This window comes from Drosophila miranda, chromosome XL, assembly GCF_003369915.1.
Source record: "Drosophila miranda strain MSH22 chromosome XL, D.miranda_PacBio2.1, whole genome shotgun sequence".
In the NCBI taxonomy this organism is placed as follows: Eukaryota; Metazoa; Arthropoda; class Insecta; order Diptera; family Drosophilidae; genus Drosophila; species Drosophila miranda.
Genome location: NC_046673.1, coordinates 15357418 through 15500081, shown reverse-complemented (window position 1 = coordinate 15500081; position 142664 = coordinate 15357418). Strand labels below are relative to the sequence as shown.

Genomic DNA, 142664 nt, shown 5'->3' with positions numbered 1-142664 from the left:
AAATACTCTCGAAAGTTGACGAAATTGCAGGGCAGGGCAGGGCAGGGCAGGGCCAGAACTTCAAGTCTATCGAATATGAGTGTACCACTCTTTGCTTTACTCTTAGAATGTTTTATTTTTTTGCCTCAGCTGTCATTTGCCTGGCTAGTGTTGTGTGTGTGTTTGTGGTTCTTTGTCTTGTGTTTTGCGTTGCACAACTGTCACTGCGATTGAATGTCGCGCACTTGTTATACAACGGAAATTGTACTCCCGATCCACGTGTGCCCCACATAAAAATGCCACAAATGGTTATATTCGAGACAAAGGATGAACAAAAAACGTTGAAGATACAGATTATCTATTCTACAGCATTGCCAGCAGTCAATTTGAAGCAAAAACATTGCCATTTGCCATAAACAGCCTTGCCATACCTAAATTATCAATTTAAACCTGTTTTCGTATGGAAATATAAACAGAGACTGTACTTTGAAGGATGTATTCTACTCGAAGGCATTGCCAGCTGTCACTTTGATGAACTGAGAGACTGTACTTTAAGAAAAAAGGCATTGCCAGCACTAAATTGAGAAGTGAACTCCATTATCCATAGATTTAGCACCAGAGGTGCCTGACCGTTTGACCTTTCGATCATTCTGTTCGATCCATCCATCCATCCATCCATCTGCCTGCCTGCCTGCCTGCATTTCAGTTCTGTAATCGTTTTGCCGGCAGCCAAATTGCATTCGCATTCGCATGGTTTGAATAGTTTTAATGACGCCTGCCTCGAGCTCTATTAAATTGCCCCAAAATCCACTTTCGTGTTAAAATTAACATTAATTATCGTGCTCGGTTCGGTGCAGTGCACTCTCGCGATTTTCTACTGAGAATTGGCACAAGAAACGATCATCGTCTCGTTTCGTTGCTCTTTTTTTGTTTTTGCTTTTGCTGAAAAGAAGCGCTTGAGTGACAAATCTAATTAAATATTTGAGCAAACATCACAAAAGCAATTTGTTACAAAGGAAACGCAAGTAATTTTTGGAAAATTTACTTAAATAAGTTGAGCTATAAATCCGATGGACACAATGTTGGCCAGGTGTTTAAATGTTGTGACGTGATTAGAGTATATGCCGATCCGACAGATGGAGGGTATGTATTGTGTTTATTTTTAGGCAAAACAATGCAGACAGATCGCTTCGATTGCGGCTTCGAGATGATGGATGATAGATAGATGGATGGATGGATGGACGGACGGATGGATGGCTGGATGGGGCAGTAATTGGGGAAACAGAGAGGTGGATCGTGATGATGTGATTGGGGTGGCCCGCTGGAAAAATGTGTCTGCACACACACGTGACGTGACGTCTTATCGAGAGATCAATAATAGGAAATAGCAAAGCGATTGCGGCCGAATGCTTTTCTTCTAACCAAAACAATATACAATATCCATATATTATTGCTTTATTTTCATTGTTTTGGAATTTATTTCTTGGGCAATGATTTTTTGATTTTTTTGTGCTGTATTTTTCGATTTCCATTTCAAGTAATGGCTATTTTCGTAGACTTTTAAAGCCCTATAAATAGTTGTGGTTGTAATTACAATCAAATGGCAATGCCTAGTAGGTGTTGGCAATGCCTTTGGCGAGGAAAACTTTCATTAAAGTACCATCTAACCGTCCTATTTAAGAGCTCAAAGTACAGTCTCTGTCGGAGACTCATTTAAAATGATTGTTTAGCACTGGCAATGATGTTTCTGCTTCAAAGCGACAGCTGGCAATGCTGTAACCATTGTTGCCATCGTTAGTTGATGTTTCTCTTCATAACTAAATCCACACTCCAATTAGTTAACAGTCTTTTTGATTGTTTAGTGTTTAAATATTGTCTTTCCTACTTTCTGGCATTCGTTTTTCTGCGTTTCTACGTTTCTGCGTGTCTGGGCAGACACTGGTTTTGCAAATAACAAAGTTGCCATTTGGCAAGCCCTCAAATGCACAGGCATGGCCAGTGGCAAACAGAATTAAGCGACAACAAGACAGGGCTTACTTACACTGTGCTACCAAGTTGTTGCCTGTCTGCAACAGACATAGACAAGGGGACACCGCCCGACAGTCAGACAGTCAGACAGATGGAGGGACATCAGACGACAGACGACAGCGAGGCGACAGGACAGCACAGTCCTCTGCAAGTGGAGAGATGGCATTGGAAAGCCACCAGCTTACTTGTTAATCACAACACCCAAAGCCAAACGGACAGTCGGACGGACGGACGGACCAACAGAAACAGGACACGACAGAAAGTGCAATAACTGCAAATGGATGCCAGTGGATGACAGAACTAGAAATGGGGTATTTGTGGTGCCCGGTGTTGGGGTTTTGCTTGTTACAAAATATTTGCATCATTTATTTTTGTTTTTTGCGTTGCCAATAAACACGAACACCACATTGACTGCATCGAAAATGCAGTGACAGAAGCAAGCAGTAACCGGAAAAGTGTGACCACAGAATGTTTGACAAAAAAAAACGCGTATGATGGAGAAAAAATGAGACGCAAAAGTATGACAGCGGAAAGAAGGAATGACAAAAGGTGTGGGAGATGGAAGGAGAAAGTGGAACAAACAGCCAGAGGTGGCAAGAGGTGGAAAAAAGAGTGACAAGCAGCCAGAGGAGGGTCGAAAAGTTTGATTAAAGCAAAAGATTATGCAAACATGAGTTGGAGAACTAAGGAGGAATGAAAAACAAGCAAGAAGATCACCAAAAAGTACGAAAAAAACGTAGGACAAATGAAAGTATAGTACATATGACATTTCGAAGAAGAAAACGCATGTGACACCGAATGAAGGCTTGCCAAATGTGTGATAAAAGCAAGCAGGGGTTAAGAAAGAATGATGTGGAAATCAAGAGGAATAGAAAAGCGCATAATCAACCGAAAGCATGAGTGAAAGAAGCAAGACAGACAGACAAGAAAGCAGAGTGATACAAGCAGGACAGACAGGAAAGTAGGATGATTAAAGTACGACAGACAGAGTAGTAGAATGATAAAGCATGACAGACAGGAAAGTAGAGTGATAAAAGCATGAAAGACAGGAAAGCAGAGTGTTGAAAGCATGTCAGACAGGAAAGTAGGATGATAAGAGTATGACATACTGGAAATTATTGGGATAATAGCTTGAAAGACGGGAAAGCAGTATGATAAAAGCCTGAAAGACAGGATAGTACAATGATAAAAGCATGAAGACTGGAAAGTAGAGTGATAAAAGTATGAAGACAGGAAAGTGTGATGATTAAAGTACAACAGACAGGAAAGCACGATGATACAAGCATGAAAGAGAGGATAGTAGAGATGGTAAACGCATGACAGACTGGAAAGTAGAATGATAAAAGCATGAAGACTGGAAAGTAGATGATGATAATAGTGTGAAAGAGAGGAAAGTAGAGTGATAAAAGCACGAAGACTGGAAAATATAATGATAAAAGCATGACAGACAAGAAAGTAGGATGATAAGAGTATGACAGACTGGAAAGTAGAGGGATAAAAGCCTGAAAGACAGGAAAGCAGAGGGATAAAAGCATGACAGCTTGGAAATTAGAGTGATAAAAGCATAAAGACTGGAAAGTAGAATGATAAAAGCATGACAGACAGGAAAGCAGAGTGTTGAAAGCATGTCAGACAAGAAAATAGGATGATAAAAGTATGACAGACTGGAAAGTAGAGGGATAAAAGCAGGACAGACTTGGAAGTAGAGGGATAAAAACCTGAAAGACAGAAAAGCAGAGCGACAAAAGCATAAAAAACGAATGAGAAATTGGCGGATATCATCAAAAAATAATTATATTATGATAAAGTATGATAAAAAACAAAAAACAACGAGGAGAAATGAAAAATCGTATATAGCAAAGCAAGCAGTAGTCGCAAAAGAACAACACAAATCAAGCAGCAGCCGCAGCAGAAGCAGTTCTAAGAAAAGCATGATAAACAGCTAGCAAAAGTGGCTGAGAGGCAAGGGACAGGGTAGGACTAGGACTAGGACTGGGACAGAGACGGGTGTTGACGATGGCTAAAAATAACAAAGTGCTGCACTTGAGCCACAAATACATGCGACAGTCATGGAAACCACAGCCACAGCGGAACGTTAAAGGATAGGGCCAAGGAAAACGCATAAGCAGTTGGCCAACGAGGAACCTAAGATGACGCTGACGAGTGCCACCTGGAGGGAAGGCACAAATGCCGTAGAATCGCGATCTTTTCAGAGTTGAAGTTTGCTTTCAAAAATATCCCGAAAGAGTATTCCCAAAGCTGTGTTTGTGCCTTTCCGCTCGCTGTCCATCTAATTATACTTTTCTGTCGCTTCTTAGCGCCTTATCCTTCGCGTGCACAGATCTTTGGTTTTCGCCCAACGCCCCTCCAACCATTTATCTTTTGGGTCTCTGCAAAAATGTCAACTCGAGCGAATTATTTTCTTAGGGATGCAGTTGTGTTTGGGCTGGCCTTGGCCAAGTTATTTCGTGGTCAGCATTTAGTTGCAATCCTCCGCCCCATTCGTGTGGCAGTGCCACATCATTAAAAAAACTTGCTGACTGGCGTTGCCTTCGGGGGCTGTCGCTGAAATGTGAATGTTGCAAGGATGCAACAGTGGCATCCACCAACTAATTAAAAGCTCTGCGGCTTGAGTGCATTTTAGTCGGGATTTTCTACCCGTCCATCCGTCTCTATCTCTCTCTCTCTCTCTCTCTCTCTCTCTCGTTCTGGCGGGCATGTTAATTGCATTAAAAATATATATTTTTATGGAATGCAAACACAAACAGTTGTAAATATCAAATTAAAATGACATTACCTGAGGGCTGTGCGGCGGTTACCGATGGCCGTTGATTAATATTTAATGGATATGTATTGAAAATGCATTAAAAGTCCGCTTCTATAGCCTGTCCCTGCCCCCCCGTCCCCACCCCCGTGCATGGGCTTTGTGGCTTTCTCTTATAATATTTACTTTTCTGCGGTCTTTTTGTGTGGCTTTTGTTTGATTTTACTCTCTCTTTCGCCCTCTCTCATGGTTTAATTTCCATTCGTGTGCATTCTATAATGAAATTTCTTATGCGTTGTTGAAAGTTTGTTGTTGAAAGGCGCGTTGGTGTGTTGACTGCCTAAAAGTAGGCCATGCTTTTGAGGAGGAGGAGGATGGAACTTGGGCTCTGAGATTTACTCATTCCTCGTGGTTCTGTCTCTCCTGAAGCTTCAACAGGAGATCGATCCTTCATCGAATCGATCCCTCGGAGTCTTGAGGGACCTTCTGGAACCGCTCCATCGAATTAGCTCCTTCAAAGTGCCCCCTCCCACTCTCTCGCTCTCATACAGAAGATTACCATTAAATTTTCCAACATTTTGTCCCTATTTCTTTTTTTTGTTTTAGCATTTTGTATCCCATTCCGTTTCCATTCATATGCATTTTGTTGTTTGCTCTGTTCTTGGCATTGTTTTTCCTTTCCTTCGCTTGTTGCCTGCCCGCCTGCCTCCCTGCCTCCCTGCCGTCACTGGTGTTATTGTTCCTGTAGAGAGGCTATAGAGGATATAGCCTCATAGCCCTGGCATTATGAGTGGTACGACCGACGAGAGGGTCTGGGCCTCAGCTGTGGATGTGAATGCGGCTGTGAGTAGCCTCCTCCTGCCATTGCCATTGCCTGGCATTGCCTGGCATTGCGTGTGGCATGAGGCCAACATTTGCAAGTCAAATGAAATTATTTATTTTGTATGTAAAGAGTAGGAGGCTGAGCAGGAGCAGGAGCGGAAGCAGGCTCTCACTCAGGGGTTTAAAGATGACGATGATGCCACAGACAGACCGACAGACAGACAGAACAAAAGTGTAGTGGAGTAGGAATACATACATTTATTATAAATAAGTAAGAAGACATGTACTTAGATATGCAGACAACTTCTATGGGATTCCAAGAGACAGGGATTCTGTGCGGCGCTTCCGAAAGATACTCGCAAAAATGGAAATTTCTGGCTAATTACTAGACAGATAGACAGAGTTTTCCTCTAAAGGAAATGCACATTTTGTTGCATTTACCATCCATCTCTCTCTCTCTCTCTCGTGTGTGTGAGATGATGGCTTTGACATTTCTTTCATTTAGTTGTTTTTTCCCATTTCCGTTTCTCAGCATTTTCCTCTTCATTTAATTACACGACGGAAAAGGCAAGTGTCCAGATAGACAGACAGACATTTATCTTTTTATCTTTTCTGTGTGCATCCTCTGATTGCCATGGAAATTTAGAGTGGGGTCATTTGATTGCTGCCTCTAGAAAATGCTACGCAAAATGCTAATGCGTATGAAGTGTGCCGCCGATTGTACAATAACTTGAGCCTTGGAATCCCTCTGATTGCTGATTGCTTCATCACTTACGAAAACTATACTGAAAAGTGCTCTATTCCCAGCTGAAGCCGAGGCTGATTTGCAATCATTAGATGGGCTACAATAGTTATTGCAGCACACAAGTGGAATTATAAAACTTGTTACTGATTGGAACGACGAACTGGAGGGAACTTTTTATTTTTTATGCTAATCGATGGTTTATTCAGATGATGAAAACGGCAAAGGCTGCGACTCAAAAGGGAAAGAATGCGGTTTGAATGTAAAACAATAGCAAGGAGACTTTTTACAATTAATTAAATTAAATTTTAAAAAAATTCGTTAAAAATCAAATAAGGTTTATTTTTGCAGATTTTAGAACTTTTTAAATTTAAAATTTTTAAATAAAAAAAAAATTGGAAAAAATATACATTATTTGTTTTAAGATTTTTAACTTGTTTTTAGTCTAATTTAAAAAAAACAAATTTAAACACATTTAAAAAAAATAAAATAAAAATAACCTTTTTTCCTGTAAGTTGCTGGTTTTAATTTTTTTAAATTTTCTTAACGTTTTTAAAATATTTTAAAAATTTAAATCTCGTGTTTTTTTTTATAATATTTTGTAATTTATATTTGAATATAAAATACTATCACAGATAATAATGCTGTTACTGTTACGATGATTTAAAAAAAAAAAATAAATAGTTACTTATTAAAATATTTTTTTACATTTTCGAATAGAATTTCGGCTAGGAATTATGCTCTTTAAACTCCAACTATTCGTTTCACTTTTCGCAAAGCCTTTTAACGTTTGAAAACTTTTCAAAGGCGCTTTTCCTGCTAAAACATGGCGCATAAATTAGGGACTCCCCCCACCTCCCCCCGCCCCAGAAGCAAAAAAAAAAAATCTCTGCCCACGAATGAGACCGACCATCAACAAGCGATTAGGTTCCAAACGAAAGCGTTAACCGAAAGTTAAGCAAAAGTCCTGCCGTCACACCCACACCACCCCCAGCACCACCCCCAGCCCCCCCACCCAAAGGGTTGGGGATGCAACATTTGGGATTTATTTTTCATTATTTTGTCGGTTGTTGCCTGTCCGCCGCCATGTTGCTTATTTATTTAATAATTCAGACAGCTGCCACCACACGACGGTGGAAACGGTGCAAAAACGCCAGGGAAAGGGTGAAAGAAAGTGAATGAAAGTGAATGGGTGGGGAATGAGTGTACTCATATTCTCTGTGTGCGTGTGCGTGTGCGAGTCCTGTGTGGCGTTTATGACGATTACTCATACTCATACGACCCGGTGTTCCGGGCGAAAAGCGAGAATGAAGCTCGTGATGAGGCGACACTCAAGTCAAAAATGTTGCTAATTAAGTGTTAAATCATGCCAAAAATATGCCCACTCAGCTGGCAATCCATGTGTGTGTGTGTGGCATGCCCCTCAATCTCTCTGATCCTTTTTCCGTTACCCTGTTTCCGTTTTGACAGCCACGCCCCAAGTGGCACGCACTCTTATGCTTCAAATGAACGCAAATTTCGCAGACACATGCTCCAGCAATTTGCGCTGCCTCATGCCACACACACGCGCTTCGGAAACAGCAACAGAAAGTGTTGGATATTTGGTTGTACAACAAAATTGTGAATGATTTTGTGTCCAAATGTTTATTCATGAATCATTCTCCCCGTTGCAATGCATAGTTTATGGGCTTGCACTTACCTTTAATTGTGGTTTATGGTCCTGCTTTAGGTCCTGTTTTTGTTTGCTTTTTACCCGCGACTTGCATGTAGCTTTCACGGCTGTCTTTGGGGTAGATATGAATGGGAGATCAGTGATAATGAGATGCGTTTCTAGATCGAAATTCGAATATGTTTTGATAGATTCTGATTTATGAGATTCTGTCTAAAGTACCGCGACTTACATGTAGCTTTCACGGCTGTCCTTGAGGTAGATTTGAATGGGAGATCCGGAGATCAGTTGTATGCTGATGTGCGATGTGTTTCTAGATCGAGATTCGAATATGTTTTGATGGATTCTAATTGATGAGATTCTGTCTAAAGTACCGCGATTTACATGTAGCTTTCGCGGCCACCCCTTAAAAAGATTTGCTCTGGAAATCAGTGTTATTCCGATCTCAGTTGAGACATAAAATATTCTTAATTTAAAAAGTAGAATCTACTTGTAGGTCGCGTGTTTTTTGAATCCAATTTCGTTTTAGTGTTGTACCTTTCATTATTTCAAAGTCCCTTTTCCCCCCCTTCATACGACCAGCTGTAAAACCAGCTCCAAACTCATATAATCCCCTCATAATGTCTAACAAAAATTCACAAAAGAAAAAAATAAGAAAAGGGTATTAAAATATTGTCATCCATTAAATATTCCAACCCCCGAAATATGATGGAGGGAGCTCTGGAGAGCTCTATGTACCGGCCCTGCTTTTACGGGCAATTTGAAACACATTTCCATTGCATAAAAGAAAAACCCCAACAACAGCATAGAATAATGTGTGGTGTTGCCTGCTTATTTGGGGGTTTGTCCTCCTCGAGCATCATTAACCTTTTGGGCTGTTCGGATGTTCGGGTTGCTCGGATGTTTGTACTTAAGTGAAATCTTCTTAATATGTTAACAACTCATGAGGGAAATCCATCCGCTTGCCTGCTTTTGGCAATGTCATTCGGTGCGAAACAAAAAAAGGAAAGAAAAAAGAAAAAAACTATTCCCAAAACAAAATTTCCAAGTGCCAAGTTTTTTCTGTCCTGTCACTTTCTGCTTGACTTGAGGAATTATTTATGGGAAATGGAAATGTAGATGAAGATGAGTATAAAGATTCTACGCAGCGAAAAACAAAAAACAAAAGAGAACTCGAATGAAAATGAAAATGGTCTCTCACTCTCTCGTCCTGCTGACTCTCCTGCCTCTCCTGCCGCTCCTGCCGCTCCTGCTGTGTGTGTCAAGTGCCAGAAATCTGCGCTGTAATGTGCATATATAATTTTCTATTTCTGTGTGTCTTGTGTACATATACATATACATATTTTTTTCCGGAAATTTCCTTTTCTTTCCCTTCCTCTCCTTTTGTTTTCTTTTTTTGTGTGGAACACTTAATGCTCCAATGAATTTTGTGTAAGCATTTTTCCTCTAATCGAAAAGGTATTACGAATACGCTTGAACCGGAGTCCAAAATATATCCATTCAGTGCATTTTGCATATACGAAATTGGAAATAAAATTGAAATTGAAAAAATCAAAATTTCTTGAAACCAGAAATTACCAGGATTTAACTCAAATCGTACAAAATTAATTAAAAGAAGCACTCAAAACTGTTACAAATAAATACTACAAAAAATATACTTAAATATACCAAAACAAAAATATAACAACCAACAAAATATTCATAAAAATACATAGAAAATAAATCATCTAAGGAAATATGCAAAAAGTACTAAAGTAATACTGTTATTAAAAAATACTGGATAAAATACTAAAAATATAAAATTTATAGGAAAAACAACATAAAGTAATACAAAATTTATATTAAAAATACTCTTACATACTTTTGAAAAATAAACAACAAAATATTTAAAAAAAAACTACTGAAATTTTAAAAATACTGTTTCTTCTGTTCTTACAAAAAATAAAAAAAAACTATAAATACTAAAAATAATGAAGTAAAATACAAATAATATAAAATATACCAAAAAATACAAAATAAAATAATACAAAATTTGTACAAAAAAATACTCTCACATACTTTTGAAGAATTTACAAAAAAAATACTGCAAGAATTTTTAAAATTAGTTTGAAAAAGCTAAAGAAAATGCGGAAAATGTATTCTAAGGCTAAGAAAAAGTATTTGAATGATTTACAATTGAATTCTAAAGAGTTTTTTCAATATTTATGGCGAAAGGCTTAAAATTAAAGCTTTCGAATGAAATCCAATGAGTTTGAGGGCTCCAAAGGGCATAGATAATAGATAGATACATAGATAAAACCTAAAATGCATGCATCTTTAAGATCTTGAAGGGTATTCCAGGCTTCGCCGGCCACTTCCACTCTCACTCTCTCCCTGAGATGAATTCTTATGAGTATTCTTATGGCTGTATCTTTGCTTTATCTTGTTCGCAGTCTTTTGGCTGTGTTGAAAAAAGACGCCTGAAACTATGCAGCGGGCACTGCAAATGAAATAAAATTCAGGGGCCAGACAGCCGCAAGGCAAGAGCTGGAGTGGAGTGCGTGTGTGTGTAGAGAAGACTTTATTAAAATTTTCGCGGTAGTCGCTGCTCCCCTCCCCTCATTTTCCGTGTTGTTTTCCCCCAAAAGTTGAGTTTATTAAAAGCCCTAAAGTAGGCCCTCGCACTCTTTGCTCCTGTCTCCAGTCTCTGGCTCTGGCACTGGCTCTGGCTTTGATTTGATGTTAATGCAAATGGGCTACCCCCACCACACATCGCACGCTTTTGGGAGGGGGGGCTATACCGCCCTTTGCTTTCCACAAATTGCCGCACTGTTTAATTTTTAATGAAGCAACCAAAACAGATTTACTGCCAAGGCAGCGGCGGGGCAAAGCATCCTTCAGGATACAGCAGCCAGAAGAAGTCGTAGCAAAGAGAGATAAGAGAGGGGGAGGGGAGAGGGGCGTGAGTGGCAGGCGGCAGGTGGCATGTGGCATTTGGCATGGGGCAAACAGCAAAACGCTTACCACCAGCTGATGTCTGATTAATCATCAATGATTGAGAATGGAACGCTCATCGCGTAGTTAAAGGAGGCTGTGGGCCCGCCCTGGAAATCTGGGGCACGTTTCTGATTATGGGCTCTTCTTCCGTTTCGTTCCGTTCCGTCCCTCACATTTGCCATACCTACTGCCACTTTCATCATATCCTCTATTCGGAACACACGTGTCAAGTGCCTAAGCCGGCCCTCGTACTGGTTGCGTTTGCCTCCACACCCACATGCCACACATGCCACCATTCCTTTCACATGTTCTCTGGCGGCAGCAGTAGGTCAAAAAGCGCATTCACCCGTGACGCGGAAATCTCAGGGAAAAACCTCGAATAACTTCTTTCGTGTGCCATTGAGGAAAATACTTGTATTGCCTATCGGTTTGGTCTATCGTATGGCCTATCGGTTTGCTTATCGGCCTGGTCTATCGGTTTGCCCATCGGATTGCCTATAGCCTTTCAGTCAGATGTTTCATAGCTCGTATTCTAGATCGGCATCAGCAGTTTCTTGATCCACAGATTCTTGGGCTTCAATGTTATCAATATTATTATCGATTATCGATGGAAACTGACAAAAGATCGGCTTGGAAGTGGACTGTCTACAGGTGTAGCCATGCAAAGCCTCTTGGGAATCAGCTCTTGGCTTGAGATGCCTTCGAAAGGAGTCCCCCCCCGTAATGATAGCCTGAAATAATGTTGGTTCGGAGTAAAGCTTCCAGAAACCTGGTTTTCTGTAGAACAGAGTCATTGGAAATGTTTGCTAATTAATGATCTAGGATTATAGTGAGTGAATTCTAAAGATGATGCTGTCTGGCAGTCGGTTAGAGGATTGAAAATTCCTCTTGAACGGATGAAGACCTTACTGGAAGCGCAACCAATCGATGGGCAGGACAATTGCTGAAGCGAAAGTTCATTTACGGCCACAAGAAGGGGGTCAAGCGTTACAGTTGCATGTCCTCTGGCCAAAGGACCTGGACCACTTGTCTCGTTTTGACCCCAACACACAAGTACCAGACACATGCCGCTCCCACACACACGAAAAGGATATTCTCCAGAGTATCGCCCCAAAGCGTTTCTGTCTAGTGTTTCAGCCACATCGTCGCCCATCGAAGAATCATCCAACCATACTGTCATCTATCCCTCAATCCTTCCATTCATTTATCGCCCCTTAAGACTTTCTCGATACGATGGGTTCTCCCTCTCCCTGTCTCTGCCAATCCCTGCTAAGTTGACAGACAGTTTAAAGTTTCGATGCTTCGTGTCTCTGTGCCTCTGTTTCTGGTATTTCTCACATTAGTCCCCCCATTTGTTGACTCGCTTTTAAGTAGGAAAATATTGAATAATTGAAAGTTTGGCGACTGCATTCGGAGTCCGGGCGATACAAGATATGCTCGAGGAAAATGCTGGCACTTTGCAATTTAGAAGTCATTCACTTTGGCAAACTTTTGTTCTCAGTCCCGCTTTGGAGACACATAGATCCCCCAGCCAAAGCCCTCACGGATAGAAAATCAAATGAGCAATGACCTTCGCTTGGGGGGCAATCAATGCCAGAAACATGGATCCCCCCATGTATGGGGAACACATCCAAGAAGTGCTCTTTCGTTCGTCTAGTATTTTATTGTATTTTAATTTATGTGTATTTTGCACCAAAGTGGCAGTCGCTGAACTTTTGTTTCCATCCATCTGATTCTCTTTCTTGTGATGCTTTTGATTGTCTGTTGTGTCTGTTGTGTCTTCTGTGGCATCCACCAAAGGGATTTGTACTTTAATTTCTTTTGTGATCTGCTGTCTCCATTCCTGCCACAAGCCATGGCTCTCTCTTTTTCTGTTGCCACTTAAACAAAAGCCTCGGGCACATAGCGACTTTGAAATTTTGCCTTGAACTTGAATTCAATTCGAAAGGTAATTAGCTAATGCCAGATGATTGCCATAACGAAAGTCAGCTTGAAATCAAAGAATACTAAATGTTGGCGGGGGCTAGGCTTCGACTGAATGTTGGAATCGTTTGGAATACGCTTTGAATGGGTTCTCAATCCGAAATATAATGATAAAAAACTATAAATACTAAAAATACTACTAAATACTACAAAAAATACTAAATAAAATACTAAAAAATATTCAATAAAAATTAAGAAATAAATAATCTAAAAAAAGTACTACAAATACCACAGACCACCCAAAAGAAAATACTAAAAGTATTTAAAAATACTGCAACAAATAAAAATGTACTTAAAAAAATTCGAAGATTAAAATCTAGAATTACTACTAAATACTAAAAAAATACTAAAAAATATTGAATAAAAATAAAGACATAAATAAAAAAAAAAAAGTACTACAAATACCACCGACCATTCAAACGAAAATACTAAAAAATAAGTATTTAAAAATACTGCAACAACTTAAAAATGTACTTTAAAAATTCAAAGATAAGAAACGAGAAATACTACTATAATACTAAAAAAAACACTTAATAAAATACTAAAAATTAAGAAATGAAAAGTAAATACTAAAATACTATCTAAAAATCCTGCAACAAATTCAAATTTCACTTTAAAAAAAATTCAAAGTCCAAATACTAAAAAAATACTAAACAAAAATACCATATTATAAAACAGAAAAACACTGCAATAAAATACTAGTCAAATTTTTTGTAAAAGATTAAAAAAAATACTTCAAAAATACTAAAAGCTCTCTTTTAAAAGATTCAACGCCTAATAAAAGGTCAAACATGTTTAAGAAACGGCTCTAAAGCGTTTAATATCACGATTGAATTGAGTGATGGTAGGATTGAGCTGTCGCTGTCCGAATGTTTGGCATTGAGACCCTGAAATCGAGTAGGATTCGCAGGAAAATGAATCCTGTAGCAAAATCTATAGCCACTTTCTTTGAAGTCGAGCGACTCGATTTTGCATAGAAAGTGCTGTGCTGCGGGTTCCAGTTCAAAGCACCTTTTGGTTGACCAAAAAGGAAACAAAGAGCCCACACGTCTCCTCCCCCAAACCAGAGGAGCCCAGGCTGAGGCAGAGGCAGGGGCTGAGGAAGAGGCAGAGGAAGAGGCAGAGGCAAGGGCTTACACAGATTCCACAGTGCCATTGTGTGCTCTCGATGTGTGTTGTGTCGTTTGTAGTGCGAAGGTATTTCATTGTGTATTTTGTGGTCTAACATCTGCCCCTCGCCTGGATATTCCCTTTGACTCCTTTTTTTTTTTTTTGGTTTTTGGTTTTTCCTTGGTCTGCCTCTCTCTCTGTGTCTTTGAAGGTGTAGCTGTTGCTTCTGATACAAAACAAACTTTTGCCCCTTCCAGCTAAATCCTTCAATGTCCTGCCCAGACAGCCAGTAGCTCTGGGATTTTCCACAATTTTCATATCAAAGCAAAAAGTGCCGCTAGCCTGATTTTCCATTCTCCGTTCTCCGTCCTCTCGCTTTTCGTTCTCCATTCAAATATCTGCTAGAAAATGCTGAAGCCCCCAAACAACTGGGCATAAAAATAGACCATGATAAGTTTCAATCTAAAAAAAAAAATGCTGGGCACAATGAAATTTAAAATTCTATCAATTTTCGCACCGGGTTTCATACGCGATGATTGTGATTTATGAGGCTGCCAAAGTTCTCTCTCCCCCTGTGCTCTCTGTTGCAAGTTTAACAAGCTCCCCTGTTCGGTGCAACAAGCTGCCAGCATTCACGTCAGAGATTTACCAAACATCCGACGTTCCGGCATTGACTGCAGTTCCTTATTTATTAGTTTTGAACCAAGTTGGCAGTTTTTTGCGATTGACGGCCACCTGCCACACTCCAGCCCTGGTGGCTGGCCCTGTAATGCTTTCACAAATCAAATTAGCCACACAACAAGTTTCCGTGTCCCTGGGTCATGGGCGATATTAAAGGGCCAGTTGGCAGCACCATCCAGGAGTCCCTTCATTAAATTACATTTAATTCTTTTGCGGAATGGTCGAGATGGCAGGGCCCGGACTCGACTGGCACTTTGGACCTGTCCAAAGTCCTGCAACTTTGATTATATTTAATACCTTCGTTTACACTTGCACACGACAACTTGTTCAGGGTAATGGCAGCCACTTAATTGCATAAATCTAGTTGGTTTTCGGTTTAAAGAAAGTTTTCCCTTTACTCTAAAGAGACCGAGATTTTGCACAAGAGTTTCAAACAAGTTGGCAGCTTCTTGATTGAATTAATTAAGGCTCCAATACACTTGGCATTCTAAAGGTGTTTACGCTTAAGCAGCTTTATATAATTATCATTTTGAAAGCCTTGAGTAAAAAAAATATGCCTAAGGCCTTCGCTCTCTTTCCCTTTGCAACAAGTTGGCAGCACAGAAATAGAAACAGAAAGAGCTCTAAAAAGCTGGTCTTTCGACCAAATTTTGACCAGCTTTTGATGTGGAATGGAATGCCTCTCAACGCACATGGAAATCTCATTTGTACAGCCTTGAATGCCAGTTCCTGTGCAGTGCTGCCATTGATTTCGCAACAAGTGGGCAGCACCGTAGCCGTCCTTTGTGCTGTTGTAAAAGTTTGTTTTGGAGTACAATTTCCCCCGGGGGGGGGGGGGGGAAATACTCTTCACTCCCCTACTCCCCTTTGTCTCCTTTCTACGCTCCTCAACAGTCAGACTTTTTAATAACTTTTGTCTGACGCGCGTAACTCGACTACGCCACGCATGTGGGTGGGTGGGTGGGCGGTGGAGGCCGCCTCGGGGTATGCTAAGTAAAATTGCATTGAAACTGCCATGTGTGTGTGTGTGTGTGGGTTTCGCAAGTTTCCCAGCGACCTCCAGTTTTTCGCAGTGAAAATGAAAATTTTCACATTGCCAACTTTTTGCCAGCGAAGCTCCTTCTCTCTCTCTCTCCCTCTCTCTCCCCCGCTGTGGCAGTGCAAATATTTTCCCTGTTCTTAAAGTTCTTTTCTTCGGCTTAAAGCCAAAGGTGCGTGCGTGCTGTGGCATGCCACAAAGTCGAAAAAGCAACGACAAACGCAACAAGCGACAGGCAAAAGTTTTTTTAAACTTACAAAAACGAAAAAAACACACACACCCCAAAAAAGAAAATAAAAGCGCAGGAAAAACTGCGAAAAACTGAACGAGCCTCAGGGGAAAAAGAACATACAAATTAACTGTAAATAAAAGAAAACAAAAGCAAACAAATAAACAACAAAAAATGCCGTAAAAATATGGAAAATTAAAAGAAAAAATACAGAAAAATACTAGAGGGCAGTCGACCCAAAGCTTTTGTATATTAAAGAGAGATTGCATTAAACTATCAAATATTCAATAGTTTTAATATATTTCCATTCCCCCGAATAAACTTGGAAAATTCTAGTCGACAAATCCTTCTTTTCTGCTCTTTTTGGGTATCTTAAAGTTTTACAAGGAAAGCCCTATTTTGTATAGCTTTTTTTCGATTATAGAGATTGCTTATATTTTCTACTATGAACTGCTGCTTTTGTTTTATATAAATTAAGCATTAAATGTTTTATCAAAAACTGTAATTAAATCCCAGAAATTTACCTTTATTTAGCCTGTCTAATATCTGGTAATTTTCCATTTAATAATTACGCCAAATGGAAGGCTTAAAGGGCTTAAAAGGGCTTGGCCCTCATTTAATACACTCCTAGAATGACAATAGAAAATGGCTACCAAATTAGGGATTATTATTGTTTATAAATGCCAGAAATGTAGGCAAATAGTCGCTGAATGGAAAAAGAAACAAAAGCATTGCAATGAATATTCACATCAAAATTGATTTCCCCCCCTAAAAAAAGAGAATTTTCACATGTCACAAGAAAAAAGAAAAACAAAAAGAAAACAAAGGAAAGGCCTTTCATTTTTGGGTTTACCGTGAAAGCTTTTCTTTTGTTTTTTTTTGTTGGTTGGGAATATTATTGTTGACTTTTGTTCATCCCTTATGTTCTGGGGCGGAAAAGCGGCAGGGCAGGGCAGGGCAGGGCAGGGCAGGACTCCCACTAATTTGTCCATTATGTCAGGAGTCCTGCCCCATTTTCGGGGTGCACCTGTTGCGGTCGGTTTAACTTTTAACTTGATTTTGGGGCCCTCGCTACAGCAGCATCCATCATTTATCATCCATCAACGAGGAGGAGGAGGAGTAGGAGGAGCAGGAGGAGGCCCGACACAGAGGTTAATTAATAAATTAGACCCCCACTGAAAAAAGGGTCCTTCGAGTGGGTTACGAGCTGGGGGGTGGCAGAAAGCCATTAGCATTCCTTTCGCTTGACTTTTTACCATCTTCTTTCTGACTTTTTTACTGCCTCAAAAGTGCCATCAAAAAGAGATGTACATCTGAAGCCCATAAATATTTCATTTTTGCAATAAAAAACAAAAGATATTCTCAAATATCGATTGGGGGGGCCTTTTAGGGGAAATTTTGCAGAATCAGCTAAGGATTTGTTTGCTTTAAAATGATGCTGAAAAGGCTGTAAAATCGAGAAAGTATCTCCAAGTGGCGGTCCGATTGTATCTGGATATTTGAGAAATATTTTCAATCTTTTAGCGGATACAGGGATACATTTTTTGCCGCATCTTAGGCCATGGCTTGGCTCTCAAAAGCGGCTTAAATGCATGCGCGCATGTGGCAGTCGCCATAAAAAAAAATGTGACATCCAGCAGATGCAAATCTTATTAGCGAATGTTGCTTCTGTGCTCTTTGGCCCACTCTAAAAGGATGATATGCACACGTGGAATGCCAAGAGTCCTAATCCTTGCTCTGCCACTTAATGCCACATAATTGGCCAACAAATGGAGTGGCTTTTGACCAGCTTTAGATGTGGGATGGCGCTGATGAATCTTTATCTCTAGACCGTAAAGATTGTTATTTTTAGGGATGCAAAAGGCTCTTAAAAGATGGCACTTGACGCAGGTAGAAAAGGATTAAATAATGCCAGGATTGGACATGGCTTAAATAGCAAAAAGGGTACTCATTAGAAATTAAAAAGTGGGAAAGTGGAAGGGATTTCTCTTGCGTGTCCTTTGATGGGTGGGCGTTATCTTTCATCGTCTGTTGCTGCCACACTCTGATATTGCCTCCGTTCTCGAATAATGAGCAGAAATTGACGAGGCGTTCGAAAAACGCGGGAGACCACAGAAACCGCTTTCGCTTTGTGAAGCATTTAAATGAATTAAATGCTGTCAGGGCATACTCTCTAGCCACAAAAAAGGGAAGGCAGAACAGGAGTAAAAAACATAATTATCAGGGGGTACAAATTGAATCGCTGGAACGAGAGAGAGAGAAAATAACAAAAAAAAAAATAGAAACGCAGAAGCAAGACCATCGCTTGAGGGAACGAAAATGGGAATACCCTGCAAGGGATAGCATATGGCTTTTATTTTTGTATTCTCGATTAAATGGAATCCATGGATACTCCAGCAGATCTATTGCTTTGGGTACTGATATAATTCCTGGCCTTTAAGCCTCCACTTTGTTCATAAATGTCATGCAGCAGTGCTCCTCGGTCGTTTAGGCAGACAGCACCAGTCCCGATAGCCTTATAAATATTTTCCCTAATTAATTGTTGGTCATGCAGCAGGCCCTCTCGGTTGTTTCGAGCAGTCTCTGCCTGTTGCCCAAGGCCAACGTATATGTTCAGGGATCCGCTCTTTGAGGGGGTATCTCAAACCCAAACATAACGAAGCGAAGCCTCAAAAACCAACAAAACGAACGCCAGGGCAGGGCAGCAGCTGCCCCAACAGCCTTGAGTGTGGGGTGGGGACTGGTCCATTGGATGGTTTAATGGCTGCTGCCGTATCATAAATGAAATGATGCTTTTGTATTGGTTTCGCTACTCAATTTAATTTATTGCCACAAGAGAGAGCTCGGTCAGCTTTTTTCTTTTTTCGTTTTTGTAATATGCAAAGTCTGACGATGGCGATGGCGATGATGATGATGATGATGCTTTGTTTTAATTGCCAGCAAAAGGAATCTGCCCCATGAAATCGTTCATTAATGCTGGTGATTGGCTTTTATGTTGCCATCCACACAGCCATTGGACGGATGGCACTGGGGCACTGGAGCACTTGCCACGATTCAAAGCCATCAGCCAATTAGCAATTTGTGGGGGAAATAGTTGCCACTGAAAAATGTGGATTGTTCAACAAGTTTATGGCCACAAAGAGGAGTTTTTTTCGTTTCAAAAATGGCAGTCCAAATGGATTTCAGAATTTCAGAAACTTTAAATCTACAAAATGCATAATGAATAGAAAGCATGAATAGAAATTAATGTGAGCCTTCATAATCGATTTAAAATAATTTGTTCTTTAAAATAAATAAATATAAAAATGATTTTTTATGTGTTTTTTATTTTTTTTTATTATATTTTGACATATTAAAATATATATATTTGGAAATTGTAAAATCTAAAATTCAAACTAATTATATTTTTTATTAAAAAAAAATACAAGGTTTTTTTTGAAAAAAAAATAATTTTTCCCGACTTAAATAATAAATTAATATTATTTCCAATGAAATTTTGTGAATTCCACTCCACTCCATTCTTGAAGCCAAAAGCAAATATTTCCGCAGTGCTTCTGCAGTTTCCTGTTCCCTAACTCTAGGAAATTTATAGTTTGTGTTTAATAAACCAAACCAGTAGCTTTCCTGCAGTTTCTTGGCTTTTCCTGGCCATAAATTTCCATTAAATTCTACCACGACTGAAGCTGAAAGTTCTAGAAAGTCTCCCCCCTTTTGTTGCATATCCTATGGAAAAGGAAAACATGAGACATTCCTGCCCCTGCCCCTGCCGCTGCCATCCCCACACATCTCATTGTATCGCGGTGGGGTCTATAATTAATCCTTTCTGCCCGTCTGGCTGTCACATCGCCTCAGAAGCACACCGCCACACGCATCGCTGCACTTGCGATGCCAATGCAAACGGATGGCAAACGGCACACACCACACACTCACACACACAATCACACACACACACACACACACACACAGGAGTTGATCAAATCAATAATTATCCTAATGCAGTCTCTGGAAATGCTAATGACGGCAGGCTGCTGAAATTTGATAACATTTCCCCACTGCCAATTGCCTAATGAACCATAGACACAGCCGTGAAGCAATCGGGGCGAAGAAAGCGCAGCACCTGGCCGATGTTATTTGAATTTTCAAATTAAATTCAAGACAGACACGAGGCAGGGCACCCCTCGACTGCAATTCCTTCAAAAAAATAGTCGAATCCTGGGAGTTCCAGAGCTGTTCCATTCGATATTCGATCCGCAAACTGTTTCTTATGCATAAATCATTAAACAAATTCTGTACCAGTGGTGGAACGAACCAATAAATTAATCAAAAATAAAAGTTTCCTGTGGTCAAAGGCGTAAACCGAAACGCAAACGAAAACACGAACGAACGAGTGGCTAAATGGCTCAAGGAAATGCAGAGAAACAGAGAGAGAGAGAGAGAGAGAGGGGAAGTAAGAAAGGACCCTCTGGGAAATAGGGAAATAGAGCAAGAATAGGGGGCTTCTGTTGTCAAACTGGATAATTAATTTCAACGCCTTGTAACAATATAAATACGCTGACGTGAGCCAATAATTAATGACAACATTGAAAGGAAAACACAAGCCTTGCTGCACGGCACGGGCAGAGGTCACAAATTGTATGTCACGCCCCCCACCCCCCACAAAAGAAAACACAAAAACATTCCTGTTGATGTTTTCATACGAAATGTTGGATAGTTTTTGGGTTGGAGGCGGGAAAAAATGGGGTGCAAATAATCTAAAATGTTGTAACACGGCATATTTTCATATCGAAGCGCTAACGTGTGACTGGCAATTTCAATTCAAATGAAACCACATCATTCTTGTATGACAGCGTTTACGTGTGATTGGCATTTTTGCATGAAGCCATTCCAGCCATAATTCTCAAAACCTTTTAAAAATTGAGGAGCTTTTCATTTGAATGAAATCATTCCATCATGCAACGTTTACATGTGACTGGCAACATCATTCTTGTATGATAGCGTTTACATGTGACTGGCATTTTTGCATGAAGCCATTCCAGCCATAATTCACAAGCTTTTCAACTTCTTTCAAGAATTTAGTAGCTTTTCATTTGAATGACATCATGCAACGTTTACATGTGACTGGCAAATAGATTTCTTTTTTCTTTACAAAAAATCTGAAAAATCATCTTTCTTTAGATACATTTATTCGGAAAATATATATGAATTTTTTTGGATTAATATCGTGGAAAGGCTATTCTATTACTTTGATTAAAAATTGGACCTTAAAAATTAATTTCGTTAAACAAATAAATGATGAAACATGGCCCATAATTGCATAAAATATGCTCATAATTAATTTCCATTAACATTTTCATTTCTGCGGCGATGAAAACAATTAAAGAGGTCACCCACTCCCGGCATTAATTAGGAGTTCTGCGTTATATCGTTTTATCGCTCTATCATTCCATCAGTTGTGATGACAAATTGAAGCTTAAATTGCTTCAAATTATCGCTTCGGAGCGGGGCCAAATGGTGTCAAATGGTGCTCCAGAAAAGGCACGCAATCGAGCTACGAACGAACGAAGCGAACACCTACTTTTAAACCACATCCTTACATTCCTTCACATCCTTCAAGCCATTTACTCACTTAACACAACGGGAATGGTTGGCTTGGCGGTGGCGGTGGCGTGTCGTTGAGCTGGACTCCACTCCTAATGATTTCCGGGTCGTGCGGTAGATCGATTTTCGGAACTGAACAACGAACGCTGTTAACCAAATGAACTCCAAACTGAATGCCGAATCAAAGACAGTGTCAATGGCCTCTGGAATAAAAAAAAAAAGAAACCCTTCCTCCACTCAAATCATTTTTGTTATTTTATAATTGCCGTTGTGGCTGTGGCAGACATCCCTTTTTGCACGAGCCCTTTGTAGTCTCAGATGAAAGATGCTAATGGAATGGGGCAAGGACTTTTGGGCCCACTCTCGAGCAACTTGTTGGCTCGAATGGGTTGAGGGTTGAAACTAAAACAGCAGCTGAAACTCGGCTCTCATTTATATTTAATGAAATATAAATAAAATATTGCCAGGCACACACAGCTCTTGTGAAACATTTTCGAGAGGTTCTAAAAGTTCTAGAGGTCCTTCCCGCCTTCGTATTCGCTGGAGAAACTCTCCTGCCTCATTACCATTCTTTGAGCAACCAAACTAGTGGCTAAATCCCCTAAAGAAAGTGCTTTCTGGAAGTTTTTGTTTGAAACTTTTCGGTTTTCCATTAAGAAAATATATTTTCCTGAGCAAGGATAGTGGAAAAGCAAGAAATACACGGCTTCAGAAGATATCACATTTTTTAATAATTTGAAAAAAGTTTTTGTTGGCAAATTACAATTTTTTTTGTTTATTTTTATTGCTTTAATTTTTTTTTTGAGTTTGAGCTTTAAAATTATTTTTTTTTAATTTTATTTTTAAAAATAATTTTTTTTAAATTTTAGTTTTAAAAATAATAATTTTTGTAGTATAACAATTTTTATTTATTTTTTTTTTAAGCTACAAATGTTTGCTTTTATTTTTTTAAAATTGTTTTTATGCTAAAATTTTTTGTTTTTTAATTTTTTTTTTATTGTTTTTATGCAACATTTTTTTTTTTTTTTTTTATATTGTTTATTTTCTTTGTTGGTTTTTTTGTTTAAATTTAATTTTTTTTTTCAGTTTCGGAATATATTTGGTGTCTCTACCTTTTGCTTGTTTTGATCGTTTGTGCCTCGACGAAAACGTTGGGACTGCCTGGACAGTGACTTTATTTCGCTCCTGCTGTTTCCTGTCGATTTCGAAACGCTTTTTCTTGTGCCATAGAAAATTTCATTAGTTAAATGGTGCAAAAAGCATCAAATGGTGCTTTTAGGTCTAAAAATTATTGAAAGTTCTTAAGTGGCTGTCGTGGCCATCGTCTGGTATTCAAGGATTCTCAGCCGGCAAACGCATAAATCCATAGAAAAGGGCTTTTGGCTTTACATTCGAGTGGACTCGACTTTTGCTTGTTGACAGTTTGTGTTTTTTTTTTTCCAATTTGCCAAATGCAATGCGCCAAGGTTGTCCTCTCCTTTGGGCTTTCCGTGTGGAGGATTGTGGCTACGATTGCGGTTTGCCAAAGGCAAGGACTCGGCCATAAAGTGGAAATGTCAGAGCCTCTTTTGCGGTCAGTTATTTGCATTTGCAAATCGGTTAATCAGCAATGTCACAGCAATTAATAGCCATCTCAGCCTCTCTGCTGGAATGGTTCCTTATCGGCATTCCATGGAGTGTTTGTGTGTGGTTTTTGCGAATGCGGTTCCCTGGTGTGGCTTTGCCACAGAAAACTCTCATTACCTGCAATGGAAATGTTCTTGAAATGATTGCCTTCATTTGATTTTGTCGTTAAGTTTTATCAAAATATTTGGTAGCCACATGAAATACATTTCGGAAATATATGAAGTGTTCATTCAACTGCAGGGACGACCATTTCTGATTTCTCATTGAGTTCAATCATCCTTCAGGCCCTTCAGGGTCCTTTCGCGGACTCCACCTAATGGTCATGACATTTTGCCTCCACTTTGTCCACTTCGTCCACTAAAAAGCCAAAGGCATTGATGCCGGGGCACCCTCTGGTTGATGTCTGTTTGGTGCACCCTGTACTCGGTGGCGTTTCTGGGGGCATATTTGTTGGACCGCGGGGCAGCCACTGCATGACGCGTGAACGCTTAAAGGCAGGAGAGCATGGAGATGAAGCTGGAACTGCTGCTATCAGCTACAGATACAGATGGAGAACACATTCCATCCTCTAGCTATGGTTTTTTTCTTAGATTTTCTAACAAACTGATTGATGGAACACCTTAATCTGGTATCTGTTAGTTCCAGCCTCTGATAGATGGTCCAAGCTCTCTGTCAGAGGGTATCCCTCTGTGCCAGACCCTCTGCTTGGATTCCCCGTCGGCCAATTGTAGTCTGTTGTGTGTATTTTTCTTTGATTTCGATTTGCTTGATTTGGCAAATATATTTATATATATATATATTGTATATACGAGAATCGCTTTCTGCTTTCTCTGTTTGCACGTAATTGTTGCGATGGTCCCGTTTTGGCGATGGCTTTTCTCCGATTCCGATTCCGATGATGATAGTGATAATTGAGGAGGAACATTATGATGTATACAAGTGGTAAAAAACACAAAATAATAACGATGTTATCGCTGCTAAGAAACACATGGTAATAATGATGTTGTCGGTGCTCAAGAACATGGAATAATAATGATGTTGTAGCTGCTGATGGATGGATAAATAGTGACCACAGGGCATGCGAGTCAGTGACTTTCAGTGACTTCCAGTGACTGTGGATACCAGTTCCGCTCGTGCATGAATTTACAGGGGCAGGGGCAGTGGCAGGGGCAGAATAACGTGCAACACAAAAAGTCAAATAATAGGGAAAACAAAATAATTCTATTAGAAGTGTGCCCCTCCAGGCACCAAGGTACACACACGCGGACATTCAAGAAGGACCCCAACGACAAAGGACCCTCTTTTGCCACACTCTCTCTAGAGCTTACCGTGGCGAAACCCCCTCGAGGGTAGGGGTTTTTGATTTATGGATTGGTGGCGCTGCTCTTTCTTTTCTGGAAGATACCCTTTCCGGAGGGAGGACAGATCGATGATGGAAACATATATACCACTCTAACTTCAGTTTAGATCTCTTTGGCTGCTAGAAGAAAACGTTCAACAAGTATCTTTCGTGGCTAGAAAAGTATCTTCCATGCGTTTAGGGTATCCCCACCTTCGGCTTCCAGGGCGGACTTTTCCTTTTCGTCTGTGCTGATTTTCTTTTGATTTTGTTTTGGTCTTTGGCCAATTTATAAGTTTATTTGCTTAATGCCAGGAGACCGGCGGCCCGGGGCAGGTCCTGCAGGACACTTAACCCAACAAAGAACTACAACGACAGCAGCAACAACAACAGAAATATTCATTGAAAACTAATGATGTGGAAAATAGAAAAATTGCCTGCAGTTAGAAGACGAAACGAACTTTGGGTCCGTTCCCTCGTGGCGCACAAACATCAGGGAATGTGTGTCCTGGCAGGATGCGTTGCCCTTTTTGCGGGCATGAGCCCACAAAAATTACGAAATATTAAGATTAAGATTTTTGTGGCATGCAAATGAAATGTTCAACAAAGCCGAGAGGATGGGGGAAAGTTCTTTAAGCCAAAAATGATGGAATCACGAACTTTTGTATCTTTTGGTGCCATGAAACCCTTCCAGTCTTTTTTTTTTCCCATTTCTATCGAAGAAAATTGTAACCTTTAAGTGGAATAAACCCACTGATGGCCGCATATCTGATGTAATTCTCTGCCAAACTCTTGTCTGACATGCCACATGCTCCCATGCCCCAGCCAGGCCGTTCTATCGAACAAATTATGTGGCAATTTAGGCCCCAAAGTGCCGCTGCCCCGTCATTGAGGAACATTAAAGAAAAAAAAAAGTGACTGGAAAATGAACAAATAAACAAAACTTCAGTCAATGTGCCTCAGCGATTTCATCCGCTGATTGATTTTCAAATGTGCGTAATCAATAAAAAACAAGAACATCCAGGGACGGAGAGGGGACGGAGACAGAGAGGGACATAGGGAGAGGGGGAGAGAGGGAAAATGCAGAGAGTGACGTCAAATGAAAATTTCAATAAATAAATGAAATAATGCTTTGGAAAACAATGGGCCGCATAAATATTTGAATTGTAATAATGAATGAGCGAGAGAGCCACACACTTGTGGGATACACACGTAGATTTAGCGTTTCCTTCAGAGTTTCTTCAGTGGAACGACCCACAGAGACCCCCAAACACCACCCCCAACCCCAACCCCAACCCCATTTACCATTTTCCATGCTTGGACAATTCTTTGAACGGTCGTCCCGCCCGGTTTGCCAGCCCAAGGGGTTGGAGGGGAATAAATATATCAACAAAAATACTCGTAAGGCGAATAATGGCAACGCCTGGGGTGAGCGATTGAGAGTTGTATCTGGAAGCTATATAATCAATTTGTTCAATTTGTTTGCTTTCAATAAATATTTATACAAAAATAATGCCTGGACAGTGCCTGCTGTCGCTTCCACTTGACAGAATAATCCACAAAGTCACAAATAAGACACGGAATTTACGTATTCGAAAATTCAAACCAGAGATTAATTATGAATGAGAGGAACACAAGAAGTCTTGTTCCAATATTTGATGGAAATAAAAAGAAAAGACTCAAAACTAAGACATAAATGATAATAGTTCCTTGAATATTCCTTAAAAAAATAACAGACTGATACTAGAAAAATACCAAAGCAAATACTAGAATTGGCTATAGTTTAAAGAATAATTGTAAAAAACTGAGACTATGATAATGTTAACTAGAAAAAAGTTGCATAATACTAAAAAAAATTACTGAAAATATAAATACAAATATATAAAAAAAGAAGCTTTAAAAAAATACCAGAATGATATTGTAAGAAATATTAGATTTTTTTTGCATTTTTTTATTTTTATTTATTTTGTATTTTCTGAATTTTTTATTTATATTTTATGAATTTTTTATTTTTTATTATTATTTTTTTTTTATATTTTATTAATAATTAGAATGATCTAACAAATACTAGTTTGATCCTAAAAAACTACTATAATGCCAGAAAAATACTAAAGTTATCCTTAAAAAATACTAGGAAATTACGGAGCCCGCACAAAAAATTATTATCATTTTGTGATGGATTCTATCACCAATCTCTACCACTTTTTCCATGTGAAAACTGAAGCAATTTCTCATAAGTCTCCTAATTCTCCCAAATACGAATCAATGTCTCTTCTCTACCAAGTTTTTCCTGCTTTAATCGCGGAAGAACAATGCTGATAATCTTGAGAATATTACTTTAAATATACTTTGAAAAAAATTTTGAAATTTTATTGCATTTTTGCCTTTATTTAGTATTTTTTAATGGGTCGTTTATAGCTTAAACAAGATTTAATTGCATTTTCTCTTAATTTTTGATAAAAAAATAATGATAATTACAATAATACCAATAATATTCCAGAGCAACATTTCCCAAAATTAGTTTCCCATTTACCAGTGGTAATTCCGGGCATAGGGCAGCTCCATTACACGTAAATATCGTAAGTTATTTACAATGTTATAGGCAGCCCATTAATCATCATATAACTAGTATCATGACAAGTTCTTATCGCAGTTGGACTTTGCTGTCAGCCATCAGGCATCGGCATGGGGAACTTGACCGAAAAACTGTCATTCAACGTCGAGCACGAGTCCATATATTCTCTGTGTGGCTGGGGAAGTGTATTCCTCTGGGTATCAGCCACAGGACTAGTAGCAGTACAGGCTTATAGAATTAGAGCCGAGCCGCTACTGTCATTTTAAAAAGGTTTTTAATGTCCGCACATCGCACACATCATAACATCAAATATTAAGAGAACTACTTTGATTGGCAAGCATTTTAATTGACTTTTAAACGAATGACCTTTACTCGGGAGAGGAGATTACTCGAAGAATGCATTAGGCTTTCAATTAATGGTTTGATCGGAAAACCAAAGTGCACTTCACTCAAACATCAGGCATTTCTGGACACCAATTAGCCATGATTTTGGTCCTGTTTTACCGCTGATGGTAGCACAAGCTCGTTGTGCGGAATCGTTTTTCGAGTATTTAAAACTTTGCTACAACTTTTGGACACGCCCCGCAGTCTCGATAGGCAAAAACTTGAGCAACTCCCACCCGTTTCCGTTTCCGTTTCCGTTCGTCCTCTGATGGATCTTTTCTAATGGAGTTTTTTTTTGGAAAATTGTAGCAAAGCGGAAGCGACAAAAACTTTTTTGGGGGCACATAAAAATTAACAATTTTATGAAGCGCATAGTTTTGGAACCACTCTAAGGGCAATTAGGGATGCAATTACTCGTAGAAGTAACCAGATTCCAGTCCATGAGAAGCTTGAGAGAATATCGCAACTCCAAATGGGACTATCGCGATAGATATTGGTTGGGCATTCATTCAATTACTTGTCTGTGCTATTTGCATTTCATTCGAGCTAAAAGCCTTTTCATATTCATCAGGTAAATCGATTACGCAAGTATCCTTTTGTTTTCTTTAGCAAATCAGCTTAATGGAGGGCAAAAGCGCAAAAACTCGAACAAACTTTCATCAATTTGGCATGCAAATCACTCAACTTCTGAGCCATTGCACAAGCAGTTCTTTCTCCTGCGAGCTCTCTCCTTTTTTTTGCTTTACGGACAAATCATTTAATAGTGCAATAGGCAGCGCATCCACAGTGGGAGAGAGAGAGAGCAAGAGGAGGTGCAGGCGCTGGTGCTGGTGCGCTTTTTTTTGTTCGCCTCTGTGCCCCATTGCTCTTTCGAAAACTTGTCTAAACTGTTAATGCAAGAGGCTTGGAAAAACCTGGAAAAAATTGAAAAATAATCGTATGAGACTACAGTGTACTCTTTTTCTCGGTGAAATGATCTTTTGTAGTATTTAAGTAACGTAAAAAAATGGTCGGTAAGGCCTCCTCCTAAAGGGCATTCGCATCCTTTTGTTGCACCACGATGGAGTGATGGAGGAGCCTCTCCGCCATTGAGAGGTGCAGGCAGCCTCTCCTCTCTCTCTGGCGCTTTTTTTTGCAGGTCCTTCGTCATTTTCATTGCATAAAATCCTCCGTTAAGTGAGTTACGGGGGCGATGGAGTGGCCCTTGGGCCCACCATTGAAGCCCCGTAAGCAATGGCAACGGCTCTGGTGCTGACAATTTTTACGAGCATGACAGAGCGACTTTCAGGCCTAACAATAATCAATCGATTTCGAGACGATGAAATGTTCAAATAAAATAAAAATCAATTCCTCAAGTCAACAGGTCAACAAAATGGGTCAAAAGGGGACTCCTTGGACGGGTCTTTGCTCTGCTAAAAGTGTTTGAAATTTCTCATATTTAAAAAGGATGACGACATGCCCGACTACCAGACGACCAGGAGATCTAACGAGGCAAACGGAAACGGAAGCTGAGCCGTCGCTCTGCCACTCGATGTCCTGTGTCCTGTGTCCTGTGCTCTCGTTCTTATGCTCCACAAGAGCTCTCTCTGGTCTGGTGACTTCTGTGTCGCCACTAAGCGGTTTAAGAGCAGCCAAAGACCCGCAAGGGCAAAGTCCTTTCCCCCTTTAATATCAAATCAAGAAAATGCATTTAATTTCCCTTAAGACGGGGCCAGACGAGGCATTAGAGAAGTGCTTAAAATGCACTTGAGAACTGATTGATTGATTGATTGATTATTAATTTTGTTTAAGTATCATATATATATTTTTCATTAGCCTTCAAAGTGGAGATGTCTTGGGCTTTCATTCCGTTTGGGTTTTCAAACGGAAAAGGTGGCAACATTGCAGTGGCATCCCTCTTTTTGAGCTGAGAGTCGTCTCTCCTTTCACTTCTCTTCTCTTCTGAGCCCCCTTTGGATGGCATATTTTGGCCCAAATCCCTTGCTGGTTTGGCCGTCGATTTGTGGGTGTCATGCCACCAACCAAGGGGATCCTTAAACGCCGAATGAATGAAGGAAAGCTGAGGACCAACTTCAAGGCAGAGCAAAAAATTCTACGAGTACCCCCCATTGTATGTGTTGGAAAAAGTAGAGATGGAAAAACTTTCTGCCCAAAAAAAAAAGAAAAAAAAAACGCGGGGGAAATGCCCGGCTCGTAAAACTTTCCATGACCTCTCTCTCTCTCTCTCTTGTACTTTACCCCTGCTTGGTCCTGTCTGTTGAGAAAAACCCCATAGAAGAAAACTGTAAAGTTCATAATCATGTAAACGAAAGCGTCATCCAATACGCTGCATCAAGTGGGCGCGCCTGCAATTATTGGAGCCTGCAACTTTGAGGACTTTGCGTTTAATTTGAATTAGCAATTCGCTAATTAATCAGTCCGCCGCCGCATCGCATCGTATCGCATGGCAATGCCCTAATGTGTGTGTGTGCCGTTGCAGGCGTTGGCCAAGAAAGCTATTCAGTTACCAATTAGCTATGCATTTGATGTTTGATGTGTCCTCATTAGTTCCCTAAATTCCCTTAATTTATAGGTGACTAAGTGATGATTTGAGGTCTGGCCGAGCTGTATGTGGCATCTCCTTACAGATGGCATCACCGTTTCCATTCGAGAGAGAAGTCTGATGAATAAATACGAGGTTTGCCTGTAGATGGCAACCCTTAACAGATGGCATATCTTTTTTAGTTTGGGAGCCAACAGATAAATGGAATGGCAGCTTCATTTTCCTTCCAGAGTTGCCAGAGAGTCGAGAAATCTCCTCACATACGCCTCTTTCGAGCCAACAGATTCGAAATGCAACCCGAGTGGCAACCCCTAACAGATGGCATCTCTTTTTTAGTTTAGGAGCCACTAGATAAATGGACAAGGGAAATATTTATTGTTTTACAGACGAAAAGAGTGGTTTAACTCTTTTATCGAATAGTCAGAAAGGCGATCCCTAACAGATGGTAGCTCCATACCCCTGCCAGAGTTGCCAGAGAGTCACAAAACCTCCTCACAGACGGCTCTTTCGGGCCAACACATTCGAAATGCAGCCCGAGTGGCAACCCTTTACAGATGGCAGCTTCATACCCCTGCCAGAGTTGCCAGCGAGTCGCAAAAACCTCCTCACATTCGAAATCCAATGAATTCATGAATTTTCTCTATGAATTTCAACTAAAATCCAAACATTTACAAAACAATTAAAGGATTAAAATACCATTCATTGGCAGCTTAGAGTTTGGGCCCACGAAAATGACCATCTGCCTGCCCCACAAAAGCCTCAAGAGCTCTTCGAATCGAATCGGTAATAATTTATTTTGTTTATTGCCCACCGTTTGCTAAGCTCAAGGATTAGGAGCAATCACAATTGTGGCCATCTCTCGATTCAATTATGAAATTACGAAATTACGAAGCTCTAAGCCTAATGCCACTTTAGCCATCGACAAATGTATCTTGCAGTCATTGTATCCATTGAGCAGACACTTCCTTTGTCTTCCCCAAATGCAAATGCAATGCAAACGGAACGACTATTGCCACATGCATATGTCAATGTTTTTTCAGGCCCTGTCCCTGGCCTTTCGCTCTCCCCAACTCTTTGGATACCTGTGTATTTGTGCCACTTGATTGGCTTTTATGTGTACTTATTATTTGAACGGATTTTGTGTGTGCATTGGGGACTCCCATCAATCCCTGCCTTGTGCCTCCTCTGGGGCGAAAGCCCCTGGCAGCCCGTTGGAGTCGGCTGGCATTTTATGGAAAATGGAAATTAATACGAGTATTTCAAATGCCTCCACCCCAGGCAGACGATTCACAGCCAAGTTGAGTCGGATTTAAACAGAATTGGTACTTTGGAGTTTGGCGCTGCTGGATCTCGATTTGGTTCTGAGGCAGGCAGAATATGGTCGGTCTTTGTTCAGATTTTCCGTTTTAATTTGTAAGAAAAGGCTGAGAGCCGAAGAGCCTTTGATCCCAGAAGCAACCGCATGCCGTGTGCCCTCCAAAAGTGTGTGTCATAAAGTACATGTCGATGCCAGAGAGAACCACAGAAACGAACAACAACAATGCATCCTCCACAGATTGCATTCAAGGGAGGGACGATAGAAGCCACTCGAATCCACAGGCCACGGGCTCACATCTGACCGGGCCAAAAGTCATAGAAGGTTCGAAGCCAGTCGAGTGGCCTAAAAATGCCATAAACATGAAAGCCTCCTGCTCGAAAATGAAATTAAAAATTGCCTCTGGCCGGAAAAATAAATGAAAATCAAACTACTTTTCGTTAAAGTTTCCCTTAAATGCAATTACGAGCACAATTTTTGGGCGTCGGCCAAAGGTTAATGGAGAGGGGGGAGGGGCAAATAATTGAAAGAAATATTGTTATTAGAAATTTTCCAAAGAACTAAGCCACATCGGGAGTGAGAGAGAGAGAGAGCGAGAGCCAGCCGACGTTCTGCCACAATTTATGAACTTAATTTACCTCAAAATTTAAGACCATGTCTCCTTAATGGCCCGCATCTTCTGCATAAATTACACATTTAATCTGTTGAAGGCCCCATGAGACCTTCAGCTTTTGGCTTGATAGTTTTCGCGGCTCTTGAGAGAGTCCCCAAACAAAACTGCAATGGCTATGGCCTGCTGGTACCAGAGAGAGAGAGAGAGAGAGAGAGAGGGAGGGAGGTCGTGGAGGATATAAAACTTTTGCCGCCATATATGACATTTGTTATAAATTTAATTAAAACAAAATGCCGGAAATGAGTGAAGTGCCGAGGCAGTTTTCGTGTGTGTTTGGGGGCGGAGTGGGGGGCAGAAGCACAAAAGGAGAAACTTGTCTAACTGGCAGACAGTCCTTGGAAAAACTCGCAGGAAAGGCCCACACACACGCGAGACTCGCGCCATCCTCCTGCCGTCTGGAATTTCACAAAAAGTTGGCAAAAAAAACACAAAACTGGAGGCTGTAAAACGACGACGGGAATACCCTTGATGGCGAAATGGAATAGGTGGCTCTTTTTGGGACATTTCCCTCCGAAAATTGCTTTCTTTTGGGAACATATTTTCCTAAAGATTTTTCAGTATTTCCTCAAAAAATCATTAGAATACCCTTGATGGGGAAATGGAATACGTGGCTCCTTTTTGGGGACCAAAATTGCCTTCTTTTGGGAAAATATTTACCCAAAGATTTTTCAGTATTTCCTCGAAAAAATCATGAGAAATGCGGCTCCAAAGTTCGCTTCTTAAAACACATAAAAACTTTTTCGAGGCCTCCAAAAATTTCTTTGGTGTCCTGTCATTAAAAGATTCCCCAAAAAAAATTAATAAAAATAAATTCCGAGACTTTTCAAAAATGAAATAAAAATAATTATGTTGCGGGCGGCGGGTCTGGGCCTAGTCCTTGATATCCTTGACTTAAAAACGGTTTGAAGCTTTTGGCAGTGCCCCCCCTCCGGCCTTGCGACTGGCGAATGCAATTACATGCCCCACAATGAAGCACCGAATCGTAATATCTAGCGATATTATCACACAGAAACGAGCATGAGTACGAGTGTGTGTGGCCATAAGCCTTAAGCTCTAGATTTCTGGCTTTCCCAAATGGAATTCTATAATTATGCTCCCTCTCTCTTTGTGTACAAAAACTTCTGGCTAAACCAAAAACTATGCCGCTGCCGCATCTAAAAGCATATTAAAAAGTTTGTGGCACAACGCGCTCTGTTGCTTTCCGATCGGACGGATGGATGGATGGATGGTTGGATGGTGGGTTGGTGGTGGCACATCCAGACATGTGTCTGACTTTATTTAATGTCACAAATTGTTTTCCAAAAACTTATTTAAAAATATGCATCAAATGATGATCCTTTTAAAAGGATTTGGCCCTTTGTAGTAGTATCTCTAGTTTTTAGGGGGTTTCCCAATTTATACACAAACTAAAAATAATTAAAAATCTCAGCAATTATACATATAAAAACCATTAAACTGTCAATATTTATTCCTTTATCTAGGGAATTTCTTTAAAAAATTACCTTTTTTGGCATATATGCGCCATAGATCCTTCCCCATCTCTTCTTATTACATTTTCCCCAACGGCCGATATTCTATAGCCTCTCATAGAGCTGCTGGCAATCGTATCTTCTGCCTTTTCCACATAAAAGTGGTTAGAATCAAATACAAAGATATACTATTTTGTTTTTGCACTCTCGTGCCAGCTCTTCTTAACTTTTTGCTTCAGCGCTGAGGCAGGATGAGATAAAAACCTGGAAATCTCTCAGGACCACGTTCCACAATTGAAGCTTGAATTTTTCATCGGCCTGGCATCGATTCGAGGCCCATTTTGCGGTTCGTTTATTAATTTATTAAAACTGATTTATTGATTGGGCCACAGAATTGTTGACTAACCGAAAGAACAGGTCGACAACAGTCGAATAATCATAACAGTTACAATAAAAATAAAAGTAAAACGAAATGGAAATGAACACGAGGTGGGAGCGAGAGAGAGAGAGAGAGAGGTGTGGAAAACACCTCCCCACTTGAATGTCTGTATCTGTATCTGAGGTCGTTCCCCCCTCTCAGTGCTCTCTCTCATTTGATTGCCAATGAGTGTCGATTACAGTGCTTACAGCCACTACGGGGTGGGGTGGGCCGTTGTTTAATCTGTTATCTGGAGGGTGGTGGTGGCGGTGGGGGGGGTGTTCTCTTATCAAAAGTATTCGCCAACGGCTCGCAGCGTTATCTGCTCCACCTGGGCATGGGGCGGCGTGGAGAGGGCATAGAGCACTGCCTGGGCCACATCGTCCGCCTGGAGTATCACATCGCCCAGCTTTTCTTTGGTTTCGTCTGGCACGATTTCGGTGGCCACCCAACCAGGATTGATGCTCTGTAAATAAGGGATTTTCTGTTAGGAATGACTCGAAAATTACCGAATAAATTATAATAAATTATTGAGATTTCCAAAGAAGGAATTGTGGGAAAGGGAGCTAGAAAATCATTGAATAAACATAAGAAATGATATTTCTAAGAAGTGATCTCTCAAAAGGAAGAAAATCCTCTTTTTGTGGAGTAAAATTCGTACGAATTGATTCTTTGCTTGAGATTCCTTATAAAAGATCTCTTTTCTATGGTCTCTATGACGATTGTAATCCCTTAAATATTCTCTACAATTATTTCATTCATAAATCTCTTGAAAAAGCTAAAAATCCAACAACAGTCCAACCGTGGGGCGCTGCTGCATGACGCGCGATTAAAGTAAAACTTATAGCTACAAATCCCCCAGAGCTACAGATCTTCTATTCGCTCACCGTTGTCTTGATCTTAGATCCTTGTGCTATGAGCTCCTGTCTGAATATCTCTTGGACCGCCGTGAGGGCGAATTTGCTGGGGGTGTACGCATTGAGGCTCTCATCGGCCGGATCCGGCTTGTAGCCGGCCAAACCGGCGGTGCTGTTCACAAAGAACAAATGTCCTGGGAACTGGCGGCGCCGCATGCTGCCAGCGGCCAGTTTCGTGCAGTAGATGCTGCCCATGAGATTCGTTTGCAGGACATTGCCGATCTCCTGGGTGGGCATATCGATCAGCTGGCCGCCCAGGACAATGCCCGCATTGTTGATCAGTACATCGATGCCGCCCAGCTCCCGTTCGATCCACTCGAAGGTGCCATTCACCTGCGACTCCTGCGAGATGTCGCACGTGCGCTGATGGAAGAGCTTCTGCTGCTCCTGCGGCAGCGATTGGCGCAGCTGCTCCAGGCGATCGGTGCGCCGGGCCAGAGCCACCACCTGAAGGCCAGCGGCCACCAGTAGACGGGCACAGGCGGCCCCAATGCCCGAGCTGGCGCCACTTATCACTGCCACACGATTCTGCCAACGTTCCATGTTTTTCCGCCACGAGCGACACACAACTGAGGGGCTCTCTCTGCAGGGTAGTGGGTTTTATTTGATTCGTTGCTTATCAAACTCTGGGTCTCTCTCTGATCTAGGGATGACGTGTCCCCCCTTTTTTGCTGGTCATACGATACGCCAGCGTTTGCTGGTAACAGATGTCTCTCTCTCGCTCTCTCTGGTGTTCTGTTGTGCTGTTATCAAAAGCCCAAGAGCCAAGACCCCAAGATAATGGCTTGAATGTGCCAGATGGGGTTGTTGTTTGATGATCAGAAGACATCGGAAGATGCCACTGTACCGAGTATCTTTGGGGATACATCCGTTGGCTTGTGCCGGGGTACATTTAAGTCATGTCTTTCTGGATATTCGGGATACATGCATGGCTCACTTGAGGGCACTTGAGGGCACCTGCACCGGCGCCTCAAGTTATGACCATCCCCCCCTCACACATGTGGTGTTGCATTTCCATGTGGCATGTGCGGCATGCACCGCTTTATCGCTTGCCATATCTCGCCTTCTCTGTTTTTATGTCCGCTCATAACAATTCAAGAGAACGAGAGAGAGAGAGAGAGAGAGAGAGAGAGAGAGAGGCTTAAATGTGGCGCAAAAAAGTGTACCAGAGGTGGTGGCATCTAGTTGCAACATGTTGCAACCCCCATCAAATCATGGGCACAGCCACAGAGACCCGGAGACCATTTGCAGGCACTTTATCATGCGATTACTCATGCAACAAATGATGACAGACGAGCGGCCCCCCGTGAGGTCGAAGGACGAAGGACACTAAAGATAAAGACATACAAATCGCTTCTGATTTGGGTTATTCTTTTACGCCACGAGTCTGATTAACGCCACACCGAGGGCGCCACTCGTTGAGGGCAATGAACCGCAGGTTAGCTAAGGACTCGACTCTCATGATTGCCATTTAAGTCCTAGACACAGACGCTGCCATCCTTCTCGGTGCTTAAAGCAGATAGAGAGCCTCGTCAATATATTCTGATGACAAAATGCAGCATCAAATTGATGCACGGCAATTTGTCTGGATTTTCTTGGATCACTCACGCACAGGACACGCACAGGACCCCACTCAAGGGGTGGCTCAGTGGCAGGGTCTCCTTCGGTCCAGGGAGCGCCTCTAGAGGGTCTCCCACCTGTACGTCTCGTTGCCTCATTTGCTGGCACAAAACGTGTCAATCGTTAGTTGAATGTCCTCTCTTTTCGGTGACTTTGAGGCTGACATGAATGCCTTTTGTATTTGTCTAATCATGATTTATACTGAACGAAAAAATACAACAAATTATGGACTAGTGACACTATAATGTAGAGAGAGTATATCTATAAATCAAGGGGTACTTAGAGCCATGAAAGGATAAAAATGCGAAAAGAGTAGCTATTACATTGAGGGACAAACCAGCGAGTGGAATTGTTTCTGTCGAGGCATGTATGAGGCAGAAGAGCCAGCGAGTGGCGAGTGGCTAAAGACACTATAATGTGGAGAGAGTATTTATATAATTCATGGGATTACTTACAGCCATTTATAGGATTATGAACGAAAAGAATAGCTATTAAATTGAGGGACAAACCAGCGAGTGGGAATGTTTCTGTCGAGGGACACATGAGGCAGAAGAGCCAGCGAGTGGCGAGTGGCTAAAGACACTATAATGTGGAGAGAGTATTTCTATAAGTCTTGAGGTTACTTAGAGCCATGGAAGGGTATCTAAATGTGATATTAAAATCAGCGAAAGGAGTAGCTACTATTTCATTGAAGGACAAACCAACGAGAGGGAATGTTCTCGTCGAGGCACCAGCGAGTGGCGAGTGCTTAAAGATAATATATTTATTTATTTATTAATATTTAATAATGCATAAAACAAAAATTCCCTTTTTTATGATTTTCATTAAATCTTATTTAAAAAAAAAAATTTCCTTCTGATTTTTAAATGATTTTGTAAAGAAAAACAATTGAAAACTTAAGAAAATTCTAAACAAAATTGAAAGAAAAACTGTTGCACCATATCCGAGGGGTTTTTCTTTTGCAAAAGGTAGAAGAAAATGGAATGCAAAGGAAAATTGCAGTTGCAGATTATTTTCCAACCACAAAACTCTCTTACTCTCCTCTCTCTCTCCCTCCCTCTCTCTCTTTCTTTCTGTGTAATAAACTTGTGCTTTTCCATTTTCCCCCCCGCTGGGCGTCGAGAGCTTCAGCTGCAGTTAATTTTCCAAACAATTTCCATTATCAAATGTTTTCATTTACCATAAAAATGATGGAAAAATTCTTTGGGTTATGCGCCATGGGAGCTATTCCCTTCCGTAGATAAGATGAATATTTTTCACTCCCGACTGTGTGTGGGGGTGTGTGTGGGGGTGTGGGGCTTCCAAATTAATTAGAGTTTTTATGTTTATTTTGTTTCTCGGAAAGGTATTCGGGCAGTGGATTCCCAGTGCTCCGCAAAAGCGGATTGGGGCAAGCAAATGCTGATGGATTCGGGGAACACATGATGCTGCTTTCACTAATGCCGTGAGCCTTCCTGGTAGACCTTCCCTGAACTGCAGATACGTTTCTTTAAGCATCTCCTACTCTTTCAATTCCCCTCGCAATGGACTTCCCCGAGTCGTTGCGCCGAGTCTCTGTTTTTCCATTTCCATTTAAGGCACATGTATCCTTGGCCACAAAATGGCAAAGAGAGACACGACTTTGGCCAAAATCAAAGTCAAACCCTTGGCCAACATTGTGGAGCTCTCTCTCTGTGTGTGTGTGTGTGTGGAAATCCCCTGACCGCAATGCCTTAAACCGAAGCATGTGTGTGGCTGGGCAGCCAGCCATTTATCGCGCCACATAAGACCCCTAACTAAGGCTCACAGATTCGTCCTTCGTCCCGGCAGAGAAAAGTTTACACTCGGTTTTTCTTTTTGTTTTTTGCTTGGAATGGAAATGGAAACTCCCCCTTTCCAGTAGTTTAGAGGCGGATGAGTCGGCCAGCCCCAAGGCCAGAGCAGGGGCTAATAATTCTTGTTTTAAAAAGGCATTTCATTCCGTAGTGGAATATCTTTCAGCTGCTTTTGGTGAGGTGGAATGATGCTTGATGCTTTCGGTAAACGGGCACCATAAAATTACCTCTAAATGGGGCGCAACTCCAAGAGGATGCAACATTGTGACAGCCCCCCCACCCACACCTGCCTCTACAAGAAACAAGACAATTGCCGCCGCAACAATGTTTTTGTGGCGTCTTTCGAGCGAGTGTCTTTTGCTTTTGTTGTCTTACTTTTTGTTGGTCATTTGAGGGCTCGTTTTGTGGCCTCATTAATGGTGTGTCAAGTGAAGGGAGGGGAGTGAGGGAGAAAGAGAGAGCGAGATGGGATGGGTGTGTGGCAATGGGATGTTAACAAATAATGACCTCTGGAGGAACGACAGAACGGGGGAGCATTAAAATTACATCATGAATCCAGAACCCAAATGCTGGATAGATTTTCGTAGCGCATAAGAAACTACGCATTTTCGTGTTCCATTTCCACGTGCCACCTGATCTGAGATGGTGTTTCAACTTTCGATTGTTCTTTTCTCAGCCTGAGATTTATTTCGGGTACAGCTGCGCCATCATTAGCTAATACTTCGTTCACTTCCATTTGTTCCCCTAGTGTTTGTCGGCCAATTTATTCCCTTACTGCAGTTTTTATGTACTATTGCCCTTAGTGTTATACTTCCAACTGTTCCCTTATGTTTCATTCCACTGTTCCAAGGGTGATCAGCAAACGTTTCAATTAAACCCCTTAGTGTTCTTTTTGCAACTGTTCCCTTATGTTTCATTACAATTGTTCCAAGGGTGATCTGCAAACGTTTCAATTAAAACCCTTTGTGTTCTACTTCCAACTTTTCCCGTATGTTTCATTCCAATTGTTCCAAAAGACTTCATCAAACACTTCAATTAAAGCCCTTAGTGTTCTTCTTCCAACTGTTCCCTTATGTTTCACGCCAATTGTTCCAAGGGTGATCTGCAAACGTTTCACATAAAACCCCTTCGTTTCTATGTTTCACTTTCATTTGTTCCGTTATCGTGTTCCACTTCAATTTGTTCCCCTACTTTGTTGCACTTTCATTTGTTCCATTAGTGATTTCCCTCAGTATCTCAATCTGTTACGGCTTCCCTGCCACCTGTTCCCCCCGTTTTCGTACTCCACCTGTTCCCCTCGTTCCCCTCGTTCTCATTTCTCTCGTTTGCTACTTAGCAAAGGGCTTGGCTTTTTGCATTTGCTGTTGTTTTATTATTCCCTTTGTATTTTTACACTTAACTCAATTTGTTGAGCGAAATAAAGTACACTCGTCCCCCCCCTCCACACTCCTCTTTCCTGCCACGCCCACACACGTTTTTATTGAGGGGCAAAGCAAGTGCCAAGGGAATGGAAATGGGATTGGGATTGGGGTATGGGAGCGACTAAAGGTATAGAAAATTATTGCCCAACGGAAAACAATTATTTTGTGCTGGTTTTTCTTACGCCCCGCCCCCTCCGTGAGTGCCATTAATGTGCGACGTGAGGGCCCCAGGACCCCCAAATGGATGGAGCCTAGACGCAGGGTGTGGCATCCACATCGCATATCGTGTAATCTGAATATTGCCGTTGCACTGCCACACGGGATGTTCGGTCTACCTGGCTATTAAATTGCATTTGCTTTTCGCTCTCTGGTGCTCTTGGGGCCATTTAGGGTTATCGACTTTCAGGGACCCCGACTGGCCGCCGGGGATGGCCCCTCGGAGAGGGCAGAGCAGTCCGATCACACTCCTGATCATTTCTTGAGTTCGGCTAAAGAGGATCTTCCCATGGAACACCCCGGGAGGATGACCGTATCTCTGTTTATCCCTTTGAAAAGTATCTTCATTATTGCCGCACAGGGTATCAAATGCTTTGAGAATGCTTTCTTCTTGGCCTTTCGCCTCGCTTCACGTTTTTTGCTTTACTTTTTTCCTTGCTTTTTCGGAGGCCCGGCCACATGGCGTATGTGTGATATTTGGTAATGCGTGTAATTAAGCAACACGTTCGTTCTCATTCTGCTTCCCCTTCCCCTTGCCCTCTTCCTGCCTTTTCGTGTGTTGCTGCTAGCAACTTCCGCTTGGCGCCTGTTTTTGATGCCGAAACATGAAACTCTAATTACCCAGAAAAATGTCAGGAGAGCAAAACATGTGCACATCCTGAACCAGAACTCTTCGCTGAATCGTTGGCATATCGAGAATCCCATTCGCATGGCCACTAATTTCAGAGATGGACAATGGACAGAGAGACAGACAGACAGACAGGACACGGAAATGGACCTATCCACCTGGAGCTGTACTGGACTCGTCCGAGCCGCAGCAACTCCGATGTTCAATTATCAAAACCCACGCGTCCGACTGGCAGGCTTTCATTATATTTTGCCTATCGGTGGGCAAGGGGAGGGAACCTTTGTGTGCCCCCGCGGCATATTCCATCAATGACAGGGCTAATGCGCACTTAATTTCCCTTGAACTTTGGCTTTTAATGGCAGCTAAATGGTAGGGTTCTTTTTTCCAATGGTAAAACCCAAAGCATGTCAGGATTTTTCATGTTCTTTCCCCACATAATTAGCTGGAAAGTCTCTTTAAAAGTTTTACAAATCTGAGACCATTGGAAGGTCTCGTTGGTGGCTATTTCTTCCAAGTTATTTGCACTTTTACGAGTACTATCCATCCTACATCCCTCTTCCAAAAGGCACCGCCGCAGCCCCAGAGATGGGGATGTCCCATGAGTCCTTGAAGCAGTCAACGATCGTCCAGGGCCTGGCCTCCTGCCGCTGACTCTCCCCATTCCCGATCCGATTTGGATCGTTTTGACATGCAGCAGAGCCCCTCGGTTGGCCTAGGCATCGATTTCGTGGAGATCTCCCATGTAATGGAATCATGGCATTGCTGGCTTCATCCTGGCCTGCCAATTATCCCGCCTCACTGCCCCGGCAATTTGTTACGGGTTTTGGCCAGTGCCGGCGTGCACATTCATTGAAGTGCAACAAATTAATGTGACATTTGATGCGTCGCCTGCACAGATATCCTTTTTATGCGCTGGAATCTCATGCATCAGTGGAGAACACTTTTCAACAGAAACTCCCGGTACGCCCTGCACGCCCGGCGTCATATGTGCTTTATTTGTGGCATTTCGTTTTCATTAATGTTTTGCCATTTGGCTGTCATGACTGCGGTTTCCCTGGAATGCGGCGGATAATTAAAAATAAGCCCACGGGAGCGTAAAGAGCGTACAGCTGTCCGCTCTAAGGAGTAGCACCAGCAGCCATTTCGATGGCGATTACCTTGCTGCTGAGAGAGAGAAAGGAGCAAGGAGGCAGTATTATTGAAGCTTATTGAAGTGACGAGCAGCAGTTTCCTTTTAGCTGCACTCCCATCGTGGTGCAACATTCTGTGGCGACTTACTGCTGTCTGTTGTTCCCCGAAAAGCACAGCAAGGCGATTCCGGGAAGGCAAGTGCAAATGCAAAACCCATCTGTGGATAGACCACCATCTGCTCGGCAATCCGTGATGGTGGGCACCTGTTCCTGGAATGGAGCCTGCAGAAGCTCGACTCGGATTAATATGGAAATTCGTGGAAGGGACTTGCACAAAATTGATGTTTCTGGAATGCGGCGAAGCCTTAAGGATATTCCGGGAATTTCCATATTGAGGATTCCTAGGTATTAGGAATTAGGTATTAGGTATTCCTGGAACCCTCCAGTCGGGCTAATATTGCCACTATTCCTGAAACCAGCAAGAATATGGGATCTGCATCGGTCGCCCTTGACAGATGGTCCCTAATCTTGGAGTACTCTTCGAGGCGATAAGACCCCTGAGAGAGAGCATACTGTAGCTGTGGCTATTAAGACCATCCAAGCCACACGACACGACTCTACTGCAGAGCAATCAGATTGCTACACATCCCAGGATGTAACCTGCAATCTGATGCGGCACGTGGCTAAGCATCCTGCACTGCACTGTACACGACCTTTAAAGAGCTTGGAATGGACTTCTGTCACCGGTCACGACACTTTTGTGGCAAGTGACGAGCCATTCATCAAGTTACTGCTGCACCAAGTGTTGGGTTCGACAAAGAAATGATTTATAATTGCAGCCACCTCCTCCACTCCTCCACTCATCCACTCCCCAGTCGTCAGTCGTCGGTAGATACTACTCGTATTTCTGCGGTAATTGTCTGTCAGGAGACGTAAGTGGCATAATAATTAGTGCCACATAAAACTGAGCCAGTGACTTGCGTAAAGAATAACTACTGCCGGCTCGTAGCACCGTAGAACCGTAGAGCGAGCTCTACGTACGGTTCTACTCTCCGTTCCACTAATGATGACGATTGGGGTGGACGTACTAATGATTCGCAATTACGACTCGTAATCAAAATCAACGTCAATGCTTTTCTGCCTTTTTTTGTGTGCTGCCAAAGGAAATTCATGTCCACAAATCAATACGAATAATGGTTGTATTTTTCTTGTATTTGTTTTTGTCATTGAAATTGCTCATATTTTTCATTTTTGACGTTTTTATGACTGTTTTTGTTCTTTCAGAATTTTGTAGTATTTTTTGTAGTATTTCTTTGAGCATTTTAATTTCATTTATTTCGAATAATTTCAAAGTTTTTTGTTTTTTTTTCTACTATTTTTTTTTGTTTTTTTTTTAGTTTAAGAGTATTTTTGTAGTATCTTGAAAATGTTTTTTAGATTTTAAATTTTTATTTTTTATGCTTAGAATTTTTATTGAAATTTATCAAATTTTTTGTTTTAGACTTTTCATTGCTGTATTTGTTTTTTAGGAATTTTTTAGTATTTTTTTGTATTTTCTAAAGCATTTCTTTTTACATTTTGATTTCCTTTTTTTTTAGTTTCAAAATTTTTTTTACCTTATGAGTATTTATTTAGTATCTTGAAAACATATTTTTAGAATATTTAGTGAAAATTAAAATACTTTCAATTTTTTATTTGTTTTTTAAGAATTTGTTAGTATTTTCTAATGTATTTCTTTTTACATTTTACATTTTATTTAATTTTTTTTTTTTAATATTTTCAATATTTTCAGTTTTTTTCTAATATATTTTTTCCTTAATTTTTCAGTATTTATTTATTATCTTGAAAAAGGTTTTTTAGATTTTTAATTAACTTATTTGGTTTTATTTTTTAATATTTGTAAGCGTAGCGTTTTTTTTTTTTAAATTTTTCTGTTTTCTTGGTATTTTTCTCAGTACTTTTGGTATTTTTATATACCAAATTTTAGATTTATTAGCTCTGATAACTCTTACCCCTCCTCCTTCTTGCCTTGTCTACTGTTTGATAGAAGGGTTGGGGTGTGGGGGTGTTGTCTACTGTCTACTGTCTGGAGCTGCCTTAAGTATGTAATGCCCAACACTAATAGGCATTTACCAGCACTGAATCGCTCATCTTTTGTGCCTCCCAGCACACAAATCAACGCGCCACTCCACTGATGTTGAGAGCAATCCACTGAGTGGAGTGTTAGCATCTGTGGACTCGACTCCACTCCACTCCACTCCATTCCACTCTACTCCAATCCTGTTGCCAGTAAATAAACTGCCCAAATTTGTCTAATGCGCTGCTCCCCCCCACACCCCGCGCAGTCACCTTTCCTTTTGTCGAGTGCTCGCTCCACATTTACTCCTGTGGCGGCCATTGTCTTTGCTCCTCGTTCTGTGCATAATTCACGAGTTCAAATTGCCAAACGCCACATAAATGTACAAACAGGCACGTATTTGTATATCTTACGAATCTGCCACCACCGCCCCCACAACAACCCCCAACCCCCCTCCAAAAATGTAAGCAGTGGGTGTGCTCTTTTTTTCTTCCTCTTACTCTTTGGGGTTTTATTTATGTACAATACAGTGCGAGTATATAGCAGGGACACAGAAGGATATATGTATGAGGGTTTTGGGGTCGCCTCTGGCTTTGCGGCTTGCATGCAAATTTTATGTTTTAATAATAAGTCTGTGGCATGCAAGCATCGCATATTTTATGCCCAATTGCTGGGATGGGGGGAGGGGCCACAAGGCAGAACCTGGGGACTACACCTGAATCCTTCTAGAAGTTCTACTGTTTGTCCATCTTTCGAAGCACTCTTTCTGGGATTTTCCTCACCAGAAAGTCGCGAATAATGCCGTCATATCTTGGCCTCATGCTGCAACATTGTTTTCGCAGCTGCCACACATGAGAATTGATTAGAATTTTCATGAAAATTGATGGCATTTATGGTGAGAGAGTCAGAGAGTACAAATGTAGAGCAGTGCATGTCCAGTGTGCAGTGCGTGTGGTCATGCAAAATGCAAATAAATGGGAATGAAATACGATTACGATTGCACGCAATTTTGTGGCCCATTGCCACGCCTTCCACGAGTTTTTCCCGAGGACTGAGACAAAAAAGATGCCAAATTTTGGTTTAAAAAGCATCAAATATTGTCCAAGCTTTGAAAAACATCGGACTTTTACTTTCTCTTTATTTTCTTGTGTGTCTGATTTGAGGATTTTTCTCCGGGCATGCATTTTCCTTTCGCACTTAATTAAAAATCGCACTCGTGCAACACGCATGCCCCCGCAACACAGAGAGAGAGAGGGAGAGAGGGAGATGGTGGAAAAATGGGCACTTTTATTTGTTACAACTAGAAAAAAAACAGAGCAAAGGAGCAAAGGAGGAGCAAAGTGCTGGGTCCCTTTAGCAGGACTTGAAAATGGTTGCATTGACCTCATACTTGCAGAGAAACCGCCTCGTCGCACCATCCTTGGGGCTCTGGCCATAGACGGTGCCCTCGAGCGTGTAGAGGGTATTCGGATGATACATAAACTTCAGTAGGGCCGTATCGGGGGGCACCTGGATCCGGTTCATCATGTAGACGCCGGCCTTCAGCGGACAGGCGAGACTCATGTTGCTGGCCCCCTTCGAGAGCATCAGCTTGGCCACATTATTCCAGGCGGACACATGTCGCATGTACTTCCAGAAGTCGCATGTCTTTGTCGTCGAATTGTACAGGGTACGCGGCAGTTCGGTACGCGACGGCGAACCGCCCCCGTTCCGTTTGCGGGGCTGCTGCAGGAGCACCAGATGCCACAACGGAATGGCCACATCCTGGCGCACTGTCGTCACCGACGCCATCGAGTTGTTCCTCTCGAACATGTTGATCTTCAGGCCATAATTGGGTGTATCCCACGTCCGGACACTCACCAGCTTCATGCTATAGCAATGCTTTTGGCAGGGAAACCAAGAAACAGAAATCTCATTGAGTTCTTGGCTCATATTTTGGGTATAGTACCTGCTTGGAGTACGGCAGGAGGCCGAACAGCGCCAGAATCCCCATCCAGCTTGTACAGTGGCTCCTCCTCATGTTGTTTGGGCAAAGGCACTTGGAGAACGACTAAAAAAAGCGAAAAAAACAGCAACAGAGTCATTTAGTCGATTGGCACTAATTATGGACTCAAGTGATTTGTCGTCACACCTCGATTGGAGGCAATTATTGCCTTGATTATGATGCCATCGTGATATTCGTATTCTAATTGTTTTTAAATGAGCTCTGCATGGAATTTGAACTCCGAAAAGCCCCACTTATAGATTAAGGAAAGGGCTTAAGGGATAGTCTTTCATTCCCGAAACTTTCTGGGATTTCCCGCTCTGCGTATCGTTTTGACAGATATCCGTAGCTCATCCGTTTCCGGTGCTGCACATCCCTTTTCCTATGACACACACTCTTTTCGCTTTTCCAACTCAATCAAAAAGATGCAAAGTTAAGTTTTGCGAGGATAAAAGTTTGTGGCCGGCCCTTAGAGCAAAGCATCTTCAATGGCTTGCTGTTTGCTCTGCGGCTTCCGTGATGCTTCCTTCAGCTTAACAGCGGATTGCGAGTAGTCACTGCCACTTCCCCGACGGACTTCTACTGCTGCCATAACCTGCCATAACGGCAACCGGACAATGGCCGCGGGGGGCAATGCAAAATATACAATAAACGATTCCTGGCCCCATACTCTGCCAGAGGCCGAGGGCATCACAGCTACAAATGTGAGCAAAATGTGGCCACAAATGAGAAACGAAAGCATGACGGAGTCATGGAATTATGGAAGATGTTATAGACATACTAAATCATGTATTATGTGATATAAAGGGTGTACAAATATGTAAAAGATTGCCCATGCCGTGCCCATAAATCACATAAAAATGAACGGTTCAGTGGTAGCATATATTGTGGATGTGATATATGTTGCTATCGAATGGCCATAGAACGGAGGAACTGAATGGGGCACTAAACCTAGAAATAACATAAAAGACGACAGAAAATACAAGTCAAAAAGATTAAGAAACGCTTGGGCGACTTAAAACTAAAAATAGAATTAATAGATAAGTAAATATATGCAAATAATCGATAAAAATGCGATAAAAGTCGATATAATCGACGATTACTAAAGATATTTAAAAGAAACGTACTATTAAAATCAATCTATAGAAGTTATCGATTTCAATCGACTATAATCGATAGAACTAAATGCTAAAAATATCCATTGAATGCTAAGTCTTGATTATAAACGGAATAATATAATAATAGATACAAATTCGATACAAAAATCGATTATAATTAATAAAGGTCAATATAATCGACGATTATTGATGATATTTGAAAGAAACGTACTATTAAAAGCAATCGGTGGAAGTAATCGCTATTAATCGACTTTAATCAATAGAAATACATGATACAAATATCCATTGATTGCTAAGTATTGATTTTAATCGGAATAATATTAGAATCGATACAAAAATCGATAATAATCAAAAACAATCGACATATCCGACCATTATTGATGATATGCGACAGAAATGTAATATTCAAAGCAATCTATAGAAATTATCGATATTTAACGATTACAATCGATATAAGTTAATGATAAATATATACATTCATAGCCATTCTTATCGATAATAGTCGGAATAATATACTAAACAATAAATAAACGATATCAAAGTCGAAAATAATCAATAAAAATCGATATAATCGACCATTTTCTATGACATTCTAAAGAAACGTAACAATTAAAACCAATCTATAAAAGTTATCGATATTTAACGATTATAATTAGATGATAAAAGTATCCATTGATCGCTAAGTATCGATAATAAGCGCAATAATAATTTATCGTTTATCGAAAGAAACTATCGATAATTATCGATTGTAAAAAAACAGAAAACAAACATAAAAGATAACTCTATATCGAATGGGGCACTAACTTACTGGTTCAAAGGAATTTCAGGCCCAGGATATCGTGGGATTTCCCCAAATCAAAACTCGATTGACAGAAAAGAGCATTTCCCATGCGACCTTGGCATTTGCAAACGATTTTCCACTTTTGCCAGCACGCCATACGGCTCTTCCGTTCACTGTTCGTTGTTTTTCTCGACTTGGCTACGCTTTTCCGTCTAGCTCTTTTCACTAGATTTTCCAATGGTCTGCCCAGTCGGATGATGGCTGGGAAATCGCTCTACAACGTCATTTGGAAGTGGAACATTTTGTCTGGCCCTCTTTACGCCTCTTTGGATCTCTGTCTTCGCAGCCCTTTTCCCCCTTTATCTGTCAGCCCCCCAGCCCCCTCTTGTGCTCTCCGTTCACTGTCTTGCCTCTGCTTTGGTCTGTTCTCCCTCTTCATTCTCTATCACTGTTTCATTTTGTTGAATTTTCTGATTTGTTTCAATGGTCTTTTATGCGCTTTGTTTTTGGTGTTTTTCCGTGGATGCAAATGGTGGAAAAGTGGATACAATTTTGCCAGGTATTTTCACATTTCAAATGGGGTTTTATAGTTAATGTATTCCACTCATTGGGGCACCATAATTCCAGTCTCTGGATGTGCTCTCCTCTCTGGGTTGTATTTTGCAGGGGGCCATGAACGTTTTATGATTGCACTTTTCAGCCATAAACTGACGTGAGGGCCGCAAGTGGGCCAAAAGTGGGCGAAAAATGTAGGTGGCCTGCACTGCACTTCGCATCGCATCACATCATATCAGAATCACCCTCCAGTCGCAGTACTAGTCGCAGTCCCAGTCGCATCCTCCAGTCCATGAGGCTCATTCTCATATTTATACTCGTGTTCCAAAAGCTGTCAGGGTCCCGTTGGCCGCCGCCGCAATGAGACTTCTCGCAAAAATGTGTGGGCGATGGCGGCTCTGACTGAAACTTTAATAACCTCGAGACGAGGCCAACACTTGCAATAAAATGGCTGCTTGTCGTAAAAAGCACAACACACACACACAGACATGTTCATAAAAAAAGGAAAGGCAGAAACACTAAAAACAACAAAATCGAACGAGAAAGGCAGAAGGCAGAGGGAAGAAGACACAGCACTTAGCCGTGAAGCGAGAAGGAACCCCAGTGGGGCAGGAATGGCAGAGATGACAGGGGCAAAGCTGTCAACGCGTCGCCATTGCAACACACAAACATGAGTCCAAGTCCAGTGGCACCACCACCACCAGAGACACAACCTCCTGGCAGGAGGGCCGGGAGACCCCAGAGGCGGTCTCCCTGTCAGCCATAGTTTTGGACTATCTCATCACATTTATATCCTTCCTTGCCTGGCCTGGCCTGTCCTGCATAATTGTTGGACAGGCTTATTGCCCCAAATGGATTTCGAATGCGATCAATGTCCATATTCATCGGCATCTCCAGAATGAGCTGTCGATTGATGGTCCAAAGGCAGTCCTTAAAGCCGAAAAGATGCGTACATCCCTTGTATATCCTTTTCCCCCCAGTATGCAATTTTCAATTAATTATTACAGAAATGTAATTAGGTTTCAATTACGGCCGTAAATGTCACCGGCTTTATGGCATGCCGTAAATTCCAAAGGAAAATATGACTTAAATTCAATGAATAATTAACCCAAACTATGACCACGACACGTGTGGCTTTGGCATAGATTATACGATGATTTCCAAGCCAAAGATGCATTTTGAAGGAAAGACTTTTGAAGACTGCGACTCAACGGGGGTTCCTTTGTTCCTTTGTTTTCCGGATTTCAGGAATTGCCAGTCAAAAAAGAGCACACAGAGGCTGGAACTCCAGGCGGCTTTTGTGTCCCTGTCCTTTACTTTGGAGCCTGCACTGGCCTCCTGCTGTGCGTACATCTCCTTTTATAATTACATGTACATATATGCCGCCGCGTCCTCTGGGGCCAGGCGACAATAATCATTCGCATTTCGCACAATTATCTCCCGGAATACATATGGCGGTGTAGGTCTCCAGTTCATTATATGACGCTGTCCGCCGGCAGTCCCCCAAAAGACAAAACACCAACCCATCAATCTCTGACAGAACGGTGGGGGGGCGCCCCAGAGTCCTGGAATGGCAATGGGAATAGGCCTTCCTCTCACCATCTTTTTATTTCTATGCAAAAAAGTTTTCTCTCCCGGTTGATGGGAGTACTCTACTCGTAAATTTCATTTAATCACCCGGACACGGACACGGACCCGAACATAGACGCTGGACCTACTCGCCAGTGAAGGACTTTGATGTAGTGCTCGCAGGTCGCAAAAAAAAGTGAGAAAAATATTAAAGTCCAGGGGCCATTAAATTGCTGGTGTTTTCCCTGTTTTCCCCGTTGCTGTTTTGTATGAAAATTTATTGGCTTTTTAGGCGACTGATGAGAGGCGAAAAGCGGGCGGAGGGCGGAGGGCCGGGGAGGAGCACAGCCCTAGACGAAGCTGCAACAGTTGTGGGGCAGAAGCGGAACGTAACAGTAGCCACAGCGACACCCAAGGTCATCTACCACTAGATGTGTGTGTGTGTGGGATTTGGGGCCTTCGGGGCCCCTGGGCTGCCTGTTGCCGCCGTCGCAAGTGCAAATTTATGGTGAAATTAATTGCATCAAGGACAAGCGCAGGCCGCGAATGGGCCAGCAGGTGGATCACAAGGATGAGCAGGGGTCGGCAGCCATCGTGGGAGCCATGACTCAGTGCCCCTCCAGCGTCAGCGACTTTAATTAGTCGCCGCATAATCACACCACTAGGAAAACTACAAAAACTCACCTCAGATCCTAGAAAACACTTTTAGTGTGATCTCTAGAACATTTTGTTGGCCCGGAAAAAGGGCATTCCCCTTGGCATTCATAGACATTCATTAGCTAGTGTTTTTCCACGACTTCCTTTAAGACCTCCATGGAATATCATGCACTATTGTGGAGGGCAGGAAAATGCAGTGCAAATGCACTGGAAATGCAGGGAAACACCGTGAAATACAAGCCTTGAAAAATGCTGTAGGGCTATAGGGTTTCTCCCTTTTAGAGATTTCTCTCTGCTGCTTTTAATGTACGTTTCGGTAATGTAATTCCCTTTTCAATATTCTTTTTTATTATTTAAATTCGAGAACAATATTTATGGAATATTAAATGCCCATTCGACTGCACATTCCCTTGGACAAATGGGAAATGACTTCCGCTTGAAAGTGAATGCTGGGGGTGATTCATGAATAATTGAGTTTCGATTTAAAATGCAATTGTCAAACGAGTCAAATGCGTCGAAGTAGGGTTTGGTTTGAATTATGAATGAATTATACATTGCACACATAATTATCCGCAATCCCTCACTTGACCTGTGACCCGGGGAAGGTTCCAGGAAGCTCTGACATGGCCTGTTAATGAACCACAAAATGCCTACGTATGTATCTGTGTATCTGGCAATTTTCTAAACAGATTTTGATTTGCTGACAGCCACAGAGCGATCCGAAAATTGGCTTTCGACGAGTGCGTGGAAGGTCTGTGAGTGCTTGGGCTGCAAAAATGAATATTTTCCCGACCCCCAGACTCTACGCCATAATTCTGTTAATTAAACAGTCAACATTTGACTGCATTTTCGAGAGATTTTCGCAATTTCCCCCACAAACCGAACTTTGGACATTGAATGAAGTTCACAGTTCAGTTTTTGCGTACATCTGCACATCAGTCTTCATGTTTCGGTCTGCCCAGGCAACGGAGGCATCGTCGGGGCCAGCCTTGAGATTGATGGCCGAGAACGAACCGAAGAACCATTCATTTGCCATTCAATTGCTCGATTCACACTAGCATTCACACTTTGCATGCATTCGAAAAAAAATCTGCAAGGAACGGACGGACAGGGCAGGGCAGGAAAGAAGGGAACGAAGCTGTGGATACCCTTGCATTCTGGTATTGTTTATTTATTGTTTGGAGTGCAATGGGTTTTTTCCATAAATAAAGAAGTTTTTCCATAGATTTGGAGGGGTTTTCTATGGAGTTGAGGGGATTTCCATGGATTTCCATGGATTTTAAGTGTTTCCTGCTTATTATCTGCATGGACGCGTCATGCGGCAGTGCCACTCGGTTTACGCGGCAATGTTTTGTATGTATATACCCCGATCCCGCACCGATCCATCGGTAATATATTTGCCATCTGTTGCAAATCAATGCTGAAAGTGCGAATACCCTTTGCACACATTGCAAAATGAATTACAGCTCAATTGGGACACGGCACTCGTGTGTCACCGAAGCCATGATTCATTCGCCTGTTGCTGCCTGTCTCCCGCTTCTCCCCTCTTCGCCGCCCACTCGTTTTCTGTGGGGGGGCTCTAACCGTTTGTGTCAGGGCCATAAAACACTCGCCCCTCCACTCGGCAGCACTCGCTCTCGTCAAACCCACACTCACTCGGGCACCCATTCACCCATTCACTCATTCACATGTGTAACAGATATATTTATTTAAGTGCTGAAAATAAATAAATGAAACAAAAATGAAACCGAAACCTGGAAAACTTCGAGCGGCAGTGGAGGGGGGAGTGGGATGGTGTTTAGTATTTAGTCGGCAAACTTTTTGCAGCCACTGTGCCAGGAAAGTTCATCCTTCAACTGAAACTGAAACTGAAACAAATTGTAAATAAAATAAAAGTTTTCTACCATTTGGCCACCATAAATCCAATTGAATAATGCAGATCAATTTGGCGAGCGGCAAAAGTACAGAAGTACAGTGCCTGTCCGATATAAAGTACACGGTCCAACATCATTTGCAATTAGATTGTGTCCCTCTGGCAATCTTTCGGCTGAGGTCTTTATGGAAATTGTTGTTTTCCCCACAGCTTTCCCCCTCTCCCCCTCTGTTGCCCTTGAAAATGTGGACCTGTGGCTGGATTATCGCTCAGTTTATGCGCTTAATTGTTGTTTGCCTTTGCCTTCGTGCCGCCCTGTCGTCTGTCCTTGTTCTCGATTTCACTTCCGCCAGCATTCTGTCAGCGAAAGTGTGGCAAAAACTGATATTTATGCCATCGGAAATTATACAGAATCTGGCCACAGATAAATACAAGTTTTATGCTTAGATTGAGCACAAACAATCTCCCTCTCTCCCTCTCCCTCTCTCGCATTCTCCATTTTAATTTCCCCCACAATACTCTCCGGCGGAAATGGGAACAACTTTTGTTTCTCACTTGCGCATCTGCATCTGTGTCTGTGTTGTGTATCTGTGTGTATATACAGGATGTGTTGTATCCTCTATCTGTATGCGGTATCTGTATCTGTATCTGTATCTGTATCTGTGGTATATTGCCCTTAGTGTTTCTGTTTCAGTTTCTGTTTCAGTTTCTCTCCTCTGTTCTCTTGGGTGTTTTCTGTTCGGGTTTGTTATTCTTGTTTCTGTTCTGTTCCTGTGGTATTATTGGCAGTCAAATGGGGAAACACACAAAACAAACATGTTTCGACTGCTGCTGCCACACACAGTGGCACTGTGGCAAGTGTGGCAAGTGTTTTTACAGATTCTGTGTGGGCTACAAGTTAATCAGATCACGAGATGATGAAGTGTTGATGCGTGATGCAGCAAATACTCGTCGATTTGCAACTTTCCAATTTAACCAGCGCTTCAAAGGGCGCTTTTTGCCCAGAAGTTTTCTTCTATTTATTCTGTAAATTATTGAATACTTTAAACATCTTCACAGATAAATTTAAAAACGTTTTTCAAAAGTAAAAAAAAAAAAGAAATTAGGGCGTTTAGAATTATTTTTTCTTAAAGGCTACTTTTAAATTATTTCTTATTCGAATTTATTAAAAAAAAAAATTAAAAAAAAAAAAAATTTGGGCGTTTACAATTATTTTTTATTAAAGGCTACTTCCAAATAATTTTTTATTCGTATTCATAAAAAAAAAAAAATTTTTATAAAAAAAAAGAAGAAAAAAATAGTGCGTTAAAAATTATGTTTTCCAAAAGTCTACTTCCAAATTATTTCTTATTCAAAAAAAAAATTATATAAAAAAAAGAAAAAAAAAATTGTTTGTTTCTTGCAAAATGTTGAGTATAACCTTTTTTGTCTATACAATTTTTTCTAGAACCCTCTCTCTTTCGCTTCCTCTAAGAAGCCACAAAAACAAAAGACCAATTCCTTTCTCAAAGACCAAAGACAATATTTCAAGGGCCTGGAACCATAAGAACTAAGCCCATAGGATAAGGATAAGACCCTGCTTGAACCCCAAGTCGCTTTGCATTCCCTAGTTCCCAAAGAACAGGATTATGCGGTCAAAATTCAAATAAAATCGAACATTTCGGGGTCACGCACGCTCATTATGCCTCTGTTTTGGCAGCAACAGAACGTCTGACGTACCTTTTGTGTGTTAATCGAAAAAGTTGAGCCCCAACCCCAACCCCACCTACCCTCCACATGGGGCGCCCCCGGCTCCCCACCGGCGCCTGCCTGTTGCTGCTGATTGCATTCGCTGTTTGGTCTTTCAATAGATACTGACACAATGCACTTGCTGCGAGCAACCATTGTTGTGTGTGGCAGAGAGATAACGATTGCCCGCCCCCCCCTGCCCCAGGACCTATTGAGTGTGCACCAGAGCACAACAGAGCACAAAACTTTCATACAATAAGAGGAGGAGCCAGGGGACTACACGATATAATAAGCATAATGAGCACTAGGCAGGGATGGCCCTTAAGATATACATAGACTGGCTATAATTGGAATGGAATCCATCTATCCATTGGTTTATTGGTTTATCGGTTCATCGTTTGATGGGTTCATCGCTTGATAGGTTCATCGTTTGATCGGTTCATCGTTGATAGAATCAAATGAATGCAATTGACTAGATGAGGCATAGCCGCATTTCAAATCATCTTCTTTTTGCTCTCAGCTATTCCGACATCTTGCCAAATTCATTATTTGTCAGGACACAAACACACAAACACACACAACAAAATAATAAACGTAGGAAGAACCGCTCGAGTTGAAAATGTTCGAACAACTGAACTCAATTCTCAAACTATGCGATTGGAAATCGCTTCTCTCTACGCGAACACAAAAAGGCAGATACTCTGTTTGTTTGCCGGAGCTGCTTAAAAACTGATTAACGCCTGGCCCATAACAAGTTTCAAATTACCAAGAAGCGTCTAACTGTCGGATTACCCCAACCTCTCTGCCGCCACCTCCTCTGGCATCCAGATACATGCCCGTCGAGTATCTTTCGGGTTGTTATGCACTCAAATGTTTAGCACTCTGGCCATGTGGCTGGGGTCTCCCAGGGCGACAGGAGTACTCAATCGTATTGTTATCCATAGTATCTGTGTATCTTTGGGTTTCGATAGTCCCCGCGCTGGTTAAAGAAAATCCATTGATGCATTGCCTCAGATTAGACTTCAAGTCAATTGCCAGCCATTTTGCTGAAGGGGCTTTGGAGCTTGAAGTTCATTTGGCGACACCTTCGGATTCGGATACGTTTTCAGGTTAAAAGTGTCTTTAAAATTTTACTTTTGTTTTAAATCAATAAGAAGATACTTTATGACTATCGACTGAAGAGTCCATAATGCTAGACTGGTCCTTCGATTTTATATAAATACTTATCGATTATTAATCGGTTTTTAATTGTGATTAATCATTGTATACCACCTTATTAATTGTTTATTCAATGATTATTCATATATTTTAAATCGATTACAAGCCGATAATTAGTTATCGATCATTAATCGATGCAAAACAGGTTGTTAATCGATTTTATTTTATCCATCTGTTCTTGTTTATCCACCTATCCATTTATCTATCTATTGATTGCTCATCTCCTACTATTTATCGATTGCTTGTCGATTACTTATCGTTTATCGAAACGATAGCCTGTCACTTATAGGGTATCCATTCGTCTGTATACTAAGAAAATACCTACCGACCATCCAACCAAAAGAAACGTCTCGTTTGTTGGGCCAAACATTTAGCATATTTCGGCCTTGTTTGCTCTTCGGAGCGTCTTGTTTTTTTTACCAGCCGCATGTTAAATGCCCTAATTTCCCGACCACTTCGTTTCGTTGACGGCCGTCGCCTTAGCACCTCAGTGCGATCTCAGGCATAGAGCATTAGGCCACTCTCCACTCCCCACTCCCCACTCCCCGCCCAACCCATGGCCGCCAGTCCTCAATGAGCGTTTATACGAGGAGTAGTACTTCCTACTCCTCCTTCCACAGCTCGAGAGGCTGTCAGGGGCAGACCCGTGTCCGCATTTGGCGGATGTAAAGGAGCGGAATGCACACACGTGGGAAGAAAATGTCTGATCGATTGGCAGGCAACACACAGAACCCATTACGATTGCACACGAACCTCAGACAGAGCCCAGCGAAATCGAAAAAGACTCGCTTCTCAATTTATATTAATACCGTGTCAAAAGTGTCGGGCTGGGTCGAGTCTCGGTGGGTTGTCAGTGGGGTAATGGGAAAATTTGTAATGTAAGCCCACGCCATGTCGAAGGCTATTCATTGATGGGTATTTTTGGCAGTAAATCACACAAAAGTAGAACTCAAAGTGGCAGAAAGGAGTATCGAAAAGTATCAAAAAATCAGCATCAAGTCGATAAATCGATAGCTAGATAAAAGTAAGTCGATAGACCATCAGAAAACCCCTTTGATTCCCTTCGAAAAGTGCAGTTTCCCATTTGAATATACATTGTATATTTATTTGACCGATTTCAATGGCTCTGATTGAGTGCACCTGTCGCCCGTTAAACACCCACGACGGTCCACTCGAGTATTCGCACATCGAATAGAGGATATCCAGCACTGTCTGGACTGTCTGCAGGGGCTTTCCGGCTGTCATGTGGAGCGGAGCTGTCATTTTTAATAATTGCATGACGCGTTTTACACGCGACTTTGCGATTGCCAAATGAGAACGCCCACATGGAAATGGGGTGGAGGGGGGGGTGGGAAATGGAGTATCGATGGCTACAAGGATTTGCACTTAAAGTGCTCCACATTGCAGGACGAGAGAGCTTGGCACCACTTGGCATCGATTCCTCGCAATCCTTTGACCCGCAAGCCCTCGACAGGAACCTCCGGAGTCGAGGGTCTCAGGCAGAATAAGATAGAGGCCCGGCAACTCACATTTCAATCTCATCTGAAGGGCGGAGGTGGCTTTCCGTCATTGATAAATATGCCAAATCATTGGGGCACGTCCTTAAAGGGCCGCTCCACCCACTCGAGAGACACGTGCACACGTAGGGACACAAAAAAAAAGGGGCGAAAATTAAGCAAAAGAAAAAGCAGAGGCAGCAGCAGAGGCAGAGGCAGCGGCAGCGGCAGCAGGATAAAGTTTTTCCATTCACTTTTCCCGTTTTGTTTGTTGAGTTATTTTGTCAAAATTTATTTAAATATTCTGGCAATTTTCGTGGAACACCCAATCCCGTACCCAATCTTCAATCTCCAATCTCCTGCCTTCTGTCGGGGTCTACGGCGGTGGGGGGGATACGTTGGTATCCCAACGCTTCGTGTTGAATAATTTCTTCAACAGTCATTAAATGCAGCAGAAAGCACTCTCTTTTTCCCCCCCGTCCCCCCCTTCCAGCCCGGTCCGAGACAAATGACAGCAAATTATTATGGTACTGGATCCGAGGATACCCTTATCCTTTCGCTTTCTCTATCCCTGTTCGCTGTGGCTCCTCCTCTTTTGCCCAAAATTTTCTTTCTACTTTTTGTATTTTTTTGAATTTTTTTTGGTGCTCTGTGAACCGCGGAACTTTTCCCCGTCTGCCAACAATTAATTGAAATTAACATATTTTCCCTCGTTTTATTTGAGACAACTTATCAAGGACCATGCCCATCCCTTGACCATCCAACGCTTTAAGTAAAAGTTAATTTCCTTTCCTCCTTCCACCCAAAGAAAGCCGAAAAAAGATGTACGGCACTTGGACCAATTAAATCCGTTGGCGAAACTTTTTCCCCGTCTAGTTTTTGTACAGGTAGCGCCGAACTTTCCCATTAAATTTCCCAGGAAAAATTTCAATCCGACAAATTTTGCAGAGATATTAATTACAAAAGTTGGATTTTTGAAATGAATACTCAATGAATCGAATGGAGGTCTCTTAGGTGGGCGAAAAACGGGGTACATTTCGGTTACTTTCGTGTACGAAAACGAACAAATTTAAGCCGTGAAAATTCCGCGTAACTGAAACTGAAACTGAAACCGAAACTTGACTCCAAGCAGGCCGCCTCGTAAGTAAAACGTTTTCACATTGCGGCGCTCGTAATGAGCCAGACAACGATGCCTGGGAAAAGCTGTGAAAAGTTGAGACTCTGGTGAAAGGGGAATTCTCGATTCTCAGTCAAAACAGCGGGCTGGCAGGAACTGAAGTCCTCTCCAGTCACATAATAGGGGCATTCCTCATACGCCACCGATTCCCCAGTGCTGCACCATTTACCGCCGCCGCCGCAGCCGCAGCCACAGCCTTCTCTTTGTAGTTGTGTTTTTATACCCTTCAAAGAGCGGGCCATGGCCCTTCTTTCATAGCAAAAAATTCCCACAAAACTTTCCCCTCGCTTACTCCACAAAGGGTATTCCGGGCTTCGGCTTTGAGGGGGCTTTTAATTTTTTTTACTCACTGTTGCTGCTGTTCCTCCGGGGGTCGGCGGCGGCGGCTGCCTTTATGAAAAATTATACAAAACTTTTTACTTAGTGCCACGAGGGCACTGAACAATTACGAGGCCATCAGGGAAGTGGTTGGGGGCGGGGGAGGGCTGGAGGGGGTGCCGTTACCGGTACTCGCTCTCTGCAAATAAATAAACGTGTTTGTAATAAGCCCCCGTTTTGGCCCCATCGCCGTCCTAAGCGATGCAGAAAATTAAGGGAAAACCATGCGGCGGCGGAGAATTGAAAATTTTGTGTTTCCATTGGAAGGCGGGAAGGCGGTAAGGCCGTTCGGTTCATCGCTGGAAGGCGAAAATCTGACAGTTTTCGCACTAATTAACCGAATGGCGAGAACAATGCACAAGATTTATGGCTGAAAATTTACTTAATTACTTGCTTGATCCACCCCCCACCCACCAGCCAAACATATAAATCAGTGAGCCTTGAACACAGAATGTGGCAATTGGCCGATGCCAATGCATTTCTCAAATTAATTGCGAGTAAGAAAATCTGTAAATAGAAGAGACGAAAGCCTGCAGGTGGTCATTTATGAAGAAATTGTATTAATCTGTAATCTGTAATGCGTTTTGTAAGCATTTCCATGAATTCTATTCCATTTTATGGCCAAAACTAGGCAATACATTTTGCACTGCAATCGCAGCAGCCCAAAAGCAGGCAATCCAGTTTTCAAATTAATTTCGAGTAGGAAAATCCGTAAATAGAAGGCCTGGGCCCATTGAAGAGACGAAAACCTGCAGGGCATTTATGAAGAAATTGTATTTCCATGAATTCCATTCGAGTGTATGCCCAAAAGTAGGCAATACATTTTGCATTGCAATCGCAGCAGCCCAAAAGCAGGCAATGCAGTTTTCAAATTAATTGCGAGTAAGAAAATCCGTACATAGAAGGCCTGGGCCCATTGAAGAGACGTAAACCTGCAGGTGGTCATTTATGAACAAATTGTATTAATCTGTAATCTGTACTCCGTTTTGTAAGCATTTCCTTGAATGCCATTCCGCAGTATGCCCAAAAGTAGGCAATACATTTCGCATTGCAATCGCAGCAGCCCAAAAGCAGGCAATTCTTTTTTCACTCAGCAAAATCCTCTCCGTTTTTTCCCCCTTTTGTTTTTTCTCTGTCTACCTTTTTCTAATTACGCAGTTTACAAAATAAAAATAAACTTTGACTCCCAGAACACCATCGAGCCATACGCACATTCCGAAAAGTCCATTTCCCATGCCATGCCGTGTCACCTCCGTTTTATTTTGTATTTTTTTTTTTGCGCTTCGCTTGTCGACTGAACTTTCGGCATTTCTATGGAATTCAATTTCAAAGCTATATCATTTTCATTTAATTTCACGCTTTCAATTTGCGACCCACACAGACAAAACCGAGACGACAGTCCGGTCGTCCTGTCGGGCGGCAGGCATCCCTTTTTTAACCCTCGCACCCACTAGTGCCACTAGTCCATATTCCCTTCACAGTTGATCCCGCCACTATGGGTCGCGGCACATGCCAAAGGTATGGCATAATGGATTCTTTCTTGTTGTGTTTTTTTCGTTTTTTTTTTGTTTTTTGTTTTGTTTGTGTGCCACCTATTGTCTGAAAACCGAAACCAGACCGGAGTGGTGCGAGCTATCTATCACAGGCCGGAATCAAACCGAACCGAACTCTGAACCGTCGAGAACCACCAACAGGGCATCGCATCGCTCGTCAATTTGGCCCATTCAACGGCTCCGCAAATAGACCCACATCCACCAAGTGTGTGTTTTACAAATGGAGGTGGAATAGGATCACAATGGAGGGAAAACAAAAGTACAACAATTGGCTGGGGGCCGAACGGGGGAAAACTTTTCATAAAACAAAGCAACTGCACATCGCGTCGCATGAATGTCATCCACGGCTGTGCCATCAAACTCCACGGGGAGTAAAACATTTATCGAATACTATCGATTACTATTACTGCGTGGGCTTGATTTTGTTAAAGCTGTTTGATTTGTGCATGATTTGTTGTACTATTTTTTGGAAAACCTGGCAAAAGTTTTCACTGCCAGAGTTTTTTCACGGGGCCAAAAGAGCCCTCTAATACGTGGAGGCACCAACCGTTTGTTAATGGCTCTGGATGGGTTACGATGGTCTGTATGATTGTTGGGTTTGCATGAGAGACTCTCACGAAATTGGTCAGCATTTTGATGTTCGGTGTGGAAGTTGAGCAACTTTTTGCTCTCAGTGTTTGGAAGGTCGCAACAGCTTTTTAATCATTAAACTAACGAAATCAATTCACATGTTTCTCTCTCTCTCTCTCTCTCTTCTCTCCTTCTCTCGCTCTCTTTGGTAAATTGCAATTCGCAGCGAAAAAAAACTTTTGATTAATTAAAAGTAAAACAAAACAAACAAAACAACAACTTCAACAACAGCTTCCGAGAACAGCGACTGCGAGAGAACACCGACAGCAACAACATCGGCTGAAAAGTGAGTGTTAAGCGCTGGGCTTTTGGGCCAACAAAAGCGCGAAGGAACGCGGCCCCCCGTAGTCGTCGCGTCTGAAGAGCGCAGCGTAACTTTGGAGCAACCTTTTTGTGTAAAATAAATACAAATATTTATAAAAAAAAAAAAGAAATACTAGAAAAAGAAAACCTTTGCCAGCGAATCAACATCGAAATGGAATTGGTCATCCTTTTTGTCAAAAAGCATTTACTTCGCGAAAGTAACAACTTACACAACAACAGCGAAAACAACAACGAGAACGGTGAGAACAGGAACCACGGTCGCAACCGGAACAACGCTAACAAGAGGAACAACCCGAACAGCCGGAACAACAACGAGGAGGAACAACCAGGACAATCAAGGCATCAGGGATATCCGGGATATCAAGGACAACTGAAGCTCAGAGATCAGTACCCGAAGATCGATAAGCGTACACGGCTACTGGCATTGCGACACCCGAAAAGGATCACATCGGGTCTAATTTCACCAACCAATCAACCGGAAGTGGCATATCGATTGGCTGAAGTAGCAGCCAAATCGGAGGCAAGCGCTGCAGCAGCAAAACGAGATCAAACAGCTGCACGTAAGGAGAGCAAGAAGTACAAGAACAAGTAAACCAGCAACGTAAACATTCAACAACATCTTCACCAACAACAACAACAACAACACCAGCAAGTAAACATTGACTAAGACATTGACAAGCAAGAAACACTTCAACAACAGCTATAAAAACAAGTAAACACTCAACAACAACATCAACAACTACAGACAAGAGAATAACAATTCAACAACTAAAACACTAACTAGACCTGAGACTAATAATTTACTTTTTACTGGGACTATTTACCAAAACTATAAAATACCACAACTAAAACTTCAACAACAACTCCAACAAGAAGAAAGGCACCAAGTGTAACAATACAACAAAACCTTCAAGAAGAAGTGCACCAAGGGTAACAATTAACCATAAGTAACAAAACAACAACAACTTCGAAAAGAAGTGCACCAAGTAACAAATCACCAGAGGTAACAATTCAACAAAAATTGGACAACAAGTTTAAGATATTCAACTACAATTCCTACTACAAAAATAATCAACACAGCTTCAACAACAACAACAAAACCGGCTACAACCAACACAAACCCGGCTAAAACTATTCAACAACAACACAAAGTGTCAACAAGTACACCAACAACTGCAGAAAAAAAACTGAAAATAAAGCAGACTACCACAACGACAGAAGCAGATTCAACAACAACAGAATCCGCTGCAACAACAAGAACAATTAAAATTTCAACCAAAGCGGCTACAACGGCATCAAGACGGGTTCCAACAATTCAACAACAAATCAGCCAGAGCTCAGCAAGAGCTCTACAGCACCACCACCACAGCAACAAGAACCCAAGCCCAGCTCCAGCAACGAGAGCAAGATGCAGCGTCTTCGCACGACCTTCACGCGTTCGCGGACGCCCACCGGCGCCGAAATGAAAATGCAGAACAGCCTCGAGGTGCCCAAACAGGTAAACAATCGATCGCAAGTCGATAGCATTTATCGATTGTCTGTTTGCATGTCTTGTTTGTTGTGTTTTTTGGCTGTCGTTTGATTTTATTGATTGGTTTTTAATTGTGATACTTGTCGTTTCTTAACTATCGATATTCGCTGCCTGAAGCTGTCGATAACTTTGTTGGCTATCGATAATTATCGATAGTATACACAAGTCGCTTATCTTTGGTTTGTCTTTTCTAAATTTCCTCGATTGTTATCGATAACTAATCGAACTGAAAACGATTCCTCCGTTCTTGTTTTTGCATGCTTGTCGTTTCGTCTTCGCTTGCTGAACCCACCCACGTTTCACTGACCTCTGACCCTCTGATCCCCTCTGATCCCCTCTGATGTTGCAGGTGCGTTCCGCCTCCTTTGACGAGATGCAACTGGAGGCGCAGCGCACGTCCTCGAACCGACTGAGGCAGCGTGCCTCCTCCTCGGCGGAGGGGCGTGCCTTGGAGGCTGATCGTCTGCAGGTGCCGGCTGGGCAGGGCCGCTCGCGCAGCTTCGATTCGGCCGTCATCGATCCGACGAGCGAGGATTCGGGGGCATTCCTGGATGTGCCGCAGCGCAACAAGATGCCGCGGCGCAGCAGCTCGTCGAGCCCGAAGACCCCGCCGCCGTGCTTCCATTGCCAATTGGTGAGGCAGTACGAGCGCCAGATAACAGCGGAGCAGCGCTTCTTCATCGATCATCGAGAGCTCACAGCTCTCAGCTTCTACAGCGACGATGACGATGACGACGACGAGGAGGAGGGTGCGGTGGGCGGTGAGGGTCTGTGCGAAGACATGCATGGTGCCTGCGGCGGACGGCCGCTTCCCGATGTGAACAACGAGGCGGTGGCTCGGGCGCAAGCCATTCTTGCATCCACATTCGAGAACGACCCGAGCACCGATTGCGAGGACGATGCTGTTGAGCTGGACCTGGGACTGATCCACTTGAGCATCGAGCAATCACGGGCTCGTATTCCGCGGCAGATGCGCCGCCACACCATCGACAGTTCGGTGGGCAATTCCGAGGATGAGGGCGTCGACGGGTCCGGGCCCAACTCCAACAATTCCCCCTATTTCGGCAACACCCTGATGCCGCCCAGACCCTGCGGCATCACCTTCACCCTGTCCCCCACCAACGGCGACTGTCCGTTCCTCCCAACCTTCGCTTTCCCCATTGATCCCAACTCCCCACCAGGCACGCCTTCGCCCACCCAGTCACCATCGCCGTCGCCGTCCCCGTCGCCCACCCCGTCAGTGGTGCTGGCCGTTCCACCCCCCCTGCTGGAGCTACCGTCCTGCTCCACTGGCAGCGGACAACAGCTGTTGGGCTCCACCGCAGCTGTGGCCGCCGCCGCCCTCACTCTACCGGCGATTGCCTCCTCGCAAGCAGCCGCAGCCATGGCCACCGGAGCGGTCTGCACCTTGGCGGATGCAGATGACGCTGCTGCCGCTTTGGGGGCCATCGGCTTGCCGGTTCGACCCAGACGCCGGTCCATCTCGCGGCAGGAGGCCATCTTCGTGGAGCCGACCGGCAGTTCGCTCGAGAATGTCTCGATGTCGATCGAGAAGGCCGACTCCATTGATGCCGCCTCCACCAGGGCCAACTGCGGCTCGCCCACGGGCATGTTCGCCGTGGCCCATCGCACCGGATTTGTGGTGCAGGACATCTACTTGACCGTACCGGATCTCCGACGGGATCGTGCCGCCTCCGTGGACTCGTGCTTCTCGAAGCTCTCATCAGGCAACAAAACCGAGGAGCTCCAGCCCACCGTGGATGGCTGCTACCTGACCGTACCGGTGATCAACACCACTCGGTCCCGGTCCGTGGACATAGTCCTGCCCACCGACGAGCAGGCGCGCTACAAGGCCCTGGCCATGACTGGCAACGAGCCAGGCACCTACGGGTAGGTTCAACTAACAGACTCCTTCAATCCTTAGTTCTAGCCATAAGCATCCGTCCGATTGGACCTTTTTTAATATCGGGTATCCCTTTTTGTTTCTTCATGTTTTCTGTTTACTTTTCTTTGGACTTTTGGGCCAGGAATCCCCCTAGCCCTTATACCTTATGCCCAAGCAAGCTATTTTTAGACAGGCGGCGTTGGCCAACTTTGAAATTGACTCATTAAAACGAGCTTAACACGTGGCCAAGGTGCGGGCGATTTTGGAGCTCTGTCTCTGTCTCTGTCTCTGGCTCTGGCTGGGGGCTACAGAGAGAACATAATTGCTGTTGTTGGCCTTTCGGTTTCGAGACATGGAAATGGGCGGACATGTGGCTGCGACATGACACGTGCGGCCGTGTGAGACATGTCATGCCCGGCGGGGGGATGGAGTCAGTGTCCGCTGGCCAGGATTTAGACCTAATTAAAAGAGAAGGACTCTCCATCTTTGTCTCTGTGGCTCAGCCATTCATAATTCCCGCCCAAAAGCGGACACTGACTGAGCCTTTCCGTACACTATGCCTTTAGCCTCCGGACCCTCGGCATGAATAAATTATGGCGGACAACGACAAAAAAAAAAACATACAAAAAATGGCTCAGTGAACCGATTTCCTTGAATTACAACAAAAGCCGCCCATAAATAATATTCAAACAAAGTGTCTCGTGTCCGTGTCCGTGTCCGTGGGCCCCGCCCCCCACCCCCCCTGTCCGAAATGACGTGAAGAGTCTGCCTCTGCGTGCCACAAAATCGTTGAGGTGTGAGGGTGACGAACCACTTGCGGCCAATTTGTTTGTTTGTCAGAGTCAGAGTCACTCCGTCCGGGAGTCCTGGACTCCGGCCAGGCTCTACTTGGACGCGACTTACGTGAACCGATATGGATATGGATAATTCAGAACTTTTCCCTGATGGATTACATAGATTAGGAGGGCTCTTTGTGGTGCGTGTGCCAGGCAACCTGATTCCATTCCAGGAAAATTAATTATTTTAGTGGCTACAGAGAGAGAGAGAGAGGGAGAGAGCGAAGGATTTCTAAATATTTGATAAGAACAAGGCCCGTAGTTCAGAGTTCCAGGCATCAAATCAAAATAAAAAGAACCATAAAATCTACCCAAAAAGGGCAAATACAGAAGTATTGGGATGTAGGTGACAAAGCAAACTGAGGGGCGTTGCTGGATGACGCGTAATCATTATTTTTTTCCTTAGAGATTCACATGTCTCAGGGTTAGGGCTTTTGTAACCAAATAAAGCAATATTGGGCTACAGATCAATATAATTTCTCAAATATTTGTATAATTTATTCTTTATTTACTCCTTTGGTCTATATTTTCCCTATAAGTATGGGTCTAATACACCTTGAAGCCACATATTATTCTTCTTTAAAACTAATCTAGATAATTGCATTCTTTTGCAGGTACGTAAACGTTTCAATATGTAACATATGCCATATAAAATATCATCACCACGAATGCACTCTCAGGATAAGTACTGAAAATATTAATATTTAAATATGTTGTGGGTGGGGGTGGGGGTGTGTGGAATTTCCTTTTTAATTTCCGACTCATGTTGACCCAATTGATGGGCCACTTACTCGGATTGTCATACGCGTAAAAAACCACTCGGGGACTCTCTCCATTAGAGCTCCCCAGAGGACTGGCGAGGCCATCATAAAGTTGGATTTGTTGATTTACGATACTGAAGCGTGTGACATGTTATTATCTTCGACTGTGTGGCTGTGGGGTCCCTCAGTGAAACATTAACCACTGAATGATATGTTTAATTTGTACCGCTCGAACACACATTAAAGTCCACACTCCCCGAGCCTTTGCTCAGTAAAATGGAAAAAAATATTATGAAATCATTCAAGCCGGACACGGCAGTCATTCATCCGCAGCTCGGATGTGGTATCCACTTGTATCCCCATCTCTCTGTGGGCCTGTTTGTCTGTGTGCCCCCAAGGCGTTTTGCGACTTGGCGGCCTCCCCAGACATTCCTGCGGCGAAACAAAAAGTTAACCCAAACTTGTACGACGATGGTATGTATGGTGGAAATAACTTTATGAAAATACAACCCCATGGAGCACTCGTGGGAGTGCGATATTTGCTTTATTACCTTGGATTCCCATCGAACATTAATGGGCACAGAGTATATGGTATGGAATTTCGGTCTTCGGAGCCATATCGAGGGGTTTTACGGGTTCCTAGGGAACACCTTGCTCGCCTTTCACCTGCAAATACTATCTGTTGGAAAATACTCAATCAAATTGTCTGTGGCAGACAGAGAATGCCCAGGCACTGCAGCAATTTACGATGAGACTATGAGAATCTTTTCAGTTCCGGTCCGCTCCAGTTGCACAGTTCCGTCTTCTGTTGACGCACGTGTGGCATGCAGCAACAACAAGAGTACTTGGATGGGGGGGGGAGGGGGGGCTCCCTGCCACAATTAAGTTTTATGAAACATTTGTTCGCTTTCTGTGGGTCCTTCAAGGGAAGGGTATGATGATTCCGACAAGATGCTTGCCACGCTTCCGTTCTTCTTCTAAAATCGCAACAGCCAAAATCGGATACAGAAATCTATATTCCCTTAAGAGAATTTAGGAAAAATTCTATCCAAATCGGATCACAAATATCTGATAGGTAGATTGGTTATGCCAGGGTATTAAAATCTTTGATAGGCTGCTCCACTTGTGGCCTGGCCACAACTACGTCAGCAGCAGAGGCACAGCGTCAGAGTGTGGGGCGATCTGCGATGGAATGGTGTGTGTGTGGTGGGGTGGGCAGGGGAGGGCAGGGAGGGTGCACGCAGATGTGGGATAGACGCATGGAGGCGAAACTGAAATGCAAATTGAAAGGCACAAAGCGAGAATATGCCAGGCGAACAATCAAAGTGGGAGACAAAGCAGCGCACGGCGACCGCAGAGGCGCTAACGTCAGCGCAGAGCAGAGCAGAGAGGAAAATGTCACCAGCAGAGCAGCCAAATGAAAAGCAACCGCCAACAAGCCGCAAAGAGAGTGCCGCCCGGCAGGCGGGAGAGCACAACAGAGAGAGCAACATCGGTGTCAGTGCTGCCCAGTCATTGCTAGAAAATAACAGCTGATAAAAGTCAAAACTTTAGTCTTATCTCTAGAAGAAATTCCAAAGAGAGTGCTGCCAAGGGAGAGATGGGGTAACTCAATGGGCTGCAGCTATGAGAATATATAATCCCCAATTTGATGTCAACTCTCGGAAAGTGGCATACAAGAGTGGCAGATCTTAAAGCTAAAAGCCCACTCCAGATCAGCATCACTGATCGCGGGAATACTCACCACACGCTGCCGCAGCCACAGCCGCATTGAGGTGACAAAGCGTCTCTGCCGCTACCTCTACCGCTGCTGGCGTTGCCGTTGACGTTGTCGTTGACTTTGACTTCGCTCGGACGCCGCCGCCGGGGGGCTGCTCAGTCGCGTTGTGGGGTTGGATGCTGCCGCCAGCCGAAAAATTATCGAAAGCGGGAAAGATATACATTTTTCATAAAAAAAAAACAACACGAAAGAAAGAGCCATAAAATAAGACAACGGAAAAACGCGCGCGAATGTCTCACTCATTCACTCGCTAACCCGTTAACCGGCGGAACACTGAAGTGCGTAAAGGGAATACACAACCAAACGAATGAGAAAAGTGTGACAGAAGGAAAAGTGTAGCCAAAGGGCGGTCAAGAAAAGGTGCGACCACAAGCAGCAAATTCAAAAAGTTTAGCCAAAATTATTAGAGGGAAAAGTGTAGCCAAGAGCAGCCAAAGAAAAAGTGTTACCAAGGCGCAACTCAAGAAAAAGTGTTACCACAGAGCAGGAAAAGAAATAGTGTTACCCAAGAGCAACCCAAGAAAAGGTGTTGCCAAAGAGGAGCCAACGAAAAAGTGTTACCAAGGAGCAACCCAAGAAAAGGTGCTACCAAGAAGCAACCAATGAAACAGTGTTACCAAAGAGCAACCCAAGAAAAAGTGTTACCAAGAAGCAACCAAAGAAAAAGTGCTACCAAGAAGCAACCAAAGAAAAAGTGTTACCCAGGAGCAACCCAAGAAAAAGTTTTACCAAGAAGCAACCCAAGAAAAGGTGTTACCAAAGAGCAACTCCCGAAAAGTGCTACCAAGCAAATGTTAAAAGTAGCAAATTTTCAAAGTGTGACCAAAAGCAGCAAACAAATTCCCGCCATCAACCTGCAGGAAAAAAAAATCAGTAAAACCCGAGAGAAAGAGTGCGAAAGTAATATTATTCTTGTTCTAGCGTTCAAATCAAAACTAAACTCAGAAAACGGGTCAATTAGACCCCCCCACCTCCCCCAAAAAATAAAATGAAACCAACAGCAATGGAAATGGAAATTCCAATGGGTTTTAATTGAGACGAACGCGCCTGGGGGAATGAGGGAAATTGTAAAAACTCAATTAATTTAATCAATGAACTTGAAACAGAAAGCGAAAACGAAAACTTGAGCGTAAAGCGAACAAAAGGAGAATTACCGAAATCAGCAGAACCCGAAAAGTGAAAATAAATATGAAAGAAGCCGTGGGTCAGAGGGTTGAAAACCCGTCAAAGAAGTCAAACAGAGTTCAATGTTAGATGATGATGAGATCTTTTAGTATTTACAAGGAATGACTACAGTTATAGAAAGATTCTATGGTTATTGAACCGATAAGATAATTCTATAAGATATCTCCGTATATATATATTAGTACTTCGATTCAGTGGAAAATCTGTGTCGTATCACATTTTGCAGTCTATGTGCATATGTTATCTTTTTTGTTTTATCGCAGATCATTAAATATTTGATATGGGTTGCCTGATAATTTGAAATTAATAATATTCTACCATAATAGCGCCACATATCTTCTGGTTCATCTGATTCATCGATGGCCAAAGTATTGAAGCTCATCGAGAGTGAATCATGAGTGATTTCGCGCTCCAACAAGTACCTTCCATTGTGAGATTTTTGTGTCGCGTAAACCCCAAAATATACTCATGTTTCGAGGCATTGAAATGTTGTAATTGCTTTTCTTCTGCTCTGTGTTTTCTGCTCAGTCTTTGTGTTGTTCCTGCCTGTTCTTCCCAAGTTTTGAGATTCTTCTCTGGCCGTTCCCTTTCTCCTGATTTTACACTTTCTGCTTCTATCATCGTTTTCATGGCCTCTGTGGCGGCATGTGAACCAAAAGGCTAACTGCCAGCCATGACATTTCAAGAATTTCGCACTCATTTATCGGAAAAGCGGGAAAATGCAGGGGGAAAACTAGCCGCAGAAGGGAAGGGAAGAGGCACAGGGGAACAGCGAGACAGAGAGACACACACAAAGAGTAGAAACACGAAAGGTGGCAAACTATGAGACGAAAGGACAGAGGGGAGCGGGTAGCGAGGGGGGGATGGGGGGATGGGATGGGATGGAAGAAAGGAAAGCGAAGGAATGGCAGAAGTACGTCGCATTTCGTTTATTTGATTTGATTTATTGTCGATTTGTTGCTGTTGGGTTTGTGCTCTTTCTTTTTCTGGCTTGTTGTGGCAGCTGCTCCCCAGCCAAATATAAAAAAAACAACCAAAAACAACAACAATATCGAAGGGGGGGCCACCAGGGGGCAGAGTCCGAGCCACGCCCACGAAATTGTTGGGCCACGTGAGAAATTTTAGAAATACTGCATTCGCAATTGCAATTTTTGTGCGACCAAGAAATTATTTTCCATCTAAATGTAAGACTTCAATCGTAGGCGGTGGCACATCTCAGAGGTTTGAGGTTCCAGAGAGGGTCCGGAGAAGGTCCAGAGAGGGTCCAAAGACGGTCCAGAGAGGGTCCAGGTTAGGTTTTCCTATAAACGCACACACACGAATATATCCGAGTGTTTTTTTTAAATAAATACCAAAAATCACACACATGTTTTAGATTTGAAAAGTCTCTCTCTCTCTCTCGCTCGCTCTCTCTCCCCTGTTTGCTGTTTCTTATAATTAACTTAAGTATTTTTAGCAAACAAAAAAAAAAACAGCAACAACCGAAATATGAACATGATGTCGTCTTCTCATCCGTTGTCGTTGTCGTTGTCGTTTGCTGCCGGACAAAGCAAACAAAGTATTTCAATTAAAATCCCAATCTACATAGAAGGCAAAGGAAAATGACGAAAAAGACAAAAAGCAAGTGGCTTCCGTTCAGAATTGATTCCAAACCCAAAACCTGAGCATCACCTGTGCGCTCCATCACGCGCTTCTACTATGACGCGACTTTGATCCAATGCTCTTTGTTTATCCGTTGGCTTAAATTCATTCATAAATTTTAGACCCCATTGTGCAATAGATTAGGAACAACAGCAGATAAAAGATACAAGATAAAAGATGGAAAGGGCTGCGGAAGTGCTAATGGGGACAGAGATAGTGCTTGGATAGTACTTGGAACTGATGCCGAAGGTGCTGCTGGGAAGAGTCTGTGTAAAGGTCGAAAGTGTTTCGTTCTTTGCCAGCCCTGGAGATGCCAGTAATTTCCAGCAAAAGATACTTCTTTACATTCCCAGAGGTTTTAGATAATTGAGATACTTACTGGCTGTCGTATTCCCTTGATGGAGTTCTTTAAGTTTTCCGAATCGGAACCTCATCCGCTCCTGCGATTCGATTTTCGTTTAATTTTGCTAATTGTTGAAAAACTTTCGCCCAAGACGGCATCAATTGAAATGCCAGAGGAGGCCCCCCCCCATGGTGGAGCCGCCCTTTCTGCAGTTTGTCTGAAAAGTTTTCGCCAGAGAGATTTTCCGGTTGCCCAGACATTTCTGTATTTGTATCTGTATCTGCATCGCTTAATGCCAATTAAGAATATTAATTTCGTTTGCCCTTTGTGGAGTGGGAGTGGAAGAGGGGGAGGGGGAGGGGGCTAGGGTCGGCTCCATTGTTTAATATTCATTAGCTTAAAATCCTTTTCTCGAGCCACAGTTTCGAAGAACGAAAAGCAAGGACAACGCTAGACTTGCAGATAATTTTTCATTTTGGCTCAAATGGATTTCTCTTCTCATTGGCTTAAATGTGCCAAACGAATGGATGATATATATTTATTATTTATACGAAAAACCATATCTATTTCCAGCTGCCAAAGCGCTTTCCTGTGGGCGTTTATAAATAGATCTTTGGAACCCCTTTCCTTTTTTTCCCCTCAGGGTTACAGGTGATGCAGCCACCTCGTTCAAATATTATTATTTTTTATTTATTCAATCAGTTTCTGTATATTTGTTTGGTTTTTGTATTATGCCAAAATCAAAAGCAGAGCCAGAACCAGAACCACAGAGGAAGCCCGGGGAGGCTGTGTGGAGGCGGCCGGCTGCTGTGCTGTGCAAAGTGTCATTATTGAAAAAACGTACAAATATCTCAAGGCTCTTATTGATTTTGTCAGAAAGAGAAAGAGGGAGAGAGAGAGAGAGAGAGATAGCGCCCCTGCCGCCATCCGTGCACCTTCCTTCCAACTAAATCTGAATCTGAATCTCAATCGGTTGTAAAATGAGGCCGACAGAAGGTGCGGGTGGGATGCCGGCCCGCAGATTGGCGACAGCTTTTGCCTTTCATTGGCAAAGACGAGGTAAGAAATATAAACCTCTGCGTCTTCAGTCCCCTGCGTCTGTCCAGACCTTCCCACTCTTCAAAGGTGCCATCAAAATTAAACGCATTTGAATTTCGAATTTTAAATTTTTCTACTTGCTATTTTCTTATGCCACGTCACGAGTCCGTACGGCATGATCTAGTAGGCCTTTTCGGAACAAAAACCTGCCCTTAAAGCAATACGAAAAATTTCTGAAACATAGTTGGCGCTGGACTGGTTAAATTTTTAAATTTTCTATATTTTTGAGCCCAGTCTGGACTTTTCTCAGTTACAGTTCGAAGTCGGAACGAGCAGCAACTAAGTACAAAAACAAAATATACAATTTAACAACTTCTATTTCTTTTTTTCAACATAAAAAGTATTTTTCCGGTACTAAAAACGAGTGTTGTAAACGGATCAACTATTGTTGACCAGCAAAATTTTGTGAAAAAAAGAAAACAAAAAAAAAACAGCAACGTAAGAAAGATTAAAACAAATATTTGTTGGCCACTCAATCAATTATTTCTTATTTCCGATTCGAAAACCCAAAACCGTAAAGCCAATCATCGAACAATGGAGCCGGCCGTGTGCAATCCGCGAGTGAACGTTCAGAACCACGATGGCAATGATATGTTGAGCGACGACGAGAAGCAGGCTGTAGGTGATATCAAAGGCATCTGTTTGAAGACCGTCGAGCTGGCAACGAAGCTGCACCGCGAGATCTATGCGCTGGAGGAGAAGGCCGAGCCGGCGCACAATCTTCTGTACGACGAGCGCAAGAAGGTCCTTGACGGCCTACGCCAGAAGCACAAGGGGGACCCGCTGGCCAAGAACATGGGCAACTTCTGGCTGCACGTCCTGAAGGCAGCCGTCCAGCAGTGTCCGGAATTCGCCCGCACCAATCCGATTGGCGACACGGAAGCGGAAGTCCTTTGCCACATAAGTGACATACGCAGCAAGCTCTACACCGAGCCGGAGCTCAAGTTCGATATCATCTTTTACTTTGAGCCGAACGCCTACATCAAAAACGATTATCTGCGCAAGGTGTACTACATCAAGTGCAAGGCGGACCCTAAGGAGCCGCAGGCCTACGACGGCGCTGAGATCTACCGGACGGAGGGCACAATGATCCACTGGACCTCGCCGGCACTCAATGCCAAGTACAGGAAGACCTTCCTCAAGTTCTTCATGCCTCCAACTCTGCCCTACAGCAGCGATGATCCCAACTATAAGGAAATCAACGAGATCTTGGAGAACGACTTCCGGTTCGGCTTCTACCTGAAGGAGAATGTCATACCCAAGGCCGTGTACTTCTTCACGGGAGAGATCAAGGAATCCATGGGATCGTCCAGCTCCACGGATGACGAAAATGACGACGACGACGACGGCGGCAACGACAACGAGGATGAATCCGGATCGGCGGGCTCGAATAGCCTCGACCGTTCGTGGTCCGATGACGAGAAAAATAATGATGACGAAGAGGAGCCCGAGGATGTGCACGTCTACGGGGAATTGCTGGACTCCGAAGACTGGTCCTTCGAATCGGGAGATTCCATGGATTCCGGCCATTAGGTTGCGCTCCTAAACGATACTTTAGCACTTAATTTGTACACTTCCAAAACAATTTTTAAACAATTTTTTTGTCACGTGCGGCCAACAATTGCTTCGCCATCCCCCCCACACACACACACACACACACACACAGAAGGACAAACACCACAAAAAGGAGAGGTTAAGAAAACAATTGTTTACCACGTGATCGAAACAATTGTTAACAAAACAAACACACAAAAACCTTCATTGATGTCTGTTCCTATGAAATAAATCATAGCATAAAATTGTATTTCTTTGTGCTGCTTTTTCTTGAGATTTCTGGCCACAAACGACATTCCGCATTCCATTCGTATTGAGAGGCTGTCAAAAACCGCACAGCCCACTGCTATATGAAATATTTCGACAAAGAGAGAGAGAGAATGACAGCCAGGGCCTGAATTTTAGTTACTTTTTGACCTGAAAGTCATGGCCATGGCCGTCGAAGGATGTGCATTTCATTTCCAGTTGGATTTCAATCAAAGACATTTCCTGTGCAGATATTTGATAAAATAATTGCCTGTTGCAAGGACATTTATGGGAAAACAAACTCCCATATCGGTGGCTTTTGTAACACGAACACACGCACAGCAAATCGAAAGGCATACAATGGCAGCCGTAATTGGCTTCTGGAAGTTGACAAAATGTTTGCACGAAATTAATTTCCACCGAACGTTTTCGGACCAGCCAGAAGAGTCGAATTTCATGGCAAATGAGAATCCTTACGCCTTGTGCCCCGAAGGCTTAGGCGGACACTCGAGATGCAGCAAAATGGGAATGTTATTTGATCAACTATTAGCAGAAAACCATTTCAGCATCCTTCGTTCTTGGCAGGGGACTGTGTCAATGCTTTTCGCTAAGACATTGCATTTGGCAAATTGATTTGGGAGGACCTCCCCGGCAACATAGCATCTTTAGATATTAATAATTGGTTTTCGGCATTTTGTATTTTGTTATAGACAAATGTCACATGGCTACTGGGTTTTTTGTGTGTGCTATGGCTGGAAAATTTGTGTATCGTATATCGTATAATGTATATAATGTTGAGGTGGGCCCTCGGGCTGTGATTTCCAACCGCTTCATCGACCTCAAAGAGCATGTGGTGGGCGATGGCATGCACATCTTTATAGCATGGATGCAGCGGTCCATTACATTCGACATATGCTGCCAGCAACCGCAGCGTCTCAGTCATCACGGGCAGCAAGAATTTGCAGAATGTTAACATTACTACGCATTCCGTTGCCTTCTATGACCGACCGATCGAGGATCTACAGCGTGTTCTGGGTGATGCCCGAGGGTGATGTGCGGCGATTGTTGCAGCTCTGGTCGCCTTGAAGCAATCGAGGACATGGCCAACCCACCATCAAGATCCCGCTCCTGTATCTGCCCTTGCTTCGGGCGTGTTTTACCGTCTTTTCGATTTGTTTCTGCTGAAATATGCACTATTGCAAGGCGAAAGATTATTAACTTTACCCCTATTCAATGGTTTTTCCTCACTGTCGCCGGGGAGTGCCGCAACGCGGCTCGGGCACGCCCCGACAATTGATTTCAAACAAAATTTGAATACTTTTTTAAGCCTAAACAAGAAATTTTGATTTTGTGAAGAAAAAATGAAACTTAGAGAAAAGTTACAGCTGTCAAACTAGAGAGGAGACCAGACCGGCATCGATCCATCGATAGTAGGAACAAGTACATTATCGAGTACCTAGCTTCAGACCGATGTTTTGGTGTCACTTTTTGTCCCTATCGATAGTATCTGAACATCTGCTGAACATTTCATATCAAGAAATTGCATTTCGTAGAGATGGACTACAAAACCTACTCGGAAATAGTGTAAAAAAACATTGGTACATGTTCCATGTGTGTTTGTAGAACGAGATCACAGGCCACGCACGATAGTGTGCTAGCTATCGAGAAAGTATCGAGTACTTAGCTTGAAGGTATCGATGCTTGTACCATTCTACATTTCTCGGCATTAAGCGTGCCATGAAAAGCAAAATTTTTGAGACTTCAGATTAGTATAAAAGTCGGGAATCCATGCTGATATAGCTCATACAGTTTTCGCCTGCCATACGGATTGCTAGCTCTCGGAAAAACCTTAAATTGTGATTTGTAAAAGTTTTCTAACTAAAAAAAAAAAAGTTCAAGTAAGTGTGAAAAATGGCAGGCGTTTGTCAAAATGGCGGCGACAAATTTTTGTGAAAATTTAATTTACCGAATAGGAAAAACGAATCAAAATGGAGAAACAAGCAACCGAAGGGTCCGCCGTGGTGGCAATTGAAAAAAATGATGCCGATAAGAAGCAGGGCAAAGACATGTTCTCCGCCGAAGAGCACAAGGCCATGAAGGAGTTGCGTGCCATCTTAAAGCAGACCATCGACCTGGACATGGAGATGCAGGCGGACATCTACCGCCTGGAGATACAGTACCAGCCGCGGTACCAGGTGCTCTATGACGAGCGCAAGAAGCTGCTGAACAAGGTGCGCCAGCAGAGCCGCGGCGACGGCGAGTCCAAGTCCAGTGGCGATTTGCAGAGCTTCTGGATGCAGGTGCTGAGGGCCTCCTACACCAAGAACATTCGCCCAAATGATGAGAAAATTCTCGTCCACTTGACCGACATCAGTACGCGGATTCTCAGCAATCCATCTGGGTTCGAAATCAGTTTCCATTTCGATCCGAACGAGCACTTCTCAGACGCTGTTCTAAAGAAAACGTACTACCTGAAGTGCGAGCCTGATCCGGAGACTCCGCTCATTTACGATGGCGCCGAGGTCTTCAAGACCGAGGGGTGCATCATACACTGGACCAAGCACCTCTCTCCAAATGAGGCGCCCTACTCGTTCTTTAATTACTTCAGTCCGCCCCTGCTGCCAGCGGACAAAAGCGACCCCAAATACTCCGAGATCAATACGATTCTCCAGAGTGACTTCCAAATGGGCTTCTACCTCAAGGAACGGGTGGTGCCTAAGGCAGTTATATTTTTCACCGGAGAAATAAAGGACTGCCAGGGCACTACCAGCACCTCGGACTCGGATTCGGAGCCGTCGGAGTTAAAACGAGCATCGATCGAGGCCACAGGCGGGATTTCAACTGATGAGCAGGATCAGCCTGATGAATAAGTGCAGAAACACAAAATATTTCAAAGCTCCCATACATATTTCACAATTCTCAAACAAGCAATTCCAAAAAAGTACCAAATGCCAGGCACTCCTTTCTTGGATACTCCATCCACACACACACACACACAGACACACACACACACAACACACAACAAGATGGAGGCGACACAAACAATATTCCAAAGCTAACAAAGCAGTGCAACAATATTTCAAAGAGTGATTGGCCCCAACAATTATAAACACAAACATGCCACACAAATGAAATGTATTTCACAACAATCTGTAAGAGAAGATACCCAATTAACATTATAATGGTTCGAGCGCAATCCTTATTCTTCTTTTGATTTGATTAGAATTACCACAGAATGCCTTCTGCTTAGGGGCATGCGCTCCATTCAAGTGGTCTTCCACTGTACTGAGGCTATCGAGGGGTTGCTTTGTGCTTGGGGGCATAGGTCACGTCAATCACAGTCGCACACACACTGAGACACGCTACATTTAACCGTAAATCAAGCGTGGATGCCAAAAGTTGCTGTTGGCGCGTCAAAAACAGCGCACAAAACGCGCTCAAAAATCGCACCAAAAAGGCGCAAAAAACACACAGCACGCAAAACCCACCCAAGGGGGTGGTCTGGGGGGTGCTGGGGCTGGCCCGTAAACGTTGACAATTGACATGGAAAATCTGCAAGCCATTTCGAAAAGCAACCTGCAATTTTCCAGGCCAATAAAATTCCCCGTCCCTCGTCAACCTGTCCGCCCTTAGCCCCATCCGTGCTCCTTGCCCCGGCAGCCCAGCACCCTATCGCTTCCTGCCACCCCGAAGAGTCAGATGGACTAACATTATGGGGGCACGTAGCCCGGTGGGGGGTCCCCACTTACCTTGGAGAAAACAGAGAGAAAAAAAAACCAACAAGAACAAAAAACCGAGTCACATTTTTCCCGTGTATTGCCATCTGATAAGAATTTAATTACAATGCATATAAACAAAATGTATACAAATGTTATTAAGCCCACACGCATGGGCGGCCCCCACCGGTCTGGACACTGGCGGTGCGGCGGCAGGGGATTGGCGAGGGGGGGAGCGGCGGTGGCTTGATATCCAAATGAAACCCATTTGAATGGAAATGCTTACTCCTCTGTGGGGAATTGTTTATACTCTTGTGGCAAAAGGGATTACCCACGAGCGCCACTTCCTGAAAAAGTAGAAAAATGCAGAGATTTTTGGGCTTGCTTTTTGGTTTTATTTTGGTATTTATTTTTTTTTTTTTAACATTTTTTGACACTTTATTCAAGGGCATCTCGATTGTGGTATTATTTTTAGTAGATGAGAGGGGATCATCTAATAATAATATTATTAATATTCGGGGAATATTTTGCAGCAGAGTTTTACCTGTATCACTCTTTCTCTCTCGTGGCAGAATAATGCTAAAATGTATATCGTAATTTAGAACAGAAAATGGGAATACCCTACACGCCGAAAGGGAGTGAAAGTGTATAAATACGTGTGTAATAACAAGGCAAAAGCCAAACAAAATCTCCGGTCGGAATCTTTATGCGCCATAATGACAGCCGCAGAGACACGGACCGTGGAATCAACAGCCGCAGCAGCAGCGAAATTAGCCAACGAATCGCAGTCACAGAGCCCTTGAAAAACAGTATTGAAATCGCATTCGGGAAAGACTCGGCATCAGCGAAGGAGCAGCAGCAGCAGCGGCGATAAAACAGAGACAGAGAAATCAAAGCGAAAGAGAGTGGAGTGGAGTGTGTAATGAACTGAAGTGAGATGTAAAGCATTGTGCACACACACACACACACAAGAAGAAGAAGAGTAGAAGAAGACTGAGTAGACTGAGAAGAAGAAGCAATTGTGCAAGAGAGTGCCATGTTCATATCTTATTTGAACTGCGACAGCCCTAACGCCAACGCCAACGCCAGCGTCAACGCCAGCAGCAACGCCAGCAGCAATCCATCAGCAGAGCAGCGGGTGTGGGGAATGGAGCGGCTACTGCATGCAGTGCGTGAGGAATTTCAAACGGAAGACGAAAACGAAGAAGACGACGCTGAGAACAGCGACTGCGACAGCAGCAGCAGTAGCAGTACCTCAGTAGCAGAGGCAGCGGCCGACAGCAGCCAGCCGCTTTCTCAGTCACTGCCATTGCCGCAGTCGCTGCTCCTGCAGCAGCAGCAGAAGGCAGCACGTCGTAAGCTGCAGCGCAGTGACAGCTTTGAAACAGGAACGGGCATGCCCATGCTTGCATGGACGGAGACAGCTGCAGGCGCAGGAGGTGTAACAAGTGCAGCTGCAGCTGCGGGTGCAGCAGGGGGTACAGTTCGTCGCTTTCGACGCTCCTCCATTGGAATGCAACGAAAGTCGGCGTTTCGCCAAAGGAAGCTCGACTCGCTGGGGGCGTGGCGACGCAAGAGGTGAGATGCTGCCATTGAGTGAAAAACTAACCTCCGAAATGGCATAGCATCCTTAACCCAAGCAAAACCTCATCGCCTACCACACTTAACCCTAGAAAATGTAAAACCAATTTTAAGCGCACGTTTTTCTTTTCGTATCTTTCAAGCAGGCGTACCGCAACAGGCAGCAATGCCCGTCGGCCCATACGCATTGTGCCCGATTGGACAGAGAATGCAATTAATGGCGAGCACTACTGGAAGACCTCGTCGGCCTCCGGCGATCTCTGTTGCCTCAACGAGGAGTGCATTGTAAGTTCAGTACGTATTCCATTTCCCCCCCGACCCGAGTATCGCTTGCTTTTTCAGAGAACAACGGATAAGTGGGGGCCTGGGTGGTTTTTCCCTCAATTCAATTAGGGGGAGACGTACATGTGTGCGTAATTTATTTATTGCGTGCCTGTCCGACATTCACGCAATATCTGGCTCCTTTCGTTTACCGTTTTGCCCATTGCCAGTTGGAGGCGTGACATCAGCCCGCATGTCCTGGCCGCAGGACAGCAGCTGCCAAATTGTAACGAAAATGTACTTTATCTTAGGGGCTCATTGTCCTGCCCGAAGTGGGGCTAGCAGTAGTGGGATTGAGTGCCCCATGTCTTATCTCAATCTCCCATTCAAAGGAGAGCTCTGTCCGTCCGTAAGGATAATTTTTTTGAGAATTTATTTAAATTTAGACATCACTTTTGGTGTTTGTCCAACAAAGACCACAGATAAACACATATGGATTACACTTCATTTGAGGATTAGGTGTGTGCAAAAAGTTGTGCCAGCTCGAAGTGAGTTTTTCATTACGAAATAACATTAGCAAAGGAGAATTCTATGTAAATTGAAGGGGGACCAAACTTCTACGAACAGTTACTGTAGGTAAAGCCGATAGTTCGATACAATGTCCGATGTTCGATAAACTCCAGCTCTAATCGAAGGCTTATCGAGGGTTTTTTTTTTGCTTGGAAGGCCACTAATACTTGAAGCTTAAAGTGTAATACCTTTCGATTTGTGCTTGTGGCTATTTTGCAGAAGAGCGGCCAGCGTTTGAAGTGCTCCGCCTGCCAGCTGGTGGCCCACATCAATTGCATTCCGTATGTGAACGAGAAGCCGACGCTGCTGTGCAAGCCCACCTATCGGGATGTGGGGATCAGGCAGTACCGGGAGCAGACGACCACCCACCATCACTGGGTGCACCGCAAGATGGAGAAGGGGAAGTGCAAGCAGTGTGGCAAGGTTGGTATTCCCGCCTTTTAGTAGAGTTGCTCCCCTAACTATTCAAATTAGAATATTATGTTTGAATCCATACCGCAGGCGGTTCAGAGCAAGCTATTTGGCTCCAAAGAAATTGTAGCTTTGTCCTGTGCCTGGTGTCATGAGATCTATCACAACAAGGACACGTGCTTCAATCAGGAGAAAATCGGCGAAGAGTGTCGTCTCGGTAAGTTTATCTGTATCTGTATACCCCTGTATACCCTGTATCTCTTGTATCTTTGTACCTATTCCTCTCCTGCTTTTTCGTGCTTTTCGTGCTTTTCCTGCCGCTTTTGCCCCACAATGTACTTCGACGGCCTCCTGCCCATTGTCCTTTGATTAATTACGTGACGTGCATGCAAATAAATTGCAGTCCGTTAGCTTAATTAAAATGTGTGCATTAAAACCGAATGCCTAACCACAAAACAAAAAAAAAAAGGAAGTCCAACTCCAGCTCCGGTTCGAACATAACCCTTTTTTGGGCCTTTGCTCTGGCAAATCCTTGTGTATCCTTCTGTCTGGGCTTCAGTTCCAGTTCAGTTTATGGCCCAAATGATAATAAATTGTGGCATTTCTCCAGGGGTCTGTTCTACTCGACATCTCGATGGGCATTGATTAATTTTGTGGGACTTTAATCAACTATTTATCCTTGATCCATGAATGTTTAAGGAGCATTTTTTGTCGAAAATTCTCTAGAATAATTATATTCTCTCTCTTCTCTTGGATTGTTGTGCTTTTTTCTTTTTTGGTTTATTCCCATTTCAATTCTTTTGATTTCAATCTCAATATTCAATATCAATATTTCAGCTTTCAGGAATATAAGAACATAAAAACACACACACTTCAAACTGCAAGTAGTTTTTGTTTTGTGGACTTTCCATACCATTTTCCACGATAAATACATACAAGCTAGAGAGGTCCTGGGCAATATCTCAACCTCAACTTCATTCTGTCAAATGTAGGTTTAATCGTTTGCTTGTTTAAGTTTCTCCTTTGCCTTTGGCTTAGGATCAGGGCAGGGCAAAGTTTAACCTCGTTTCAGACTTGTCAAAGGAGGCAGGGACCCGGACCCGGACCCGGATCCTGGCCCTTATTTAACTTAAAGTCGAGTTAAAGACTCCTCTCAAGGCTTCCACCTTGAAATACTCGCACGTTCCACCATAAAGTGTCTCAATGAGCATCTTGTTAACACACTCTCCGTGTGGCTGGCCATCCCCCATTACGCACACTTGCCCCATAGACCATAGACACAGCCATTGCTAGTGCCACTGCCACACGAAGATGGAGTCAAGACGACGCGCAAAAAGGAAAAAGAAAACAATTACCCCGTAGAGTGGGTTGCCACTGCCACTACCACTGCCACTGGCACTGGCTCTGCTGTGTGGCCTTTATGCCCCACTGGCCACTGGCTGTGGTTGTTGCTGTGGCATTCATAATTGCTCTTTGGTATGTCGCTTATGCTGGGGCTTACCATAGCTACTGCTGCTGCTGCTGCTGCCACTCCTGCTCCTGCTCTAGCGATTGGATGGAAAAGGAAAATTGAATTTAGTTGCTTGGCAATCCTCAAGCACTTTCCACTCAATTAGCCCAGCCAGGGCCTAAACCCCGAACGAACGAACATCTATCCATCTTTGCTTACTCTCTCTCTCTCTCTCTCTATCATTTACTCCCACGCTCTCCGCAGGCAACTATGCACCGATTATTGTGCCACCATCGTGGATTGTCAAGCTGCCGAACAAGGGCAACTTCAAGTCCTCCATTCGGGTGAGCAACAAGAACGCTGCCACCGGCTCCTCGGCTGCTGGAGCCGGCGGTGGCACTGCAGCTGGCGCACCTGGCGGACCCGGCGGACTCGGCGGTCCCGGTGGCAAGGGCAAGAAGCAGACCCAGCGCCGGCAGAAGGGCAAGGACGAGAAAAAGGGAGAACCGCGCGCATTCATCGTGAAGCCCATTCCATCGCCGGAGGTAATACCGGTCATTGTCTTTATTAATCCCAAGTCCGGTGGCAATCAGGGCGTCAAGCTACTCGGCAAGTTCCAGCATCTCCTGAACCCACGCCAGGTCTTTGATCTAACGCAGGGAGGTCCCAAAATGGGGTAAGTAGTACTTAAGAATTTCAAGAATTTCCCAGGCAGAGAATCATTCAGGAACAGCTGTTTTTAGGCAGGGAAATGATGGAAAGACGGATCGTAGATGCTATGTTCAGGACTTTAACTTAATCCGATGGAAAAATATAATAAATATATATAATATAACTTATTAAACACAAGTCCAACGAAGGGAATGTTGCTAGTCGTTTGGAATTAGAATAGTAGGCACCACCATAGGGTGGCAATACACCTATGTACATATGATCCATAGATGATGAACATATTCTAACGAAGAGAATGACAGTGTACGCTATACTGGATAGTATGTTAGGTATTCCTGTGTCCAATGACTGTCCTTAGTCGATAGACTTCTTCCTATAAAGTTTTGCAAAGAGAATGGGAGCGTCAGCTGTTTTTTTTTTGCTCTTTTTCTGTTGATGTCCGTGTGCCATGTCTAATGACTGTCCTTAGGCGTTAGAGTCTTTCCGATAAGGCCATATAATTATAGAGAATTAATCAGAATTAAGTAATCAATAAATTGAATCATAATCCCATTTATAAACACCATTTGTAAGCTGGATTAAATGTAAGGCAATACCCTCAACGATATTTCACAACTGCCACCGTCAATCGATAGTTTTAGACTCAATCGATACATTTCATTGTAGAAAGCTTTGATCTGTGCCACCTTTGGGCACTGTAGTGCTATAGCTATAGTCTTTCGTTCATGCAAATCTGTATTTAATTATCATTTTTGCATTCTCATTCGTCCCACCATTAAGTCTGGACATGTTCCGCAAGGCGCCGAATCTTCGGGTTTTGGCCTGCGGCGGCGATGGCACCGTCGGCTGGGTGCTCTCCGTCCTCGATCAGATCCATCCACCATTGTCGCCGTGCCCGGCCGTCGGTGTGCTGCCGTTGGGGACGGGCAACGATCTCGCTCGCGCTCTCGGATGGGGCGGGGTAAGCAATCTATACCCAGTGATACCCTCGATTGCACTGTCCTTATAGTATTTCTCCTGTCAGGGCTACACGGACGAACCGGTGGGCAAGATCCTACGCGAGATCGGCATGTCGCAGTGCGTCCTCATGGACCGCTGGCGCGTCAAGGTCACGCCCAACGACGATGTCTGCGATGACCACATGGACCGCAGCAAGGCGAACGTGCCCCTGAACGTGATCAACAACTACTTCTCGTTCGGGGTGGATGCCCACATCGCACTGGAGTTCCACGAAGCGCGGGAGGCCCATCCGGAGCGCTTCAATTCGCGGCTGCGCAACAAGATGTACTACGGCCAGATGGGGGGCAAGGATCTGATCCTGCGCCAGTACCGCAACCTCTCCCAGTGGGTGACGCTGGAGTGCGACGGGAATGACTTCACCAGCAAGCTGCGGGACGCCGGCTGCCATGCCGTCCTCTTCCTGAACATACCCAGGTGCGAAAGGAGAATGAGCTATAGATGGTGTTCGATTAGGCGATCTAAACACTTTCCCTTTCCGCAGCTATGGCGGCGGCACCCACCCGTGGAACGACTCGTTCGGGGCGACTAAGCCCACCATTGACGACGGCCTGATGGAGGTGGTGGGGCTGACCACCTACCAGCTGCCGATGCTGCAGGCGGGCATGCACGGCACCTGCATCTGCCAGTGCCGGAAGGCGCGCATCATAACGAAGCGCACCATACCGATGCAGGTGGATGGTGAGGCGTGTCGCGTGAAGCCGTCGATCATTGAGATCGAGCTGTTGAATAAGGCGTTGATGCTGACCAAGTGCAAGAATGGACGTGGCGATGTCCAGTGAGTGATATCCAACGGACGCGGCCTGTCCACCACTAAACCCTTCTCTAATCACAGAGTAAATCCCCTGGAGAAGCTTCAATTGAATATCCTGCGCATTACGATGCAGCAGTATGAGCAATACCACTACCAAAGGGAGATGCTCAGTAAGCTGGCGAACAAGCTCGGCCAGATCGAGATCGACTCACAATGCGATCTGGATCATGTCCGCAATATGCTCAACGCCAAGTTCGAAGAGTCCATCACCTACCCGAAGGTATCGCAGGACTGGTGTTTCGTAGACGGTAAGTCCTGCTCGAGCCTCAACCTGAATAGCCCCACAAATAATCTATGAGTTCATGTTTCTCCTTTTTGTCTCTTTTCCGTTGAAAGCCTGCACTGCAGAGCACTACTTCCGCATCGACAGGGCGCAGGAACATTTACACTACATCTGTGACATCGCCATTGACGATTTACTTATTCTGGATCACGAACTCGCCACCATGCCCCAAACACCCGACCAAGAACGCTCCTTTGCCGCATTCTCGCAGCGTCAGGCCCAGACAGAGCGCCGACAAATGGACCAGGCCCAGGGCCATGCACCAGGCAGCACCGGTAGGCTTCTTCTGTTATCTGCCTGCTGGCCACCAAAGCAACAGCATCAGCCACAGCCACAGCAAGGGCAACGGGTGGCACAACCAGCGGTTGCCACCAGTGTTGATGAGCTACCGCTGCAAGAGCGGCTGGAGCTCTACCAGCGTGAGGTGGCCGCTCAGCTGCCGTTCATTGATAGACGCATGTTCTGCCACCTCCACTTTCGCAAGAAGCGATTCCAGCTTTGAGCATTCGGAGAGGGGATGGCTGTCTCTTCCTTTCCCGACACTCCACCCTGACTCCCTGGCTCCCTGTTCTCTTCTGCTTCATTTATCTTCAATCGTCATCTGTTATCGCGAACGTTGTGTTGTTGCACGCTTAGCCACTAACAAAAAGAACAGACACTTACATAGTACATAGTACAAAAAACATACAAACACCCACTCGTAACACCTCCCGATATGTCAGTGTCTTAAGGAACCGAATACAGCTTAGTCCTTGCCACAATAGCATGTAAGTAGAGCATTAAATACGAACCAATCTTTCTCTCTCGATTACTCACGATATGGTATATAATCCCGGCTTACATTAACAGTTAACCGTAGCAAGGACCAAACCGTATTCCGGTCTCCACACCACCTCCGATATACCTTCGAACAAGATATCCCCAATATCCATACACACTAGAAACCACACACAATGAAACCCCCAGGGTAGGTTATGGCTCCTCTCTGGTAGTGGATATACCGATATCCGTTTGATCTCTATGTATCTGTCTATATATCGTACTTGTCGATACCGATATGTGTACGTTCGATCAGTCTGTTGTTCGACTAATCGATTATCTGTTTGAACTAGTTATCGTTGAAATCTATCTACTTATCTTGAAACTTATTCTTTAAGTATTTTTTTACAATTATATTTGATTGATGATTTGACTTTTCACTCGTTCAATTGGTGTACTAACAATTTCTACAACTCTTTTCATCGATCTATATCGATATACTTGTCGATTATATATACGAAAATTCCACTCACAGACGAGGATTTACAAATTGGCTCCAAGCCCATCAAAGTGATGAAGTGGAAGAGGTAAAAACGAAGCATTCCCTCATCGATTCAGCATTCGATTAACATGCAATCAATCATTGATGCCCAAAACGAGCGAGATGGCACTACAAAAACAACAAAACAAATCAAATGAAATCGATTTACGCATCTCTATCTCCATCTCTATCCAATTGGCATTACCATAGAGATGCCATCTCGCTTTTATTCGCTCGCCCCCGCTCCCACCACATTCCCGGATGCTTTTCTCCCACTTTCTGTCTTACATTTTGTTTGGTTTTTTTTCATTAATTGATTTCATCATTTTTGTGCATGCAGCAACAAAGATCGTTTGTTCAGTTTCAACGAAGATGTTTTTGGTTATGGATTCAGGTATTCTGTGTATCCTTTATCCTATTCCTGTATCTAACTTTAATTTGATTTCAACTTCTTTTCTGCCTAAATGTCTGTCCCTGTCTGTTGTGGCCTTCTTCTACTGTACTACTGCATATGTATACCCATTAAATCATGACGATCAAAACGATATGTGTATCAACGAATCGGTTCAACGGGAACTTCAATCAAAACAAAACTGATGCCTGAATTTTCTTCTTGTTCTATTTTCTGTCTACTCTTTTATGTGCACATAAAACACCATAAACACACCCACATACACCCATGAATATATATTTATGAATAACAGCCCTATACTGGAACAAACTTCCGATGCCATACTACTAGCAGCCCAAAGCGGTGATCTCAATATGGTAGAACAACTATATCTTCTATATGTATCAATATATGTATAACCTCCGTAAAGCCCCAAACCCAAACCCAACCCCACCCCTACCCCCGTTGTGTATGCAGTTTGTTGTATCCTGCTCCTAGTCCCCCCCCCCCCCCAATCGTTGTGCCATGTGTTTGAGCCGCTCACTCATTTACCCTCGCACTTATCCTTACAGTTACGTGCACTACATGAACAAGGATACTCATTGCAGTCAGTGAATAAGAACGGAGAGACGGCCCTGCACTTTGCCTGCAAATACAACCATAAGGACATTGTGAAATATATCATCTCATGTGCCACAAAACGCATCATCAATATGCCCGACAAGGACCAGTGAGTAGTCGAAGAACAACCAGAGCTACAAGACAGCATGTGAAACCATTTGCCCATTATCTACCAAAACTAATCATTCTCTCCTTTGTTTGCACACTTTGTAGCGGACAAACTGCTTTACATATCGCCGCTGATACGACTCGCAGGGAGCTCTGCGTGATGCTGGTGGCCGCCGGGGCTAGTCTGCAGGCACGCAATGCCGAAGGCAACACCCCCATGATGGTGGCCTTCAATCGGAATGCCAACGAGATAGCCACATATTTGGAAAGTAAGGATGTGGAAGCGGTTAAGGATGAGAATGAGGATGAGAAGGACAGCAGCACCATCATCATTGTCTGGCCGCCGCCCTCATCCTCCATGTAGAGCAACCGCTAGACTGTATCGGAGATCCCAGTAGATGTTAAAACAAACACATACAGACCGTAGAAGATTCACTTGACCCCACATGACCCTGCTTTTAGCGTGTGGCTAAGCCAGACTAGACAGATACCCGACCAGATCATTGAACACTGATTTTAACACTGACAATTTCTCCTTTCTCTGCCAACGAAACCAAACCAAATCTCACAACTGTGAAACGGATATACTCTCAATCTCTATACTATTCTATTCTACAATCTACAACCTACTCAAATACAAATACAAATACAACAAACATTCCATCAACGACGCTTCGGACCTGATCTTAACTGATCCTCAGGTCAGGAGCGTTTCATGCATTTGGAGGTGCAGACCAGAATCTAAAAGGAAAGCCGCTCGCTGACAAAGAAGACGAATTCTCTAACGAAAAGGGTTCTCTTTGGAGAACATCCCATCCCAGTAATCTAAACCCACACTTTTTTTTGCTAGCAAGTAATCGCGGACATTCGCGGATAGATCGAACAAATAAATCTATTTATTATTAACTAAGCAAACAAAAAACAACAAAAACAAACACAACAACAAAAACATTACTTAGCAAACAAACTATTCAATAATTTATTCAAGCAAACAAAAAACCAATAAGAAAACCAATACCAAAACCACAAGCAAATGCAAATGCAACGGTAAAGGTTAAAGGTGATGGAACGGCAAGGAAATCAAAGAACAGTTGAAGAGTTTTAGGCTATTTGTTCACTTTGAATTTAAAATTAAAATTAAAAAAACTTACTTTATTCTTAAAATTAAATTAAATTAAATTAATTGTATATTTAAATTAAATCAAAACTTTGTGAGAGAAAATTGGCAAATTCGAAATTCGAAATTTATTTGTTTTGTCACTTAAGAAATCGATTAATAATTTTATATTAATTAATTAATGATTATATTGTGATATCTAAATTTAATTGAAACGAGGTAACGAGGCAGCTCCAATTTATTGGAGAGCTGAGGAGAGCAAAATAAGAATGCAATGGAGGAAAATTGATATTATTATTGTATGCGAAGGCATTTGCTGTACATAAAAATTAATAATCAAGTGTATGCAAAAAAAAATTACACAGAAAACACCCCACATACACACACAATATATACCCTCCACATATATTATATCCATATATTGATGTGTATTTGAAAAAAAATAATATATATATATATATAATATTCTTTTGAAAAATTCTACATAGAAATTAAGGAAAAAATGGCAAAATGTTGAATCTCTTGTCCAAGACTCCGCAACGAAAGTTGTGGACGGAACAGAGTCAAAGCAGAAAAAGCAGCAGCAGCATTCTAGTAGTTTGAGTCGAAAAGAGAGGAGCTCTACTCTAAAAAAGTATCTGAGTATCTTGTCTCACTCAAAAACATCACACACCACACACCCACAAAGGCAGACAGACAGACGGACGGACAGACATGCTTTCTTATAGAGATACTCTTTTAAGAGAAACTTATGTAGTCCCAATGCACACTTTTGAATGCACAACCCAAACGCTTAGGTCTTAACCTCTCTATCTATCGCCCAACAGCATTTCGGGCTAGACTTTCCCCATCAGGCTAGAGAAACGAAAGGAAGGATGTGACGACACGGACAGCGAAAGGACAGAGTGGAAGGGGGGGAAAGAAGAGCCTTTAAAGACATACAGCCTTAGGCTCAATTTGATTTGCGCAAAAAGAAAGGGGAATCTCCAGTTTTGAGCAATTGAAATTGGGTAGAAGGCTATATCCTATATGCTATATGCTTTATTCTTTAGCGAAACACACACACAACTAGAACAATGAACACAATGAACAAGCTTCAATAAATTAACTTCGTAATTTAGGACACCACACATATGTATGTTTAGCCAATATACTATACCATATCTATGAAGTACTTTAATATATAGTATATAAATATATCTACTCAATGCATATTTTATCCAACAAAGTTATTTATCAAAGATACCAATATATATTATATAGCCATTAATCAGATCAATATAGATCCACACACACACACACACCACACACATATACACACAACACATAAAGATACATAGGCTACATTTGCACTGTAGATCGATTACTACTTCCGTTTTCCTTGGTAATTCTTCTTTTTTTTTGCAGTAGCTTCCAGTAGTCAAGACGCATTCGGATGTCAATTAGGTTTCCAAAATTAAAAGAATTCTATTCTCCCATTTTTTGGCATAGAGAACCTCTTACATATAACTAGAACTAATAATAATAATACATGAAACATGATACATGATAAAGGGTAAATCTCACCATCAATGGATTGTTAGATGATGGCTAAAGGCACGAGCACGTTATAGTAGGGAAATACTTTCACGAGACCTGACAAAATGCATCGCTGCTATCCCAACCCCAACGAGTGCGGGTGCAACGAGAGCATTTTGCCCCATGGTTCCTTGTGTAACGAGTGTAGTTTGTAGAGTTTTGGATTTCACATATGTTTGTATAGTATGGTAGACACAGAGAAACACCCAATAGCAATGCCATTACTAATACCAAACCAATACACATCTCATGCGGAACGCGGCCGACTGAGAAGCAGTGCGATTTGGGCTCCGGTTTCGCGGAGGTAACGCAGTCCATATGCCCAGTAAGTCGTCCACCCGAAACTTGAACCACAAACCGCCGCTGAGTCGGCCGGTGGATGGAAGGCATAGAGCGCAATTAGACGGATTATATACTTAGAGTGTAATCTAGGAGCCACGCAAGACAAGTCAAAGTCAAGTAAGGAATATTTAGCAAATGACAATCTAGAGAATTAGCAAAAGGATGGAAGGAGGGAAGGCAGGAAGGAATGGAGGCAGCAGGAAAGGATGGAAGGAGTGTAGAGACGTTTGCTAACCCATACAGTGTACTGGGGTATATAATTTTCCGTATAGGCATTCATCTAAAGCAATTAAAGATGAAATTGTAGTTGGAGGAGGAGGAGGAGGAGGAGTAGGACGAGGAGGATATAGTGTACAGGATATTGAAGAGGAGGCGGAGGAGGAGGAGAAGGGTGAGCGCTACCTAGACGTGTGCTAAATACTGAAACTCTCACGAACTGAAGGCAAATGCCATGCGAAAGGTCGATCGATCTCCGATCGGTACTTTCACAGCAGCGGTTCGAGGAGTAGAACTACTGGGTCCAAGCCAAAACTAAGAATATATTTTCGTGCATTTTGTAGAGTTGAATACGAAACAAAAACACACACAACACGAAAACAAGCCACGAAACAACACTCAAGACACACACACGGAATACAGATACACACACACACACACACACACAGTAAAAGATACAGATACAAAATTACACCAAAAATGGAGTGGAATTTAAACTGCATGATGTGTATATAACAACTATAGAGAAGCTATATATATATATAGATATATGTATACATATATATTTTTTTCTATTCATATAAGTGAAATTTTTGAACAAAAGAAGAATAATGGAGAACACATGAAACGCAAGTCTTATGAAAACCTAGCAAGTAAGGCAACCGAAAAGCGATCAAAGTAACGATCAAAGCGATCAAAGCGATCAAAACGATCGAAATTTTGATGTTGATGATGTGACAGTAACCGAATGAGCGGGGCCTAAGCAGATGCAGAAGCAGGAACAGATATACCTTAATGATATGCCTAACTGTACGAGTTACAACCTACTATAATATAATGATAAATATAATAAAGCAGAATATATACTTATTATATATATTGTATGATACGATGACATGTTATTTATTTTCTACACCCCACTGTACAAAGGATACTTTTACTGATTTCCCAATTCTCATTTGATTTCTCATTTGATTTTTCCATTTTTCCATTTAATTTTTATGAACTTCCCTCTGAAAGACAGAGCCACACATCGAAGCGAAAGACAGAGCGGAGGAACTAAGTAGTTTTGTCCCTTTCCTCCGTTAACTTTACATATTTATATATATATTTATCGTGTATCTATATTTATATTTATATGATTATATGATCTATGATTGCAAGTCTGAAAAGTATTTCTATCGAAGAGTTCTAAACTGCTTAATTGTTAATTTGTGCTTCGAAACTCCTATCCACTTAATGGCCACTGAGAAGCACTGTAAATTACAAACAAAAACAAACAAACAACCTACAATACAATACACAACATACAAAATAATCCTAAACTGAACAAATAAATATATATATACATATATATATTATACAAAACTTATATACATACATATATACCATATACAATATATACGAATATACATATATACGAGTATATATGTATATGTATCTATATATATTTTTTTTTTTAAGTAGAGTAGTCCCATATCGGACGAGAACGAGGAGCAAAACAAAAACATACAAACTGCATACAAAGAAAAACTAAAAAAGAATTACTAAGTACGATATGCACTGCAAGCACTGAGGAATTTGATTCAATTTTACTTAAGATTACGAGAACGGGCGAAATTGAAATTGTAGCATTAAAACGAAAGCAGGAAAATTACATACATACATACATATAACTAAAACTCAAAATTACAACATTACGGCATTACCATAGCGATTAAAATTCATTTTTCGATATACGATTTCGATTCCGTTAATATTGAGAACGTGGCAACATTTTTAGAGTAATATTGTTGGGAAAGTCGTGAACGCGTTGTTAGATCATTTTGAGACCGGATTGGAACTTGGCTCTGCAGCATTGGCATATTACTTAGACCTCTACACAAACAGCAAAACACTTACCCCCACCCCCACCACTACCACTCGCTCACACCCAGCCCACTCATTGAATGCAAAACAAAATATATAACATATACATATAACAAAGAATATGAATATCTCTAATGTACCAATAAAAGTACGATACCAATTTTCGAGTAGTCTCTGCAGCCCCCGTCCCATAAGCACCATAGATCCCCAAAAACCAGAGCTTATCTATGTATAACCCTAAGTCCCTCATTTATACACCAAAATTGTAAAAATTTCAGATACGCAAAAAGATAAAACCAACCTGTACTGTAAACCTTTTTACTGAACTTTGTTCTTGAACCTCCAGCTGCATTTTATCTATCCAGAATCTAAGACAAAAAAAAGCAACAACCAAATATAATCAACAACAAAAAACATGCAATTAAAGCAGGCCAATTCCAAGTATTTAACAACAGGCCGATACCATCCATAAGGTTGCTTGCAAAAACAACAAAAAAAAATACATACATATGTAAACATTTTCCAACACAATATTATGGCAAAATAAAATCTTTTGTTTTTGGTATCAAAACTGATGTTTATTTTTCTTTGGGTTGGGTTGGGGTGGGGTTTTGGAGAAAGAAAATTTATATTCTCGCGGGATTTCCCCTTTACCACCAGTTCCAAGAATCCAATATGTACTCTAGACTTCATTCAATGCTGGATCGACTAGTCCGGATGATTGAAAGACATTCTTTATAAGCTCCATGATGGATTCGTACCTAACTTGGTGCTCAAGGCCCTGAAGAACTGGAAAGAGACGTTTCTCCGACTATATGATAATACTTTATCTTGTTTTATATATACCCCAAATACACACCTCTTGCGGATTCTCAAAAGTAACGAATAAAGCCTAAAAGTTATTTGAATTTCTCTGAAACAATCTACATCACATCTACGTATCTCAGTGGCGACATCTGACGAAGAAATTTTGTCCTCCAAATTTCACTGTTGGCTGCGCCACTGTGCAAAAATTGTCTAGCGCCGCTACTAAACGTGTTGCATACTTTTTAGCTGAGCAATAAACGAAACTCTCAGATTTAGTTCAAATAGTGCCCAGCGACCATCGTAGGAGCGCCACAAGTCTCCGCTCCAAAATGAGAACATTTCAAAGAGTTATTATCACAATTTTATATTAATAGCTTATTATTATTTTCAAACGCTTAAACAAAGAAAAATAAACGAAGAAAGTTCTTTGAAGAAGGAAACGGAACGGTAGGTAGCTTTTTCCCGTCAGCGCCTTATGGACTCTTCTGCTGACTGTCGAAGAAAATGCAGGTTAATAAAAACATCAAATAGAGATCGGTTTTACCTAGCCTTTCAAGTTCGGAGAAGCCCATCGGATCTAGCAATCTTCAAATTCATACAGCAATGAAGCGATTGCCACAGGTTAGGAAAATTAGGAAAATCTGTTTTCCTTGTCAATGTCCGCTTGGGGCAGGCTTTGCTGAGATGATCCAACACCATTCGACTCCGGGTATGGACGCTGCCCAGCTCCTCGATGGCGGCGTAGTACTCCCGATGATGGGTGATCAAATGTTTCGGTAATATCATGGACCTCTCCTCTACGCGAATAAGGAGCTCAAACAGCGCTAAATGCTGCACAGCGTCCAGGAAATCCCAAATTCGTCATCGATGCAGCCATCCTCCCATGGCAAGAATCAGAGCGGGCTACTTTAAACTAAGAGACTCGTAGATCCTACCAATGGGTCTTCGACTATAAATATGTATATCCGTAACCAACGAACGAATACTGAAGGAAAGGTTGAATAATTAGTATTTTATAATATTTTAAATGACAATGACAGCCCTGCCATCGTGCAGAGCAACCCTGGAGCCACTCTGTAGAAGCTCTTTCTATCCCCAAGCTTTTCGCTGCTTGAATATCTGCCTCGATCCACTGTGCTGCTATCGGAGAGACAGAGAGAGAGAGAGGAGATTGGAGCGGCATTGCACACGTTGGAGCGTCGTTTAGAAAGCGCCGTCAAACGGTGGAGCGCTTCCAGTAAGCGGCGCAGACTCAGAGCGTTCGGTTCGTGTTAACGTTCGGCAAAGCGAATAGCGCACGGCTTTCCTCGACAGTACATATGTATAATTTTTTTGCGATTTTTTGTTTGGTTTTTGGTCGCAATTGAAGCTGCAGCAAACAGGCAACAGGCAACAAGCAGGCAACAGGGAAATGTAAATGAATTTACTATTAAAAACTGGGCTCAGAAGTGCCGCCGCCTCCCTTTGAATCTTTATATCTCCGTGTATCTTTGTGGCTGTTTTGTGGCTGCTGTATCTTTGTATCTCTGTGTGCTTGTGCATCTGCTGTTACAGTTGTCGCAGTGTGGCATCCATACACATAATAGTGCTGTGCTCGCAGTTACGCCTCAGAAAACATACCGTAAAAACAAAAAACAAAACTGAAAAAAATAGTATCTTTTGGCGCTCATTTCCATGCGTTACGCTTTGCTGCATTGCATGGCCCCGCCGCCGCATAGATTCATACATCCATGAGATACATCGAGGGTCCGCCGCGGGTCCAGAGCTTAGCTAACAAATTGGTTAGATAAATTAAGCAAAGACTGTGAAATTCGCCAAAAAAAAAAAAAAACGAAACGCGAAAAACTGAAAGTAAAAAATTAAAGACAGTGCCTAGCAAAAGTATATGCACAATACTTATTATATGTGAATGTCTATTATTTTCCCACCCCCCGCTCATCAATCAGAATCAATCAATCAACCAATCAACCAATCATCGTTATCCATCATCCGTGCCACGTCCTGTGCCTCCTCCTTCCTGCTGTTTCGATTCCCGCGCGGCCCCGAGGCCGTTTGGGGTATCCGTTTCCACGCGAAATATGTCACAATTCCGCGATAATTCATGGGTGAGTGAAGATTGAGATCGGTTCAGAGATCGAAAAGCCACTAGAGCCTCCACTAATTACCGACTACTAACCAAACTATTGCACACTGCACATTAGCTACAGCACAGCACAGCACAGCACAGCACAGCACTCTCTATAACGCACGCACTAACCCAGATGCTATCTCGCAGATACTCGTAGATGTTGCTTCAAATTTTCGATATTTGCACACCCAGTCCCCGAGTCCCCCAGTCCGCCATTTTCCCTCTCTGTTGCATCTCTTAATTGCTCCAAATCGTTAATTAACCTGTGGGGTAACCTCACGATTGGCCAATTGACCCGCTTTTCACACAGCTTCACAGCCATCGCAATCGCAATCGCAATCGCAATCCATCGATCTTTCATCGAAAGGAAAATCTATCTTCTCACAGTAGAGTAAATGCTAGAACAGCGAAAGAAAGAATTAGCACTGTATTTTCGCAGAGTTTCGGTGTCGAGGTCATTCGAATAACTTAATCGCACATTTCTGGCCGCTAATCTATAGCTTTTTAACGAGAGTGTGTCGTCGAAAGTCGAACAGTTTTTGAATAAAATTATAATGGAAAAAAAAACGAAATAAATTGTGGCCCAACAAGCGGGTCAAACGGGAATCTCTGAGCGAATATTTTTGATCTCCAACCGAATCTAAGCTTAAAATTGAATCGAAATTATTATGCAAGTCCATTAGCCACAGTTTTATCCCAAATTAACTGAGATGGGATTTAGTAGGATTTCAATGTTTTGAAGGTTCGATTATGCGTGATGCGCGTCATGCGGGAGCGCCCATCGGTAGGTCTTTTGATTTTCGGGCGAAGCAAACTTCGACCTGATGTTTCATGAGCCACTTACATACTATTTTCAAAGATATAAATTAAGACATCTTCTTTGGAGGTCTGTAGCCCTTTTACTTTCCTTAATCTAAATTTTCTTCAAGGCAGGAGTAGTCGAGCTATTTTACAGAATTCCAGTAGTCTTATCCACTATCCAATGTATTATTCTACATATCTTTGGATAGATTGTCCTTGTATCGGAGTTTTCTTTGAAATTTTCTCTATGATTAACCCAGAAATGAAACCTATTGGACCCTTTGGCAGGCAATCTATCTTTTGAGAGATCTGTCAAAATGCAATTGAGTCTAAAGAGAAAATCGCTTTCCTTCTTTAGCCCAGAAAAAGTCTCGAATGCAATCTGGAGCACATTTCTTTGTGTAGCCCAAAGGTGGGCCCAACACAAGGTCGTCCGTCGATGGCTTTCTTTCCATGGAGCGAGTTCATGGTTGCATAAAATGCGACGTTATCGGTATCTGTATCTGTATCAGTAATCGCATTATAATTCTGACTCTCTGGCATTCCCCGATAAGCCCCGCAGGTTCCACTCCCACACTCCCAGACTCCCACTCGACTCCCCTCCACTCCAGTCCCCTGCCAGTGGAGGCACTCCCTCCTCCAACGCGCCAGGTGGATGGTTGCGCAAATATCGTGACTCCCAGAGAGTGACGTCGATGACTGGCTGGTGGTGGGTGGGGTATTGTCTGCACATCTTCGGGATGCATTTGGACGGGTTTTACGGATGCCACAGGTGCAGCAGCCACAGCCAGCAGCTGCTTCCTGGACTTCGACTTCAAGTTCAATTACGGCCACAAATTGTCGTCAAGCCAAGGCATTGGCCATGGTCATTGGCGGCGGCAACTTTCACTCCACGATGACGATAACGATGACGATGATGTGGAGGCTGTGATCTGTGATCTGTGATGTTGATGCCACATTTTGTCATAATTTTTCCCCCCAATGTGTGAGAAAATGTGTGTATCCGAAAACGTTTTGTATCTGCAGACGCAGAGGCAGAGTCGATGTGTGAGCGGGTTTCTTCTTTCTTTCTGGTCTTTCTTTTTTTGGGCAGACACATTGCAAAATGATTTCCACAACAAGTCGAGTCGGGGGGCCTCCGACGACGACAATGAACTTTTAATTACCCCAAAGACTTGTTTCGCCAAGAGCAGGCGGAGGTAGAGGCAGAGGCAGAGGCGGAGGCAGAGGCAGCGAGGAGGAAGCAAAGCCAGCCACAAATTCAAATTAGCTTCGATGGAAAAGCGCGCGAGCGGAAGGAAAAACTGAATTCGTCTACAGGGAAAAACAAAGTACGAGAGGAGCCATCGCCATCGCCATTGCCATCGCCATAACCATCGACAGGCCAGGCCATGATCATATGCAATTTGCTGGCCGTCTGGCTGTAATCATCTCTCTTTGTTTCGACAAACCCTGCCCGTCCTGCCTTTCTTTCATCGTCTCGCCCAAAAAGAAAACAAGATTAGATTTCAATTGCAGATTCGTGGGATTCAACCGAATTATGCAGTGGAAATATCTCGGGCTAATCACAGATTTAATAGAGCCAAAAATGATTAGATTTACAGCCCAACCAACAACGTACACAATAGATACATTATCCCCAATACTATATATGATGCTGAGATGATTTCCTCATACAGAAGGGATTAAAAACGGAAGATCTATGGAAGCAACAACCAGCAGCAGCAGTACGTTAGTAGTAGTAGCAGCAATAGATACTTTTGTATCTACTCTTAAACGTGTTCAAGTTGCAGCTCAATTCCTTGTCGATAAAGACATTCAAGTGCCTGTTATCTTGTGGAGAAATATATAAATAGAACTCTGATATCCCCACAACCAACAATAATCACATATAAGTTAATAAGAAACGTTCAAGGTGAGCAAAAGATACATATGTATTCATGTAAGTGGCAAGATACTTCACGATATGAAAGCTTATAGTGGATCCAAAGTAATGCCCAAGCTATAAAAATAATGAAAGATAGGTAGACACATTATACGATTGATAGACGAAGGATAGATACCAGAGAGAGGAAAGAAAGATACGATGAATAGTTGAAGGATAGATGCAAGATAGTTAGATGAAACAAAATATTGATAGATACCAAAATAGATCGATATATACAAATTTTCCATAACCTATAGGACACAATCGTTACGAATGACACAAATGGATACCTACGATAGAAGGATAGATTTTAGATAGAAACAGCAATACCATTACATGACGAAAGGCAGATAAATAAATGGATGATGGAAGATAGATAGATGGATAGCTGTACAACAAATAGAAAGATAGATCGAATAAATATAGATAGATTACAAATTATAGGTAAAATAGCAGTTGTAGAGCAAAAATTAGATGCAAAGGAAAGTATCTATATGCATAAGTACCTATCATGCATATAATAGAGAGCCATAGATACTTTCCTTTTCCTACAAATGCTCAATCCACAATTTGTACGTCGGACAACTCCCTCTTTTAAGCTCCCTATTTATGTAAGCAAAGATGCCACATGGGGCTGTCTATCTATCCGTAACTTGAACACATGTCCAAGTACTTTATTAAATATATGTTTGTGTACCGCAAAAGATACAAATGTATCTCAACTAGCTGCTACAGCTTGTTGTTGTTTCATTACTGGCGAAATATAAAAAGGAAATTTTGCGACAATTAAACAGTGAAAGTCGCTAAAATGGATCGTTGTGGCATTAGCTATTACCCCGCGACTCCGACTCCGACTTGCTATTTTTTTCGTGGGCTCCTCTCTTCTGGTGGTGATATGACAGATTTAATAATAAGAAAAAACATTGAGAAATACGGGGCCACAGCCCCTCTGTGGAGAGACAGGGAGAGCGAAAGAGAGAGAGAGATGATGAACGATAAACGAAGTACACGGAAAAAACACAAAAACAGAAAAAAACTGTGTTGAAAATAATCATCTTTTTTTTATATTTTTTGTTGCTTTTTGCTTCTCCACGAAAAAAAGCTTTTTTATTTTTAATTATATTTCTCTCTGGACTTTGTTGCTCTTTCTGGTTTTTGAGTTAACGAATGCATATAACTGTTAAGCTGTTGAAGCCCCCTTCACCTCCACCTCCAGCACCGGCTCCCTCTACCCCCCCACACAGCCAAGAAAAGGTTGGGTGCTGACCTTGAAGAGCCGCCGCCTGTTCGGGCCAAGTCACGTTCAATGCTATGGCTATAGACCAGGCCCATACGGGTACTGGCATGCTATACATTTGTGCATATACTACATACATATGTAGAGCACGCCGGAGCAGCAGCTCTTCTCGCGGGGCATTAACTGTAATTGATTTTCAGGCCTCAGACCCTGTGTCCGATTCGGAGGGGCCAAAAGAAAACCCAACAAACGACACCAGCAAAATGGTAACGAAAACGTGCCCAGACTCTGGAGCTGTCTCTAGCTCTGGCTCTGGCTCTAGGTCTGACCTCGTTGAAGCTCCCAAAACAAAAGCAAGTGTATCTTGCCCTCTCTCTCTGTCATGTCTTGTTGTATCTATAATAATAAGTGGGAGAAAGAAGAACTGTTCTCCTTTCTCTCCACGCTTTTGTGGTGGAAAGTATTCATGAAAAAAAATACATGCTATACTTCAATGAAGTTTTTCCCTTTCTCTTCAAGACTCTACGACACCTCCTACACATGAATGCGTTAAGTTTACGGGTTTTTGAAAATGTTGTACCCTTGATAAATTGATCGATAAAGGGTTTGATCGAATGGACACATGGATCCCCTAAGGGAACGAACACATTCGATAGGAACGACTCAAAGTGGAGACCATTTTCCACGAGTGGTGGTTCCAATGGGATGTTACACGTCCTACGTTCACATGTGAATGGCAGTGATTACACGTACAAAGTTCCCCTAAGCGAGAGGACACATTCCAATGGTTCCAATGCAATGTACAACCCAAGTTCACGTGTGACTGACATCCCCTAAACGAACAGACACATTCAAAGAAATTTGTAGAAATTTCAAATAACAAGAAAGATCTTTAATCGAATATATCCATCGCACACACCCCACAAATTCGCTTTTCATGCAAATATTGATTCACTACGAATCACAATCTAATCGATTAAAGTACATACATACATAAGTCCCAAACAAAGTCTAGCTATGAATCAGCTGCCAGGGTATTAGGGCTTTCCATGCCGTGGAGGCAGTAGTTTTTCCAAGCTTTTGTTGCTGTCGATCGTTACCTTTCCCCGTTGAGAGATCTCCAAGCGAGTCAACACCCACATTGAATGGCTACCATTGAGACATCGCCACCGCCATCACCGTCGCCGTCGAAATCGCCATCGGAGACATCGCATTCAGAGAGCGAGGAATTCTCGTTTCGCTTTTTGTGTTGAATGCCTCTTAATTGTTGTTCGACAAAGCGATAGATAAACAACTTTGCACGAAAAAAAGCAAACAGAACGGCACAGAATGTTTACTGAAAATAAATTACACATAAACGCCGTTCTACGCCGCATTTGTCATCGGAGTAGCAGAAAGTACAAGGTACTCATCGTTTTTCGAGGGCGTGAGCCCCCAGAGAACATTAGTCACTGCCTTCGGGATTAAGGCAACGAAACACTGACCTACATCGTCACGTCGATGGAGGAGAAGGCGATAATTCTGGGCCAAAATTGGAAAAGCCCTTCGCTACAAAGGTGTACTGCGAATGCAGAGATTGCAGCGCTCATAATTCGTCTGAAGATTGGATGAGTTTTTGAGGGAAAAACACCATCATTTTTGTAGAAATTGCAGACAGAATCGATTAAGGGAGGGCATTAAACGGAGTGGTGGTAATATTCTGAAGAGAGTTGTATCAGAATGGAATCTCCACTTGAGGGAAAGAAAGAAACCGTGGGGCAGCAACGCCTCTGATTAATCTGCTCTACAAAATCATGACGATATTATATTTTCCAACCCAGAGGTCTTCTGGACTGCCACTTATGAACATATCAAATGCATACGACAAGCAGATTGAAGGTCCGGAAGATCTCCTTTAGAGGTTCTATTGAGATAGTTGCGCAGTAGACTAGAGGTCCAGTAATGTGGTAGTAGATGCCAGCTAGAAGGCTGCCGACTGCTTGATATTTTTAGGTATTATAAAAATGCCATAGAATGAAATTCTGTATATTTATTTGTGAATGATGCATCGCATCGAGTGTAATGAACCTCAACACCTGTCACAATGCAGAGTCATATTCATGGATAATATTCTCATGAAAAAGGAAGTACGTTACCTTTGTCCAAAGTCGGTAGGAATTTCTATCTTGAAATAAATTACACAGAGAGCTTATTATCGAATTGGTGGCTTTAATTGGCCATTGGCGATCGTCGTTCTCCTTGTGCCACTGACGGACGACAGTTCGCTGAACTTGAAACCAGATTGTGGATTGTGGCTGGAAACAATGATACAATAATGGAGCGATAATGATAATGCCCCCGCCCCAATCAATTCGATTGCCAGATAGCTTGGAATTTCATTAGCCGAGTGGGCGCTTGTGCCATTCAGGGGGATCTGTTCAGATGTGTTCAGATAATGGGGCTTTGGCTTTCATTGAAGCATTTCCCGATCCATTCGATGGGCATTGTGAATGGGCTGTGAAGCGTGTAACAAAAAGGCGATTCCAAACTAATTTAAAATTCCAGCCAAACGAGAGGTGTTCAAGGGGTTTTCGTGGCAGCAGCAGCCAAGACTGGGGGCTCCAGTTCTATAAACTGGGGCTCTGGCCTCATTTTCGGGACCTGTAATCGCCACCAAATTCCAGTTGTTGCCACACATCACACAAGTGTCACACGTCTGTGGAGCAACCACTTCCCTGTCGTACTTGGACTTGGACTTGGACCTGGAACAGTTCTTTGAACATATGTAAAAGAGCGTTCTGGAATTTGGGTTCTTCACATATAAAAAAGAAACATACAACTCCAAATACATTCGTTTTATTCACTAAAAAAATAAATGATATATGCAATGTTATAACAGGTAAATGGAGCGCTTCCATGCATATTCTCTTGCTATACCATGTCCTCGAAGTGGTGTAACACCCAAAAGGAAGCGTTTCCGACCCCATAAAGTATACACATTCTTGATCAGCATCAATAGCCCAGTCGATACAGCTATGTCTGTCTGTTCATCCGTCTTTTTTGACGAATAGATCTCAGAGTCTATAAGAACCAGAGCTATCAAATTATGTATGTAGTCTTTTGTACGTAGAACCACGTAAAACCTACTAAAACGCAGAGTCTGGATCAGATCGGAACAGTATTATAGCCGGGAGGAACGTGTCAATTTGCAGTGCAAGATACTTTTGATGGAAGATACTTCTATAACACTTAGAGATAAACCCAAAAAAGTCTCTTTTAGGCTGATTGGAGGAACAGAAAGTATCTGGGAGATGCACACCCAAAAGATAATATATTTTGAAATAAGCAATCTTTTCCTCAAAGTAGAGCTGGGAAGTAGTTAAGTAGCCGCCTATTGGGCATCGATTCTACAAAGTCCGACTGAATTGCTTACCCCGAAACGCGTGTGGCAGCCCCCCGCCTGTGTCTGTGGCATGTCCATCAATGCCTCTCTTTAGAGTGTGGGTTCCGCATCGGCTTTGTCTAAGGTTTTTAGGAAGGGAAACTACTGCCAATATTTGCTTTAGAGCAGAGCTCTAGTTAATTGCATCGTCTACCGAGTGGAGTGCCTTCTGCTGCGGCAGACTGTTGATTGTAGTTTCCCCCCCGAGACACTCCGACACTCGCAACAACTTCTGACTGGTTAGACTCGTTCCGTTCTACGCTGCACTTTCCGCCGTTCCGCGGCCATGTGAACTTTCTTTGAATCGAGAATCGAGTTGTGTTTTTTTTTTCGAGTCTTGGCCCACTTCGTGGCTCCACATAGAGAATCATCTACAATGTTTTTACATTCGTTTGTGTGCCGCCTGTGGGGTACACGGGGCGTATTCGCAATACGAGTTGTGTGTGGCAATTGTCGGTGATTTTTTGTGTCCGACTTTCGGTGTGTGATTGAACACTTTTTGCACATGGCAAAGCCACTAATTATTATCTACACATACACTGAAAGACACAGAGGGGGTACTTTAACATTACTGATGCTTTGGAGGAGAACTGTAAAATCTGTAGAATCAGTAAGTGTTTGAAAAAATAGAATGTTCCTGAATGATTCCATTGAAATGCACACAATTTAATGAATGTTATATGAAAATGAAAGCGGTATTCTTACGAGATGAGTTATTAGAAAGAAGTAACTCTTCTCAATCATATCCATTAGCATTCTCATTGTAATTCACGCTTCATATGACATTGACTTCGATTTTTCAACAAATCAATACTTTCTGACTCAAATTCCAGAAAATAAATCATCAATTAACATGGAACAGAGTATTTTAGTCATTATTCGATCGAGAAACAAAGCATCTCTTTCATATAGGATTTTATTGAAACCGGTTAGGTGTCATAAGAATAATTGGCCGTAAAACAGGTCTTGAGGTGTGCATTTATTTATGTTTCATTTAGAAGCTAGCAAAAGATCAAAAAATCTACTCTAGAGTATATATACTATAGTATGTACATAAATCTAAGGCCCCCCCGCAGATAGCATTTATTTCGTTTGTGTGTTTTTGTGGGGAACTAAGGTTCAATGGGGTTTATCTACCGGAGGGAGGCATTGACTTTGTGTCATGTGTCTATATATAGCCCTAGCGATGCATTAACTTACGACTTGAATCATCAGTCAGCCAGAAGGGGCTTATTCACACCTGTGCCGTGTGTCGTATGCCGTATGCCGTATGCCGTGCGCCGTTTGCCGTGCGTTGTTGGCCAAGTTCGTTGTCGCTGTTGTCGTTGTTTTGGCCAGGTCTATGGCTGTGCCGGAAGTTTGGCAGAGCCAAAGTTTCATTCAGGAATTGCAACGCATCATCGTTTATGGGCATGCCATCACGTAGTTAATAGAAAGTGGACACAGGCCTTAGATCCAAAAACCAATGCCCAGCCCCACTTCCTCTGTAAGCCACAGCCTAAACCATACACCCCAGTCTTTGCCACAGCCTAAACCATACACGTCACTCTTTGCCACAGCCTAAGCCATACAACCCACTCTTTGCCACAGCCTAAACCATACATTAATGCACACTGCAAATGTGAACGTGTCCATGGACTGTTGCCCATCGCTGTACATATTTAGATATTATTTAGTTTGTACGATTATACGATTATTTATTAAGTAAATTTAATGAACCCCCGTCCACACCTGCCCCATCAACCCCTTACCGCTCTACTTTCACTCTCTTCCCCACACTCTCAACTGTCTCTCTCCCTCTCTCTCTCTCTCTCTCTCTCTCTGTGTTTGTGTGAGAAAAGCTTGCAAATGCCCGCTCTTACGGCGTGCTTAAAAGCTTACGCTGCTCGGCCCGCTATGCGAGAGCCAAGTCCAAGTCGGCGATAAATCTGAATGCGCACCTGAAGAAGCAGCAGCAAAAGGAAGAGGAGGAGAAGAAGGAAAAGGAGCAGCAGCAGAAGAGGAAGAAAAGAGAAGAGCAAGAGCAGCCGCAGCACCAGCACCAGCAGCAAAAGAGAAGGGGCCAGAGTCTGTGCGAGGATCAGCCCATCTATGCGAATGTCGATGAGGTGGTACTTGACCTTGGGACATCATCGACAGACGATGCTCTAATGGGGAATGCACAGGTAAGCACGCGAGAACCAGTTCTCTCTGGTTCCAGCTCCCACATCTGTGTTCGTTCGCTCCTCAACCAACAACCCATCAACCAACGTCCCATCAACAACCTACCATCCATCGATCCAGGGAGAATCTAATCCACGTCGCTCGTTTAAACCCCATTTAAAAAAATCGTCGTCTACCCCCAATCGAAATTAGTTTTATTATGTGCTTGCCCTTCAATTCACTCCACTGTACCGTACCCCCACTCCACACCACCCCATTGCCCCTCTCCCTCTGTCACTCTATTAATTTCGTTTTTTAAACCCGTTTTTACGCCTGCCCTGCTGTTCGGCATTTAACAGGCAAGTGCAAGTTGATGCCTAAACAAAGGCTAAAAGCACACAAAAGCCCACCGCCACAGTGCAAAAGAGAAGCTGAAACCTAAACAGCAATTGCAGGTGTACGAGTACCTCGTATTAGATAACAGTTAACACGTACACGCCCGGCCACACACACATAAAAACTCACAAATGGAATGAAGTAGACATGAACGTCCATGAAATGTACGGTGCGAAACTTGGCTAAAGCTTTGCGGAATAAGCTTTTATGGTGGTGGAATTCCCTGGTGCAAAACTCTCTCTTCTCCAAAACGGTGCACAGTGGGAGACTTCAGCCAATTTAGCGCGGAAAAACTAAAAGGTGGATCTCCCACTGTGCGGTACTGGATTTTATTGCATTTCCATTAATCGAATACTCATATTGGTGTTGTGTTTTACCATTTAAATGTTGTCATATCTCAAATATCTCTAAACACTACCAATACTAAACCATCCTCCCCCTTTTTGCAGGTAAGCTTTCGAATAAAACCGTTAACTCAAGGGAAAGCTTTTTTCACAGCCCACGACGAACAATGACAACTTAAGGAATGTAAGTAAAGCCCCTTTTTGGTAGCAACATCAATGTAACTTTTGGGCCGATCTTCAAGCATAATTAAAGCCCCTTTCCAGCACGATCTTCAAGCCCAACTAAAGCCTGGATCTTCAACCATCAAAGGAATCTCATAAATGTCACAACAGCCGCTGCTCAAAAGTTAATTTAAAATTTTAAAACAAAAAACCCGCTCGAACAACAACATTTCTCGATCTATTGTTTTGTGGTTGGTGCAAGAACCGCTCGAATGTCGGTCAAGCAGCAAGTGCACCCAAAGCCGGGTGACGTCGGTCGCGACGGTGTCGTGTGAACGGTTTCCTCCGATTATGAGGCATTGGCGCGCGGGGGGCGAGGGGAGCTGCATAAATTTACAGGCAGTTATGCAACCTAACCTGGAACCTGGAGAATCTGGCAATGCGATGCGATGCTATGCCCATAATACCGGTACTTGTCAACGGCAGACTCTCAGTCAGCCTCTCTCTCTCTCTGTCTGTCTCTTCTTTCTTAGTCAGTCAGTAAGCACGTGCATTTGGCTGCTTAAACTTATTGCAGAACTCGCAGGCGCACAGTGGGCAAGGTCAGGAATGGTGCGAATGGTCAGGTTGCATTCAATGAGGGGCCAATGAAAGAAGAATGTGTTCAAAATATATCAAAAATTGTTAAATGGAAAACCAATATATGTCGCACTTTAACAAAACAATTAGATGACAGTAAACGAAATTATTTCTTACTTTCTTTGAAATTTCTACAGATGGAAATACATATATTAAATCCCACTCAGAGATAAATTTGTATGAAATGCGTAAAATTTCTCTTTAGAAAATTTGGCTATTGAATAATTATTCAATTAATTAATTAATCACTTTCGAGGCCCACTGTGCAACGGTACATTTGCAGCCCAATCAGCGAGTACCGCTTTGCATGCTGCGCAGACGTCGTCGTCGTCGACGTCGCCGGTGATGACGTCGCGTCGGCTGTACCGTAAGACGGCGCGCCGTTCTATTCAATTATTTGGCCTACGCGTTGTCAACCACAGCAGCAGGCAGCATCAACAGCCAGCAACAGCGCAGCAGGAGCAGCCGCCGCCACAGTCGCGCAGAGAGCCGAGAAGAACCAACAACAACAACAACAAGAACAAGAGCAGGTGCAGGTGCAGAGATGCAGCGCAGCATCAGCAGCAATAGCTCTCCTGCGTCGGCGCAGCCCATATAATTCTCTTTTCGGTTACGCTCTCTCTCTCTCTCTCTCTCTCAATCTCTGTGTTGAACTGCTTGACGTCGCTCTGATGGGGCCCACTGCTTGGCGCTCCGATGGGTGCTCTGCTGCTGCGGCTTCTGATGCCTACATTTCGTTCTGGCCGACAGCGAATTTAGTCTGCTGCCGCGCGCGACTTCGCTTTGACCGTTTTGTCTGTGTGTGTTCTAAAATTAGTAGCTGTAAATGTCGCTCTGCCGACGTCGTCGATGTCGTCGTGCAATCTGCTCCCATAATTAAAATAATATTTATTTTTGGTAAATTTTTAGCACAAAATATACCACCCCCTCGTCAACCCAATATACCTCTGATACACCAGTACGTTTGCATAACCTATGTACATGCCTGTGTGTATGTGTGTGTGTGTGTGAGTGCGTGCTAGCCCGAAACGTGCGAAGAAATAACAACAAAATGCATTAGCATTGGATTAATTATAATTTTTTTGTTTCTTGTGTTTGGATTTGTTTTTTGATTGATTTCATTCGAAATTGAATGAAAATTGTTTTCGTGTGACTTTAAAAAGGGGATCGAAGAGAGCGAAAAAGAAAGAATAGAAAATACGGATACGGACTTCCAATCCACATGTTATATAGAAAAAAATCAAATCAAAAAGAACAGAGAAATAACAAAGATAGAAGCATTACAGGATCTTATCTCAAAGATACATGGTGCATTATTATTTTCGACCTTGATGCAGTCTTCTCTCCGAAATGAGCTCAAGTTTGTGGTGTGACAAGTGGGACAGGGGGAAGGGGGGGAGGGTAAACGCATCTGACAGATACAGAACGGATTTTTCTTTTGGCAGACGATGCAACGATTCTCCAAACCCGAAAAAATCTCAGCAACTTGAAAATGTGCCAATTATTTTTACGTTTCTTAAATAGAAACACAATAAAAAAATAAAATCCCAACACGACACGCATCTATAGATAAAGATATGGTATACGTATGTATTTATAGATATATATTGTATTATGTGATCTTTACATCGGATGATGGTCTGGTCTTTTCTTTAGAGATTAGCATAAATATTTATAGCCCATCCGCAATTGTTTGGGGGGGTCGTCCAGAACTCAATCGAATGAGGCTCGCTCGATACCGTTACAGAGGTCTTCTGCCCCAAGAACCATTCATTCTATACTTAATTAGGCACACAGATACACAACTTCCCTCTGTGTGTGTGTATTTGTGCGTGTGTGCCACATTCCAACAGGCAGTGGCAGTGGCAGAGGCATAGACACAGGCAGTGGCCAAGAGACAAAGCATAAGCCCAAAATGACCGAATGTCGATAAAAATAAATGCAGTCTTGCCCTTTTTCAAAAGAACAAACGCATTTCTAACAAGATTGACACACCGTCAAAGATGCAGAGATGGAGAGACAAAAGTGGAGGAGCTAGAGAGCCAAAGAACTAGACAGGTGGAGAGACAAAGAGATGGAAGTGCCGGAGCGATGTCACACTTTGCCTAACGGCATTCGATTTCAGCGTAGAAGCAAAACAAAAGAAGCCCCAGGGGTGGTACACAACCAATTATCGATGAATATTTATTCAAAACAATATTCCATTCTGGTTTGAAGATCAATATAATCATAGAATACCCACAAATTATCCAATTCTAGTAAGGAATATACAAGAAGATACAATTCCAAACGTTTTTTTTCGAAGCACAACAATGAAATTTTCAATAGAATAATGTAATATCATTAGTTTCCAGGAATAATACTTCTTACGAATAGGGCTTCATCTTTTTCTTTCGACTGTTATCGCTCTTAAATCAATCTCAACGTTTTCGTCGAGGCACACACATGTGCAAGCTTTAATTTAAATTTTTATTTTTCTGGCATAATACCCTAATGAAAATACTCCGAAAGGTTGTAGCTGTCGTGTTGTGGCATTGCCTGCTGCTGTTGTTGCAGGGCTGTTGTTGGCCGTCCGTCCCATATGTCAATGACTCCTACAAATTGATCGAGTCGAAGACCCCAAAACGGGTTAATTGTGTTAAATGGTCACCGCCCACATGAACCTGTCACTGCACTCGGAAAAAGAAGCATAGTTGTTGAGAGAGGCAGCCTCTAGAGATTCCAGAAGATACATTTCTCTAGGCATGTGATGCCGATGCCTTTCCTTCCCTCTAGATTCACATGAGAGTTTCTTTTCTGTTCATTCAAATGGAGATAATGGGCCGACCTCTTATCGCGCGTTCTGCTGGTGGTGTTGCGGTGTTTATCTGTTTATCTATTTGTAGCGCACGGATACAGACACTTATCTGGCAGGCTGTATCTTTGCATCGCGTTTCGCATTCATTCAATCTCTCGAACGTGACCTACGAGAGAGTCAGAGACGATAGAGAGATCAAAAGAGGGCGAACCATTTGAGTGGTATTCAGGGAATGAATGTTTTCCAAAGGAAAACAAGACAGTGTTACTCACAATTAAATACCAAGCCCACTCCCCGCTCATTAGCGAGTATAATTTTTGCATTTTTTCAGGTCTCAGACCTTGCCGCACATTTGGCGCAACATCTTGCGATAAGTTGTGAAAATATTTGCTTTAGTGAAACAGAAAGCGTCGACGCATACAGACATTGTCTATAAGGTTTTACTCTCGGTTCTCTCTACTCTCTATGCTCTATATTTTTGGCCAGCATAGCAGAGTGAAGGGGGGGGTAGAGGGCAATCTTCCATAGTGATGGATTTTTTGGTTTTGGCAACAAAATAGAATCACCGCACATTTTGTTTATTATTTTAGACATTTAATGAGATAAATGCGCATCATAAACCACTGCCCAGAGTCGTCCAGAGAGGAATGGTAATGGGGTGGGGATTAGTGTTGAGTAAATAGTCGCATAATATCTTCCAAAAGATATACCAGTTGAAGAGTGGCACTGGGTGCTGTTTCAGGCAGCTGTTTTCCAGTTTATCCTAAGGCACTAAGCGCCAGACACATATGTACATTTCGGCATATCCATTACTTTAACAATAAATGCATGGGTTTACAGATGTTGTACCCAGTGTCCCTGAGGTGTTCGAAACGGGGTTTTCAATTTCCCGTACGTTTCCTATAAGAACTGAAGCTCTAACAGATTTCCAATCAGTTGAAAAACAATTATCTTTTGGTGGAGTTGTGTCGAAGTTTCAATATATAAAGTGCTTTTCGAAAGAGAAAATGGAAAAATTGGTATATTGTTAGCGGGGGACAGGACATCTGATCGAAATTTAATCATCCATTAAGACCTTGACGGTAATTGCTTTGCGACCTTGGCTCTCCTCCAACTCCTGCCTGAGAACCCTTTTTCGCGATTAATTCTTTTTATTAATCATAAATTGCCATAAGGACGGAGTTGGAGATGGCAATTGTCGGCGGTGCAATGGCTGCAATTGCGCGCGAGTTGGCAGCTCTATTTTTAGAACACGAGCGAGCCCACGGGCAGCGTCCAATGCTTCTGCTGCGCCTCCTTTGGTTTTTATATGATTTTTCTGTCCGTCTGGCAATAATTTATGTTATTTGACTTTTGGATCCGATGGAGCAAGCAGCCAAAGATGGTTGGATAATTGCAGGTTCTTCCCCTTTCTCGGGGTGGGGCTGGTGGTTACCCCTCCTCTTCCTCCTACAGCATAACTCTCTTCATTGCACTGCTTCACCTGCTGTGAGGAACTGCTTCCCCAGCTTCATCCACTGCTTACATTTGCAATTAGCCGCAACTGAAGTTTTCCCTCTCTCTCTTGTGAGGCTTTCGTTCGGCTTAGCCCGCTCATTACTTGAATTGTCTCTTCACTTGTCGCACACTCCTTCACTTCGTCTTTCAGCGCACTCCACTTCGCTTCACTCCATTAGAGAAACGTGACATATCGCAGACAGAATGATTAACCCCAGCTCGCTTCCGCTACCACCCCCCACCCCACCGGCAATGCAGTTGCTGCTTGTTTACTTCTATTACCTTTCTCACTCTTGTGTGCTTCTTATACCCTTGCACTGAAAGTACTCTGATTTTTGCGAACACTAAGGAAACACTGTTTCTGTTATCTCAATTTCCAACAGATATTTCATTAGGTGAAGAAATATATCTAATGGCTGATATCTTGTGTGCGTAACTTGATATAAATCGTATGATCATTGAAATAATTGGTCTGAAAGGGCATACAAAGCCACGACTCCCGAAGCAGCATATTTCGCTTTTCTCTCTCTTCTCTAAGCTTTTTTCTTCTTCGTCTTCGTCTTCTTCAATGCAAATGCTATTAGCGCGGGCAGCAGCAACAACAAAAAGTGCAAAAATGTAATTAAATTGTTTTACTTTTTACGGTTTCGCACGTCGGCCATTAGAATTGAGGAAACTGTAACAAAGCCCTTCCCCCCACCATATATGATTGGGGGGGGGGGGGGGGGGGGGGGGGGGGGGTAAGTAAGAGACCGGCACGAAGCCAGGTTACATCACAATGCACAGTTATAGCGACAACAGAAGCTTAATGAGCTCCCTACCCCCTGCGCCCCCTAGGCCGTTAACCAACAGCAAATTTCAGCAACAGGGGGAGGGCGTGTCAAAGCCAGAGGTACACGAAGGCAATGTTATTCTACACTCAGAGAGGGACAGGAGGGAGAGTGTGGGACACTGCTCTAGTATAACAATTATCTCTGTTAACTCAAAAGTAAATAGTTCATAAATAAATGATTTATATAATTACCCACACGGAATGACGTCCGAGGCAGCGATGGAAAGAAAAGCCAAAGAAATGAAAAAGAAATAAAAACAGAGCCGCCGGCAGAGTAATGATCATCCGACGCCTCTGCCGCCGTCACATGCAGACAGCCAGCATATGTGTAACACAAGCACAAACGCAAGACGCTGCCCGGGCAGCAAACAAAATGCACCAAAACACACTTGCATGCCTACAGGCACCGCAAGACACAAAACAGAAACCGAGACAAACAGACGACGACGCCGACGCTGACGCTGACGTCGCTGTCGATGAGGGCGCCACAGGCGGCATTTTATTTTTTAGCCGGTGGCCAACGCAGTGATTTTTATACCCTAGCAGAACGGATCATGTGACTTAAAGTAGATGTTTGCAACACTGTTCGGCCTTTGATCTTTTATAAAAGATTATTCAAGCAAACATCCATCAACGAAGTTTTATATTAGTATATGCACCTCTAACAAATAATATTCCATTTTGATTTCTATTATATATATACATACATATGTACATACATATATAAATGACATAGGAAAAAATTATCTGCAAGGGTATCAGTCCTCGGCTACTACTCGATTTAGATTTCCTTGTTGCTTCTGTCTTGCCTTTGCCTTCTTCGTTTTCTTTGGTCTTCCTCTGTCTCCACCCGACTTTGCTTCGCTTCAATACACAGGCCGAATGCCGTTTTGTAATCTCTACCTGGATCGAAACTGGAGCAAATAGGGGGATGACGACTTCGACAGGGAGTCAGAGTTAGGGCAGGGCAAGGGTTACAACAATGAGACACATTGTGTGAAAGAGCATGACCGGGGTCTTATCCCCTCTCCTATTGCACCTGATTCTCTCCCTCTCTCTTTCTGTAACTCCTTCTGGCAGCAGCGTCTTGTGTGCGTGTGTGTGTGTGTTTATGTTACTGCGTTTTTAAATAGGTGACCAGAGGGTTTTTTTCCAAGCGTCGCCTGTCTATGCTTTTTCGCCTAGGGTATGAAGGGTATCAGTTACAAGGGAATACATGGAATGTTACGTACTTATGTATGTATACACCATCGTACACAAACAACACTTTTGTGTTTGGGTTTTCATACAAATTATTCGTCTAAGCAGACAATGTTTTGAAAATTTTGAGTGTAACAATCACACACCTGACATAATCACACGGTATTCAAAAGTCGAATGCTGCACATTAAACGAACGAACAAAACAACGAGATGCAAACTCTTGGCGAGCACGAACACCAGCCGAAGACGACGACGGTGTCGATTCCGTTCGGTTTCGGTTTTGTTCTCTTGGCCGCTCTATTCTATTGCGTCTTTGGTTTTCTGCGACGTCCGCTGCGGCGTTGGCGTCGACGGATGCAGAGGATGAGCAGAGGCAATAATTCGGGCCGCCGCAGACATATGCATGCGCACGTTTACAGGCGTGCACGCACTCACACACGTCATGTGCAGAGGATCGGGATAGAGTTCGAGCAGTTACCGAAACTAATTTTGCGACTCTTTACACAGAAATCCGTGATGAACCACCTACGGGTGCACAAATTCAAGATCGGCGGCAAGGACAGCAGCGCCGTTTCTGCAGCGGTTGCGGTTGCTGCCGATCCCTCGGACAACAATAACGGCAATCACACGAACAACAACAACAACCAGAATGGAAACGGTGGCGGCGGTGCCAAAGGATTCCTCACGCGCATCAAACGGTACTCGGTGCTTGGCAACAAACTAAGTCGCCGCCACCTGGGGAGCCTCAACCTACAGTCGTCTGCGGCCGGAGCGGAGAGGGGCGCCGATGGAGAGCGGCTTGGCTCTGGGCAGTCGCCCGGCAAGACTATATCCGGCAGCTACAACATGACCGGCAGCCACTCGGAGGACCATCGCCTGGAGATCGGTGCCCCGGTGCTGATATCGACCACCACATTGGATACGGACCGCTTTGATGTGACTGAGGCCCGACTCAAGCAGATCGGCGGCGGCATTGCCCAGACCTCCACCATAGTGCGCACCCTGACGCCGCGCAGCTCCGACGAGGAGGAGTTTTTGGATGCCCGCTGCACTCAGCTGGATCGAGATGAGCGGGATGAGGCGGAGGAGTTTCAGACGCCCATTCATCAGCCACAGGAAGAAGAACACGAGGAGCCACAGCCACAGAAGGAAGAGCCAGCGCCACAAAAGGAAGTAGAGTCACAGCCACAGCGACACTCACAGGAGGATTTGCAAGAAGATCTACTTGAGGAGGAGGAAGAGAAGATGGTGATGCCACCGATGCGACGGGCCAACATCGCTCGCCAGCAGCAGGCCATGTCCGTGCAGAATCTGCACAGAACCGAACTGAAAGTCTACCTGCACAAATCGCCCTCGATGACGCTCGACATGAACGTGACGGCTCCGGGGCATCTGGGCCCAGGCCTCAACATGCCAGAGCTGCCGGAGCTGTATGGCGACAGCAAGCTGAGCCTGGCGGCCAGCGACAGGGACAACAACAAGGAGAATACACCAGTGGATGGTATGCCCATCGCCAATGGAGGAGGAGGATTCCTGTCGCAGCAGTCGCGCTTCAAGAGCATCGAATCGTTCCAGCTGCACAGCCGCTCGAAGCGCAGCTCCTCTCAACCGAGCTCCAAGCAGAGCTCCAAGATGAGCCTCGACTGCTCCGTGCACAGTTTCGACTTCGACTTCAAGTCGGTCAGCTATCAGAGCCTGAATGCCCAGAACCTGATGGTGTCCATTGACGAGCTGCAGGAAATCACGCGCCAGATCAACGAGACGGAGGACTTCACCAAGGAGGTGGATCTGGAGTACTGCGAGCACCGGGATCAGCTGCGTCCCAGCGAGCGTCGCATCACGCTGCTGAAGAACAAGAACCAGACGCTCATTCACTTCAACCAGCAGAAGGAGAAGCTGCGCAAGGGCTGGCACGGCATGAAGCACTGGCTCGGGGAGGAGGGCACTCGCCTCAAGGAGGCCGTTCGCCAGCAGACGCCCCTCAAGCGTCTGGCCCGCTCGCGCAGTAATCTGAATCAATCGACCACGGACGCGAGTCGTCTGTCCATATCGCCGGAACGCAATACGCGCGACACCACCGAGAGCTGTGAGGATATCACCAATCGCACGGAACTGGACTCCTCCATGTCCCAGAGGGCACTCAGCGATGAGGATTTGTCACCAAATGCCAAACGCTTCAAGGATGAGGTATACCAAAGGAGTCGTTGTTCGTCGAGGGCTGGTCGTGGTCGTAGTCGCGGGCGTGGTCGTGGCCACCGTTCAAACTGGAGTTTCATCTCGTTGCTAACTGGTTCCAATTCTTTATACTCCAAACAGGGCCAGAATGGATTCGAGGAACTGCGTCGCTACATCAAGCAGGGCGGAGATTTCAGCAAGGAGCTCATATTCGTCCTGCAGGAGCGGTAAGTCCCTATAGCTAGAGAGTACTTATCCACTTCTATATCTCCGGCTGGTTCCAGTGCCGATTCCGAATTGATTTACTCCAAATCGCTCTCGAAGCTGGCCAATAAGCTGAACAAGGCTGGCCGAGAGATACCTGGGAGTGTGGCGGATGCCTGGCGCGGCGTGGCCACCGAAATGGAGAGCCGCAGCGATATCCACCGCCAGCTGGCGGCCTCCCTCACCGATGAGCTGGTCAAGCCGCTCAAGGTGGTCGTCGAGAGTCACCACAAGGCGCGCAAAGCGGTAAGTAGGAGCTTCAATCCTCTTTTAAATGTTGTGTAATCCTTTCGTCTGTCGACCAGGTCGAAAGTACTGTGGATAAGGCCGCCCGGGTACTCAGCGAATGGCGCATAACGGAGGCCAAGGCCAAGAAGGCTTCGCATACAGCGGCGCGTGAGAACGAGAAGCTGCAGGACGCCATGCTGGATGTGCGTATCCAGAAGTCGCCATCCATTGCCATGCTCCACCAGGGCCCCAACAAGATCTCGGCCGAAAAGGAGCTAAAGAACGCTGAGAAGGACTGCGTAAAGCTGGACAACAAGCGCAAGAAGGCAGAGGAGGCTGTCAAGCGAGCCGATGTCGAGTACTACACGATGTGTGTGCGTGCCGAACGGGCACGCGTCGACTGGGAGATGGCCGTGCTCCGGGGCAGCTCCCAGCTGCAGACCAACGAGCAGCAGCGTCTCGCGAATATGCACAACTTTGCCCAGCAATACGGGCGCCTCATCTCCGATATAAATCCGATTCTCGGTGGCCTCACCTGCCGCCTGCAACCGCAGCTGGATGCGTGCAATGTCGACAAGGATATGCTGGTGGTAAGCAACATCCGCCACCATTCAGAGGGCCCCAGCGAGCAGCTACTGCCCGACTTTTACTGCGAACACACCACACTGGCCATGAATCGAGAACGGCGAAAGCATGCGCTCATCAAACTCCTACAGCTGGTGAAAACCGATCTGGAACGCGAACGAAAGTCACGCGACGGCCTCCGTGGCCTCTCCCAGTCGTTAAACAACCAGGAGAACCAAAACATCACCGACAAGTTGTATCACGTGAGTGATAGAGAGTGGCCTTGTTCCCTTATTGATGTCTAATTTGCTCCTCTCTCTCTCTCTTGCAGATTCGATCCATGCTCACGTATCTGGAGGGATCACGCATCAAACTGCAGTCGGCCCTCCTGGAGCTGGACCACAAGCCCCGCACCACACATCCCCTGGCACAGCACATTCAGGTTAGGCAGTCCTCCGATAGTTCTTCCGGTTAAGGCGTGTCTCTTCTTTTGAAACAAAAAACTAAATTAAAAATTATCAGAATCTAAGTAAGGTTGAAACCAAATTGTATTTTTAAGCAGAGCATTGTCTCCTCTTTCCTTTAAATCCATATTGGATGTTAAATTTATAGTAAATAATACATTTTTGTACTATTCCAACACGAAGCTGTATGCAAAACTTAAGATCTGAAGCTTCAAGCCACGAAATCTGTATTTAAATATGAAGATCCCAAATCTAAACGAATTTTTCTTCACAAATTAAGATCTTAATCTTGAAGACATTTGAAATGTAGTTTTCCGATATGATATAAACCAATTTAAAGTTAGATTTAACAAAGAAAACTATGTAAGCAATCGAAATGGCACAATTTCTCAGAGGTTCTAAACACCTATTCAAAATGACTACTGTCCGGCGTATTATTCCCGAAGGAATTTAAATCAAAATATGTGTTGAAATGAACGAGTCGATATTCCTCTTATTTAAAGGTTGTTAAAGCGCGCCATAAATCTATGTATATGCTCTGTATACTTCCATCATCTGTATAGATATTTCTGGTGTATCCTTTCTGAACTATAATTAATCCTCATAATTATGTAAAATGCAGAAACAAAACTATGTAACCACTTAATTTCTTAAATTGCAATCATAATAGATAATTAAGCATACAAAAATAGCTCTATTCTCTTTTCTGAATGTCGAAAATGATTCGAGTTTTTATATTATGCCGCCCCATAGATCACGCGGGATCGCACTGGCCTCCAGCAGAGCATTCTCAAGGTCCCCAATTGGCTGAAGAACAAAGACAAGACGCAGCAGTCCACAGGACTGGATGTGAGTGGAGGCCACCAGGAGGATGAACCGGAGGAGGAGGATGCCTGCTCCCAAATGATGGGCAATGCGCTCAGCAACAGCTCCTGTGCGGACATCAGTGTGACGACGACGGGGCCAGCGCTGAAGCACTTCAATCGGAGCAAGAGCAACATTGAGACCTTCACCACCAGCCAACCAAAGATAATCTCCACGACGAACGCCTCGCTGGCCGCTGTGGCACTGGCGGCGGCGTCTGTCAAATGCAAGACCATACCAGCGAACCATCAGCACAGCCATCATCACAACCATCACCAGGGCAGTGATCGCGGCCAAGCAGACGGCGGCTCCAATCAGCAGGATTCGGACTTTGATGAATTCAGTTCACAAGACGAGGATGAGGAGGACACGGGCCCCGTCAAGGGGCAGCAGGTACCACAAAGCCAGTTGCAGTCGCAAAACCAGATGCCGACGCAGCATTTCTACCAGAATGCGCAGGATTTGCAGAAGGGCGGCGGTCATGGCCATGGTCAGGGTCAGGGCCAAGTGCTTGGACGATGCAAGGCGCTCTACAGCTACACACCAAAGCTTTACGATGAACTGGAACTGAGTCCCGGCGACATCATCGAAGTTCATGCCAAGCAGGATGACGGCTGGTGGCTGGGGGCCCTGCGGAATCACATTGGCATCTTCCCTGCCACTTATGTGGAGGAGTGCTAGGAGAAGACCCCAACCCCCCGGAAGGATCACTAGATATATAGTACGTTTGTGTGTGCAATAGAGTGCTGTGTGTGTGAATGCGTTTCGAATATAAGACCGAGGCGAGGCTCCTCCGCGTTTGACTTAGAAAATGCTGCTGCGAGGATTTGCCTATTATGCGTTAATTTATCATTTGGAAATATATATATTATTATTAATGAATGCAACAAGAATATTGTATTTAAAATGCTTCCATCCTTTTTTTTTGGTTTTTTTTTCTAGAAAAAATATATTTCCTTATACACGATATACAATATGTATCTATATGTGAAATACAGTCCCCAGTTGATGAGTCATTTATGTGTCTGCCGTCTGCCTGCTGCACATTTAACTCTTTAACATTTGACAGATTTAAGCCGTCAATAAAATACTTTAATTGTTATATGACTTTTTTTTATATACGAATATGGTACATTTAGCATATATTGACATACATACATACATTTATGCATATGAAATATATTCAATTTACTTGCGATTTCATCAGGCAGATGTTTCGTTGTAGTTTGGACTTTGAAAAAAATAAATTTAGAAACATAAAACTGCTAATTTTAAAATAAAGAAGAACAAAAACTAAACGATTTTCAAGCTTATAGAATTTAGTATTTATTATTTCCCCAAAAGTATTGTGAACCAAAACTGTAGAACCTGATATTGGGACACTTATATTGGCACACTTTAAAAACATATGAAAAAACCACAGCCATATTTCCATTATTTGTATGTCGTCAGGAAAATTTTGGCGATTGCCGGAAAAATTGTATTCCCACTGCACGAAATAAGCTGTGCTGCCAGAGGAACGATAAATCAGTAAGGAAAAAAAGCTACCCTTTAAAGCCCAACCGAACGAAATAAGCTGCTGCAACGTGTGCTTCCACATGGCCCAAAAATGTGATGAATATTTAGCTGTGATTGCTGCCATAGCAACCGATCCGTCGGCAAAAGGTACCAAATGCTGCGGCACCCCTTTGTTTATTGAAATATTTGTATTGTTCAAACAATGCCGGTGGCTGTGCGCTCCGTCGATCGTGTAATCAAATCTCATTAGATCTCAGGACTGAGGCTCAGGCTCAGGGCAATGGGCGAGGGTGCAATCAAATCTCATCGTATGCATCTGTAAAGTGGAAAATTCAACCCTCCGCCACACCAATAATAAACATACACAAGCTTTGCATTTTATATATTTTTTATTCACATCAAGAGCATAACATTGAAACGTAGTTAATTAATGCTGATTAAACAAGGTGGGTTTTCCCTCGCCCCTTGCCAATAATATTACATCCATGTGTTATGTGTTATGTGTGTGTGTGTGAGCATTTCCATATTTTTCGCTGGAAATATTTCCATGTATTCCTGTATCGTATTTCATTGATATATGTATGGCTATTGTACGGTTTAAAGAACACGTACTAAATATGTTTTAAAATGGGTTTTAGTATGCCATTTACTGCACATCGATCAACAAATTCAAAAATAAATTCCATTCTACTCCACTCCGGTACATACATAGCTTTCATAAAATCTCTTCTCTATTTGTTTTTTAGTTGGATTTTGGTGTACAAATTCACACAAAATCGTATTTTAGGAGTTTCTTCTTCAGAGCATTGTTTTTTTCGTGTTTTTTTGTTTTTTTAAATGAAAATAACGTTACCATCTTTTCATTGTAGATATTCTTAGGATGCAAAAATATAAAAAACCAACAAAAAAGTTTTGGTAAATTTTCATCTATAAATCTCGTACGAGAGTACTTTTCAAAAACTATCTGTTTGGTATATATGCAAGTATTTTTGGTGAACAAAAATTCACAAAAATTTGCATTCTTCATCTACTTTTTACTATCAAACCACAGCGCATATATTATTTCTTTGAAATAGTTTCCAAAAAAAAGAAAACAACTTAAGTTAGGTCTATGCTTTCTGCCTCGTACATATACAATCTCATACAATCTCTCAAAAAAATAGCCGTATTTATCTTTCTCTCCTACTCGTCTCGTCGTACTAAGTACATGGCACGTCTTAGTACATAGTTTTATGGTGAATAAACTCACAAAAAAAATGTGTATATAGAGTATAGGTTCTTATATTGTATGCTCTCTTCCATTTCATCCTTTGCGCACATATGAATTTTCTTCAAAAAAAAAAAACACTTTTTATGCATCTCTAGTAGATATTTTCGCACATTTATCTATATCTTCTCATAGTATCTTCTTCAAAAAAAAAAACATTGTATGCATCTCTAGTAGATATTTTCACACACGTTCATATACATAGTATTTGTGTACATTTATTGGTTATATATATTTGATATTTTTGTATCCTATGATTCATCATAGAAAAATCACAGAATTTCGGTTGGCCTCGTACCTTTTTTGCCATATCTGTCTCTGTATCGGTTGATGTAGCCCTTCTGCTTCCAATTCTTGACACCGAGTATGACATCCGTGACGTTGGGGACATTGTGCCAGGACAGACGCTGCTCGTAATACTCGATGACCAGCTGGGGACACAAGATGCTGGTCTCCTCATGCGACACCAGGTCGAACTGGGAGCAGCCCTTCCACTGCATCAAGTGCATGATGTCGCCCAAAGCATCGGTGGCGCCCAGTACCTTCACCGGTTCCAGGCCACGGGCGAAGCCCCTCGGCCCGGCGCTAGGATCCAGATTACGCATATACCATGGCTCCCTTACTTCCCGTTGGGCTGATGATACCTGCGATAACTCCGATTTTACCGATACCTCCGATGCGTTCAATACGTTCGATAAATCCGATAGCTCCGATTTCACCGGTATATACGATAGCTCCGATTTCACTGATATCATTGGCATTCCAAATGATTTGCGCCTCTTTTCCGGTGGAGGAGAAGCGGGTGAGTCCGATATATCCGAGTACATAGACATTCGAGACAAGTTAAGACTCTTCTCCAGTGGTGGGGATGCTGGTGTGTCGGATATATCCGAGTACATTGACATTCTAGATAATTTGCGCTTCTTCTCAGATGACTTTCGCCTCTTTTCGGATGATTTACGCTTCTTTTCCGATGATTTACGCCTCTTTTCTGCTGGCGGGGACAGGGGGGACTCCCACATCGAATTGTTCTCCGGGGAAGGGGATAACGGTGACTCCCATATCGAATTACTCTCTGAATTACTCCTCTTTCCAAGTAGATGCGATGAGGTCGAGGCCGCTGACGACTTGCGCTTCTTTTCAGGGATATTCGATTCCGATGACGATACCGATGACGATGACGACTTGCGCTTGGGATTGGGTATCATTGGTTGGAATATGCCCGATACCGACGGCATCGACGAATTGCGCTTCTTTTCCGGGAGCTCGAATGATTCCGCTGAGGATATCGATGACGACATCAGTGACCACGTCGATTGCGATAACGAAATGCGCTTCTCTGGAGGGGGCTGCCATGGCGGTGATGGATTTCGCTTCTTGTCCGAAGGTTGGGGCGGGACGGATGACGAGGACTCCGATACCGCCGATGACGATAACAATGCCCATGTGGATTCCGATAAGGAACTGCGCTGCTTTTCCGGGTGATTCGATGAGACCGATGTGGTCAATGGAAATGACGAATAGCGCTTCTTTTCTGGCGGTTGTAATGAGGTCGATGTCGATACCAATGACAAGAATGAGGTCGATGATGATGTCGATGACGACGACGATGCTGATACCGATGACGATGACCGCTTCTTTACGGTGACACAGGATGAAGCTGAGTCTCCAGATGACGATGATGACGATGATGACGATGATGATGATGCCGAAGAGATACGCTTCCCCAAAACAATCGGCTGGTCATTGAATCCCATCGTCTCCTCGTATCTACGGATCGCCTCGGGGCACTCGAGTACCTCCGCATGCTCCCAGGTGTACTCCGGATCCATACGGCCCAACCACTGCACTAAATAGTGAATATTTCCACTTGCCAGACACTTGTCTACGACGCTTTCCACCTGAAAATCCCAAATTTTCGGCCGATGACCCCAACGTGGCATTGGGATATTGTAGCCTTTGATGCAACAGGTGGCCCGTACGTGGAAAATTTGTGGTTTTCCGCTGCACAAAGATGAGAAGGGATTTTTACATGAGTTCTATGGCGTATGGAATGTCCTTTGCATATCTTGTGAAAATCGATAATCGAGTGAGGCAGTATCTTATGGATACACATACATATGTATGTATACGGGAAAAGTATATAGTATCTATGGATTTTTTGGCGCTGTTTGAATTGCGTTAACTCTAAAGCGCCAAATGCATTAGGACCAAAAGCCAAAAAGCACGATAGCTTTCCCAACTGCCTGGCAGCCTAGAGCTTTATTTTCAGGTATACCTACGCGCATATGAAAAAATTGTTGTAATTATTTTTGCTGACCTGTTTCTTTCGCTGTTTTGTTCTGTGCGATTTTCATAAAAATTCAATTTCTCTTTTATCGTCTATGTGTTCAACTGTTGTTCTTTGAGTGATTCAACACTTTTTACACATTTTGTAACCGTTTTTCACAGCCGGAAACTAACTTGCCAGCAGAGCTCTCCAGCTGCCATGTGTAACCGTGTGTGCGAGTACTTTTGTAATGCTGCCTCCTGCAATTACTGTGTCCGTGTGCTCCTTGCCACAGATTCCGTGCTCGACGCTCACCCCCGACCAGCATACTTTCGCGGAGCTTTTTTCCAGGGCGCCACATTGTGTGTGTTGTTTCAGTAATTTATTTGAATTTGAATTCATTTGTGGCGGCACCATAAATGATGGTTACTTTCTAGATGTCTCCGAGCGAAATCAAATTGATTTTTCACCAGTCATTTATTGGCTCTCAAAGAGATGTATCTGTTGTTGCCAAGATTTATCTGTTGCTTTCTTTCGAGTATTTTGAATGATTTATTATGTTTTCTGAAACAATATAATACCAGAAATGTGGTATATGGCAATGTTTTGGGACAATTTAATTTATTTAAATTAGGTTTGCACTCAAAGAGCTCTCAATGTTTTTAGCGGATGTAAATTATGTGAATTAGGCCAGAAGGTTGCCAATAATTTTAGTTTTATTTTGATTTAAATTTCTTTAACTTCCATTTTCGAAAGATAGATTCTGCGGGCTAGGACCTATGTGAGAGTGCAGTAAAATACTTGGGACACACTTCCATTCCTGAAAACTGAAATGTTGCCATATTTAATAAAAAAAAAATAATGGAATCTACACGAACGGTAAACCAATCAAGCGGTGTTGGATCCATGGGTTTGAGAAAGTTGTTTCTTTTTATTATAGTATTTTCTTTTTAGACACACAGAGTACGTCTGGGAAGACAATGATCTGTGTGCAGATTATATTGAATATTGAAAAATAAATACACCATCAGTAATTATCATATTATTGTATCATTTATTGCATATACATATTGGATCGATATCAATAATAACTATTGATACATCATATCGCATATAAGATATATTCAACATACATACGATTTCATCTACGCGCATGCGGAATCACAAATGTTGGTTTTTTTTTTCATTCTCATTTTCTGTTGATTTAAGTATTTTTGGGTAAATAAATTTAATAAATTAAAAAATACATACAATATATAAAAACAAAAAATTAAATATTCATAAAATATTTGATTCTCACGAAGAGAAGCTCTCCTCTCTCCGCTTTTTCTTGTGGAGTAAAATCGATAATCGTGTATTATTTATCGCCGCATGTATCGCTTATTGGACTGGACAGAGAGCGATCCATGGAGTGGGCTCTCAAGAGTTTTTCTTCTTTCTCCCCCTTTTTTTGTTTGTTGGAGTAAAATCAATAATCTTGTATTAATTATCGCCGTTTATGGGTTATCGCTTGTAGCGATAATTGATTGCATTGTAGCGATAATTTATTGACCTGGAAGAGGGAGATGGGATCCACAGAAAGAGTGCGTTGAACAGATTGTAAGAGTACTACATAGTTCTGCTCTTAATCTATCATTTACCCAGTATGTACTTTTAGAAGTCTAAAAGAAGTGAGGAACCCCTCAGAAGGGATCTCAATGGATGTTGCAGAGTATAGGGATGAAACTAGAATATTTTTAAGGAAGAACTAGAAAGCATCACTGGCGTTCGGTTACTCCTGGAGCAATCGAATTGCAGTGCAACGACAAATAGCACCATTTGCTGACTCCCGGATCCCAGATCCTCAGTTCACATCGTTGGCTGGCTCTGCTGGAGCGGTAGCTCCTGGTCCTGGCACCGCATTGTCCAGGCATCGCAGCTTCTGGTACATGTGTATGTAGTGGGCCTGCAGCTGCTTTTGGTAGCCCAGGACCTTGTCCTTCTCGGCGCACCACTGCCGCTTCTCCAGCTCCAGGTTGATGCGAAAGTCGTCCAGCTTCTGCCGTAGCTTGGCAATGTCCTCGGCATACGTGGTGGACTCCTCGATGAGGGTGTCCAGCGTCTGCTGCTGTCCCTGGCCCTGGCCTTGGCCCTGTCCCTGATCCTGCAGCTGCAGTCGCTGCATGATGGCATCCAGCCGGGGCGGAGGAGCCACCACCACCTCCAAGGGGACGGGAGCAGGAACGGCTGCCTCTGCGGAGGATGTGTACTTGCGCGTCTTCTGGCAGATCTCATTAAGGTTGTCCAGCTGCTGCTTGAGACGTGTGTACCGGCCGCAGGGCTCCTCCCCGTACTCGTGGGCAATAGCCAGATCGGAGAGCTCCTTGCGCAGCTTCGCCAGCTCGTTGGTGAGTGCTCCAATCACCTGATCCTTCAAAGCAATGATCTTCTGCAGCTGCTGAAGCTGATGCTGGTGCTGGTGCTGGTGCTGCTGCTCCTCCTTTGGTTGACTTTGGCTTTTGGTTTCGTTGCTGCTTTTGCTGCTGCTACTGTTGCTGTGGTTGTGGTGCTTCAGGCTAACAATCGCATGATCCTTGACATTGATTTCGATCTGCAAAAGAGACAGGCTTTAGAGGAAATCTCCAAGGCAAGGGTGAGTCCTGCTTACATGCGCTTCCTTCAGCTGCGTCTTGAGTAAAGCTATCTCCCCATTCCGCTCGCACACCTTCCACTCGCTGTCCTCCAACTGGGAGCGCAGCATGGCCACCGTCTGGCGCGTGTCCTCCAGCTGCTGGTGCAGCCCCATCGCCGAGGACTGGAGCTGCTGCTCGGATTGCTTCAGATTCTGATTGCTGCAGCGTGTGGCGTCCAGCTGCTGCTGGAGCTTGTGCACCTGCTCCTGCTGCCGGATCTTGTGCTGCTTCAACTGGAACTGCTGCAGGGCCAGTAGCTGCTCCATTTTCTTCAGCTTCAGCTGATACTCGCGCTGCTCCCGCTCGTAGAGCAGCCTCAGACGCTGCGTCTCGTGCTCCCAGTAGACCTCCTTGTCCTAAAGCCGCAGCCAAACGAAAGAAGGGATAGAAAGGAGCAAAGAAAAGCGATGCGGTGTGTTAGTGGTGTCGGGTGTGATCGGTAGATCCCTGGCCTTAACCTTTTGTACTTTGAAAATTACTTTCTCATTGTGCTCCATGGCCTGCCGCAGATACGACAGTTCCGAGTCGCGATCCTTCAGTGCTGCCTCCAGCTCCGAGATGCCCGAGTCCGAGGGCGAGGGCGTCAGATCACTCCCAACCATTGTCCCGCTGCTTTTGCTGGAAGATGGATCCCTTTTAGATTACACGATACACATAAATACAATCATCATCTTCTGCCTCACCTGCTGGCCCCATCCGTCATGCATTCAGTATTCATGGCATCCTCATGGCTGCTGCTGCCACGCTGTAGCACGCGATGATTCCGGCGCCTGGCTGCCAAATGCCGCAGATCTGTTGTGCCTGTGAAAGAAGGAGATTCGTTGAAGGATTTCCCTTCCTTCCTCGATGTTGCGTTTTCTTACTGCCAAACTTCTGTGTTACGGCAGTCGTTGGGAGCGGTGCCAACGATGGTGTTGATCCATAGCCATATCTTTCAACCGATCCGGAGACCACTTGCTGCTGCTGTTGTTGCAGCTGCTGCTGGAATTGCTGCTGTTGCTGCTGCTGCTGCTGTTGTTGCTGTTGCTGTTGCTGCTGTTGCTGCTGGAGATGCTGCTGCTGCTGCAACTGCTGCTGCTGGTGGCATGCAATGCGATAGTCCGGCTCAAATGGTATCGGCTTGAAGGCAATGGGACGCAGATAGTTACCCCCCGAACCCGAGCCCGAGCCCAAAGCCGAACCCGAACCGGAACCTCCTCCATTGGTGCTCTAGAAATCAAAATCAAAATTCAATCAAGGCCTAGCCCCTGAATCTCGCACAAAAGCCTCACCTGTTCCATGGCCTCGCCCATCGATGTCTGTTGCTGTTGCTGCTGGAACTGCTGTTGCTGCTGTTGCTGTTGCTGCTGCTGCTGCTGCTGGTGCTGCTCGTTAATGGCCAATCGACTTCCTCCGGTAATGGGTGTGGTCCGTCGTGCCACTGATTGCTGCTGATGTGGCAGCATCATTGCCGGCAGCGACTGTAGCGCCTCCTCCTCGTTTGCGTACCGCTGCTCCTCTCCTCCTCCACCGGCCACGCAGCTGCGACTCAGCTCAAACATTTGCCGGATGTTCTGGAACTTGGAACGCATCTGCATCTGGTGGGGGCCACCATCCGCATTCCCATCCCCATCCAGATTGCTGTGACTCCCGAACTTCTGGCTGAAGCGCCGCTGCTCCTGGCGCGACTTGAGCGTGCCCGTGTGGAAGCCATGTCCTTGGGAGAACTGCAGCAACGGCGACTGATGGCTGGGGGTGCTACGCAATGCCAGCGGTGCATTGGTCTCCAGCGAAACGCTGCGCTTGTGGCCCCGCTTGCCTGGCCCCATGGACACCATGGAGACCGGTGGCGTGCCTGGTGGCGGGCCGCCAACGGCGTGAACAGGCAGCGCCATGTGTGTGGCAGCGGACATGCTGATGATCGAGAGCTGGAAAAGGGTATAAATAGAGAGAGATATGTAGTATGAAGGCAATATTCGATGGGAAAAGTCGAAAGAATCATGCTGTCGAGGTCACCAGTATTGAAAGTATGTTTATGTGTATGTCTTATGATTTAAAAGCCTCTCTTTCTATTGAGATATTGTTTTCTTTCTTCAATCGAATGCATCGTGTAGTCGGGGTCACCTTTTCGTCTCTTTTTGGGCCATCTATGATGCATTCTCCATGATTCAATCTGCACCTGCCTTGTCTGCATCTCAATTGTGACAATTATACGCAGGGAGGAAGGCAGAAACCGACCGATAGGTACCCCTAATGTTTTTAGCTTTTACCCTCTTTTCGGGTCACCTTTTGGCCTCAAACTCCCGTGTTCTAGCTTTGGAGATGAGAGTACCCTCAGAAATCGGAGCTCCTGTTGTCCTACGTCATCCTTTACTCTGCTTAAACACTATTAACATTTATCTTCACCTTGGTTGACCTTCTGTTTCAAGTGTTCTCCTATTTGTAAACTGTTTCGTGACCTTGCGAGACACCATTTTGGGAAATGAGAGCTTGCAGCATACAAATAAATAAATAGAAGGCACCATTTATCGTCAAATGAAGCAGCAACCTGTTCCGGAGTCTTCTCCAAGAAGGATCTAGACTGACCTGCAGAGATCTCTTTCTAGTCAGAGCGTGGAGTGGTCTTTCCAACGTTTCGCCATCGTTCCATTTTCGCACGCTCTTCGCCAGCATCGCGAATGCCTGAATGCTCGAATGATGATGGTCTCTCTCGTTTGGTGGTCTGCCATCTGCCTTGGCTGCCAGCTACCCCCCGCTGCCATTAGCCGCAGATTCGATTCGATCTTCTAAGCCAAGCCCAAAGTCTTATGCTCTTAACGGTGTATACCGCTTTGCCATAGACATCGACGGGCACTGGCACTGGCGCTGGCACTGTGTGGCACTCTGGCACTTTCTCATTTCTTGTCGCACGACCCATATTTTTACAACTATTTCCATCTGTCCATCGACTCGCGGACTCCACTCGCGGACTGGAACTCGTCTCAGCTCTGGCGCGGTCTATTGAGACCATCGTTTCGGGGCACTCCACTGTAAGGTTCTTCCTCTGGCAACAGGTTTTTCTCTTTAGCCCCAGATCTGCTCTACGCTGCTCTTCGATGCTCTCCGATCTTGGTCGGGGGCCCTCATCTACTGATCTCCTGATCACAGATTGCCAAACGATTAGGGTTAAGGTCAAGTGCGTGACTCGGACGAGGGTTTAATGGGTTGGCTAGTGTATTTTTTTTGCAAAGCTTGCAATTGGGTAAGGCATTAGAGCCTGGGTGCAAGTGTTTCAGCTTCAGTTTCATGATGACATTTTTTATTAAAACAAATTTCTCACTTCTAGAGTTTTATTTTTATTGTCTTTTAATGGAATGGTAAGAATGGTTGCAAATGGAACTATGAACCCTGCAAAAAACTTTCAAAAGGGTTCCATTTTTCCAAAATACTGCAGAAGAAAAATAAGATTATCTTTGAGAGATACAAAAACCTCTGGGAGTAGCTCTGATCGTAGCGATGGTCTTTGGAGATATTTTTTTGGGTGTCTGCGATCTCTTGAGAGCCAAGCTGTTCGACATTAGTGTAAGGCAATGCATTGAACGCACTATTCCATTAACAGTTCCTCCATTCTTTGGAGGAAGGTACAGATGGACCCTAAAGAAATCAGAGCAGATACGCAAGATACAGATACAAAGCAACAGATACATTGGTTGTGTGTTGTATTTCCTGTGTTCTCCAATCGAACACCACCCCAGATTGCGTTTTATCAGTGGTCGAACAGGTTCCATTTGCCGTGTTGCTCCACTTACCAGTAGATACGGTACCCCACCCGCCTGTAAAAAGTATCGTACAGATAGTTAGATACATAGATCGATATGTGTGTTTCCTGGACTGCCACTAGTACGAGTTGCTAACTGTTAAACACTTGTATTAAGAGTCAAAACGGTTAGATAACTGTCAATCACGAAGCAAACCATTGAAGCCCATCCGAACAGCAGACGACAGACGACAGCAGACAGCAGGTTGTGTGGTTCCATTGTATCGACTGGATGGCTGGATGCCTGCTTTGTATCCGTATCTATTGGTCTGTTAAATGGTCAGCAATCTATTCATTTTTCATGCCCCATGCCCCACCACGCGAGTGCCGCGAGAGCTCAAACAAAAGCCGACAATCGGCGACAATTTCCAACCGAGAAACCGACCGACAGACCGTCCGTCCGTCCGACCGTCGCACAACGTCGTTAAACTGCCAATGTAATTTATTTACTTCGGACTTGCGAAACACTCTCTCATGCAGCACTCCCCTCCGCAAGAGGCACACGGCACTGTGGCAACACATTCACAAATCACATTAGCGGCTAACTGTTAGATTTTTAGCTGCAGAAATCTGTATCTGCATCTGCAAAATGTATCTGTATACCAGCGAAAATTATGAGCCAAATCGACCGAAAAACCCCTCTTTTGTGGAATGGAAACCTGTTTCTTCTATTCGGCTTACGGCCAGTTCTTGATGGTCAAAGCTTTGGGCTTTTTTACTAGTTTTTATACCCGATACTCAAAACGGTTTTAGGGGTATATTAGATTTGTGGTGAAAGTGGTTGTGTGTAACGTCCAGAAGGAAGCGTTTCCGACCCCATAAAATATATATATTCTTGATCAGCATCAATAGCCGAGTCGATTGAGCCATGTCTGTCTGGTCGTCCGTCTGTCCGTCCCTATGAGCGCCTAGTGACACGTTCAGACACGTTTTCTGTCTGACTATGTATCGGGTATAAATGTAAAGCTGCGGTCGCACCACAACTCACAGCGTTCCCCACCGTTTTTTGTGTGTTTGAAAGTTTCTATGAATGAAAGTATCTTTTTTTGTTGTTTGCGGTTCAAAGGAGAGTCCAGAAATCATAATAACAACAGAAGATCCGCATCGAAAAGAAAACAAAGTGTGAGTGACCCTAAAGAACACCGACGATCCATAGATCCATAGAGCGGTCCATTGAGCGGGAGGGAGACTGTGCCACGCGGCGTATGAGTAATCTCTGTGTGCGTTGCATATCGTCATCGTCGTTGGGGCCCAGCCGAAACCGCTGAACGGCTGCGGGATTATTAGCCAATGCCTTTTTCCCACGCTCGCCAGTTGGCAAAGATTTTATATGCATACTCGTACTGACGGCCAGCCAGTCAGCCAGCTAGCCACTCGCACGCTGCACAGTGGTTCGATGCAAAAGATACAGAAACTCGTGGAGTTAGCGATAAGATACGGAAGCCACCTCCTTCCAAAGGCAAGAAAGACTGAGACTACGGACTCTCAAAAGGAAAGGAAGAACAAGATACGGAAAAGAACCTACAAATTGGAAGTAGCACAACAAAACTCTGATCAAAGTTGGCGATTAGCCCAGAAAGTTTCCCTCCCAAGAACGGGGGCTCCAATCCAACATAACCCCCTCTTAAGTGTGTTATTCTTATCGGAATGCCACCTCTTCAGCTTTTCTTATCAAATGAAACCAACCGCTTGACCCCACAGTATCTGTATCTAAAACACGCACAATGGCACAAATTCCCAACCGATGGGAACTGCCGCATGACACATGAAATCATTGAAACGTTGTTCATTTTGTTTTTTTTACATTAGTAATGTAAAGTAACTTACTTTAGTAAGTTTACAAATTAATGTGGACTTAACAAGGACTTCCCAGTGTTTTATATAATTTTAAATAAAATATTATAATAATAAATGCAACAAATAGATTTAATGCCTCTAGGAAAATTGTTCATACATCAAGTGTGTCAAAATAGCATCTTAAAACTGTGTTTTCTTCTACATTTTCATGGAATCTTTGCAGATATCGCCCTTCGATGCAAAAAATCTCAAGCCACTGTGCACCGCGCTTTTCATTCCATACCATTCCATTCCATTCCATTTGTTGCCTGCGATATGTGTTTGGTTTATAGTTTTTGTTGAACTTTTTGCCTGTTTGCATTCGAATGCTCGAATATCTCAAATGTCGGAACGAAGCGTACGACTTGGGCGCTTAGGCGCTGAGCTTTCGGTTATTTATTGTTGATTGTGAATTTTTAATTGAATTCATTTACGAAGTAGACAACGGAGTAGACAGTGGAGCGAAGCGAAGAGAGATAATTGCAATCGAAGCTGGAAACGGAATCGAACAGAAAGACTCCGCCAGAGAGTGAGAGAGAGACAGAGAGGAAGGGGTAGAGTATATGTTTATTTTTCTTTTTTTTTTTTTGGGAGTTTTGGGCCATAGCGCATTTACTGTGGCAGAGACGCGTTCAACACCAACCATTCAACATTTTATAAGCGTGACGAAAGGCTGAAAACTTTTCTTTTCTTTTGCTATTATTATGATTTTTTCTCTATTTATTTTCCTTTTTTTTTTAATTTATTGCTTAGCAAAAGCTGTTAGTTTTTCATTTAAGACGCAAATGCATTTCAGGTTTCGATTTTGAAATCATATTCATTTTTCTCTCCCTCCCCCTCTCCCTCTCCCTCTCTCGCTCTGTTTTCGTTTCTTTCTTTTGTGTTTCACTTTCGTTTTGCATCATGCATCCAGGCATCGGCGGCTCGAAGCGGAATGAGATTGCAAAAGGTCAGAGCGCGTTGCATTCAACTGTGACGTCAGGCGTTGGCAGCGTCATGCATTCATGGGTTTATGGATGGTTTTATTGGGGATTGGAGGTAGGGGCGGGGGGAATGAGGCAACAGCCATGAGGAAACCCCCTTCGAAAGTTTATCGAAATATTAGACAAATGGATCGATCCATTGATTCGGTGGGGTGGGTGGGGGTTCGACCTTGAGGCGGTGCCTAAGAGCAGGAAATTTGTTGTTGACTGCTTGATTGCGATTTCGTCATTCTTTTCTTTAGGCGGATGGAGATTGAAACGAATGGCACGGAACAAAGGCAATGGAACGAATGGAATGGAACAATTACAAGGACTGGAATGGAGTGAAATGGAAAATTAAAGAGTAGAACGAGTGAAATGAATCAGTGATGAGGAATGTGTGGAGTGGAACAAATTTTATTCCTAAAATGGAATTAAATGGAAAAATTAGAAACAAATGGAATGTAACAAGATACGGAATAGCTATACCTATAAGAGTGAGTACTCTTTTCCCTAAGGAAACGGCTATACAATACGGAATATCTAAGGTACAATAGTTGAAGGAAACCTTTAAAGTTGACTGCGATTTCGTCAGACATTTCGTTGGCCATAAAAATCATTCTAAACTTAGTTTTTAAGCCCCCACACTCAAAATACTCAACGCTCAACAGCGTCTCGACACTCGAAACACATTCGATATTTATGAAGCTCAAACACTCCTCCACTCCGATCTGTCTGGTGTCTGGAGAGCCAATCCCCCTTCCGGCGGCGACGGCCGTCAGTGAGTGAGTGAAAGGTGCAGTCGCACAGTTTGTAGGAGCAACTTCTTCTGACAGCCAGAACATTTTGTGATGGGAACTGTTTTCGGTGGTGCCCAAGAATCCACTTGGGACCGGCGACTGGAACTGGAACTCCTTGGAGACTTGGGCGGGACTGGTTAGCGGCAGTACTGGAACCTGGTCATTCCTTCCCTTATAAGGCCACCATTCTCCATTCCCACAATATTTTGGGCCCTTGGGGCTGGCAATGGCTGGATGGCAATGGAGATGGCATATTTTTCGTCAGATTTGTGATTTCTGATTTTTCTGCTGATGTTGCAACATCCATGGAGCAAAGTACACGGGTACCTACTATTTGCCACAGTTAAATATTGAATTTGTTTTGCAGTTCATTCTATTGTCAGATCCAACTAAACGGTGGAGCGTGACTAATGGGGGGAATGGGCTTGGGCTTGGGCTTGGGCTTGGGCTTGGGCTTGGGCTTGGGCTTGGGCCCGGGCTCGGGCTTGGGAATGGTAGCCCCCCATCGATGTGTGTGGACGTGGGAAAGTTCGCCCACGGTTTTTGGCTGATCTTTTGGCTAGGATTCGGTCAGATCTAACAGCTGGCTGACTGGCTACCTGGCTGGCCAGCTCTGCCCCGTAGCCCCGTTGCCCCGTTGCCCCGTTGTGCTTCGATGGATCGGATCAGTGAAAGCTTGCATGTGGCATGTGGCATAGCCTGCTCTGCATTTGTAATTGCTGCCACAACCGTTTGGAATACCCTTTCTTGCAGACGAGCGTATTAAAACTATACGGGGGATGTTTCTTTCCGTTTTGCGTCCTCCAATGAGAGCTATCCATAGGGTATCTACATTTCGAGCAACATTGCAGGTTTTTAAGATGTTTTTGTGTTGGTCCGGATATTGAAGCTCGACCTGCGCTGATCCATCGCTTAATTGAGCGAAACCTCTCGATTTGCATGAATCCGACTGTCATTATCATCGCAATGCCTCTCCCCACAACACCTCCCCCTCTCTTGTTGTTTGTTTTAGTTTTCTGTTGTCTGCCAAATTCGGTAAATAGACAAAATGCTGGCTAACAAATATTCAAGAATTTTAAAACATTACGCCAACGCCGAAGTCGAAAATCCAAAAAGCCGAAAGCCGAAAGCCCTGACACAATGGCAATATTCATTGTAATTTAAGGTCAATGGGATTTTTGGGCCTATGCCGAATATGGAGCATATGAATGGACGGATCGAGAGCTACAGCTCCAAATAACCATTCTTTGAGATACATTTTGTGCTCTGGTTTGAGCGAAAAAAAAACAAAAACTATCTGCTGTACAACCCGCATTCATCAACAGTTCAGAGGCACTTCAAAGACACATAGATGAATGGATGGATGGTCTTGGATTGGAATGGGAATTGTCTTGTGAATGTGTATGTGGGTGTATTTGTTGTGCTTAACCCGTTTTTACACTCATGAATAGCGAATAGCAACTCCATCCACCGCTCCACTGGTACGAGTGCTCGTATGTGCCGTTAAAATTAAAAATACTATTAATGAGAGTTATCTTTGGCGTCTCTGGGTAATTGTTTTTTGCCAGCTGTAGCTGCATAGATAGATACTCGTGCGAGATACGAGTATCTCTGTGTGGGGGGGGGGGGGGGGGGGGAAATGGTGGGAAAATACGGCGGCGGCCCATACGGATGGTGTAATTAAATGCAATGCTCGTATGATAAGCGACGGAACAAAACCACTTAATGGAACAGAATGAAACGGAATGCCTAATGAGATGGAGATTGGAGCTTGTTCTCTAAGACGGGAACTAATGGAATGGAACGTGGAGGAGGACTGGGACTACTGTACCGATTTACATGGGCTGTGCGTCCCCTTCAAAGGACTAAGCCCCATTCGCTCTACGCTTTGGGTTCACCCTCAATCCGATTAAATGTCAATTGAAGGCCAATTCATGGCTATAGAACTTTTAGAGCACTTTTAGCAGGCCGATATACAATATCTATGTACCGCTCGTTGGAAAAGGTTCTGCAATGAACTGATTAGGTTAATTAATAGGTAAAACAAGTCTTAATTGAACTTGTTCACTTGTTTGTCTTCTACTGTCTTGCTTTGAGCCTGGGCCGGCAATTAAGCAAACGTTTATGTACGTGATTTACGGCGTTTGCATATAAAGTGCTTAACTATTTGTCTGAATAAATAATTATTGCCAGACACCGCAGCTCATTCCACAAATAATGTGTTCTTTGGTGAGAACGAATCGTATAATGGCATCGATAAACCATTAACATTGAACATTTTGATGGCTTGGATGATTGCTAGCCTAAAATGATGAAAATATTATCCATGATTGACCCAAAAGAATGATTCTTTAATTAGAAATCATTCGTTTGGCACTTATCCTTGAAGAAATCGGCAAAACCCGAAGCTGAATGCTGAATGGAAGTGAAGTGTTCTCGAAGCTGCCACACCATGCCACTCCACTCCATTCCATTCCATTCCACACTCCACTCGGATGATGATGATGACCTGGATCTATCGTGCGAGTACAAGACAAAGTCAAGTCGAAGTCAGCCACTGTCCCACTATCCAGTATCCACCACACACGGAACACCTTATCTTCTTTCACTTGAGCTTCACCTACATAAAAAAGGCCACAACACACCGTCGGACCAGCGGACCAGCGGACCAGCGGACCCACGGACCCACGGAGAGGAGTATCAAAAGTGATCATAAATCTTTATAACCTGTATGGGGGGATTTTCACCAGGTTTTTCGGGCACTCGATGTGGGGTGCTCCCCTGGCCACCACAGACCTCCCCCGGGAGAAAGAGTGTACTCTCGTAAAAAGTGAATTTCTGCCCGCAATCCGCAATCCCAGACAAGCGATCCGCTCGCTCCACTTCAGCAGCCTTCAGCCTCCGCTTTATATTACTTTTTAGTTTTTGTTTTTGTTTTGGTTTTGGACTTTAGTTTTGTTTTTCCTTCCCAGATGACTTTTGTACTCTTTTGTTTTTTGTTTTTTTTTTGCTTTTGTTTTTGTGCTTTTTTGCGCTCGCACTTGGCCTTAATTGCGGCGCATGCGCGCGCACTTTCAATTCCTTTCGGAGTCGGAGAAACAAAGAAAATAATATTAAAAAAATACAACAACAAAATCGTGTGGCAAATTGTTGGCCGAGTCAGAAATTAGATTTAAAGCGCGGCGATAATGATGCGGCAGAGAGTCTAATAATAATTTTTGCAGCTGCGGAACGGGGCAGGGCAGAGGCAAATCCAAAACGAAAATTGCTCTGAAGCTCTGAAGCGAACAGAATTGAGGCTTGAGATCTGAGAGTCAAGAGACGGCTGCCAGCAAGTTCAGGGCTAACGAAAAATCAAGGAACAAATGAAGGAATGTTAAATACACTACCATCGAGGGTATCCGTGTCTTCGCAAGCTCAATTCCCTTTTGAATCGAGGACATTCATGCTATGGCAGTCCCCATTCCATTTGGAGTCCTTTCTTGTGGAGCATTGCATTAGGGGTATTCACTGTTTTCAACACACATATTATCACAGATTTTCGATATTTTTTTCTATAATCACAGCGATCTAGAGATATGTATATTGATTACCAGAGCCAAGGCTACCTCGAGCTCCTTCTAGGGTATTCTTCGGGCGCAAAAAAATGAGCAACCGAAAGAAAAGAAAGAAAAAGAGCTCAAAGACAGAGGAGAGTCGCATATTTCTAGAGGCTGACCAGAGCACCGCGGCAATGTCTCTTTTTTTTGTGTGTTTTTTTTATATTTTATCATTTTTCTTTTCTTTTTTTTTAGTTTTGTTTTGTTTTTTTTTTTTTTGTTTTTTGCTACTTGGACCAACAGGTTCGTTCGTTCGTGGTGGTTCGATGTTGAGAAAAAGTCAAACGGCTCAATAATCGAAGACGGTTCGGGGCTGAAGCTGGAACTGAGCTTCGCTGGAGCTGGGCTCGGGCTGGGGCTGGGGCTGGGGCTGGGGCTTCAACTTCAACTTCAGAGTCCGGATAAATGAGGACAACAACAGCGACAACTTTAATGAGGTTATGTCTAGGTATGTATGTATATGCAGGTATGTGTGTGCCTGTCCGTCTGTCTGTTTGTGTGTCAGTCATGTCCGAATATTTTCGAATGCAATTTCGAATAAAATTGAAATTAAAAAATCTTGAACTATTATTTTCGCTTACCTCTTCCTCTCCTCTCGTCACGCTCTCTGTGCGACTCCACTCGTTTTGGGTCTCTTGTTCAAAATTCTTGTTGCTTAATTTTGTTTTGTTTTCCAAAAAGGGGCGCAATATTCCCTTATTTATGCATGAATTTTGCTTGATTTTCTCACTCCCTTTCGCACTCTTTTGTTTGCACAAAAACAACAAAAAAATACAGCTTAGTTGTAAATAAAAATGATCTACGAAAATTAAGGAAAAACAAAAAGCCGTTGCACGCCAGCGCTTTCAAATTTTGTTCCAAAGAGTCTTTTTGCGCATACGCAGCGCCGACTTCGACTTGGACTTTCACGTACGAGCGCTCAAAGCAAACTTATCCATGGGGCCCGTGTGCCGAGCCCGAGCCGATGGTATAACTGCCGAGGGTATGCCATCGTGCTCTCGGTGGCCTAAGCTTTTGCCAGCCTCTTGTCGTCTAGCTTTTTTGTAGCTTTGAGAGAGCGCTCCCTGAGTTTGTCCATACCTGGCGCAGCCGCAGTGAGAGAGCCGCACTAGCAGTAGCACAATAATCACCTGTGAGAGAACAGCAACACTGCACCAGTGGGAGAGCAGCAGGCAGGTAGAAATGAGAGAGCAAGCAGCACCAGTAGCACCAGAGAGAGAGAGAGAAAGAGCAGCTGTGATTCCACGGTGACTGGGATTGCGGCTCCCTCCCATTTCGGAACTGAGGATCAGTGCTGCTTGGCTAGCTGTTTTGCGCGCAAAAAATTCAAGGTGCTAACACCCTTTGGCGCTGCACTCATTTGTATTTATCCATTGGGGCATCGTGGCTCACCTTTATATCACGGCCGTTCCGCTGCTTCTATGCGGAAAGAAAGGTTTTAGACACCAGTGCCATTACACAGTACTTTTTCGAAAAATTTTATTCTTATTGCGTAAACATATGGGCAACATATGGGCGTCGCAGGGCACGCTTCCATTTGGAACAGTGGAAAAAGAATACAAAAGAGATCAATATTAATTTCTTCAATTTAATGCACAAATGAGGAAATGTAAAGAAAATTATAAATTAGATTTATTTTGGTGTTTCATAAAAATATAAGAATTATAAAAAAATGTATGCAAACTGCCATTCATTTCTTAATCTGTTAATTATGAATTTAAATAACCTATCTCTATAGGAAGCAGTAGGTTTATTCTACAGCTACGACATCACTGAATTGGCCATCATTGTCGCTGATTTTTCCTGCTTGGCCAGGGTTGCCACGGCGCTGCAATTACGCAGCTGATTCGACCGCAGCAGCAGCAAATTTCCTCTAATTTTGCGGTATTTTCCCATATGGGTTGGTCGAGTGAATGGCCAGAGATGGCTGGCTACCTGTTACATGGTTTTGCAGTTCTCGCAGCAGACACGCGCACCTGTAATGGCCATCCGTCCGCAAATTGACCCATAAAATGGTAACGTTTCTTGGGCCATGATGGATTAGCTGTCCATATATCATCGTAGATACATTATCCGACTGTGGCAGAACAGGGCAGGGGGAACAGAGTGCAACAAGCCTGGCAAATGCGAATACAAGTATCCGAATACATAAATAACCATCCACCATGCTGCTGCTGTTGTTGGCTTGTATGTTCGTACACCCGGATCGTGTCGATCTCATGTCTTCGATTTGCATGCCAAGTAGTCGGGAAGTCGAAGTAGAAGTCGTACTTCAGTACATGGTGTCTATGTGCCAGCACAGCAGCAGCAGCACCGCTGCAACAGCAGCTGGTTTATGAATCCAAAACATGCGATATCCGATCGTAGCGATCGCCATTCTACAGTACACAGTGCCGGTGCCAGTGCCAGCAATCCTCATCTCAAGGCTGTCTCTCCCGCCACCTTATGCCTTTAGCTTAAGAGTCGCGATTAACCCTAAACTAGCGTATGGTTCTCTTTCGTGGGTCATTCGTTTTCTTAACAGAGAACCCCCACAGAATAGGTTATCCTCTCAATGGGTTCTTAATGATAATCAGTGATTGCTGCTAACTATCATCATTTGATGCGTAATGATCTGTTGAATAACCTACCAACCCACCAAATCGTGTTTATCTACTTTATGGAGGGATCTTTATGGACAACCCCTGTGTAAGATGTAGTGGATACTGAGCTATATATTCATGGATAACTTCTGCTAGGATGTTGGGGAAGTTTTCCAAGAAAATAATCATATTATTAGTGATCACACTTTTTTATTCCCTTAATGATCCATTAGACAGGCCTAGCATCTATCCCCAATCATCTCAAGTCAATTACCCATTATGCACGATCAACGAAAGAATGGGAAAGATTCATCTGCTTGGTTCTTCCATCCATAATCCATAATGTGCCATGGATAACCCACCTGGTTACCCAAAGAAACGCACACAGATTTCTTATACACAGACAATTTTTATTAATTCAAGAGCCTCTAATTCGTGTGTTTTCCTGGGATGGTCACTCGGAGTCTTTGCCAAAAGATCTTAAAGCATCTTTGGTTTTAGCCTGTACAGTTTTCTTGGCTAATGTCAGCAGACAGGTGTCCTGGATGAACTGTCCTTTGGATTCTTTGCCATAGATCTCAAAGTTCTGACCGTTGTCCAGGATCTTCGCTCGGCTTGATCTTCTCCTTAGCTTGTGACATCTTAGGCATTTCTCAGTGTCGATTTTCCAAAAGAAAATTAGTCTTGCCGCTATGAATGAAGTGACTCTCAATATGGGGATTTCATGAGACTAATGCCTAATACAAACCTAAAGGATTCGTGTATGGTCCTTCCGATTCTTGACCAGGGATTTGTGTACATTCTTAGCTTTCTTTATTGTAGATTTATATTTTCCATTCTTCAAGGGAGTACACTTCTCGTAACTAATCGTTCGGGGCCAACCAATAGTTACAGCAGAGGGCAGTGTTTTCGGGCGTATACATTTGTATTTGTGTATAAAAAAGTGTATACCTTGCACATTTTGTCAAAGCATTCAACATCTCAGAGATCCAACAGTAAATTTGGTATTTAGAAATGGTAGTAAAATATAGAACTCCAACTAAATGTCAAAGCAGAACCCTGTGACAGGAAACTCAAAATAATGTTTCCCCGAAAATATAGCACTTGTAAAAACTCACCCAATTGATTCGTGGATGTGTCCTTCAGAGTTTGTACCAGAAATTTGTGTAGATTCTTTGCATTCGTTATTGTAGATTTATATTTTCCATTCTTCAAGGGAGTACTTCTCGTAACTAATCGTTCGGGGCCAATCAATAGTTACAGCAGAGGGCAGTGTTTTCGGGCGCATACATTTGTATTTGTATAAAAAAGTGTATACCTTGCACATTTTGTCAAAGCATTCAACATCTCAGAGATCCAACAGTATATTTGGTATTTAGTAATGGTAGTAAAATATAGAACTCCAACTAAATGTCAAAGCAGAACCCTCTGACAGGAAACTCAAAATAATGTTTCCCCGAAAATATAGCACTTGTAAAAACTCACCCAATTGATTCGTGGATGTGTCCTTCAGAGTTTGTACCAGAAATTTGTGTAGATTCTTTGCATTCGTTATTGTAGATTTATATTTTCCATTCTTCAAGGGAGTACTTCTCGTAACTAATCGTTCGGGGCCAATCAATAGTTACAGCAGAGGGCAGTGTTTTCGGGCGTATACATTTGTATTTGTATAAAAAAGTGTATACCTTGCACATTTTGTCAAAGCATTCAACATCTCAGAGATCCAACAGTATATTTGGTATTTAGTAATGGTAGTAAAATATAGAACTCCAACTAAATGTCAAAGCAGAACCCTGTGACAGGAAACTCAAAATAATGTTTCCCCGAAAATATAGCACTTGTAAAAACTCACCCAATTGATTCGTGGATGTGTCCTTCAGAGTTTGTACCAGAAATTTGTGTAGATTCTTTGCATTCGTTATTGTAGATTTATATTTTCCATTCTTCAAGGGAGTACTTCTCGTAACTAATCGTTCGGGGCCAATCAATAGTTACAGCAGAGGGCAGTGTTTTCGGGCGTATACATTTGTATTTGTATAAAAAAGTGTATACCTTGCACATTTTGTCAAAGCATTCAACATCTCAGAGATCCAACAGTATATTTGGTATTTAGTAATGGTAGTAAAATATAGAACTCCAACTAAATGTCAAAGCAGAACCCTGTGACAGGAAACTCAAAATAATGTTTCCCCGAAAATATAGCACTTGTAAAAACTCACCTTATTTATTCGTGGATGTGTCCTTCAGAGTTTGTACCAGAAATTTGTGTAGATTCTTTGCATTCGTTATTGTAGATTTATATTTTCCATTCTTCAAGGGAGTACTTCTCGTAACTAATCGTTCGGGGCCAATCAATAGTTACAGCAGAGGGCAGTGTTTTCGGGCGTATACATTTGTATTTGTGTATAAAAAAGTGCATACCTTGCACATTTTGTCAAAGCATTCAACATCTCAGAGATCCAACAGTATATTTGGTATTTAGTAATGGTAGTAAAATATAGAACTCCAACTAAATGTCAAAGCAGGTGTGACAGGTAACTCAAAATAATGTTTCCCCGAAAATATAGCATTTGTAAAAACTCACCCAATCGATTCGTGGATGTGTCTTTCAGAGTTTTTACCAGGGATCTGAAAGCACCCGCTTCCAGATCGGCTTTGGACGTCTCAGGGTTAGTGTAGTGTAGTAATTGGTAAACAAAAATTAACTCCAGAAGGGCAGGGTTCTCGGGCTCAGGAGTTTCAGGTATTGCACAGTGTAGTTATTTGCATAAAAAATATATAGCTTGCACATTTTATCAAAGCATTAAAAATCTCGCGGATGGAACAGTGTATTTTGCGTCTAGTAAATGGTAGTAAAATATATAGCTTTAACTAAATGTCAAAGCAGCGCCCTGTGACAGGTAACTCAAAATAATGTTTCCCCGAAAATATAACAATTCCTAAAACTCACCCAATGAATTTATAAATGGTCCTTCCGAGTCTTTGCCACGGGTTTGTAACTATTCGGCTTCCTAGAGATCCATGGCTTGGTGTTCGCAGAGCTTCTACTTTGCCCCCTTGGCCTTCACTTCGAAGGTCTTATAGGTGTAGTCATCGATGGCCTTGAGGTTCTTGATGACGAACTCCTTGACGGCAGCCACGTATTCGGCGGCCGACAGGATCATCTGCTTGAAGGCCTCAATCACACGGCCCTCACCCTGCAGTTGACCCTTGAAGCACTCTTCAGAGACCTGGGTGATGTACCCGCGCAATCCCAATACCTTGGCTTGGGCCGCAGCGAACATCTCGAACGCCTCCTTAGGGATTTTTCCCTTGATTTCAAAGTCACAAGTCATTATATTGGCCTTGGACATTATCACAGAAATTTTGAAAAAGTTTTATTTATTCCAAAACAGAATTTTTTGGGAAAAATACAAAAATAATTTGGAAAAACTGTAAATTTCAGAGCTGATGTTCAGGGCGCTGCTCCCAAACAAGTAATGAGCCGAACAGGGCCCTGAAAAATGTACCTCTCAGTGAGGCATTCCTACTTGCCTACTTTTCTGAGAGTTTCTCAGTGCAAAGCCAAAAAAACAAGTCATGACCTCCTCTGACTCTGACCCCCAATTCCAGTTCGAGGCTTGAGTGTAATGGCAGTCAATTATCGCAGACGATGGCTGGCCCCAGCAGATCTTATTCCCAAAGAAAATACATCCGCAAAGTACTATAGATTATGAAATATTTGCGGATTTAGTAAAGAAAAAATCAAAGAAAAATATAAATTTAAATGTAAATCACAACTCGGTCTCAAGTCTTTGGGCGGCAGCATGCATCTGTATCTTAGTATTTCAAAAGCGATTTATCTCGACTTGATTTTTCCTCGGCTCTTCCGCCAAGACCGGCACCACAGTGCGTCTATTTTGCGGTGATTGTGGTTGGGTTTTTATATAATTTTTTCACATAGTTGTCATGTGGAGTGGGGGGGATGGGATGAGAAATAATTAGAAATTAAATAAATTGCTTAATTATACTAAGCTCGCAACATGAGTGAGTAGCAACAGCAACAGGCCACAGCCAAAGACAAACAAGAAGGGAGAGGGTTCCCATTACCTTTCAAGGAAGCGAATATTGAATACCCTTTGAATGATTTGCCAAATAATGGACGTCAAGCCTTCCTTAAGACAAATTTCATGGCTTTCGCAAGAGGAGAAGCCGAGATCCTTGGGCTCAGATGGAGATATACATATGCTGTATCCATTATCTATTGAAGTTCAGCGCAATTTTGCTACGACAGCTCGGTTTGCAATCAAATAATCCTCACTTATTATGAAAAAGAGATCTCTTGGAAAATTATTTATAGTTTTCGGTATTTTTCTAGAATTTTCCTGGTATAATTGTAAGTGTCTTATTTATGAAAAAGATTTTACTGGAAAAACTATCTATAGCTGCTGGTATTTTTTGGTACTTCTTTTCTAAGAGAAATAAGCTCTTATAATAAAAAAAAAATGTTCT

General features: G+C 43.2%; 9 protein-coding genes and 1 long non-coding RNA gene across 36 annotated transcripts; 4 read left to right on the top strand and 6 right to left on the bottom strand.

Annotated features, from left to right (window-relative positions):
- Window positions 1-34148: 34148 nt before the first annotated feature.
- On the bottom strand, window positions 34149-35463 carry LOC108154295 (farnesol dehydrogenase). Its single transcript, XM_017284550.2, has 2 exons — window positions 34849-35463; window positions 34149-34427 (listed from the first exon to the last, which is right to left on the bottom strand). The coding sequence occupies exons 1-2, from the start codon at window positions 35419-35421 to the stop codon at window positions 34251-34253; spliced, it is 750 nt and encodes a 249-aa protein (XP_017140039.1). The 5' UTR covers window positions 35422-35463; the 3' UTR covers window positions 34149-34250.
- A 9590-nt stretch (window positions 35464-45053) lies between these two features.
- LOC108154304 lies at window positions 45054-111723 on the bottom strand. Of its 4 annotated transcripts, none has more exons than XM_017284562.2 (3): window positions 111325-111719; window positions 45733-45834; window positions 45054-45665 (listed from the first exon to the last, which is right to left on the bottom strand). In XM_017284562.2, the coding sequence occupies exons 1-3, from the start codon at window positions 111415-111417 to the stop codon at window positions 45138-45140; spliced, it is 723 nt and encodes a 240-aa protein (XP_017140051.1). In that variant the 5' UTR covers window positions 111418-111719; the 3' UTR covers window positions 45054-45137. The 4 variants fall into 4 exon arrangements, 2 of the variants coding, with proteins under 2 accessions (XP_017140051.1, XP_017140059.1); XM_017284570.2 differs by having other exon boundaries at window positions 111329-111719; XR_001774948.2 differs by lacking the exons at window positions 45054-45665; window positions 45733-45834 and adding exons at window positions 93170-93301; window positions 93354-93794 and having other exon boundaries at window positions 111325-111700.
- On the top strand, window positions 60931-91022 carry LOC108154173 (eye-specific diacylglycerol kinase). 16 transcript variants are annotated; one of them, XM_017284389.2, is made up of 17 exons: window positions 60936-62323; window positions 62706-64246; window positions 79129-79276; window positions 80033-80236; window positions 80288-80441; window positions 81939-82350; window positions 83127-83307; window positions 83356-83780; window positions 83848-84141; window positions 84199-84425; window positions 84514-84735; window positions 85755-85806; window positions 86101-86154; window positions 86465-86528; window positions 86724-86881; window positions 86986-87149; window positions 87582-91022. In XM_017284389.2, exons 1-17 carry the CDS (start codon window positions 62234-62236, stop codon window positions 87623-87625), a joined length of 4434 nt encoding a protein of 1477 aa, XP_017139878.1. In that variant the 5' UTR covers window positions 60936-62233; the 3' UTR covers window positions 87626-91022. The 16 variants fall into 16 exon arrangements, 15 of the variants coding, with proteins under 15 accessions (XP_033248587.1, XP_017139930.1, XP_017139922.1 ...); XM_017284352.2 differs by having other exon boundaries at window positions 86986-91022; XM_017284358.2 differs by having other exon boundaries at window positions 60937-62323; window positions 79129-79267; window positions 86986-91022.
- On the top strand, window positions 72126-73689 carry LOC108154274 (nucleosome assembly protein 1-like 1). Its single transcript, XM_017284527.2, has 2 exons — window positions 72126-72323; window positions 72406-73689. Exon 2 carries the CDS (start codon window positions 72420-72422, stop codon window positions 73416-73418), a length of 999 nt encoding a protein of 332 aa, XP_017140016.1. The 5' UTR covers window positions 72126-72323; window positions 72406-72419; the 3' UTR covers window positions 73419-73689.
- LOC117188643 lies at window positions 74356-75354 on the bottom strand. Its single transcript, XR_004472771.1, has 2 exons — window positions 74910-75354; window positions 74356-74878 (listed from the first exon to the last, which is right to left on the bottom strand). It is a non-coding gene; the product is annotated as an uncharacterized LOC117188643 (long non-coding RNA).
- LOC108154284 (nucleosome assembly protein 1-like 1) lies at window positions 75480-76881 on the top strand. Its single transcript, XM_017284538.2, has 2 exons — window positions 75480-75583; window positions 75659-76881. The coding sequence occupies exon 2, from the start codon at window positions 75674-75676 to the stop codon at window positions 76553-76555; it is 882 nt and encodes a 293-aa protein (XP_017140027.1). The 5' UTR covers window positions 75480-75583; window positions 75659-75673; the 3' UTR covers window positions 76556-76881.
- On the top strand, window positions 94055-117995 carry LOC108154240 (nostrin). 6 transcript variants are annotated; one of them, XM_033392733.1, is made up of 8 exons: window positions 94055-94222; window positions 94756-94914; window positions 104165-104488; window positions 114651-114736; window positions 114794-115019; window positions 115079-115828; window positions 115897-116007; window positions 116783-117995. In XM_033392733.1, the coding sequence occupies exons 2-8, from the start codon at window positions 94888-94890 to the stop codon at window positions 117572-117574; spliced, it is 2316 nt and encodes a 771-aa protein (XP_033248624.1). In that variant the 5' UTR covers window positions 94055-94222; window positions 94756-94887; the 3' UTR covers window positions 117575-117995. The 6 variants fall into 6 exon arrangements, with proteins under 6 accessions (XP_033248624.1, XP_017139993.1, XP_017140002.1 ...); XM_017284504.2 differs by lacking the exon at window positions 104165-104488 and having other exon boundaries at window positions 94057-94222; XM_017284513.2 differs by lacking the exon at window positions 94756-94914 and having other exon boundaries at window positions 94096-94222.
- A 795-nt stretch (window positions 117996-118790) lies between these two features.
- On the bottom strand, window positions 118791-122205 carry LOC108150921 (uncharacterized protein DDB_G0271670-like). Its single transcript, XM_017279255.2, has 2 exons — window positions 121999-122205; window positions 118791-121682 (listed from the first exon to the last, which is right to left on the bottom strand). The coding sequence occupies exon 2, from the start codon at window positions 121619-121621 to the stop codon at window positions 119951-119953; it is 1671 nt and encodes a 556-aa protein (XP_017134744.1). The 5' UTR covers window positions 121622-121682; window positions 121999-122205; the 3' UTR covers window positions 118791-119950.
- A 785-nt stretch (window positions 122206-122990) lies between these two features.
- Window positions 122991-136523, bottom strand: LOC108164979 (transcription factor SPT20 homolog). 2 transcript variants are annotated; one of them, XM_017301000.2, is made up of 7 exons: window positions 136173-136523; window positions 125891-126526; window positions 125483-125828; window positions 125303-125420; window positions 125078-125237; window positions 124595-124975; window positions 122991-124537 (listed from the first exon to the last, which is right to left on the bottom strand). In XM_017301000.2, exons 2-7 carry the CDS (start codon window positions 126509-126511, stop codon window positions 123791-123793), a joined length of 2373 nt encoding a protein of 790 aa, XP_017156489.1. In that variant the 5' UTR covers window positions 126512-126526; window positions 136173-136523; the 3' UTR covers window positions 122991-123790. The 2 variants fall into 2 exon arrangements, with proteins under 2 accessions (XP_017156489.1, XP_017156490.1); XM_017301001.2 differs by having other exon boundaries at window positions 125099-125237.
- A 2039-nt stretch (window positions 136524-138562) lies between these two features.
- Window positions 138563-141709, bottom strand: LOC108164858 (acylphosphatase-1). Of its 3 annotated transcripts, none has more exons than XR_004474958.1 (8): window positions 141124-141217; window positions 140758-141064; window positions 140393-140682; window positions 140026-140333; window positions 139659-139966; window positions 139292-139601; window positions 138922-139232; window positions 138563-138863 (listed from the first exon to the last, which is right to left on the bottom strand). XR_004474958.1 is itself a non-coding variant. In XM_033399780.1 (6 exons), exon 1 carries the CDS (start codon window positions 141524-141526, stop codon window positions 141218-141220), a length of 309 nt encoding a protein of 102 aa, XP_033255671.1. In that variant the 5' UTR covers window positions 141527-141709; the 3' UTR covers window positions 139305-139599; window positions 139659-139966; window positions 140026-140333; window positions 140393-140682; window positions 140758-141064; window positions 141124-141217. The 3 variants fall into 3 exon arrangements, 1 of the variants encoding a protein (XP_033255671.1); XR_004474957.1 differs by having other exon boundaries at window positions 139292-139599; window positions 140758-141012; XM_033399780.1 differs by lacking the exons at window positions 138563-138863; window positions 138922-139232 and having other exon boundaries at window positions 139305-139599; window positions 141124-141709.
- Between the last annotated feature and the right edge of the window lie 955 nt (window positions 141710-142664).

Coding starts and splice junctions, on each gene's coding strand:
- LOC108164979 (XM_017301000.2), bottom strand. CDS start 126,511: ATGTCCGCTGCCACACACATGGCGCTGCCTGTTCACGCCGTTGGCGGC. Junction 125,421..125,482: donor CGTAACACAGAAGTTTGGCA/GTAAGAAAACGC, acceptor CTTCTTTCACAG/GCACAACAGATCTGCGGCAT. Junction 124,976..125,077: donor TAATTTTCAAAGTACAAAAG/GTTAAGGCCAGG, acceptor CTGCGGCTTTAG/GACAAGGAGGTCTACTGGGA.
- LOC108154304 (XM_017284562.2), bottom strand. CDS start 111,417: ATGATCATTACTCTGCCGGCGGCTCTGTTTTTATTTCTTTTTCATTTC. Junction 45,835..111,324: donor TCGGACGTCATTCCGTGTGG/GTAATTATATAA, acceptor CGCTTTTTTTAG/TCGTTCTCCAAGTGCCTTTG. Junction 45,666..45,732: donor TCCTGCCGTACTCCAAGCAG/GTACTATACCCA, acceptor CCCTGCCAAAAG/CATTGCTATAGCATGAAGCT.
- LOC108154240 (XM_017284476.2), top strand. CDS start 112,545: ATGCAAACTCTTGGCGAGCACGAACACCAGCCGAAGACGACGACGGTG. Junction 114,737..114,793: donor ATATTCGTCCTGCAGGAGCG/GTAAGTCCCTAT, acceptor GGCTGGTTCCAG/TGCCGATTCCGAATTGATTT. Junction 115,020..115,078: donor ACCACAAGGCGCGCAAAGCG/GTAAGTAGGAGC, acceptor TCTGTCGACCAG/GTCGAAAGTACTGTGGATAA.
- LOC108154284 (XM_017284538.2), top strand. CDS start 75,674: ATGGAGAAACAAGCAACCGAAGGGTCCGCCGTGGTGGCAATTGAAAAA.
- LOC108154173 (XM_017284352.2), top strand. CDS start 62,234: ATGCAGCGTCTTCGCACGACCTTCACGCGTTCGCGGACGCCCACCGGC. Junction 83,781..83,847: donor CTCTTCCTGAACATACCCAG/GTGCGAAAGGAG, acceptor CCCTTTCCGCAG/CTATGGCGGCGGCACCCACC. Junction 86,882..86,985: donor AATATGCCCGACAAGGACCA/GTGAGTAGTCGA, acceptor CACACTTTGTAG/CGGACAAACTGCTTTACATA.
- LOC108150921 (XM_017279255.2), bottom strand. CDS start 121,621: ATGCCACGTTGGGGTCATCGGCCGAAAATTTGGGATTTTCAGGTGGAA.
- LOC108154274 (XM_017284527.2), top strand. CDS start 72,420: ATGGAGCCGGCCGTGTGCAATCCGCGAGTGAACGTTCAGAACCACGAT.
- LOC108154295 (XM_017284550.2), bottom strand. CDS start 35,421: ATGGAACGTTGGCAGAATCGTGTGGCAGTGATAAGTGGCGCCAGCTCG. Junction 34,428..34,848: donor GATCTAAGATCAAGACAACG/GTGAGCGAATAG, acceptor CCTTATTTACAG/AGCATCAATCCTGGTTGGGT.
- LOC108164858 (XM_033399780.1), bottom strand. CDS start 141,526: ATGTCCAAGGCCAATATAATGACTTGTGACTTTGAAATCAAGGGAAAA.